General features: G+C 40.9%; 1 protein-coding gene across 2 annotated transcripts; it reads left to right on the top strand.

The window, feature by feature from the left end:
- Window positions 1-114,900: 114,900 nt before the first annotated feature.
- Window positions 114,901-117,665, top strand: LOC135734331 (uncharacterized). Of its 2 annotated transcripts, none has more exons than XM_065253236.2 (7): window positions 114,901-115,070; window positions 115,206-115,282; window positions 115,412-115,589; window positions 115,748-115,824; window positions 115,940-116,094; window positions 116,199-116,325; window positions 116,429-117,665. In XM_065253236.2, the coding sequence occupies exons 5-7, from the start codon at window positions 116,020-116,022 to the stop codon at window positions 117,079-117,081; spliced, it is 855 nt and encodes a 284-aa protein (XP_065109308.1). In that variant the 5' UTR covers window positions 114,901-115,070; window positions 115,206-115,282; window positions 115,412-115,589; window positions 115,748-115,824; window positions 115,940-116,019; the 3' UTR covers window positions 117,082-117,665. Both variants share the same exon structure in this region, with proteins under 2 accessions (XP_065109308.1, XP_065109309.1).
- The last annotated feature ends 26,514 nt before the right edge of the window (window positions 117,666-144,179 follow it).

A 144,179-nucleotide genomic window follows, 5' to 3' on the forward strand; every position in this document is an offset into this window, starting at 1 on the left:
GTATTTCACAAACAAAATGGTGTATCGCTACGAAATTTGGCATGGTTCATCAGTGACATGTTCTGAGCGCACCTATAAATCTTTAGGACAGCGCCACCTAGTGGTCAGGATATGTAAAGAAATTGTTTAAAATCTTTATAGCATTTGATTCATTTGCCACACTGACATGAGACTTCACTCTATTGATTCCTTGGCTCGTGCTAAGTCCGACGGTACCAAATATGTCTGAGTCAAACCTACTTCCTGTCGGCCATTTTGAATTATATTGAACACCTACTTTTTCGAACTCCTCCTAGAGCGCTTGTTTGATTGGCTTGATTTTTGGTACGCATCATCTAGAGACACTCTAGACAAAAAGTTATCAAAAGCTTTTCGGTAGACCTATCCGTTGTCGTATAACACATCAAAGAATGCGAGGGCGAGCACGCCAAAATGTGTTTGAGCCTGTATCTTCGCAAAACTTTTGCGTATTGATATGAGACCTGGTATATGTCATAACAGTGATGACGTAAGGGTGCATGCACCGTTTCGTCACAGCGCCCCCTAGTGGTCACGAGATATAAAAATTTCTATTTTTGCTTATAACTACTGCAAACTTAAATGTAAAATTATGAGAGTAGTCTTGTTAGATTTCGTGAGGCATGCCGAGTCAAACGATACCAAATGGTTTTTGGTCGGCCATTTTGTGTGTCGGCCATTTTGAGTTTTTTTTAAGTTCAAGCATTTCAGAAACGCAATTGCGTATTGTTATGAAACTTGGTATGGTTCATCAGCAACATGTTCTGAGAGGGCTTGTAAACTTTTTGGCGCCCCCTAGTGGTCAAGAGATTTGAAGCTATATCTCTGCATCTCTTTATCGTATTTACACCAAATTTGGTGGGTGTCATCACAATCATGACCTGAGTCACCATCTATTGTTTTGGTCAGTGCCCCCTAGTGGTCAAGTCATTTAAGGCTATATCTCCATATCGCTTTATCGTATTTACACTAAATTTGGTATGTGTCATCACAGTCATGGCCTGAGGCACCATCTATTGTTTCGGCACAGTGCCACCTAGTGGTCTCAAAATACAAAAAAATTGCAATTTTTTCCCTAAAACTAATGCAAACTTAGATCTTGAATCATGACCGTCATCACGTATGAATCATTTTTGCCATGTTTGGCTTGACCCCGGTATCGCTGCTTGCAGCTATATTTATAATAATTATTCTGCTTCTTCTTCTTCCGCCATTGCGGTCTATGGCAGCCCATAGAACCGTACGTAGGAAAGTTATGAAATTTGGCACACTGATAAAGGGCAGTCCAAATATTATCCACAGCAAATTTGGAGTCTCTATCTCAAACCCGCTAGCGCCACCAACAGTCCAAAGTTGCACTTATGTTTTTGCTTATAACTTTTGATCCGTAAGTCCTAGAAACGAAATTCTTGTTTCCTCTGATTCCTTGGCTCAAGAAGATTCGATTGGACCCTATGACGTCATTTTCCGTCATGAAAATTTTTCCGCCATTTTGAATTATTCGTAAAACCTACTTTTGCGAACTCGTCCTAGAGTTTTTACCCGATTGCCGCAAAAATTGGTATGTAGCATCTAGAGACACTCACGGCAAAAAGTTATTAAAAGAATTTTGATAAATCAATCCGTTGTTGTATAGCACGTCAACAAATTTTACGTAGAGCGCAAAAAAACTGATTTTAGGCTGTATCTTCGTCAAACTTAGGCCTATTGACACGACACTTGGTACTTGTGATGCCAGTCATGAACTGAGTGTGCATGCACAGTTTTGTCGCAGCACCACCTAGTGGCCAGACAGATGATTTATACACCTATAACTTTGGCTGCGATCAACGTATTTTGACGGGACTTGATTTTTAGGAGTCCTGAGTAGTCGCCGAGTCCAACGATACCAAACATGCCAGATTTCGCTTTACCGTTAGCCCTGCGCAGCAAAACAGCACTTAAAAAACACGCGCGAATATCTCCGCGAGCGTTATTCCGATCGACTCGAAAACACCATAGGAAGAACATTGCATTACCTTCTGAACAAAAAGTTCTATTGTCGTTATATTAAAATTTTCATCAGAAATGGCCGAAAATTGCAAAAAACGAAAAATTTACTTTAGATTTTGTGGTTTTTACACATAAATGGTTATAACTTCGCAACGAAAAGAGATTTTTTCACCAGATTTGATATGCTGATGTATGAGCAGAGTCTGAGGCCACACAAAAAAATTGGTATGTCTGAACCACTAGGTGGCCCTATAATTGAACAAAATATTTCATATCAAGCAAGCCCTATGGTCATACAACTATTTCTTCACTAATCTAAATTGTATAGTCATGAAACTAGCTAGATGTAACGCAGTCATGACCTGAGGTTGCATGCACGATTCTGTCATAGCGCCCCCTAGAGGTTTGGAGATAGAAAATAGCTATTTTTGCCTAAATCTACTGCAACAGCACATCTAAAACCATGAGTCATCATGGATTATTCTTTTCATGGCTTTGACTATAATCACTGGTGGTTGCCAATTCACTCTTTAGCAACCAATGAGAATACCTTATCAACCGTTTTGCAAGAGCTATAACTCTGCATCAGAACATCGTAGAGACACGGGGGTGGGCTCTTTTGACTCATTAACAACACTGTAACATTTTGAGAGCTGAGTATTGCCACTGCAAGCACCACTCATTTTTACGTCAGTGTTCTAGTTATTAGGGGTCAAGCCCAGAATGGGCGAAGACCCCTATTGTTTTTGTTAGTTTTCTTTTTCTTTTTCTTTTTCTTCCTCCGCCATTGCGGTCTATGGCAGCCTATAGAACCGTACGTAGGAAAGTTATGAAATTTGGCACACTGATAGAGGACTGTCCAAAAAGTCTCCACAGCAAATTTGAAGTCTGTATCTCTAACCCGCTAGCGCCACCAACAGTCCAAATTTGCACTTATGTATTTGCCTATAACTTCTGACCCGTAAGTCCTAGACACTAAATTCTTGTATCCTCTGATTCCTTGGCTCAAGACGATTCGATTGGACCCTATGACGTCATTTTCCGTCATGAAAAATTTTCCGCCATTTTGATTTATTCATAAAACCTACTTTTGCAAACTTGTCCTAGAGCTTTTGCCCAATTGCCACGAAAAATGGTATGTAGCATCTAGAGACACTCAGGGCAAAAAGTTATTAAAAGAATTTTGATAAACCATTCCGTTTTCGTATAGCGCGTCAACAAATTTTACGTAGAGCCCAAAAAACAGGTTTTAGTGTGTATCTTCGCCAATCTTATGTCTATTGACGCCACACTTGGTAGTTGTGATGCCAGTGAGGATCTGAGGGGGCATGCAGAGTTTCGTCACAGCACCACCTAGTGGTCATACGAATGTTGTGCATGCTTATAACTTTGGCTCTGATCTGTGTTTTTTCACGGGACTTGTTTCGCTGAAGTCCAGAATAGTTGCCGAGTCCAACCTTACCAAACATGCCAGATTTCGCCTTACGGTTAGCCCTGCGCAGCAAAACAGCACTTAAAAAACATGCGCGAATATCTCCGCGAGCGTAATTCTGATCGACTCGAAAGCATCATAGGAAGAATATTGCATTACCTTCTGAACAAAAAGTTCTATTGGCGTTGTATTAAAATTTTCATCAGAAATGGCCGAAAATTGCAAAAAACGAAAAATTACCTTTAAATTTTCTGTTTTTACACATAAATGGTTATAACTTCGTAACGCAAAGAGATTTTTTCACCATATTTGATACGCTGATGTACGACCACAGTCTGAGGCTACACAAAAAAAATTGTATGCTTGCACCACTAGTTGGCCTTATAATTGAATAAAACCTTTGAAATCAAGCCACCCTATGGTCATACAACTGTTTCTTCACTAAACTAAAGTGTATAGTCATAAAACTAGCAAGATGTAACACAGTTATGACCTGAGGTTGCATGCACGAATTTTGTCATTGCGCCACCTACTGGTTTTGAGACAGAATATGGCATTTTTTTGGCCTAAAACTACTGCAACAACACATCTTAAACCATGAGTCATCATGGATTATTCCTTTCATGGCTTTGACTATAATCACTAGTGGATGTCCATTTACTCTCTAGCAACCAATGAGAATACCTTATCAACTGTTTTTGCAAGAGTTTTTTCTCTGCATCAGAACATCGCAGAGACATGGGGATGGTCTCTTTTGACTCTTTTAACTTGTTGTAACATGTTGTGACCCATGTTTGCCCACTCTAAGCATCACATACATGTCCTTCAGTGCTCTAATGTCCCATGATTGTCAATAACCGAAGGACAGTTGCAGTAGACAAGAACATAGATTATTTTTGTTGATTACTTTGCATTTTTTCATCTGAAATCATTAGGTTTACATAAGTTCTTCAGTCTGCTTATCCAAACGCAACTTTACATCCTTCTGTGCCCTTTTCGGCTTGACCCCGGTGATTGCTGCTTGCAGCTATATTTAGGGGTCAAGCCCCGAAGGGGCGTAGAACCCTATTGTTATTGTTAGTTTTCTTCTTATTATTATTCATCTTCTTGTTCTTCCGCCATTGAAGTCAATGGCAGCCCATAGAACCGTACGTAGGAAAGTTATGACATTTGGCACACATGTAGAGGACAGTCTCAGAAGTTACTATAGCAACATTGGTGTGTCTGACTCAAACCCTCTAGCGCCACCAACAGTCCAAAAATCCACTTATGTTCATGCTCATAACTTCTGACCCGTGAGTCCTAGAAACTAAATTCTTGTTTCCTCTGAATCCTTTGCTCATGTTGATTCAATTGCAAACATTGATGTCATTTGTGTCATGCAAATCTTTCCGCCATTTTGAATTTTCCATAAAACCTACTTTTTCGAACTCTTCCTAGAGCGTTCGTCCGATTTGCATGTACTTTGGTATGTAGCATCTAGAGACACCCCAGACAAAAAGTTATCAAAAGCTTTTTGATAGACCAATGCGTTCTCGTATACAGTGACAACATATATGGCGGCGAGCACGCCAAAACGAACGTGAGGCCGTATCTTCGCAAAACTTTATTGTATCGACACGAAAGTTGGTATATGTCATTACAGTCATGACCTGAGGGTGCCTGCAACGTTTCGTCACAGCGCCACCTAGTGGTCACGAGATTCGAAAAATGCCTATTCTAGCTTATAACTACTTCAAACTTGAGCCTAAAATCAAGAAGGTGGTCTTGTTAGGTTCCTTGAGGCATGCCGAGTCAAACGATAGCAAACGGTTTTCGGTCGGCCATTTTGGGTGTCGGCCATTTTGAATTTTCTCATTAAGTTCAGTATTTCACAAACAGAATGGCGTATCGCTACGAAATTTGGCATGGTTTATCAGTGACATATTCTGAGCGCACCTATAAATCTTTAGGACAGCGCCACCTAGTGGTCAGGATATGTAAATAAATTGTTTAAAATCTTTATATCATTTGATTAAATTGCCACTATGACATAAGACTTCACTCTATTGATTCCTTGGCTCATGCTGAGTCCGACTGTACCAAATATGTCTGAGTCAAACCTACTTCCTGTCAGCCATTTTGAATTATATTGAACACCTACTTTTTCGAACTCCTCCTAGAGCGCTCGTGTGATTGGCTTGATTTTTGGTATGCATCATCTAGAGACACTCCAGACAAAAAGTTATCAAAAGCTTTTCGGTAGACCTATCCGTTGTCGTATAACGCATCAAAGAATGCGAGGGCGAGCATGCCAAAATGTGTTTGAGCCTGTATCTTCACAAAACTTTTGCGTATTAATATGAGACTTGGTATATGTCATAACAGTGATGACCTGAGGGTGCATGCAACATTTCGTCACACTGCCCCCTACTGGTCACGAGATATAAAAAATGTTTATTTTTGCTTATAACTACTGCAAACTTGAATGTAAAATTATGAGACTGGTCTTGTTAGATTTCTTGAGGCATACCGAGTCAAACGATACCAAATGGTTTTTGGTCGGCCATTTTGTGTGTCGGCCATTTTGAATTTTTTCTTAAAGTTCAAGTATTTCAGAAACGCAATTGCGTATTGTTATGAAACTTGGTATGGTTCATCAGCAACATGTTCTGGGAGGACTTGTAAACTTTTTGGCGCCCCCTAGTGGTCAAGAGATTTGAAGCTATATCTCTGCATCTCTTTATCGTATTTACACCAAATTTGGTGGGTGTCATCACAATCAAGGCCTGAGTTACAATTCATTGTTTGGTCAGTGCCCCCTAGTGGTTAAGTCATTTAAGGCTATATCTCCGTATCACTTTATTGTATTTACACAAAATTTGGTATGTGTCATCACAGTCATGCCCTGAGGCACCATCTATTGTTTCGGCACAGCGCCACCTAGTGGTCTCAAGATACGAAAAAATTGCTATTTTTCATAAAACTAATGCAAACTTAGATCTTAAATCATGACAGTCATCACGTATGAATCATTTTTTGCCATGTTTGGCTTGACCCCGGTATCGCTGCTTGCAGCTATATTTATTAGGGGTCAAGCCCCGAAGGGGCGAAGACCCCTATTGTATTTGTTAGTGTTCTTATTATTAGGGGTCAAGCCCAGAATGGGCGAAGACCCCTATTGTATCCGTTAGTTTTCTTTTTATTAGGGGTCAAGCCCAGAATGGGCGAAGACCCCTATTGTATCTGTTAGTTTTCTTTTTAGGGGTCAAGCCCCGAAGGGGCGTAGAACCCTATTGTTATTGTTAGTTTTCTTATTATTATTATTATTATTATTATTATATATTATTCTTCTTCTTGTTCTTCCGCCATTGAAGTCAATGGCAGCCCATAGAACCGTACGTAGGAAAGTTATGAAATTTGGCACACTGATAAAGGACAGTCAAATGTGTCCCCACAGCAAATTTGGAGTCTCTATCTCTAACCCCCTAGCGCCACCAACAGTCCAAAGTTGCACTTACGTTTTTGCTTATAACTTCTGATCCGTAAGTCCTAGAAATGAAATTCTTGTTTCCTCTGATTCCTTGGCTCAAGCCGATTCGATTAGACCCTATGACGTCATTTTCCGTCATGAAATTTTTTCCGCCATTTTGAATTATTCGTAAAACCTACTTTTGCGAACTCGTCCTAGAGTTTTTACCCGATTGCCGCGAAAATTGGTATGTAGCATCTAGAGACCCTCACGGCAAAAAGTTATCAAAAGAATTTCGATAAACCAATCCGTTGTTGTATAGCGCGTCAACAAAATTTTCGTAGAGCGCAAAAAAACAGATTTTAGGCTGTATCTTCGTCAAACTTAGGCCTATTGACACGACACTTGGTACTTGTGATGCCAGTCAGGAACTGAGTGTGCATGCACAGTTTCGTCGCAGCGCCACCTTGTGGCCAGACAGATGTTTTTTACACCTATAACTTTGGCTGTGATCAACGTATTTTGACGGGACTTGATTTTTAGGAGTCCTGAATAGTCGCCGAGTCCAACGATACCAAACATGCCAGATTTCGCCTTACGGTTAGCTCTGCGCAGCAAAACAGCACTTAAAAAACACGCGCGAATATCTCCGCGAGCGTAATTCTGATCGACTCGAAAACATCATAGGAAGAATATTGCATTACCTTCTGAACAAAAAGTTCTATTGGCACTATATTAAAATTTTCATCAGAAATGGCCGAAAATTGCAAAAAACGAAAAATTACCTTTAAATTTTGTGTTTTTACACATAAATGGTTATAACTTCGTAACGCAAAGAGATTTTTTCACCATATTTGATACGCTGATGTACGACCACAGTCTGAGGCTACACAAAAAAAATTGTATGCTTGCACCACTAGTTGGCCTTATAATTGAACAAAACCTTTGAAATCAAGCCACCCTATGGTCATACAACTGTTTCTTCACTAAACTAAAGTGTATAGTCATAAAACTAGCTAGATGTAACACATTAACTAGCTAGATGTAACACATTTATGACCCGAGGTTGCATGCACGAATTTTGTCATTGCGCCACCTACTGGTTTTGAGATAGAATATGGCATTTTTTGCCTAAAACTACTGCAACAACACATCTAAAACCATGAGTCATCATGGATTATTCCTTTCATGGCTTTGACTATAATCACTAGAGGATGTCCATTTACTCTCTAGCAACCAATGAGAATACGTTATCAACTGTTTTTGCAATAGCTTTTTCTCTGTATCAGAACATCACAGAGACATGGGGATGGTCTCTTTTGACTCTTTTAACTTGTTGTAACATGTTGTGACCCATGTTTGCCCACTGTAAGCATCACATACATGTCCTTCAGTGCTCTAATGTTCCATGATTGTCAATAACCGAAGGACAGTTGCAGTAGACAAGAATATAGATTATTTTTGTTGATTACCTTTGCATTTTTTCATCTGAAATCATTAGGTTTACCTAGGTTCTTCAGTCTGCTTATCCAAACGCAACTTTCATCCTTCTGTGCCCTTTTCGGCTTGACCCCGGTATTGCTGCTTGCAGCTATATTTAGGGGTCAAGCCCCGAAGGGGCGTAGAACCCTATTGTTATTGTTAGTTTTCTTATTATTATTATTATTATTATTATTATTATTATTATTTTTCTTCCTCGTTCTTCCGCCGAAAGTCAATGGCAGCCCATAGAACCGTACATAGGAAAGTTATGAATTTTGGCACACATGTAGAGGACAGTCTCAGAAGTTACTATAGCAACATTGGTGTGTCTGACTCAAACCCTCTAGCGCCACCAACAGTCCAAAAATCCACTTATGTTCATGCTCATAACTTCTGACCCATGAGTCCTAGAAACAAAATTCTTGTTTCCTCTGAATCCTTGACTCATGGTGATTCAAATGCACACATTGATGTCATTTGTGTCATGCACATCTTTCCGCCATTTTGAATTTTTTGAAAAACCTACTTTTTCGAACTCCTCCTAGACCGTTTGTCCGATTTGCATGTCCTTTGGTATGTAGCATCTAGAGACACCCAAGACAAAAAGTTATCAAAAGCTTTTTGATAGACCAATGCGTTCTCATATAAATTGACAAAATATATGGCGGCGAGCACGCCAAAACGGACGTGAGGCCTTATCTTCGCAAAACTTTATTGTATCGACACGAAAATTGGTATATGTCATAACAGTCATGACCTGAGGGTGCCTGCAACGTTTCGTCACAGCGCCACCTAGTGGTTACGAGATTCGAAAAATGCTTATTTTCGCTTATAACTACTTCAAACTTGAGTCTAAAATCATGAAGGTGGTCTTGTTAGATTCCTTGAGGCATGCCGAGTCAAACGATACCAAACGGTTTTCGCTCGGCCATTTTGGGTGTCGGCCATTTTGAATTTTCTCATTAAGCTCAGTATTTCACAAACAGAATGGCGTATCGCTACGAAATTTGGCATGGTTCATCAGTGACATGTTCTGAGCGCACCTATAAATCTTTAGGACGGCGCCACCTAGTGGTCAGGATATGTAAAACAATTTTTTAAAATCTTTATATCATTTGATTAAATTGCCACTATGACATAAGACTTCACTCTATTGATTCCTTGGCTCATGCTGAGTCCGACTGTACCAAATATGTCTGAGTCAAACCTACTTCCTGTCGGCCATTTTGAATTATATTGAACAGCTACTTTTTCGAACTCCTTCTAGAGCGCTCGTGTGATTGGCTTGATTTTTGGTATGCATCGTCTATAGACACTCTATACAAAAAGTTATCAAAAGATTTTCGGTAGACCTATCCGTTGTCGTATAATGCATCAAAGAATGCGAGAGCGAGCACGTCAAAATGTGTTTGAGCCTGTATCTTCGCAAAACTTATGCGTATTAATATGAGACTTGGTAAATGTCATAACAGTGATGCCCTGAGGGTGCATGCACCATTTCGCCACACTGCCCCCTACTGGTCACGATATATAAAAAAATGTCTATTTTTGCTTATAACTCCTGCAAATTTGAATGTAAAATTATGAGACTGGTCTTGTTAGATTTCATGAGGCATGCCGAGTCAAACGATACCAAATGGTTTTTGGTCGGCCATTTTGTGTGTCGGCCATTTTGAATTTTTCTTTAAGTTTAAGTATTTCAGAAACGCAATTGCGTATTGTTATGAAACTTGGTATGGTTCATCAGCAACATGTTCTGGGAGGACTTGTAAACTTTTCGGTGCCCCCTAGTGGTCAAGAGATTTGAAGCTATATCTCTGCATCTCTTTATCGTATTTACACCAAATTTGGTGGGTGTCATCACAAACAAGACCTGAGTCACAATTTATTTTTTGGTCAGTGCCCCCTAGTGGTCAAGTCATTTAAGGCTATATCTCTGCATCTCTTTATTGTATTCACACCAAATTTGGTGGGTGTCATCACAATCAAGACCTGAGTCACAATTTATTTTTGGGCAGTGCCCCCTAGTGGTCAAGTCATTTAAGGCTATATCTCCGTATCGCTTTATTGTATTTACACTAAATTTGGTTTGTGTCATCACAGTCATGACCTGAGGCACCATCTATTCTTTCAGCACAGTGCCACCTAGTGGTCTCAAGATACGAATAAATTGTTTTTTTCATAAAACTAATGCAAACTTAGATGTTAAATCATGGCAGTCATCACGTATGAATCATTTTTTGCCATGTTTGGCTTGACCCCGGTATCGCTGCTTGCAGCTATATTTATTATTAGTTATTCTTCTTCCGCCATTGCGGTCTATGGCAGCCCATAGAACCGTACGTAGGAAAGTTATGAAATTTGGCACACTGATAAAGGACAGTCCAAATATTATCCACAGCAAATTTGGAGTCTCTATCTCTAACCCGCTAGCGCCACCAACAGTCCAAAGTTGAACTTATGTTTTTGCTTATAACTTCTGATCCGTAAGTCCTAGAAACGAAATTCTTATTTCCTCTGATTCCTTGGCTCAAGACGATTCGATTGGACCCTATGAAGTCATTTTCGGTCATGAAAATTTTTCCGCCATTTTGAATTATTCGTAAAACCTACTTTTGCGAACTCGTCCTAGGGTTTTTACCCGATTGCCGCGAAAATTGGTATGTAGCCTCTAGAGACCCTCACGCCAAAAAGTTATCAAAAGAATTTCGATAAACCAATCCGTTGTCGTATAGCGCGTCAACAAATTTTACGTAGAGCGCAAAAAAACAGATTTTAGGCTGTATCTTCGTCAAACTTAGGCCTATTGACACGACACTTGGTACTTGTGATGCCAGTCAGGAACTGAGTGTGCATGCACAGTTTCGTCGCAGCGCCACCTAGTGGCCAGACAGATGTTTTTTACACCTATAACTTTGGCTGTGATCAACGTATTTTGACGGGACTTGATTTTTAGGAGTCCTGAATAGTCGCCGACTCCAACGATACCAAACATGCCAGATTTCGCCTTACGGTTAGCCCTGCGCAGCAAAACAGCACTTAAAAAACATGCGCGAATATCTCCGCGAGCGTTATTCCGATCGACTCGAAAACATCATAGGAAGAGCATTGCATTACCTGCTGAACAAAAAGTTCTATTGGCGTTATATTAAAATGTTCATCAGAAATGGCCGAAAATGGCAAAAAACGAAAAATTACCTTTTACAATTTGTGTTTTTATACATAAATGGTTATAACTTCGCAACGAAAAGAAATTTTTTCACCAGATTTGATACGCTGATGTATGAGCAGAGTCTGAGGCCACACAAAAAAATTGGTATGCCTGAACCACTAGGTGGCCCTATAATTGAACAAAATCTTACATATCAAGCAAGCCCTATGGTCATACAACTATTTCTTCACTAAACTAAAGTGTATAGTTATAAAACTAGATAGATGTAACACAGTTATGAACTGAGGTTGCATGCACAACTTTGTCATTGCCCCACCTAGTGGTTTTGAGATAGAAATATGGTATTTTTGCCTAAAACTACTCCAACAGTACATCTAAAATCTTGGGTCATCATGTATTATTCCTTTCATGGCTTGGAGATCATTGGTTCATGCCAATTAATTCCTTAGCAACCAATTAGGATACCTTATCAATCCTTTTTACAAGAGCTATATCTCTGCATCAGAACATCGTAGAGACATGGGGGTGGTGTCTTTTGACTCATTAACACCACTGTAACATTTTGTGAGCTGAGAATTGCCACTGCAAGCACCACTCACATTTTCTTCAGTGTTCTAGTTGTCAATGCTCCTCAAGAAGAGAGGGAGAGATTACACTGAATGAAAACAGCTTTTTGCTGATAACTGTTATATTACTTAGTCTGAAATCAAGAGATTTTCTTAGGTTCTTTAAACTGATCATCCGAATTCAACTTTACATCCTTCTGTGCCCTTTTTGGCTTGACCCCGGCATTGCTGCTTGCAGCTATATTTATTATAATAATTATTATTATTCCTCCGCCATTGCGGTCTATGGCAGCCCATAGAACCGTACGTAGGAAAGTTATGAAATTTGGCACACTGATAAAGGACAGTCCAAATATTATCCACAGCAAATTTGGAGTCTCTATCTCAAACCCGCTAGCGCCACCAACAGTCCAAAGTTGCACTTATGTTTTTGCTTATAACTTTTGATCCGTAAGTCCTAGAAACAAAATTCTTGTTTCCTCTGATTCCTTGGCTCAAGACGATTCGATTTGACCCTATAACGTCATTTTCCGTCATGAAAAATTTTCCGCCATTTAGAATTATTCGTAAAACCTACTTTTGCGAACTCGTCCTAGAGCTTTTACCCGATTGCCACGAAAATTGGTATGTAGCATCTAGAGACCCTCACGGCAAAAAGTTATCAAAAGAATTTCGATAAACCAATCCGTTGTCGTATAGCGCGTCCACAAATTTTACGTAGAGCGCAAAAAAACAGATTTTAGGCTGTATCTTCGTCAAACTTAGGCCTATTGACACGACACTTGGTACTTGTGATGCCAGTCAGGAACTGAGTGTGCATGCACAGTTTCGTCGCAGCGCCACCTAGTGGCCAGACAGATGTTTTTTACACCTATAACTTTGGCTGTGATCAACGTATTTTGACGGGACTTGATTTTTAGGAGTCCTGAATAGTCGCCGAGTCCAACGATACCAAACATGCCAGATTTCGCCTTACGGTTAGCCCTGCGCAGCAAAACAGCACTTAAAAAACATGCGCGAATATCTCCGCGAGCGTTATTCCGATCGACTCGAAAACACCATAGGAAGAACATTGCATTACCTTCTGAACAAAAAGTTCTATTGGCGTTATATTAAAATTTTCATCAGAAATGGCCGAAAATGGCAAAAAACGAAAAATTACCTTCTACAATTTGTGTTTTTATACATAAATGGTTATAACTTCGCAACGAAAAGACATTTTTTCACCAGATTTGATACGCTGATGTATGAGCAGAGTCTGAGGCCACACAAAAAAATTGGTATGCCTGAACCACTAGGTGGCCTTATAATTGAACAAAATCTTTCATATCAAGCAAGCCCTATGGTCATACAACTATTTCTTCACTAAACTAAAGTGTATAGTCATAAAACTAGCTAGATGTAACACAGTTATGAACTGAGGTTGCATGCACAACTATGTCATTGCGCCACCTAGTGGTTTTGAGATAGAAATATGGTATTTTTGCCTAAAACTACTCCAACAGTACATCTAAAATCTTGGGTCATCATGTATTATTCCTTTCATGGCTTGGAGATCATTGGTGCATGCCAATTAACTCCTTAGCAACCAATTAGGATACCTTATCAATCCTTTTTACAAGAGCTATATCTCTGCATCAGAACATCGTAGAGACATGGGGGTGGTCTCTTTTGACTCATTAACACCACTGTAACATTTTGTGAGCTGAGAATTGCCACTGCAAGCACCACTTACATTTTCTTCAGTGTTCTAGTTGTCAATGCTCCTCGAGAAGAGAGGGAGAGATGACACTGAATGAAAACACAGCTTTTTTGCTGATAACTGTTATATTATTTAGTCTGAAATCAAGAGATTTTCCCAGGTTCTTTAAACTGCTCATCCGAATTCAACTTTACTTTCTTATGTGCCCTTTTTGGCTTGACCCCGGCATTGCTGCTTGCAGCTATATTTATTCTTCTTCTTCTTCTTCTTCTTCTTCCGCCATTGCGGTCTATGGCAGCCCATAGAACCGTACGTAGGAAAGTTATGAAATTTGGCACACTGATAAAGGACAGTCCAAATATTATCCACAGCGAATTTGGAGTCTCTATCTCAAACCCGCTAGCGCCACCAACAGTCCAAAGTTGCACTTATGTTTTTGCTTATAACTATTGATCCGTAAGTCCTAGAAACGAAATTCTTGTTTCCTCTGATTCCTTGGCTCAAGACGATTCGATTAGACCCTATGACGTCATTTTCCGTCATGAAAAATTTTCCGGCATTTTGAAATATTCGTAAAACCTACTTTTGCGAACTCGTCCTAGAGTTTTTACCCGATTGCCGCGAAAATTGGTATGTAGCATCTAGAGACCCTCACGGCAAAAAGTTATTAAAAGATTTTTGATAAACCAATCCGTTGTCGTATAGTGCGTCAACAAATTTTACATAGAGCGCAAAAAAACAGATTTTAGGCTGTATCTTCGTCAAACTTAGGCCTATTGACACGACACTTGGTACTTGTGATGCCAGTCAGGAACTGAGTGTGCATGCACAGTTTCGTCGCAGCGCCACCTAGTGGCCAGACAGATGTTTTATACACCTATAACTTTGGCTGCGATCAACGTATTTTGACGGGACTTGATTTTTAGGAGTCCTGAGCAGACGCCGAGTCCAACGATACCAAACATGCCAGATTTCGCCTTACGGTTAGCCCTGCGCAGCAAAACAGCACTTAAAAAACACGCGCGAATATCTCCGCGAGCGTTATTCCGATCGACTCGAAAACACCATAGCAAGAACACTGCATTACCTTCTGAACAAAAAGTTCTATTGGCGTTATATTAAAATTTTCATCAGAAATGGCCGAAAATTGCAAAAAACGAAAAATTACCTTTAAATTTTGTGTTTTTTACACATAAATGGTTATAACTTCGCAACGAAAAGAGATTTTTTCACCAGATTTGATACGCTGATGTATGAGCAGAGTCTGAGGCCACACAAAAAAATTGGTATGCCTGAACCACTAGGTGGCCCTATAATTGAACAAAATCTTTCATATCAAGCAAGCCCTATGGTCATACAACTATTTCTTTGCTGAACTAAAGTGTATAGTCATGAAACTAGCTAGATGGAAGGCAGATATGACCCGAGGTTGCATGCACGATTCTGTCATAGAGCCACCTAGTGGTTTGGAGATAGAAAATAGCTATTTTTGCCTAAAACTACTGCAAAAACACATCTAAAACCATGAGTCATCATGGAATCTTCATTTCATGGCTTGGACTATAATCACTGGTGGATGTGAATTTACTCTCTAGCAACCAATGAGAATGCCTTATCAACCGTTTTTGCAAGAGCTATATCACTGCGTCAGAACATCGTAGACACACGGGGGTGGGCTCTTTTGACTCATTAACACCACTGTAACATTTTGTGAGCTGAGTATTGCCACTGCAAGCACCACTCAATTTACTTCAGTGTTCTAGTTATCAATGCTCGTCGAAAAAGAGGGAGAGATTTCACTAAATGAGAACACAGCTTTTTCCTGATAACTATTATGTTGTTTTGTCTGAAATCAAGAGATTTTCCTAGGTGCTTTAAATTGCTCATCTGAAGTCAACTTTACTTTCTGCTGTGCCTTTTTTGGCTTGACCCCGGTGATTGCTGCTTGCAGCTATATTTATTATTATTATTATTATTATTATTATTATTCTTCCGCCATTGCGGTCTATGGCAGCCCATAGAACCGTACGTAGGAAAGTTATGAAATTTGGCACACTGATAAAGGACAGTCCAATGTGTCTCCACAGCAAATTTGGAGTCTCTAACTCCAACCCTCTAGCGCCACCAACAGTCTAAAGTTGCACTTACGTTTTTGTTTATAACTTCTGACCCGTACGTCCTAGAAATGAAATTCTTGTTTCCTCTGATTCCTTGGCTCAAGACGATTCGACTGGACCCTATGACGTCATTTTCCGTCATGAAAATTTTTCCGCCATTTTGAATTATTCGTAAAACCTACTTTTGCGAACTCGTCCTAGAGCTTTTGCCCGATTTCCACGAAAATCGGTATGTAGCATCTACAGACCCTCACGGCAAAAAGTTATGGAATTCATGTCGATTCGCCAATCTGTTTGCGTAAACCGCGTCAACAAATTTTACGTAGAGTGCAAAAAAACGGATTTGAGGCTGTATCTTCGCCAAACTTAAGCCTATTGAAACGACACTTGGTACGTGTGATGCCAGTCAGGAACTGAGAGTGCATGCCCAGTTTCGTCGCAGCGCCACCTAGTGGTAAGACGAATGTTTTACACACCTATAACTTTGGCTGTGATCGACGTATTTTCATGGGACTTGTTTCCTTGGAGTCCTGAATAGTTACCGAGTCCAACGATACCAAACATGCCAGAATTGGCATTACGGTTAACCCTGCGCGGCAAAATAGCACTTAAAAAACACGCGCGGATATCTCCGCGAGCGTAATTCTGATCGACTCGAAAACATCATAGGAAGAATATTGCATTACCTTCTGAACAAAAAGTTCTATTGGCATTGTATTAAAATTTTCATCAGAAATGGCTGAAAATTGCAAAAAACGAAAAATTACCTTTAAATTTTGTGTTTTTACACATAAATGGCTATAACTTCGTAACGCAAAGAAATTTTTTCACCATATTTGATACGCTGATGTACGACCACAGTCTGAGGCTACACAAAAAAGAATTGTATGGTTGCACCACTAGTTGGCCTTATAATTTAACAATTATACGGCATTGCTGCTTGCAGCTATATTTAGGGGTCAAGCCCAGAATGGGCGAAGACCCCTATTGTATCTGTTAGTTTTCTTTTTCTTTTTTTTCTTTTTCTTTTTCTTTTTCTTCCTCCGCCATTGCGGTCTATGGCAGCCTATAGCAGCGTACATAGGAAAGTTATGTAATTTGGCACACTGATAGAGGACTGTCCAAAAAGTCTCCACAGCAAATTTGAAGTCTGTATCTCTAACCCGTTAGCGCCACCAACAGTCCAAATTTGCACTTATGTATTTGCTTATAACTTCTGACCCGTAAGTCCTAGACACTAAATTCTTGTATCCTCTGATTCCTTGGCTCAAGACGATTCGATTGGACCCTATGACGTCATTTTCCGTCATGAAAAATTTTCCGCCATTTTGATTTATTCATAAAACCTACTTTTGCGAACTTGTCCTAGAGCTTTTGCCCAATTGCCACGAAAAACGATATGCAGCATCTAGAGACACTCAGGGCAAAAAGTTATTAAAAGAATTTTGATAAACCATTCCGTTTTCGTATAGCGCGTCAACAAATTTTACGTAGAGCGCAAAAAAACAGGTTTTAGTGTGTATCTTCGCCAATCTTATGTCTATTGACGCCACACTTGGTAGTTGTGATGCCAGTGAGGATCTGAGGGGGCATGCAGAGTTTCGTCACAGCACCACCTAGTGGTCATACGAATGTTGTACATGTTTATAACTTTGGCTCTGATCTGTGTTTTTTCACGGGACTTGTTTCGCTGAAGTCCAGAATAGTTGCCGAGTCCAACCTTACCAAACATGCCAGATTTCGCCTTACGGTTAGCCCTGCGCAGCAAAACAGCACTTAAAAAACAGTGTAGATGTAACACAGTTATGACCTGAGGTTGCATGCACGAATTTTGTCATTGCGCCACCTACTGGTTTTGAGACAGAATATGGCATTTTTTTGGCCTAAAACTACTGCAACAACACATCTAAAACCATGAGTCATCATGGATTATTCCTTTCATGGCTTTGACTATAATCACTAGTGGATGTCCATTTACTCTCTAGCAACCAATGAGAATACCTTATCAACTGTTTTTGCAAGAGCTTTTTCTCTGCATCAGAACATCGCAGAGACATGGGGATGGTCTCTTTTGACTCTTTTAACTTGTTGTAACATGTTGTGACCCATGTTTGCCCACTGTAAGCATCACATACATGTCCTTCAGTGCTCTAATGTCCCATGATTGTCAATAACCGAAGGACAGTTGCAGTAGACAAGAACATAGATTATTTTTGTTGATTACTTTGCATTTTTTCATCTGAAATCATTAGGTTTACCTAAGTTCTTCAGTCTGCTTATCCAAACGCAACTTTACATCCTTCTGTGCCCTTTTCGGCTTGACCCCGGTGATTGCTGCTTGCAGCTATATTTAGGGGTCAAGCCCAGAATGGGCGAAGACCCCTATTGTTTCTGTTAGTTTTCTTTTTCTTTTTTTTCTTTTTCTTTTTCTTCCTCCGCCATTGCGGTCTATGGCAGCCTATAGAACCGTACGTAGGAAAGTTATGAAATTTGGCACACTGATAGAGGACTGTCCAAAAAGTCTCCACAGCAAATTTGAAGTCTGTATCTCTAACCCGCTAGCGCCACCAACAGTCCAAATTTGCACTTATGTATTTGCCTATAACTTCTGACCCGTAAGTCCTAGACACTAAATTCTTGTATCCTCTGATTCCTTGGCTCAAGACGATTCGATTGGACCCTATGACGTCATTTTCCGTCATGAAAAATTTTCCGCCATTTTGATTTATTCATAAAACCTACTTTTGCGAACTTGTCCTAGAGCTTTTGCCCAATTGCCACGAAAAATGGTATGTAGCATCTGGAGACACTCAGGGCAAAAAGTTATTAAAAGAATTTTGATAAACCATTCCGTTTTTGTATAGCGCGTCAACAAATTTTACGTAGAGCCCAAAAAAACAGGTTTTAGTGTGTATCTTCGGCAATCTTATGTCTATTGAAGCCACACTTGGTAGTTGTGATGCCAGTGAGGATCTGAGGGGGCATGCAGAGTTTCGTAACAGCACCACCTAGTGGTCATACGAATGTTGTACATGCTTATAACTTTGGCTCTGATCTGTGTTTTTTCACGGGACTTGTTTCGCTGAAGTCCAGAATAGCTGCCGAGTCCAACGTTACCAAACATGCCAGATTTCGCCTTACGGTTAGCCCTGCGCAGCAAAACAGCACTTAAAAAACACGCGCGAATATCTCCGCAAGCGTAATTCTGATCGACTCGAAAACATCATAGGAAGAATATTGCATTACCTTCTGAACAAAAAGTTCTATTGGCGTTGTATTAAAATTTTCATCAGAAATGGCCGAAAATTGCAAAAAACAAAAAATTACCTTTAAATTTTCTGTTTTTACACATAAATGGTTATAACTTCGTAACGCAAAGAGATTTTTTCACCATATTTGATACGCTGATGTACGACCACAGTCTGAGGCTACACAAAAAAAATTGTATGCTTGCACCACTAGTTGGCCTTTTAATTGAATAAAACCTTTGAAATCAAGCCACCCTATGGTCATACAACTGTTTCTTCACTAAACTAAAGTGTATAGTCATAAAACTAGCTAGATGTAACACAGTTATGACCTGAGGTTGCATGCACGAATTTTGTCATTGCGCCACCTATTGGTTTTGAGATAGAATATGGCATTTTTTTGGCCTAAAACTACTGCAACAACACATCTAAAACCATGAGTCATCATGGATTATTCCATTCATGGCTTTGACTATAATCACTAGTGGATGTCCATTTACTCTCTAGCAACCAATGAGAACACCTTATCAACTGTTTTTGCAAGAGCTTTTTCTCTGCATCAGAACATCGCAGAGACATGGGGATGGTCTCTTTTGACTCTTTTAACTTGTTGTAACATGTTGTGACCCATGTTTGCCCACTGTAAGCATCACATACATGTCCTTCTGTGCTCTAATGTTCCATGATTGTCAATAACCGAAGGACAGTTGCAGTAGACAAGAACATAGATTATTTTTGTTGATTACTTTGCATTTTTTCATCTGAAATCATTAGGTTTACCTAAGTTCTTCAGTCTGCTTATCCAAACGCAACTTTACATCTTTCTGTGCCCTTTTCGGCTTGACCCCGGTGATTGCTGCTTGCAGCTATATTTAGGGGTCAAGCCCCGAAGGGGCGTAGAACCCTATTGTTATTGTTAGTTTTCTTATTATTATTATTATTATTATTATTATTATTATTATTATTTTTCTTCCTCGTTCTTCCGCCGAAAGTCAATGGCAGCCCATAGAACCGTACGTAGGAAAGTTATGAAATTTGGCACACTGATAAAGGACAGTCCAATGTGTCCCCACAGCAAATTTGGAGTCTCTATCTCTAACCCTCTAGCGCCACCAACAGTCCAAAGTTGCACTTATGTTTTTGCTTATAACTTCTGATCCGTAGGTCCTAGAAACGAAATTCTTGTTTCGTCTGATTCCTTGGCTCAAGACGATTCGAATAGACCCTATGACGTCATTTTCCGTCATGAAATTTTTTCCGCCATTTTGAATTATTCGTAAAACCTACTTTTGCGAACTCGTCCTAGAGCTTTTACCCGATTTCCACGAAAATTGGTATGTAGCATCTAGAGACCCTCACGGCAAAAAGTTATCAAAAGAATTTCGATAAACCAATCCGTTGTCGTATAGCGCGTCAACAAAATTTTCGTAGAGCGCAAAAAAACAGATTTTAGGCTGTATCTTCGTCAAACTTAGGCCTATTGACACGACACTCGGTACTTGTGATGCCAGTCAGGAACTGAGTGTGCATGCACAGTTTCGTCGCAGCGCCACCTAGTGGCCAGACAGATGTTTTTTACACCTATAACTTTGGCTGTGATCAACGTATTTTGACGGGACTTGATTTTTAGGAGTCCTGAATAGTCGCCGAGTCCAATGATACCAAACATGCCAGATTTCGCCTTACGGTTAGCCCTGCGCAGCAAAACAGCACTTAAAAAACACGCGCGAATATCTCCGCGAGCGTAATTCTGATCGACTCGAAAACATCATAGGAAGAATATTGCATTACCTTCTGAACAAAAAGTTCTATTGGCGTTGTATTAAATTTTTTATCAGAAATGGCCGAAAAATGCAAAAAACGAAAAATTACCTTTAAATTTTGCATTTTTTACACATAAATGGTTATAACTTCGCAACGAAAAGAGATTTTTTCACCAGATTTCATACGCTGATGTACGACCACAGTCTGAGGCTACACAAAGAAAATTGTATGCTTGCACCACTAGTTGGCCTTATAATTCAACAAAACCTTTGAAATCAAGCCACCCTATGGTCATACAACTGTTTCTTCACTAAACTAAAGTGTATAGTCATAAAACTAGCTAGATGTAACACAGTTATGACCTGAGGTTGCATGCACAATTTTGTCATTCCGCCACCTACTGGTTTTGAGATAGAAATATGACATTTTTTGCCTAAAACTACTGCAACAACACATCTAAAACCATGAGTCATCATGGATTATTCCTTTCATGGCTTTGACTATAATCACTGGTGGTTGCCAATTCACTCCCTAGCAACCAATGAGAATACCTTATCAACCGTTTTTGCAAGAGCTATATCTCTGTGTCAGAACATCGTAGAGACACGGGGGTGGGCTCTTTTGACTCATTAACACCACTGTAACATTTTGTGAGCTGAGTATTGCCACTGCAAGCACCACTCATTTTTACATCAGTGTTCTAGTTATCAATGCTCGTCGAAAGAGAGGGAGAGAATTCACTGAATGAGAACACAGCTTTTTTGCTGATAACTGTTATATTGTTTTTTTCTGAAATCATGAGATTTTCCCAGGTTCTTTAAACTGCTCATCCAAAGTCAACTTTACTTTCTGCTGTGCCCTTTTTGGCTTGACCCCGGTGATTGCTGCTTGCAGCTATATTGGTAATTGTTTCTGTTAGTAAATTTTTCTTCTTCCGCCATTGCGGTCTATGGCAGCCCATAGAACCGTACGTAGGAAAGTTATGAAATTTGGCAAACTGATAAAGGACAGTACAATGTGTCCCCACAGCAAATTTGGAGTCTCTATGTCTAACCCACTAGCGCCACCAACAGTCTAAATTTGCACTTATGTTTTTGCTTATAACTTCTGATCCGTAAGTCCCACAAACAAAATTCTTGCTTCCTCTGATTCCCTGGCTCAAGCCGATTCGAATGGACCATATGACGTCATTTTCCGTCATAAAAATTTTTTCGCCATTTTGAAATATTCGTAAAACCTACTTTTTCGAACTCGTCCTAGAGCTTTAGTTCGATTACAACGAAAATTGGTATGTGTCATCTAGAGACACTCATGGCAAAAAGTTATCAAAAGAATTTTGATACATCAATCCGTTGTCGTATACTGCCTTAACAAATTTTACGAAGAGTGCAAAAAAACAGGTTTTAGGCTGTATCTTCGTCAAACTTAGGCCTATTGACACGACACTTGGTACTTGTGATGCCAGTCAGGATCTGATTGTGCATGCATCATTTCGTCGCAGCGCCACCTAGTGGCCAGAGAAATGTTTTATACACCTATAACTTTGGCTCCGATCGACATATTTTTACGGGACTTGTTTCCTTGAAGTCCTGAATAGTTGACGAGTCCAACGATACCAAACATGCCAGATTTTGCCTTAGGGTTAGCCCTGCACAGCAAGACAGCACTTAAAAAACACGTGCAAATATCTCCGCGAGCGTTACTCCGATCGACTTGAAAACACCATAGGAAGAACATTGCATTACATTCTGAACAAAAAGTTCTATTGGCATTATATTAAAATTTTCATCAGAATTGGCTGAAAATTGCAAAAAAACGAAAAATTACCTTTAAATGTTGTGTTTTTTACACATAAATGGTTATAACTTCGTAACGCAAAGAGATTTTTTCACCATATTTGATACGCTGATGTACGACCTAAGTCTGAGGCTACACAAAAAAATTGTATGCTTGTACCACTAGTTGGCCTTATAATTGAACAAAACCTTTGAAATCAAGCCACCCTATGGTCATACAACTGTTTCTTCACTAAACTAAAGTGTATAGTCATAAAACTAGATAGATGTAACACAGTTATGACCTGAGGTTGCATGCACAATTTTGTCATTGCGCCACCTACTGGTTTTGAGATAGAATATGGTATTTTTCCTAAAACTACTGCAACAGTACATCTAAAACCTTGAGTCATCATGGATTATTCCTTTCATGGCTTTGACTATAATCACTGGTGGTTGCCAATTCACTCCCTAGCAACCATTGAGAAGACTTTATCAACCGTTTTTGCAAAAGCTATATCTCTGCATCGAAACATCGTAGAGACACGGGGGTGGGCTCTTTTGACTAATTAAACTTGGTTTACCTAGGTTCTTCAGTCTGCATATCCAATCTCAATTTTACATCCTTTTGCGCCCTTTTCGGCTTGACCCCGGTATTGCTGCTTGCAGCTATTTATTATTATTAGCGGTCAAGCCACGAAGTGGCATAGACACCTATTGTATCTGTTAGTTTTCTTATTATTATTCTTCTTCCTTCTTCCTCCATTGAAGTCAATGGCAGCCCATAGAACCGTACGTAGGAAAGTTATGAAATTTGGCACACGTGTAGAGCACAGTCTCAGAAGTTACTATAGCAACATTGGTGTGTCTGACTCAAACCCTCTAGCGCCACCAACAGTCCAAAAATCCACTTATGTTCATGATCATAACTTTTGACCCGTGAGTCCTAGAAACTAAATTCTTGTTTCCTCTGAATCCTTGGCTCATGATGATTCAATTGGACATGTTGATGTCATTCGTGTCATGCAAATCTTTCCGCCATTTTGAATTTTCCGTAAAACCTACTTTTTCGAACTCCTCCTAGAGCGTCCGTCCGATTTGCATGTCCTTTGGTATGTAGCATCTAGAGACACCCCAGACAAAAAGTTATCAAAAGCTTTTTGATAGACCAATGCGTTCTCGTATAAATTGACAACATATATGGCGGCGAGCACGCCAAAACGGACGTGAGGCCGTATCTTCGCAAAACTTTATTGTATCGACACGAAACTTGGTATATGTCATTACAGTCATGACCTGAGGGTGCCTGCAACGTTTCGTCACAGCGCCACCTAGTGGTCGCGAGATTCAAAAAATGCCTATTTTCGCTTATAACTACTTCAAACTTGAGTCTAAAATCATGAAGGTGGTCTTGTTAGATTCCTTGAGGCATGCCGAGTCAAACGATACCAAACGGTTTTCGGTCGGCCATTTTGGGTGTCGGCCATTTTGAATGTTCTCATTAAGTTCAGTATTTCACAAACAGAATGGCGTATCGCTACGAAATTTGGCATGGTTCATCGGTGACATGTTCTGAACGCACCTATAAATCTTTAGGACAGCGCCACCTAGTGGTCAGGGTATGTAAAGTAATTGTTTAAAATCTTTATAGCATTTGATTCATTTGCCACACTGAAATGAGACTTCAATCCTTCGATTCCTTGGCACGTGCCGAGTCCGACTGCACCAAATATGTCTGAGTCAAACCTATTTCCTGTCGGCCATTTTGAATTATATTGAACACCTACTTTTTCGAACTCCTCCTAGAGCGCTCGTGTGATTGGCTTGATTTTTGGTACGCATCATGTAGAGACACTCCAGACAAAAAGTTATCAAAAGCTTTTCGGTAGACCTATCCGTTGTCGTATAACCCATCAAAGAATGCGACGGCGAGCACGCCAAAATGTGTTTGAGCCTGTATCTTTGCAAAACTTTTGCGTATTGATATGAGACTTGGTATATGTCATAACAGTGATGACCTTAGGGTGCATGCAGCGTTTCGTCACACTGCCCCCTACTGGTCATGAGATATAAAAAATGTCTATTTTTGCTTATAACTACTTCAAAATTGAATATAAAATTATGAGATTAGTCTTGTTAGATTACGTGAGGCATGCCAAGTCAAACGATACCAAATGGTTTCAGTCGGCCATTTTGTGTGTCGGCCATTTTGAAAATTTTCTTTAAGTTCAAGTATTTCAAAAACGCAATTGCGTATTGTTATGAAACTTGGTATGGTTCATCAGCAACATGTTCTGAGAGGGCTTGTTAACTTTTCGACGCCCCCTAGTGGTCAAGAGATTTGAAGCTATATCTCTGCATCTCTTTATCGCATTTACACCAAATTTGGTGGGTGTCATCACAATCATGACCTGAGTCACCATCTATTGTTTTGGTCAGTGCCCCCTAGTGGTCAAGTCATTTAAGGCTATATCTCCGTATCGCTTTATCGTATTTACACTAAATTTGGTATGTGTCATCACAATCATGACCTGAGTCACCATCTATTGTTTTGTTCAGTGCCCCCTAGTGGTCAAGTCATTTAAGGCTATATCTCTGTATCGCTTTATCATATTTACACTAAATTTGGTATGTGTCATCACAGTCATGGCCTGAGGCACCATCTCTTGTTTCGGCACAGTGCCTCCTAGTGGTCACAAGATACAAAAAATTGCTATTTTTTCCTAAAACTAATGCAAACTTAGATCTTAAATCATGACAGTCATCACATATGAATTTTTTTTGCCATGTTTGGCTTGACCCCGGTATCGCTGCTTGCAGCTATATTTAGGGGTCAAGCCCAGAATGGGCGAAGACCCCTATTGTATCTGTTAGTTTTCTTTTTAGGGGTCAAGCCCCGAAGGGGCGAAGACCCCTATTGTATTTGTTAGTTTTCTTATTATTAGGGGTCAAGCCCAGAATGGGCGAAGACCCCTATTGTATCTGTTAGTTTTCTTTTTCTTTTTATTATTATTAGGGGTCAAGCCCCGAAGGGGCGAAGACCCCTATTATATCCGTTAGTTTTCTTTTTATTATTATTATTATTAGGGGTCAAGCCCCGAAGGGGCGAAGACCCCTATTGTATTTGTTAGTTTTCTTATTATTAGGGGTCAAGCCCAGAATGGGCGAAGACCCCTATTGTATCTGTTAGTTTTCTTTTTCTTTTTCTTTTTCTTTTTCTTTTTCTTTTTCTTTTTTTTCTTTTTCTTTTTCTTTTTCTTTTTCTTCCTCCGCCATTGCGGTCTATGGCAGCCTATAGCAGCGTACATAGGAAAGTTATGAAATTTTGCACACTGAAAGAGGATTGTCCAAAAAGTCTCCACAGCAAATTTGGAGTCTTAATCTCTAACCCGCTAGCGCCACCAACAGTCCAAAGTTGCACTTACGTTTTTGCCTATAACTTCTGATCCATAAGTCATATAAACAAAATTCTTGTTTCCTCTGATTCCTTGGCTCAAGACGATTCGATTGGACCCTATGACATCATTTTCCGTCATGAAAAATTTTCCGCCATTTTGATTTATTCATAAAACCTACTTTTGCGAACTTGTCCTAGAGCTTTTGCCCAATTGCCACGAAAAACGGTATGCAGCATCTAGAGACACTCAGGGCAAAAAGTTATTAAAAGAATTTTGATAAACCATTCCGTTTTCGTATAGCGCGTCAACAAATTTTACGTAGAGCGCAAAAAAACAGATTTTAGGCTGTATCTTCGTCAAACTTAGGCCTATTGACACGAAACTTGGTGCTTGTGATGCCAGTCATGAACTGAGTGTGCATGCACAGTTTCGTCGCAGCGCCACCTAGTGGTCAAACAGATGATTTATACACCTTTAACTTTGGGTGCGTTTAACGTATTTTGACGGGACTTGATTTTTAGGAGTCCTGAGTAGTCGCCGAGTCCAACGATACTAAACATGCCAGATTTCGCCTTACGGTTAGCCCTGCGCAGCAAAACAGCACTTAAAAAACACGCGCGAATATCTCCGCGAGCGTTATTCCGATCGACTCGAAAATGCCATAGAAAGAACATTGCATTACCTTCTGAACAAAAAGTTCTATTGGCGTTATATTAAATTTTTCATCAGAAATGGCCGAAAATTGCAAAAAACAAAAAATTACCTTTAGATTTTGTGTTTTTTACACATAAATGCTTATAACTTTGCAACGAAAAGAGATTTTTTCACCAGATTTGATACGCTGATGTATGAGCAGAGTCTGAGGCCACACAAAAAAATTGGTATGCCTGAACCACTAGGTGGCCCTATAATTGAACAAAATATTTCATATCAAGCAAGCCCTATGGTCATACAACTATTTCTTTGCTGAACTAAAGTGTATAGTCATGAAACTAGCTAGATGTAACGCAGATATGACCCAAGGTTGCATGCACGATTTTGTCATAGCGCCACCTAGTGGTTTGGAGATAGAAAATAGCTATATTTGCCTAAAACTACTGCAACAACACATCTAAAACCATGAGTCATCATGGATTCTTCATTTCATATGGCTTGGTCTACAATCACTGGTGGATGTGAATTTACTCTCTAGCAACCAATGAGAATACCTTATGAACCGTTTTGAAAGAGCTTTTTCTCTGCATCAGAACATCGTAGAGACATTGGGATGGTCTCTTTTGACTGATTTAACTTGTTCTAACATGTTGTGACATGTTGTGTTTTATGCCACTGCAAACATCACTCACATGTCCTTCAGTGCTCTAATGTTCCATGATTGTCAATAACAGAAGGACGATTGCAGTAGGCAAGAACATAGATTATTTTTGTTGATAACTTTTGTGTTTTTTTCATTTGACATCATGAGGTTTACATAGGTTCTTCAGTATCCTTATCCAAACTCAACTTTACACCCTTCTGTGCCCTTTTCGGCTTGACCCCGGTATTGCTGCTTGCAGCTATATTTATTATTAAGGGTCAAGCCCAGAATGGGCGAAGACCCCTATTGTATCTGTTAGTTTTCTTTTTCTTTTTCTTATTATTCCTCCTCCGCCATTGCGGTCTATGGCAGCCCATAGCAGCGTACATAGGAAAGTTATGAAATTTTGCACACTTATCAAGGACTGTCCAAAAAGTCTCCACAGCAAATTTGGAGTCTCTATCTCAAACTCGATAGCGCCACCAACAGTCCAAAGTTGCACTTACGTTTTTGCTTATAACTTCTGACCTGTAAGTCGTAGAAACGAAATTCTTGTTTCCTCTGATTTCTTGGCTCAAGACGATTCGATTGGACCCTATGACGTCATTTTCCGTCATGAAAAATTTTCCGACATTTTGATTTATTCATAAAACCTACTTTTGCGAACTTGTCCTAGAGCTTTTGCCCAATTGCCACGAAAAACGGTATGCAGCATCTAGAGACACTCAGGGCAAAAAGTTATTAAAAGAATTTTGATAAACCATTCCGTTTTCGTATAGCGCGTCAACAAATTTTACGTAGAGTGCAAAAAATCAGGTTTTAGTGTGTATCTTTGCCAATCTTATGTCTTTTGACGCCACACTTGGTAGTTGTGATGCCAGTGAGGATCTGAGGGGGCATGCAGAGTTTCGTCACAGCTCCACCTAGTGGTCATACGAATGTTGTACATGCTTATAACTTTGGCTCTGATCTCTGTTTTTTCACGGGACTTGTTTCGCTGAAGTCCAGAATAGTTGCCGAGTCCAACATTACCAAACATGCCAGATTTTGCCTTACGGTTAGCCCTGCATAGCAAAACAGCACTTAAAAAACACACGCGAATATCTCCGCAAGCGTAATTCTGATCGACTCGAAAACACCATAGGAAGAACATTGCATTATCTTCTGAACAAAAAGTTCTATTGGCGTTATATTAAAATTGTCATCAGAAATGGCCGAAAATTGCAAAAAACGAAAAATTACCTTTACATTTTGTGTTTTTTACACATAAATGGTTATAACTTCGTAAAGCAAAGAGATTTTTTCACCATATTTGATACGCTGATGTACGACCACAGTCTGAGGCTACACAAAAAAAATTGTATGCTTGCACCACTAGTTGGCCTTATAATTGAACAAATCCTTTGAAATCAAGCCACCCTATGGTCATACAACTGTTTCTTCACTAAACTAAAGTGTATAGTCATAAAACCAGCTAGATGTAACACAGTTATGACCTGAGGTTGCATGCACAATTTTGTCATTGCGCCACCTAGTGGTTTTGAGATAGAAATATTGTATTTTTGCCTAAAACTACTCCAACAGTACATCTAAAATCTTGGGTCATCATGTATTATTCCTTTCATGGCTTGGAGATCATTGGTGCATGCCAATTAACTCCTTAGCAACCAATTAGGATACCTTATCAACCGTTTTTGCAAGAGCTATATCTCTGCGTCAGAACATTGTAGAGACATGGGGGTGGTCTCTTTTGACTCATTAACACCACTGTAACATTTTGTGAGCTGAGTATTGCCACTGCAAGCACCACTCACATTTTCTTCAGTGTTCTAGATGTCAATGCTCCTCGAGAAGAGAGGGAGAGATTACACTGAATGAAAACACAGCTTCTTTGCTGATAACTGTTATATTATTTAGTCTGAAATCAAGAGATTTTCCTAGGTTCTTTAAACTGCTCATCCGAATTCAACTTTACTTTCTTCTGTGCCCTTTTTGGCTTGACCCCGGCATTGCTGCTTGCAGCTATATTTATTATTAGGGGTCAAGCCCAGAATGGGCGAAGACCCCTATTGTATCTGTTAGTTTTCTTTTTCTTTTTCTTTTTCTTTTTGTCATTATGTCATTTGTGTCCTGCACATCTTTCCGCCATTTTGAATTTTCCGTAAAACCTACTTTTTCGAACTCCTCCTAGAGCATTTGTCCGATTTGCATGTCCTTTGGTATGTAGCATCTAGAGACACCCCAGACAAAAAGTTATCAAAAGCTTTTTGATAGACCAATGCGTTCTCGTACACAGTGACAACATATATGGCGGCGAGCACGCCAAAATGGACGTGAGGCCGTATCTTCGCAAAACTTATGTGTATCGACACGAAACTTGGTATATGTCATTACAGTCAAGACCTGAGGGGGCCTGCAACGTTTCGTCACAGCGCCACCTAGTGGTCACGAGATTCGAAAAATGCCTTTTTTCGCTTATAACTACTTCAAACTTGAGTCTAAAATCACGAGGGTGGTCTTGTTAGATTCCTTGAAGCATGCCGGGTCAAACGATAACAAACGGTTTTCAGTCAGCCATTTTGGGTGTCGGCCATTTTGAATTTTCTCATTAAGTTCAGTATTTCACAAACAAAATGACGTATTGCTACGAAATTTGGCATGGTTCATCAGTGACATGTTCTGAGCGCACCTATAAATCTTTAGGACGGCGCCACCTAGTGGTCAGGATATGTAAAGAAATTGTTTAAAATCTTTATAGCATTTGATTCATTTGCCACACTGAAATGAGACTTCACTCTTTTGATTCCTTGGCTCGTGCTGAGTCCGACTGTACCAAATATGTCAGAGTCAAACCTACTTCCTGTTGGCCATTTTGAATTATATTGAACACCTACTTTTTCGAACTCCTCCTAGAGCGCTTGTTTGATTGGCTTGATTTTTGGTACGCATCATCTAGAGACACTCTAAACAAAAAGTTATCAAAAGCTTTTCAGTAGACCTATCCGTTGTCGTATAACGCGTCAAAGAATGCGAGGGCGAGCACGCCAAAATGTGTTTGAGCCTGTATCTTTGCAAAACTTTTGCGTATTAATATGAGACTTGGTATATGTCAGAACAGTGATGACCTGTGGGTGCATGCCCCATTTCGTCACACTGCCCCCTACTGGTCACGAGATATAAAAAATGTATTTTTTTGCTTATAACTACTGCAAACTTGAATGTAAAATTATGAGAGGGGTCTTGTTAGATTTGGTGAGGCATGCCAAGTCAAACGATACCAAATGGTTTTTGGTCGGCCATTTTGTGTGTCGGCCATTTTGAATTTTTCATTTAAGTTCAAGTATTTCAGAAACGCAATTGCGTATTATGAAACTTGATATGGTTCATCAGCAACATGTTCTGAGAGGACTTGTTAACTTTTCGGCACCCCCTAGTGGTCAAGAGATTTGAAGCTATATCTCTGCATCTCTTTATCGTATTCACACCAAATTTGGTGGGTAACATCACAATCAAGACCTGAGTCACAATCTATTGTTTTGGTCAGTGCCCCCTAGTGGTCAAGTCATTTAAGGCTATATCTCCGTATCGCTTTATCGTATTTACACTATATTTGGTATGTGTCATCACAGTCATGAACTGATGCACCATCTATTGTTTCGGCACAGCGCCACCTAGTGGTCTCAAGATACAAACATTTCAATTTTTTCCCTAAAACGAATGCAAACTTAGATCTTTAATCATGACAGTCATCACGTATTAATCATTTTTTGCCATGTTTGGCTTGACCCCGGTATCGCTGGTTGCAGCTATATTTATTAGGGGTCAAGCCCCGAAGGGGCGAAGACCCCTATTGTATCCGTTAGTTTTCTTTTTATTATTATTATTTATTCTTCTTCCGCCATTGCGGTCTATGGCAGCCCATGGAACCGTACGTAGGAAAGTTATGAAATTTGGCACACTGATTAAGGACACTCCAATGTGTCAACACAGCAAATTTCGAGTCTCTATGTCTAACCCGCTAGCGCCACCAACAGTCCGAAATTCTTGTTTCCTCTGATTCCTTGGCTCAAGACGATTCGAATGGACCATATGACTTCATTTTCCGTCATGAAAATTTTCCCGCCATTTTGAATTATTCGTAAAACCTACTTTTGCGAACTCTTCCTAGAGCTTTTGACCGTTAGCCACGATAATTTGTATGTAGCATCTAGAGATACTCACGGCAAAAAGTTATCAAAAGAATTTCGATAAACTAATCCGTTGTCGTATACCGCCTTAACAAATTTTACATAGAGCGCAAAAAAACAGGTTTTAGGCTGTATCTTCGACAGACTTAGGCCTATTGACACGAAGCTTGGTACTTGTGATGCCAGTCTAGAACTGAGTGTGCATGCACAGTTTCGTCGCAGCGCCACCTAGTGGCCAGACAGATGTGTTATACACCTATAACTTTGGCTGCGATCAATGTATTTTGACGGGACTTGATTTTTAGGAGTCCTGAGTAGACGCTGAGTCCAACGATACCAAACATGCCATCGCCTCACGGTTAGCCCTGCGCAGCAAAACAGCACTTAAAAAACACGCGCGAATATCTCCGCGAGCGTTATTCCGATCGACTCGAAAACACCATAGCAAGAACATTGCATTACCTTCTGAACAAAAAGTTCCATTGGCGTTATATTAAAATTTTCATCAGAAATGGCCGAAAATTGCAAAAAACGAAAAATTACCTTTTACAATTTGTGTTTTATACATAAATGGTTATAACTTCGCAACGAAAAGAATTTTTTTCACCAGATTTGATACGCTGATGTATGAGCAGAGTCTGAGGCCACACAAAAAAATTGGTATGCCTGAACCACTAGGTGGCCCTATAATTGAACAAAATCTTACATATCAAGCAAGCCCTATGGTTATACAACTGTTTCTTCACTAAACTAAAGTGTATAGTTATAAAACTAGCTAGATGTAACACAGTTATGACCTGAGGTTGCATGCACAACTTTGTCATTGCGCCACCTAGTGGTTTTGAGATAGAAATATGGTATTTTTGCCTAAAACTACTCCAACAGTACATCTAAAATCTTGGGTCATCATGTATTATTCCTTTCATGGCTTGGAGATCATTGGTGCATGCCAATTAACTCCTTAGCAACCAATTAGGATACCTTATCAATCCTTTTTACAAGAGCTATTTCTCTGCATCAGAACATCGTAGAGACATGGGGGTGGTCTCTTTTGACTCATTAACACCACTGTAACATTTTGTGAGCTGAGAATTGCCACTGCAAGCACCACTCACATTTGCTTCAGTGTTCTAGTTGTCAATGCTCCTCGAGAAGAGAGGGAGAGATGACACTGAATGAAAACACAGCTTTTTTGCTGATAACTGTTATAATATTTAGTCTGAAATCAAGAGATTTTCCCAGGTTCTTTAAACTGCTCATCCGAATTCAACTTTACTTTCTTATGTGCCCTTTTTGGCTTGACCCCGGCATTGCTGCTTGCAGCTACATTTAGGGGTCAAACCCAGAATGGGCGAAGACCCCTATTGTATTTGTTAGTTTTCTTATTAGGGGTCAAGCCCCAAAGGGGCGAAGACCCCTATTGTATTTGTTAGTGTTCTTATTATTAGGGGTCAAGCCCCGAAGGGGCGAAGACCCCTATTGTATTTGTTAGTTTTCTTATTATTCTTCTTCTTCTTCTTCTTCTTCTTCCGCCATTGCGGTCTATGGCAGCCCATAGAACCGTACGTAGGAAAGTTATGAAATTTGGCACACTGATAAAGGACAGTCCAAATATTATCCACAGCAAATTTGGAGTCTCTATCTCAAACCCGCTAGTGCCACCAACAGTCCAAAGTTGCACTTATGTTATTTCTTATAACTTTTGCTCCGTAAGTCCTAGAAACAAAATTCTTGTTTCCTCTGATTCCTTGGCTCAAGACGATTCGATTGGACCCTATGACGTCATTTTCCGTCATGAAAATTTTTCCGCCATTTTGAATTATTCCTAAAACCTACTTTTGCGAACTCGTCCTAGAGTTTTTACCCGATTGCCGCGAAAATTGGTATGTAGCATCTAGAAACCCTCACGGCAAAAAGTTATTAAAAGAATTTTGATAAACCAATCCGTTGTCGTATAGTGCGTCAACAAATTTTACGTAGAGCGCAAAAAAACAGATTTTAGGCTGTAACTTCGTCAAACTTAGGCCTATTGACACGACACTTGGTACTTGTGATGCCAGTCAGGAACTGAGTGTGCATGCACAGTTTCGTTGCAGCGCCACCTAGTGGCCAGACAGATGTTTTTTACACCTATAACTTTGGCTGCGATCAACGTATTTTGACGGGACTTGATTTTTAGGAGTCCTGAATAGTCGCCGAGTCCAACGATACCAAACATGCCAGATTTCGCCTTACGGTTAACCCTGCGCAGCAAAACAGCACTTAAAAAACATGCGCGAATATCTCCGCGAGCGTTATTCCGATCTACTCGAAAACACCATAGGAAGAACAATGCATTACCTTCTGAACAAAAAGTTCTATTGGCGTTATATTACAATTTTCATCAGAAATGGCCGAAAATTGCAAAAAACGAAAAATTACCTTTTACAATTTGTGTTTTTATACATAAATGGTTATAACTTTGCAACGAAAAGACATTTTTTCACCAGATTTGATACGCTGATGTATGAGCAGAGTCTGAGGCCACACAAAAAAATTGGTATGCCTGAACCACTAGGTGGCCCTATAATTGAACAAAATCTTTCATATCAAGCAAGCCCTATGGTCATACAACTATTTCTTCACTACCCTAAAGTGTATAGTCATAAAACTAGCTAGATGTAACACAGTTATGAACTGAGGTTGCATGCACAACTTTGTCATTGCGCCACCTAGTGGTTTTGAGATAGAAATATGGTATTTTTGCCTAAAACTACTCCAACAGTACATCTAAAATCTTGGGTCATCATGTATTATTCCTTTCATGGCTTGGAGATCATTGGTGCATGCCAATTAACTCCTTAGCAACCAATTAGGATACCTTATCAATCCTTTTTACAAGAGCTATATCTCTGCATCAGAACATCGTAGAGACATGGGGGTGGTCTCTTTTGACTCATTAACACCACTGTAACATTTTGTGAGCTGAGAATTGCCACTGCAAGCACCATTCACATTTTCTTCAGTGTTCTAGTTGTCAATGCTCCTCGAGAAGAGAGGGAGAGATGACACTGAATGAAAACACAGCTTTTTTGCTGATAACTGTTATATTATTTAGTCTGAAATCAAGAGATTTTCCCAGGTTCTTTAAACTGCTCATCCGAATTCAACTTTACTTTCTTATGTGCCCTTTTTGGCTTGACCCCGGCATTGCTGCTTGCAGCTATATTTAGGGGTCAAGCCCAGAATGGGCGAAGACCCCTATTGTATCTGTTAGTTTTCTTTTTCTTTTTCTTATTATTCCTCCTCCGCCATTGCGGTCTATGGCAGCCCATAGTAGCGTACATAGGAAAGTTATGAAATTTTGCACACTTATAAAGGACTGTCCAAAAAGTCTCCACAGCAAATTTGGAGTCTCTATCTCAAACTCGCTAGCGCCACCAACAGTCCAAAGATGCACTTACGTTTTTGCTTATAACTTCTGACCTGTACGTCGTAGAAACAAAATTCTTGTTTCCTCTGATTCCTTGGCTCAAGACGATTCGATTGGACCCTATGACGTCATTTTCCGTCATGAAAAATTTTCCGCCATTTTGATTTATTCATAAAACCTACTTTTGCGAACTTGTCCTAGAGCTTTTGCCCAATTGCCACGAAAACGGTATGCAGCATCTAGAGACAGTCAGGGCAAAAAGTTATTAAAAGAATATTGATAAACCATTCCGTTTTCGTATAGCGCGTCAACAAATTTTACGTAGAGCGCAAAAAAACAGGTTTTAGTGTGTATCTTCGCCAATCTTATGTCCATTGACGCCACACTTGGTAGTTGTGATGCCAGTGAGGATCTGAGGGGGCATGCAGAGTTTCGTCACAGCGCCACCTAGTGGTCATACGAATGTTGTACATGCTTATAACTTTGGCTCTGATCTGTGTTTTTTCACGGGACTTGTTTCGCTGAAGTCCAGAATAGTTGCGGAGTCCAACATTACCAAACATGCCAGATTTCGCCTTACGGTTAGCCCTGCATAGCAAAACAGCACTTAAAAAACACACGCGAATATCTCCGCGAGCGTAATTCTGATCGACTCGAAAACACCATAGGAAGAACATCGCATTACCTTCTGAACAAAAAGTTATATTGGCGTTATATTAAAATTTTCATCAGAAATGGCCGAAAATTGCAAAAAACGAAAAATTACCTTTACATTTTGTGTTTTTTACACATAAATGGTTATAACTTCGTAAAGCAAAGAGATTTTTTCACCATATTTGATACGCTGATGTACGACCACAGTCTGAGGCTACACAAAAAAAATTGTATGCTTGCACCACTAGTTGGCCTTATAATTGAACAAAACCTTTGAAATCAAGCCACCCTATGGTCATACAAGTGTTTCTTCACTAAACTAAAGTGTATAGTCATAAAACCAGATAGATGTAACACAGTTATGACCTGAGGTTGCATGCACAATTTTGTCATTGCGCCACCTAATGGTTTTGAGATAGAAATATGGTATTTTTGCCTAAAACAACTCCAACAGTACATCTAAAATCTTGGGTCATCATGTATTATTCCTTTCATGGCTTGGAGATCATTGGTGCATGCCAATTAACTCCTTAGCAACCAATTAGGATACCTTATCAACCGTTTTTGCAAGAGCTATATCTCTGCGTCAGAACATTGTAGAGACATGGGGTTGGTCTCTTTTGACTCATGAACACCACTGTAACATTTTGTGAGCTGAGATTTGCCACTGCAAGCACCACTCACATTTTCTTCAGTGTTCTAGATGTCAATGCTCCTCGAGAAGAGAGGGAGAGATTACACTGAATGAAAACAGCTTTTTTGTTGATAACTGTTATATTATTTAGTCTGAAATCAAGAGATTTTCCTAGGTTCTTTAAACTGCTCATCCGAATTCAACTTTACTTTCTTCTGTGCCCTTTTTGGCTTGACCCCGGCATTGCTGCTTGCAGCTATATTTCTTTTTAGGGGTCAAGCCCCGAAGGGGCGAAGACCCCTATTGTATTTGTTAGTGTTCTTATTAGGGGTCAAGCCCAGAATGGGCGAAGACCCCTATTGTATCTGTTAGTTTTCTTTTTCTTTTTCTTTTTCTTTTTTTTCTTTTTCTTTTTCTTTTTCTTCCTCCGCCATTGCGGTCTATGGCAGCCTATAGCAGCGTACATAGGAAAGTTATAAAATTTGGCACACTGATAGAGGACTGTCCAAAAAGTCTCCACAGCAAATTTGAAGTCTGTATCTATAACCCGCTAGCGCCACCAACAGTCCAAATTTGCACATATGTATTTGCTTCTAACTTCTGACCCTTATGTCCTAGACACTAAATTCTTGTATCCTCTGATTCCTTGGCTCAAGACGATTCAATTGGACCCTATGACGTCATTTTCCGTCATGAAAAATTTTCCGCCATTTTGATTTATTCATAAAACCTACTTTTGCGAACTTGTCCTAGAGCTTTTGCCCAATTGCCATGAAAAACGGTATGTAGCATTTAGAGACACTCAGGGCAAAAAGTTATTAAAAGAATTTTGATAAACCATTCCGTTTTCGTATAACGCGTCAACAAATTTTACGTAGAGCCCAAAAAAACAGGTTTTAGTGTGTATCTTCGCCAATCTTATGTCTATTGACGCCAAACTTGGTAGTTGTGATGCCAGTGAGGATCTGAGGGGGCATGCAGACTTTCGTCACAGCACCACCTAGTGGTCATACGAATGTTGTACATGCTTATAACTTTGGCTCTGATCTGTGTTTTTTCACGGGACTTGTTTCGCTGAAGTCCAGAAAAGTTGCCGAGTCCAACGTTACCAAACATGCCAGATTTCGCCTTACGGTTAGCCCTGCGCAGCAAAACAGCACTTAAAAAACACGCGCGAATATCTCCGTGAGCGTAATTCTGATCGACTCGAAAACATCATAGGAAGAATATTGCATTATCTTCTGAACAAAAAGTTCTATTGGCATTGTATTAAAATTTTCATCAGAAATGGCTGAAAATTGCAAAAAACGAAAAATTACCTTTAAATTTTGTGTTTTTACACATAAATGGTTATAACTTCGTAACGCAAAGAGATTTTTTCACCATATTTGATACGCTGATGTACGACCACAGTCTGAGGCTACACAAAAATAATTGTATGGTTGCACCGCTAGTTGGCCTTATAATTTAACAAAACCTTTGAAATCAAGCCACCCTATGGTCATACAACTGTTTCTTCACATAGTCATAAAACTAGCTCGATGTAACACAGTTATGACCTGAGGTTGCATGCACAATTTTGTCATTGCGCCACCTACTGGTTTTGAGATAGAATATGGCATTTTTTTGCCTAAAACTACTGCAACAACACATCTAAAACCATGAGTCATCATGGATTATTCCTTTCATGGCTTTGACTATAATCACTAGTGGATGTCCATTTACTCTCTAGCAACCAATGAGAATACGTTATCAACTGTTTTTGCAAGAGCTTTTTCTCTGCATCAGAACATCGCAGAGACATGGGGGTGGGCTCTTTTGACTCATTAACACCACTGTAACATTTTGTGAGCTGAGTATTGCCACTAGAAGCACCACTCATTTTTACGTCAGTGTTCTAGTTATCAATGCTCGACGAACGAGAGGGAGAGATTTCACTAAATGAGAACAGCTTTTTTGCTGATAACTGTTATATTGTTTTTCTGAAATCAAGAGATTTTCCTAGGTACTTTAAACTGCTCATCCGAAGTCAACTTTACTTTCTGCTGTGCCCTTTTTGGCTTGACCCCGGTGATTGCTGCTTGCAGCTATATTTATTAATATAGCTGCAAGCAGCAATCACCGGGGTCAAGCCGAAAAGGGCACAGAAGGATGTAAAGTTGCGTTTGGATAAGCAGACTGAAGAACTTAGGTAAACCTAATGATTTCAGATGAAAAAATGCAAAGTAATCAACAAAAATAATCTATGTTCTTGTCTACTGCAACTGTCCTTCGGTTATTGACAATCATGGGACATTAGAGCACTGAAGGACATGTATGTGATGCTTACAGTGGGCAAACATGGGTCACAACATGTTACAACAAGTTAAAAGAGTCAAAAGAGACCATCCCCATGTCTCTGCGATGTTCTGATGCAGAGAAAAAGCTCTTGCAAAAACAGTTGATAAGGTATTCTCATTGGTTGTTAGAGAGTAAATGGACATCCACTAGTGATTATAGTCAAAGCCATGAAAGGAATAATCCATGATGACTCATGGTTTTAGATGTGTTGTTGCAGTAGTTTTAGGCCAAAAAAATGCCATATTCTATCTCAAAACCAGTAGGTGGCGCAATGACAAAATTCGTGCATGCAACCTCAGGTCATAACTGTGTTACATCTAGCTAGTTTTATGACTATACACTTTAGTTTAGTGAAGAAACAGTTGTATGACCATAGGGTGGCTTGATTTCAAAGGTTTTATTCAATTATAAGGCCAACTAGTGGTGCAAGCATACAATTTTTTTTGTGTAGCCTCAGACTGTGGTCGTACATCAGCGTATCAAATATGGTGAAAAAATCTCTTTGCGTTACGAAGTTATAACCATTTATGTGTAAAAACAGAAAATTTAAAAGTAATTTTTAGTTTTTTGCCATTTTCGGCCATTTCTGATGAAAATTTTAATACAACGCCAATAGAACTTTTTGTTCAGAAGGTAATGCAATATTCTTCCTATGATGATTTCGAGTCGATCAGAATTACGCTCGCGGAGATATTCGCGCGTGTTTTTTAAGTGCTGTTTTGCTGCGCAGGGCTAACCGTAAGGCGAAATCTGGCATGTTTGGTAAGGTTGGACTCGGCAACTATTCTGGACTTCAGCGAAACAAGTCCCGTGAAAAAACACAGATCAGAGCCAAAGTTATAAGCATGTACAACATTCGTATGACCACTAGGTGGTGCTGTGACGAAACTCTGCATGCCCCCTCAGATCCTCACTGGCATCACAACTACCAAGTGTGGCGTCAATAGACATAAGATTGGCGAAGATACACACTAAAACCTGTTTTTTGGGCTCTACGTAAAATTTGTTGACGTGCTATACGAAAACGGAATGGTTTATCAAAATTCTTTTAATAACTTTTTGCCCTGAGTGTCTCTAGATGCTACATACCATTTTTCGTGGCAATTGGGCAAAATCTCTAGGACAAGTTCGCAAAAGTAGGTTTTATGAATAAATCAAAATGGCGGAAAATTTTTCATGACGGAAAATGACGTCATAGTATGGGGGTAATTTCATGCCAATATTATTGAAAATGGACAGAGTAAAAGTCACAAATAGATATTACAACTTGTAAATACAAAACGCAATCTACAAATAGATTAAAAATCCACAAACACAGTCCTTGTGATCCGCAAATGTAAAACAAGATCTACGAATCGTCTTTGTGATCCACAAATATAAAGCATGATTTACAAAAAGAAATCAGTGACTTGTACTTGAAAACCAGAATTTGAATGAATGTAAAGTGACTTCTTTGCAGATGAATATCATTTTCTATTTGTAGATTGTGTCACATTTGTTTTCAGAATTCTGACACTATTGTTTCGCTTTGGTGACAAAATAATGCCATAATCGTTGAAAATGAAGAGACTACAATTTGTAAACACGAAACAAATCTGCAAATAGGTTCCAAATCTGCAAACAAACTCCTCATGATCCGCAAATGTAAAACGAGATCTACAAATATATAAAAATCCACGAACAGACTCTTCATGACATACAAATATAAAATGCGATTTACAAATAGATTTAAAATCCGCAAACCAACTCTTTATGATTCACAAATAGAAATCATCGACTTGTACTTGACAAACAGAATTTAAATGAATGCAAAGTGATTTGTCTGCGCATGAGGGTCATTATTTGTTTGTAGATTGTGTTGCATTTGTTTTCAGAATTTTGGCACAACTGTTTAGCTGTTTTCCATTAAAAAAATCTACAAATGCCCTCCTCACAATTTGCAAACAAACACAGTCTAACTTGTATTTTCCAACCATTGTAAAAAGACATTCTTACACATTCTGTGCAAAGTTTAGCATGCAAGTGTTGAATCTGTGTTTGCAGATCACAGGGCATTCACGAATCCTTCTACACAAGTCTACAGATCTTTTTGGCACTATCTTTCCGCAGAGTTTGTCACTACGATCCACGCGTGTAGTCAGCCAATCAGGGGTATTGCTTCAAAGTAATGCCACGCCCCCTCAATAAGCTCTTTTCAAAATAAAAGCTGGGCTCACTGCCATTTACCGTTGCCGGTGTTACAGCGCTGAAAGGCGGCCAGACCGCGTTATCGATATTATATTAATGATATTAAAGCATTTATGTATAGCATGGCAAATATGTAGCATTAACGTGAACTAGAACAACCCCTCGTTTAAGTTATTATCAGTGCCTGACAATTCAGCCGAGGTCATTAAATCGTTAAAAACACTGCATGAAGCGGTTTCATGCTTAAAACATCAGTGTCTCTTCAACGAACATTTGCCGAGCGTCAGCGAGCCAGCTGGATGGAGTGGAGCTGCTAAGGTGACGCAGCTAAAATAAAGCAAGCGGGTGCAACGATAATATTGGATGTAACTTGCCGTAATTAACAAAAACATGAGCCTTATTTGACAGCAGCACTAATTGAACTATTTGACCATATGCATTTGATATACATACCGTGACCGGAATGCACTTACAAATCGCGCTGTTATTAGAAACATTTAACTGTTTCCAGACTGAGCATGGAGACAAGCACAAGCCGTTTATAGAAGCAGCTGCCTGTCAGCGTGTACGGAATGAAGTCAAAACGGTCTCGGTTTTAAGACCGGCAGTCTGCCTGTGCCATTCCACCCTAATCCGGACTGCAAATTACATGTTAATATTATATCCACCATTTACAATCCTTCCTTTAAGGTCTGTTCTGCTTTTAACAGCTCAAAGCTATTACGTCCGTTGTAGGCTACAGGTAAATTTTGCAGTTGTTTTAGTTAACTTTGCAGAGCATTTTATTGTCGGAAATGGTCCTGGGCTGGGTTTTCCTATAACGATTGAACTTAGCACTCAAGAGCGCTTTCTACAAGGTAAAACGATCGCTCACAGCTGGGTTTTAAGTGCTACTAACGAGTCGCTATCCCTTTGTCGAGTGCTGAAATGTCACTTACTGAATGACTCGTAATTGTAGCAGAAGCTTGTTTAGGCTAATGATCTTCAGCCGATGTGCACTAATATTTTTTAAAATATTATTAATTATTTTTCAATGACTTATTACATGTTTTAATAATTTGTGCATCATGAAATATTCTTTTTTCATATTTAGTTAGGACTCGTCCCACTGCGCAATGCCTTCTGCATTTTATAATATAGTTTAGATTTTTCTTTTTATTTGTTGTTTATTATCTATGTTTATTTATTATTAAGGATTATTGCATTACCCAGTTGCCAGCGATCGTTATACGTGCATCTTTGGGAAACGCACGTAAATGAACAACGAATGTTCGTTAAGTAGCTCGTAGAAAGCGCTCTTAAGTGCTAAGTTTAATCGTTATCGGGAAACCCAGCCCTGTTCGTTTGGAATGTGCCTGGCACACAGCTCTAGTCAGGACTGATTAATCCATTTATCAAGTATTGATTAATTATTTTCAACTTAATCCCTTTTGCATTTTACAAAAAGTAGAATAGGCAGGCATATTCTGAATTTAATCAAAATTATGACTGTGGCGTTGAAGGAACCTTCCTTTAGTGATAAATAAATAAGTTCTTTTGCTATTATTATCTAGCAAATATGACAGTTTTAAACAAACTAAGTAGCCTATTTATTTATTTATTGGCAAATGCAGAACAACAAGGAACATGTAGAACATAGGCGAAACGCCTCTACCTTGCGATGAGAAGATTAATCATGGGGAACATAAGCTAAATGTAATTTTAAAATGTATTTAATTTAAAAACAAATTTAAACCGAAAGCGGACTGTTTAAGCTTGTCAAATTTATGCTGGCTCGGTCACAAAATTTCGTCAGGCAGTATTTGATATATGTATTTGTGTTCATGGAAAACAATATAGGCTATAGAAATTCGTGCTGAGTGACAGGAAAAAGAAAATCGTGCTAATTGGCACAAAAAAAAGGGTCAATGAATACGAACAAATAAATCGAAAAAAAAATTAAGATATTGTTGATTCTGCATTTATCCAGCCAGCATAAATTTGACAAGCATGTGCTTTCGTTTTAAAAATGACATTTAAGCCTTTAATCATATAAGGGAGAAAGGCGTGTTGCCTACCTTTGCTTTCTCCTCATTGTTCTGCATTTGCCAATGAATAAGTCAGTCATATTTGTTATAAAAAAAATCAATGAATGCTACATAATAATAGAACTTGTTAATTTTTTACCAAAATAGGAAAAAGAAAGTCGGTAAAAATGTGCACCAAGCTAGACACTCAAAATGAGGGCCGGAGTGGGACTCGCTGACTATTAAAATAATATAATTAAATCCTCAGTAGCCATATCTGCTATACTGTTCTCTGCAGCCTTGAAAATTCATTGTATTTTTCTAATATATCATTTCCAATTCAGTGCAAATACAGTAGCCTAAACAATTATGATTTTGCCATAATTGTGCAGCCCTATATTTTAATATTATTTAAGTAAACTTGTTAAAAAACTACTAAAAGGGAACAAATGTGTTTTTCCCCTATATTTCTATAAAAAAAAAAATGTAGGTCTTGTAAATACGTATGGGGTTGCAATAGTTTGGAACCTACTGATATACAAAACTGGCTAATATGTCCTGACTGGAGCTGTGCGCGTCTGCGAAAAAAAAAAAACGAAATAGGCGTCAGCTCATTTAATGTCATTGTGCTTTCAGTTAACCTGTTTAGAACTAGAAGTGTGCGCCCTGCCCTCGACTTTAGGCGGTGCGTTCAAGTTCATATACAGCGTGCAGACAGCGTGCCCGAGCGCGAGGGGGAAAAGTCCGCGGGAGAAACTCAACAGCTTTAATGTACAAAAACCTTACGACCAGGGTGCGATTTGCCGGGGGGGATGCGTGGGATTTCCCCCTTTCTGGTCAATGTATCCCTGCCTCTGCTTAATTATTTTTATCCCCGGTGGGGATAAATTTACCCCCCCCCCTCAAAGTGATCAGTGCTACTACACTAGTGGCGAGACGGATCACAAAACATATCACTGATCCGTGGTTTGATTAAAGTCAATTTTGTTTTAAAATGCGCTGCTTTGGCTGGCTCTGATACAGCTGCCGCGCGCAGCCTCTCTGTATTCACCACTCTGCAGACTTGCTCAATGTCCGGCCCACGGCGCTATCTGATTGGTTACAGACCCGGTTACACCTCACGAGTAGCCTATCAACACATGCGAGATGGTTATGGAGCTGTGTGTCGAAACGGTGGAAGGCAGCATATTCATCCGCATATTAATAAAGCGGGAATAAACATCACAATCTGATTAGCTGTTTATGATGACAAGCAGAGTTAGTGTCCCAGTCACACCACTGAGAATGGCCGAAGTTACACGCAGATGAGGTGTTTAGCGAGGCGCGGGCGCGTCCAGTTTGCGCAAATGAGGCTAAGTGACTAACACATAATGCATCTGTCTTTTCTATCATTTCACTGTAGCTCCGCATTGCGGTGTAAAGTTAATATTATTACTTTAAAAGCAGCAGTAAAACTGTTTCTACTGTAATGGTTTAACTTTGCAATAAATACATTGTTCATATTTATGTTTAAGTTGACACTACATTGTGCCATACAGTTTTGCCATTCAAGATTTAATTCTTGCGTGTTTTTTCGTTGTGCATGATCACAGCTCATATGTGTGGGGAAAGATAAGCTATTAGAATAAAAATATTGCGTAAGGCTGCTTCATGAGTTAATAAGAAAAAAGATTTTACAATTCCTGCAAATGCAGTGATGAGTTCATGTTCTCATTATTTATTTTTATGAATTAAAATGTTTTGAAATGTGCTGTGGACAGAGACGCATTATGTCAAGAATGATAAAAAATCGTCAATAAGCTCATAATTTGGGCTAAAATAGTCTAAATGTTAAGTTTTAAAACCATTTTAAAAAGCTGGTTATATTTTGATGTTTCTGCGCAAGTTCAGCAGACAGTGAGGTTCGGGTTTGTTCCGATCAGAGCTCGTGAGCGGAGAGCGCATTTCTGAATATTAGAAATATTTTAATTAGAAATATATAAAAAATAATAATAATATTATAATGGATTTTTGTTAGGTCAGACAATAATTACCAAATTTCTCTCTCATATTGCTCTTCATAACCACTGAAAACAGTCAAAAAAGTAAAAACTAGTGGTGGGTACAAAATAACTCGACGCCTATGAAAACATCCCCCCCTCTGTTTTTTTCACAAATCGCACCCTGCTTACGACAAACGAGAAACGGTCTAACGGAAGCCTTCAGTTAAGCAGGATTAAAAAGAGGATGAGAAACGTGCAAAATACACAATGTACAGTATATGAAGTTATGTCATTAATAACTACTGCTTTTAAAAGGACTTTTAAGTTATTGTTTTTGTTTCATTTTCAAAGTTTGATACATTGTGCATAATGACATACTTGGAAAAAGGGATAATTCAACAATAATTTATAATTGTATATCTTTTATTAATTTTATGAAATACATTCAACTATATTTCAATGCACATTTAGGCCCTGAACAAAAAACAACTCGCGAGGGGAGGACTAGGGATTAACCCTTAATTAACTTTAAGGAATTAACTTTAGTGTTTAGAATTCAGTTAAAAACCAAAAAAAGAATTCTGTGTGCTTTTTGTTTAAAGTGCTTGTTTTTATTTAATGTATTTATTTATTCACTGGTGGTAGGGTTGGGGGACAATGAAGGGGAGGGGGGGGGGTTCGGAACATATGCTTGAACCACTACTAATTTGATGTAACGGGTGGAATAATTTTAACATGTCACCTGCAGTCCGGGTTAGGGTGGATTGCAGACTGCGGGTCTAAAAGCCAAGACTGTTTTGACTCGATTTGAGTGCCTAGCTCGATTTGAGTGTCTAGCTGGGTATGCGGTTTTACCTACTTCGTTTATCTTATTTTACACTGTAAAAAATGTTTTGTGGCTTAGTAAATTTAACTAAATAAAATTAGTCAATTATATAAAAAAATAGGTTAAAACAAAAACTATTTTTGAGTACAAATAATGCAAAAATGTGAGTAATTCTAGATTTATCATGTAAAATTTGTGAGAAGGAAATTAAATAATTATAAAAAAATAATAGGCTGTATTAACTTAAAAATATAGTGCATCATTTTTGCATCCACTTTTTAAAGTAAATTTGACATGGAATTTTTAGTAGGCCTAATTGCTTCTCCATGTAAAACTTACTTAAACATTGCAATTGCTTAAATTGCAAAGGCTTAAATTCAATGTAAAACTTACTTTAAAAAAGTGTATGTAAAAATTATGCAAATATTATTTTTATCAGTGTACTTGTTTTGTTTAAAACGGTCATATTTGTTATTAAAAATCATCAATATATGCTACGTCATAATAGCAAAATAACTTATTTATTTTTCACTAAAATAGGAAAGTTTCTTCATGCCACAGTCATAATTTTGGCTAAATGCAGAATATGCGTGCCTATTCTACTTTTTGTAAAAAGCAAAAAGGATTAAGTAAAAATAATGAATCGATACTTGATAAATGGGTGACTTGTTCATTATTGTAATATATAGAAATGCATTACATTTTTTTAAAACAAAGCCCGCCTTTTAATCTTTCTGACTAGAGCTGTGCGCCAGGCAAATTCCAAACGAGCAGGGCTGGGTTTTTCCAAAAGCATCGCTAAGTAGATCGTAAAAACAATCTTAAAATTCATCTTAGAATTATGGGCCATTTCCCAAAAGCTTTGTAGCTTAAGTAGCACTCGAAAATCATCGTAGATCTACGAGTGCTCTGGAATAATCGTTAATTTATAAGTGCATCGTAAGACAGCAGTGTTACAAGGTCACCTGCAGGACAACCAGCAAATTGCACTCCTGCAATAACGATAATGTAATGTTTTAAATGTAGGCTATATTTATTTATTGGTTTTTTTTCTTTGTTTATTTGTTTAAATTACTTTAATATAATATATTTAAAATTCAAACGAGAAATGAAATTTAAATGACTAAACATAAATTAATTAAGAAGGAAAACGTATTTGGTACAATTTTGGTAAAAGTTGGTACTAGCAAATTGATAAATGGTTCCTACCAATTGCTGCTATAATTCATCTAGGCTACAGTAAAAAAATATTTTTTTGAAGGGTATGGCATCTGATTAAAGAAACCAAATAAATATTTACGGTACAATGCAATAATCCTTAATAATAAATAAACATAGATAATAAACAACAAATAAAAAGAAAAATCTAAACTATATTATAAAATGGAGAAGGCATCGCGCAGTGGGACGAGTCCTAACTAAATATGAAAAAATAATATTTCATGATGCACAAATTATTAAAAATTTAATAAGTCATTGAAAAATTATTAATAATATTTTAAAAAATATTAGTGCACATCGGCTGAAGATCATTAGCCTAAACAAGCTTCTGCTACAATTACGAGTCATTCAGTAAGTGACATTTCAGCACTCGACAAAGGGATAGCGACTCGTTAGTAGCACTTAAAACCCAGCTGCAAGCGATCGTTTTACCTTGTAGAAAGCGCTCTTGAGTGCTAAGTTCAATCGTTATAGGAAAACCCAGCCCAGGACCATTTCCGACAATAAAATGCTCTGCAAAGTTAACTAAAACAACTGCAAAATTTACCTGTAGCCTACAACGGACTCGAAAGCTACAGAGAGTAATAGCTTTGAGCTGTTAAAAGCAGAACAGACCTTAAAGGAAGGATTGTAAATGGTGGATATAATATTAACATGTAATTTGCAGTCCGGATTAGGGTGGAATGGCACAGGCAGACTGCCGGTCTTAAAACCAAGACCGTTTTGACTTCATTCCGTACACGCTGACAGGCAGCTGCTTCTATAAATGGCTTGTGCTTCTTTGTCTCCATGCTCAGTCTGGAAACAGTTAAATGTTTCTAATAACAGCGCGATTTGTAAGTGCATTCCGGTCACGGTATGTATATCAAATGCATATGGTCAAATAGTTCAATTAGTGCTGCTGTCAAATAAGGCTCATGTTTTTGTTAATTACGGCAAGTTACATCCAATATTATCGTTGCACCCGCTTGCTTTATTTTAGCTGCGTCACCTTAGCAGCTCCACTCCATCCAGCTGGCTCGCTGACGCTCGGCAAATGTTCGTTGAAGAGACACTGATGTTTTAAGGATAAAACCGCTTCATGCAGTGTTTTTAACGATTTAATGACCTCGGCTGAATTGTCAGGCACTGATAATAACTTAAACGAGGGGTTGTTCTAGTTCACGTTAATGCTACATATTTGCCATGCTATACATAAATGCTTTAATATCATTAATATAATATCGATAACGCGGTCTGGCCGCCTTTCAGCACTGTAACACCGGCAACGGTAAATGGCAGTGAGCCCAGCTTTTATTTTGAAAAGAGCTTATTGAGGGGGCGTGGCATTACTTTGAAGCAATACCCCTGATTGGCTGACTACACGCGTGGATCGTAGTGACAAACTCTGCGGAAAGATAGTGCCAAAAAGATCTGTAGACTTGTGCAGAAGGATTCGTGAATGCCCTGTGATTTGCAAACACAGATTCAACACTTGCATGCTAAACTTTGCACAGAATGTGTAAGAATGTCTTTTTACAATTGTTGGAAAATACAAGTTAGACTGTGTTTGTTTGCAAATTGTGAGGAGGGCATTTGTAGATTTTTTTAATGGAAACAGCGAAACAGTTGTGCCAAAATTCTGAAAACAAATGCAACACAATCTACAAACAAATAATGACCCTCATGCGCAGACAAATCACTTTGCATTCATTTAAATTCTGTTTTTCAAGTACAAGTCGATGATTTCTATTTGTGAATCATAAAGAGTTGGTTTGCGGATTTTAAATCTATTTGTAAATCGCATTTTATATTTGTATGTCATGAAGAGTCTGTTCGTGGATTTTTATATATTTGTAGATCTCGTTTTACATTTGCGGATCATGAGAAGTTTGTTTGCAGATTTGGAACCTATTTGCAGATTTGTTTCATGTTTACAAATTGTAGTCTCTTCATTTTCAACGATTATGGCATTATTTTGTCACCAAAGCGAAACAATAGTGTCAGAATTCTGAAAACAAATGTGACACAATCTACAAATAGAAAATGATATTCATCTGCAAAGAAGTCACTTTACATTCATTCAAATTCTGGTTTTCAAGTACAAGTCACTGATTTCTTTTTGTAAATCATGCTTTATATTTGTGGATCACAAAGACGATTCGTAGATCGTGTTTTACATTTGCGGATCACGAGGACTGTGTTTGTGGATTTTTAATCTATTTGTAGATTGCGTTTTGTGTTTACAAGTTGTAATATCTATTTGTGACTTTTACTCTGTCCATTTTCAATAATATTGGCATGAAATTACCCCCATATCATAGGGTCCAATCGAATCGTCTTGAGCCAAGGAATCAGAGGATACAAAAATTTAGTGTCTAGGACTTACGGGTCAGAAGTTATAAGCAAATACATAAGTGCAAATTTGGACTGTTGGTGGCGCTAGCGGGTTAGAGATACAGACTTCAAATTTGCTGTGGAGACTTTTTGAACAGTCCTCTATTAGTGTGCCAAATTTCATAACTTTCCTACGTACGGTTCTATAGGCTGCCATAGACCGCAATGGCGGAGGAAGAAAAAGAAAAAGAAAAAGAAAAAGAAAACTAACAGAAACAATAGGGGTCTTCGCCCATTCTGGGCTTGACCCCTAATTAGGGGTCAAGCCACGAAGTGGCGTAGACACCTATTGTTATTGTTAGTTTTCTTATTATTATTCATCCTAGTTCTTCCGCCATTGAAGTCAATGGCAGCCCATAGAACCGTACGTAGGAAAGTTATGTAATTTGGCACACATGTAGAGGACAGTCTTAGAAGTTACTATAGCAACATTGGTGTGTCTAACTCAAACCCTCTAGCGCCACCAACAGTCCAAAAATCCACTTATGTTCATGCTCATAACTTCTGACCCGTGAGTCCTAGACAATAAATTCTTGTTTCCTCTGAATCCTTGGCTCATGATGATTCAATTGCACACATTGATGTCATTTGTGTCATGCACATCTTTCCGCCATTTTGAATTTTCCGTAAAACCTACTTTTTCGAACTCCTCCTAGAGCGTTTGTCCGATTTGCATGTCATTTGGTATGTAGCATCTAGAGACACCCCAGACAAAAAGTTATCAAAAGCTTTTTGATAGACCAATGCATTCTCGTATACAGTGACAACATATAAGGCGGCGAGCACGCCAAAACGGACGTGAGGCCGTATCTTCGCAAAACTTTTGTGTATCGACACGAAACTTGGTATATGTCATTACAGTCATGACCTGAGGGTGCCTGCAACGTTTCGTCTCAGCGCCACCTAGTGGTCACGAGATTCGAAAAATGCTTATTTTTGCTTATAACTACTTCAAACTTGAGTCTAAAATCATGAAGGTGGTTTTGTTAGATTCCTTGAGGCATGCCGAGTCAAACGATAACAAACGGTTTTCGGTCGGCCATTTTGGGTGTCGGCCATTTTGAATTTTCTCATTAAGTTCAGTATTTCACAAACAAAATGGCGTATCGCTACGAAATTTGGCATGGTTCATCAGTGACATGTTCTGAGCGCACCTATAAATCTTTAGGACAGCGCCACCTAGTGGTCAGGATATGTAAAGAAATTGTTTAAAATCTTTATAGCATTTGATTCATTTGCCACACTGACATGAGACTTCACTCTATTGATTCCTTGGCTCGTGCTAAGTCCGACGGTACCAAATATGTCTGAGTCAAACCTACTTCCTGTCGGCCATTTTGAATTATATTGAACACCTACTTTTTCGAACTCCTCCTAGAGCGCTTGTTTGATTGGCTTGATTTTTGGTACGCATCATCTAGAGACACTCTAGACAAAAAGTTATCAAAAGCTTTTCGGTAGACCTATCAGTTGTCGTATAACACATCAAAGAATGCGAGGGCGAGCACGCCAAAATGTGTTTGAGCCTGTATCTTCGCAAAACTTTTGCGTATTGATAATTGGTATGCCTGAACCACTAGGTGGCCCAATAATTGAACATAATCTTTCATATCAAGAAAGCCCTATGGTCATACAACTATTTCTTTACTGAACTAAAGTGTATAGTCATGAAACTAGCTAGATGTAACGCAGTCATGACCTGAGGTTGCATGCACGATTCTGTCATAGTGCCACCTAGTGGTTTGGAGATAGAAAATATCTATATTTGCCTAAAACTACTGCAACAACACATCCAAAACCATGAGTCATCATGGATTCTTCATTTCATATGGCTTGGACTATAATCACTGGTGGATGTGAATTTACTCTCTAGCAACCAATGAGAATACCTTATCAACCGTTTTTGAAAGAGCTTTTTCTTTGCATCAGAACATCGTAGAGACATGGGGATGGTCTCTTTTGACTGATTTAACTTGTTGTAACATGTTGTGACATGTTGTGTTTTATGCCACTGCAAACATCACTCACATGTCCTTCAGTGCTCTAATGTTCCATGATTGTCAATAACAGAAGGATGATTGCAGTAGACAAGAACATAGATTATTTTTGTTGATTACTTTTGCGTTTTTTTTTTCATTTGACATCATGAGGTTTACATAGGTTCTTTAGTGTTCTTATCCAAACTCAACTTTACACCCTTCTGTGCCCTTTTCGGCTTGACCCCGGTATTGCTGCTAGCAGCTATATTTATAATAATTATTCTGCTTCTTCTTCCGCCATTGCGGTCTATGGCAGCCCATAGAACCGTACGTAGGAAAGTTATCAAATTTGGCACACTGATAAAGGACAGTCCAAATATTATCCACAGCAAATTTGGAGTCTCTATCTCAAACCCGCTAGCGCCACCAACAGTCCAAAGTTGCACTTATGTTTTTGCTTATAACTTTTGATCCGTAAGTCCTAGAAACGAAATTCTTGTTTCCTCTGATTCCTTGGCTCAAGCCGATTCGATTGGACCCTATGACGTCATTTTCCGTCATGAAAATTTTTCCGCCATTTTGAATTATTCGTAAAACCTACTTTTGCGAACTCGTCCTAGAATTTTTACACCATTGCCGCAAAAATTGGTATGTAGCATCTAGAGACCCTCACAGCAAAAAGTTATTAAAAGAATTTTGATAAATCAATCCGTTGTTGTATAGCGCGTCAACACATTTTACGTAGAGCGCAAAAAAACAGATTTTATGCTGTATCTTCGTCAAACTTAGGCCTATTGACACGACACTTGGTACTTGTGATGCCAGTCAGGAACTGAGTGTGCATGCACAGTTTCGTCACTGCGCCACCTAGTGGCCAGACAGATGTTTTATACACCTTTAACTTTGGCTGCGATCAACGTATTTTGACGGGACTTGATTTTTAAGAGTCCTGAATAGTCGCCGAGTCCAACGATACCAAACATGCCAGATTTCGTCTTACGGTTAGCCCTGTGCATAAAAATAGCGCTTAAAAAACACGCGCGAATAACTCCGCCAGCGTTATTCCGATCGACTCGAAAACACCATAGGAAGAACATTGCATTACCTTCTGAACAAAAAGTTCTATTGGCGTTATATTAAAATTTTCATCAGAAATGGCCGAAAATTGCAAAAAACGAAAAATTAACTTTATAATTTGTGGTTTTTACACATAAATGGTTATAACTTCGCAACGAAAAGAGATTTTTTCACCAGATTTGATACGCTGATGTATGAGCAGAGTCTGAGGCCACACAAAAAAAATGGTATGCCTGAACTACTAGGTGGCCCTATAATTGAACAAAATATTTCATATCAAGCAAGCCCTATTGTCATACAACTATTTCTTTGCCGAACTAAAGTGTATAGTCATGAAACTAGCTAGATGTAACGCAGTCATGACCTGAGGTTGCATGCACGATTCTGTCATAGCGCCCCCTAGTGGTTTGGAGATAGAAAATAGCTATTTTTGCATAAATCTACTGCAACAGCACATCTAAAACCATGAGTCATCATGGATATTCCTTTCATGGCTTTGACTATAATCACTGGTGGTTGCCAATTCACTCCCTAGCAACCAATGAGAATACCTTATCAACCGTTTTGCAAGAGCTATAACTCTGCATCAGAACATCGTAGAGACACGGGGGTTGGCTCTTTTGACTCATTAACAACACTGTAACATTTTGAGAGCTGAGTATTGCCACTGCAAGCACCACTCATTTTTACGTCAGTGTTCTAGTTATCAATGCTCGTCGAAAGAGAGGGAGAGATTTCACTAAATGAGAACACAGCTTTTTTGCTGATAACTGTTATATTGTTTTGTCTGAAATCAAGAGATTTTCTTAGGTACTTTAAACTGCTCATCCGAAGTCAACTTTACTTTCTGCTGTGCCCTTTTTGGCTTGACCCCGGTGATTGCTGCTTGCAGCTATATTTAGGGGTCAAGCCCAGAATGGGCGAAGACCCCTATTGTATCTGTTAGTTTTCTTTTTCTTTTTTTTCTTTTTCTTTTTCTTTTTCTTCCTCTGCCATTGCGGTCTATGGCAGCCTATAGCAGCGTACATAGGAAAGTTATGAAATTTTGCACACTGATAGAGGACTGTCCAAAAAGTCTCCACAGCAAATTTGGAGTCTTAATCTCTAACCCGCTAGCGCCACCAACAGTCCAAAGTTGCACTTATGTTTTTGCTTATAACTTCTGATCCATAAGTCATATAAACAAAATTCTTGTTTCCTCTGATTCCTTGGCTCAAGACGATTCGATTGGACCCTATGCCGTCATTTTCCGCCATGAAAAATTTTCCGCCATTTTGATTTATTCATAAAACCTACTTTTGCGAACTTGTCCTAGAGCTTTTGCCTAATCGCTACGAAAAACGGTATGTAGCATCTAGAGACACTCAGGGCAAAAAGTTATTAAAAGAATTTTGATAAACCATTCCGTTTTTGTATAGCGCGTCAACACATTTTACGTAGAGCGCAAAAAAACAGGTTTTAGTGTGTATCTTCGCCAATCTTATGTCTATTGACGCCACACTTGGTAGTTGTGATGCCAGTGAGGATCTGAGGGTGCATGCAGAGTTTCGTCACAGCGCCACCTAGTGGTCATACAAGTGTTGTACATGCTTATAACTTTGGCTGTGATCAACGTATTTTCACGGGACTTAATTTTTTGGAGTCCTGAATAGTTGCCAAGTCCAACGTTACCAAACATGCCAGATTTCGCCTTACGGTTAGCCCTGCGCAGCAAAACAGCACTTAACAAACACGCGCGAATATCTCCGCGAGCGTAATTCTGATCGACTCGAAAACACCATAGGAAGAACATTGCACTACCTTCTGAACAAAAAGTTCTATTGGCGTTATATTAAAATTTTCATCAGAAATGGCCGAAAATGGCAAAAAACGAAAAATTACCTTTAAATTTTGTGTTTTTACACATAAATGGTTATAACTTCGTAACGCAAAGAGATTTTTTCACCATATTTGATACGCTGATGTACGACCACAGTCTGAGGCTACACAAAAAAAATTGTATGCTTGCACCACTAGTTGGCCTTATAATTGAACAAAACCTTTGAAATCAAGCCACCCTATGGTCATACAACTGTTTCTTCACTAAACTAAAGTGTATAGTCATAAAACTAGCTAGATGTAACACAGTTATGAACTGAGGTTGCATGCACAACTTTGTCATTGCGCCACCTAGTGGTTTTGAGATAGAAATATGGTATTTTTGCCTAAAACTACTCCAACAGTACATCTAAAATCTTGGGTCATCATGTATTATTCCTTTCATGGCTTGGAGATCATTGGTGCATGCCAATTAATTCCTTAGCAACCAATAAGGATACCTTATCAATCCTTTTTACAAGAGCTATATCTCTGCATCAGAACATCGTAGAGACATGGGGGTGGTCTCTTTTGACTCATTAACACCACTGTAACATATTGTGAGCTGAGAATTGCCACTGCAAGCACCACTCACATTTTCTTCAGTGTTCTAGTTGTCAATGCTCCTCGAGAAGAGAGGGAGAGATTACACTGAATGAAAACAAAGCTTTTTGCTGATAACTGTTATATTACTTAGTCTGAAATCAAGAGATTTTCTTAGGTTCTTTAAACTGATCATCCGAATTCAACTTTACTTTCTTCTGTGCCCTTTTTGGCTTGACCCCGGCATTGCTGCTTGCATCTATATTTCTTTTTCTTTTTCTTCCGCCATTGCGTCTATGGCAGCCCATAGCAGCTTACATAGGAAAGTTATGAAATTTTGCACACTGATAGAGGACTGTGCAAAAAGTCTGCACAACAAATTTGGAGTCTTAATCTCTAACCCGGTAGCGCCACCAACAGTCCAAAGTTGCACTTATGTTTTTGCCTATAACTTCTGATCCATAAGTCCTATAAACAAAATTCTTGCTTCCTTTGATTCCTTGGCTCAAGACGATTCGATTGGACCCTATGACGTCATTTTCCGTCGTGAAAAATTTTCCGCCATTTTGATTTATTCATTAAACCTACTTTTGCGAACTTGTCCTAGAGCTTTTGCCCAATTTCCACGAAAAACGGTATGTAGCATCTGGAGACACTCAGGGCAAAAAGTTATTAAAAGAATTTTGATAAACCATTCCGTTTTCGTATAGCGCGTCAACAAATTTTACGTAGAGAGCAAAAAAACAGGTTTTAGTGTGTATCTTCGCCAATCTTATGTCTATTGATGCCACACTTGGTAGATGTGATGCCAGTGAGGATCTGAGGGGGCATGCAGAGTTTCGTCACAGCGCCACCTAGTGGTCATACGAATGTTGTACATGCTTATAACTTTGGCTCTGATCTGTGTTTTTTCACAGGACTTGTTTCGCTGAAGTCCAGAATAGTTGCCGAGTCCAACGTTACCAAACATGCCAGATTTCACTTTACGGTTAGCCCTGCGCAGCAAAACAGCACTTAAAAAACACGTGCGAATATCTCCGCGAGCGTAATTCTGATCAACTCGAAAACATCATAGGAAGAATATTGCATTACCTTCTGAACAAAAAGTTCTATTGGCATTGTATTAAACTTTTCATCAGAAATGGCTGAAAATTGCAAAAAACAAAAAATTACCTTTAAATTTTGTGTTTTTACACATAAATGGTTATAACTTCGTAACGCAAAGAGATTTTTTCACCATATTTGATACGCTGATGTACGACCACAGTCTGAGGCTACACAAATTTTTTTTATGGTTGCACCACTAGTTGGCCTTATAATTTAACAAAATCTTTGAAATCAAGCCACCCTATGGTCATACAACTGTTTCTTCACTAAACTAAAGTGTATAGTCATAAAACTAGCTAGATGTAACACAGTTATGACCTGAGGTTGCATGCACAATTTTGTCATTGCGCCACCTACTGGTTTTGAGATAGAATATGGCATTTTTTTGCCTAAAACTACTGTAACAACACATCTAAAACCATGAGTCATCATGGATTATTCCTTTCATGGCTTTGACTATAATCACTAGTGGATGTCCATTTACTCTCTAGCAACCAATGAGAATACGTTATCAACTGTTTTTGCAAGAGCTTTTTCTCTGCATCAGAACATCGCAGAGACATGGGGGTGGGCTCTTTTGACTCATTAACACCACTGTAACATTTTGTGAGCTGAGTATTGCCACTAGAAGCACCACTCATTTTTACGTCAGTGTTCTAGTTATCAATGCTCGACGAAAGAGAGGGAGAGATTTCACTAAATGAGAACAGCTTTTTTGCTGATAACTGTTATACTGTTTGTCTGAAATCAAGAGATTTTCTTAGGTACTTTAAACTGCTCATCCGAAGTCAACTTTACTTTCTGCTGTGCCCTTTTTGGCTTGACCCCGGTGATTGCTGCTTGCAGCTATATTTCTTTTTCTTTTTCTTCCGCCATTGCGTCTATGGCAGCCCATAGCAGCTTACATAGGAAAGTTATGAAATTTTGCACACTGATAGAGGACTGTCCAAAAAGTCTCCACAACAAATTTGGAGTCTTAATCTCTAACCCGGTAGCGCCACCAACAGTCCAAAGTTGCACTTATGTTTTTGCTTATAACTTCTGATCCATAAGTCCTATAAACAAAATTCTTGCTTCCTCTGATTCCTTGGCTCAAGACGATTCGATTGGACCCTATGACGTCATTTTCCGTCGTGAAAAATTTTCCGCCATTTTGATTTATTCATTAAACCTACTTTTGCGAACTTGTCCTAGAGCTTTTGCCCAATTTCCACGAAAAACGGTATGTAGCATCTGGAGACACTCAGGGAAAAAAGTTATTAAAAGAATTTTGATAAACCATTCCGTTTTCATATAGCGCGTCAACAATTTTTAAGTAGAGAGCAAAAAAAACAGGTTTTAGTGTGTATCTTCGCCAATCTTATGTCTATTGATGCCACACTTGGTAGATGTGATGCCAGTGAGGATCTGAGGGGGCATGCAGAGTTCCGTCACAGCGCCACCTAGTGGTCATACGAATGTTGTACATGCTTATAACTTTGGCTCTGATCTGTGTTTTTTCACGGGACTTGTTTCGCTGAAGTCCAGAATAGTTGCGGAGTCCAACATTACCAAACATGCCAGATTTCGCCTTACGGTTAGCCCTGCATAGCAAAACAGCACTTAAAAAACACGCGCGAATATCTCGGCGAGCGTTATTCCGATCGACTGGAAAACACCATAGGAAGAATATTGCATTACCTTCTGAACAAAAAGTTCTATTGGCGTTATATTAAAATTTTCATCAGAAATGGCCGAAAATGGCAAAAAACGAAAAATTACCTTTAAATGTTGTGTTTTTACACATAAATGGTTATAACTTCGCAACGAAAAGAGATTTTTTCACCATATTTGATACGCTGATGTACGACCACAGTCTGAGGCTACACAAAAAAAATTGTATGCTTGCACCACTAGTTGTTCTTATAATTGAACAAAACCTTTTAAATCAAGCCACCCTATGGTCATACAACTGTTTCTTCACTAAACTAAAGTGTATAGTCATAAAACTAGCTAGATGTAACACAGTTATGACCTGAGGTTGCATGCACAATTTTGTCATTGCGCCACCTACTGGTTTTGAGATAGAATATGGCATTTTTTTGCCTAAAACTACTGCAACAACACATCTAAAAACATGAGTCATCATGGATTATTCCTTTCATGGCTTTGACTATAATCACTAGTGGATGTCCATTTACTCTCTAGCAACCAATGAGAATACGTTATCAACTGTTTTTGCAAGAGCTTTTTCTCTGCATCAGAACATCGCAGAGACATGGGGGTGGGCTCTTTTGACTCATTAACACCACTGTAACATTTTGTGAGCTGAGTATTGCCACTAGAAGCACCACTCATTTTTACGTCAGTGTTCTAGTTATCAATGCTCGACGAACGAGAGGGAGAGATTTCACTAAATGAGAACAGCTTTTTTGCTGATAACTGTTATATTGTTTTTCTGAAATCAAGAGATTTTCCTAGGTACTTTAAACTGCTCATCCGAAGTCAACTTTACTTTCTGCTGTGCCCTTTTTGGCTTGACCCCGGTGATTGCTGCTTGCAGCTATATTTATTAATATAGCTGCAAGCAGCAATCACCGGGGTCAAGCCGAAAAGGGCACAGAAGGATGTAAAGTTGCGTTTGGATAAGCAGACTGAAGAACTTAGGTAAACCTAATGATTTCAGATGAAAAAATGCAAAGTAATCAACAAAAATAATCTATGTTCTTGTCTACTGCAACTGTCCTTCGGTTATTGACAATCATGGGACATTAGAGCACTGAAGGACATGTATGTGATGCTTACAGTGGGCAAACATGGGTCACAACATGTTACAACAAGTTAAAAGAGTCAAAAGAGACCATCCCCATGTCTCTGCGATGTTCTGATGCAGAGAAAAAGCTCTTGCAAAAACAGTTGATAAGGTATTCTCATTGGTTGTTAGAGAGTAAATGGACATCCACTAGTGATTATAGTCAAAGCCATGAAAGGAATAATCCATGATGACTCATGGTTTTAGATGTGTTGTTGCAGTAGTTTTAGGCCAAAAAAATGCCATATTCTATCTCAAAACCAGTAGGTGGCGCAATGACAAAATTCGTGCATGCAACCTCAGGTCATAACTGTGTTACATCTAGCTAGTTTTATGACTATACACTTTAGTTTAGTGAAGAAACAGTTGTATGACCATAGGGTGGCTTGATTTCAAAGGTTTTATTCAATTATAAGGCCAACTAGTGGTGCAAGCATACAATTTTTTTTGTGTAGCCTCAGACTGTGGTCGTACATCAGCGTATCAAATATGGTGAAAAAATCTCTTTGCGTTATGAAGTTATAACCATTTATGTGTAAAAACAGAAAATTTAAAAGTAATTTTTAGTTTTTTGCCATTTTCGGCCATTTCTGATGAAAATTTTAATACAACGCCAATAGAACTTTTTGTTCAGAAGGTAATGCAATATTCTTCCTATGATGATTTCGAGTCGATCAGAATTACGCTCGCGGAGATATTCGCGCGTGTTTTTTAAGTGCTGTTTTGCTGCGCAGGGCTAACCGTAAGGCGAAATCTGGCATGTTTGGTAAGGTTGGACTCGGCAACTATTCTGGACTTCAGCGAAACAAGTCCCGTGAAAAAACACAGATCAGAGCCAAAGTTATAAGCATGTACAACATTCGTATGACCACTAGGTGGTGCTGTGACGAAACTCTGCATGCCCCCTCAGATCCTCACTGGCATCACAACTACCAAGTGTGGCGTCAATAGACATAAGATTGGCGAAGATACACACTAAAACCTGTTTTTTGGGCTCTACGTAAAATTTGTTGACGTGCTATACGAAAACGGAATGGTTTATCAAAATTCTTTTAATAACTTTTTGCCCTGAGTGTCTCTAGATGCTACATACCATTTTTCGTGGCAATTGGGCAAAATCTCTAGGACAAGTTCGCAAAAGTAGGTTTTATGAATAAATCAAAATGGCGGAAAATTTTTCATGACGGAAAATGACGTCATAGTATGGGGGTAATTTCATGCCAATATTATTGAAAATGGACAGAGTAAAAGTCACAAATAGATATTACAACTTGTAAATACAAAACGCAATCTACAAATAGATTAAAAATCCACAAACACAGTCCTTGTGATCCGCAAATGTAAAACAAGATCTACGAATCGTCTTTGTGATCCACAAATATAAAGCATGATTTACAAAAAGAAATCAGTGACTTGTACTTGAAAACCAGAATTTGAATGAATGTAAAGTGACTTCTTTGCAGATGAATATCATTTTCTATTTGTAGATTGTGTCACATTTGTTTTCAGAATTCTGACACTATTGTTTCGCTTTGGTGACAAAATAATGCCATAATCGTTGAAAATGAAGAGACTACAATTTGTAAACACGAAACAAATCTGCAAATAGGTTCCAAATCTGCAAACAAACTCCTCATGATCCGCAAATGTAAAACGAGATCTACAAATATATAAAAATCCACGAACAGACTCTTCATGACATACAAATATAAAATGCGATTTACAAATAGATTTAAAATCCGCAAACCAACTCTTTATGATTCACAAATAGAAATCATCGACTTGTACTTGACAAACAGAATTTAAATGAATGCAAAGTGATTTGTCTGCGCATGAGGGTCATTATTTGTTTGTAGATTGTGTTGCATTTGTTTTCAGAATTTTGGCACAACTGTTTAGCTGTTTTCCATTAAAAAAATCTACAAATGCCCTCCTCACAATTTGCAAACAAACACAGTCTAACTTGTATTTTCCAACCATTGTAAAAAGACATTCTTACACATTCTGTGCAAAGTTTAGCATGCAAGTGTTGAATCTGTGTTTGCAGATCACAGGGCATTCACGAATCCTTCTACACAAGTCTACAGATCTTTTTGGCACTATCTTTCCGCAGAGTTTGTCACTACGATCCACGCGTGTAGTCAGCCAATCAGGGGTATTGCTTCAAAGTAATGCCACGCCCCCTCAATAAGCTCTTTTCAAAATAAAAGCTGGGCTCACTGCCATTTACCGTTGCCGGTGTTACAGCGCTGAAAGGCGGCCAGACCGCGTTATCGATATTATATTAATGATATTAAAGCATTTATGTATAGCATGGCAAATATGTAGCATTAACGTGAACTAGAACAACCCCTCGTTTAAGTTATTATCAGTGCCTGACAATTCAGCCGAGGTCATTAAATCGTTAAAAACACTGCATGAAGCGGTTTCATGCTTAAAACATCAGTGTCTCTTCAACGAACATTTGCCGAGCGTCAGCGAGCCAGCTGGATGGAGTGGAGCTGCTAAGGTGACGCAGCTAAAATAAAGCAAGCGGGTGCAACGATAATATTGGATGTAACTTGCCGTAATTAACAAAAACATGAGCCTTATTTGACAGCAGCACTAATTGAACTATTTGACCATATGCATTTGATATACATACCGTGACCGGAATGCACTTACAAATCGCGCTGTTATTAGAAACATTTAACTGTTTCCAGACTGAGCATGGAGACAAGCACAAGCCGTTTATAGAAGCAGCTGCCTGTCAGCGTGTACGGAATGAAGTCAAAACGGTCTCGGTTTTAAGACCGGCAGTCTGCCTGTGCCATTCCACCCTAATCCGGACTGCAAATTACATGTTAATATTATATCCACCATTTACAATCCTTCCTTTAAGGTCTGTTCTGCTTTTAACAGCTCAAAGCTATTACGTCCGTTGTAGGCTACAGGTAAATTTTGCAGTTGTTTTAGTTAACTTTGCAGAGCATTTTATTGTCGGAAATGGTCCTGGGCTGGGTTTTCCTATAACGATTGAACTTAGCACTCAAGAGCGCTTTCTACAAGGTAAAACGATCGCTCACAGCTGGGTTTTAAGTGCTACTAACGAGTCGCTATCCCTTTGTCGAGTGCTGAAATGTCACTTACTGAATGACTCGTAATTGTAGCAGAAGCTTGTTTAGGCTAATGATCTTCAGCCGATGTGCACTAATATTTTTTAAAATATTATTAATTATTTTTCAATGACTTATTACATGTTTTAATAATTTGTGCATCATGAAATATTCTTTTTTCATATTTAGTTAGGACTCGTCCCACTGCGCAATGCCTTCTGCATTTTATAATATAGTTTAGATTTTTCTTTTTATTTGTTGTTTATTATCTATGTTTATTTATTATTAAGGATTATTGCATTACCCAGTTGCCAGCGATCGTTATACGTGCATCTTTGGGAAACGCACGTAAATGAACAACGAATGTTCGTTAAGTAGCTCGTAGAAAGCGCTCTTAAGTGCTAAGTTTAATCGTTATCGGGAAACCCAGCCCTGTTCGTTTGGAATGTGCCTGGCACACAGCTCTAGTCAGGACTGATTAATCCATTTATCAAGTATTGATTAATTATTTTCAACTTAATCCCTTTTGCATTTTACAAAAAGTAGAATAGGCAGGCATATTCTGAATTTAATCAAAATTATGACTGTGGCGTTGAAGGAACCTTCCTTTAGTGATAAATAAATAAGTTCTTTTGCTATTATTATCTAGCAAATATGACAGTTTTAAACAAACTAAGTAGCCTATTTATTTATTTATTGGCAAATGCAGAACAACAAGGAACATGTAGAACATAGGCGAAACGCCTCTACCTTGCGATGAGAAGATTAATCATGGGGAACATAAGCTAAATGTAATTTTAAAATGTATTTAATTTAAAAACAAATTTAAACCGAAAGCGGACTGTTTAAGCTTGTCAAATTTATGCTGGCTCGGTCACAAAATTTCGTCAGGCAGTATTTGATATATGTATTTGTGTTCATGGAAAACAATATAGGCTATAGAAATTCGTGCTGAGTGACAGGAAAAAGAAAATCGTGCTAATTGGCACAAAAAAAAGGGTCAATGAATACGAACAAATAAATCGAAAAAAAAATTAAGATATTGTTGATTCTGCATTTATCCAGCCAGCATAAATTTGACAAGCATGTGCTTTCGTTTTAAAAATGACATTTAAGCCTTTAATCATATAAGGGAGAAAGGCGTGTTGCCTACCTTTGCTTTCTCCTCATTGTTCTGCATTTGCCAATGAATAAGTCAGTCATATTTGTTATAAAAAAAATCAATGAATGCTACATAATAATAGAACTTGTTAATTTTTTACCAAAATAGGAAAAAGAAAGTCGGTAAAAATGTGCACCAAGCTAGACACTCAAAATGAGGGCCGGAGTGGGACTCGCTGACTATTAAAATAATATAATTAAATCCTCAGTAGCCATATCTGCTATACTGTTCTCTGCAGCCTTGAAAATTCATTGTATTTTTCTAATATATCATTTCCAATTCAGTGCAAATACAGTAGCCTAAACAATTATGATTTTGCCATAATTGTGCAGCCCTATATTTTAATATTATTTAAGTAAACTTGTTAAAAAACTACTAAAAGGGAACAAATGTGTTTTTCCCCTATATTTCTATAAAAAAAAAAATGTAGGTCTTGTAAATACGTATGGGGTTGCAATAGTTTGGAACCTACTGATATACAAAACTGGCTAATATGTCCTGACTGGAGCTGTGCGCGTCTGCGAAAAAAAAAAAACGAAATAGGCGTCAGCTCATTTAATGTCATTGTGCTTTCAGTTAACCTGTTTAGAACTAGAAGTGTGCGCCCTGCCCTCGACTTTAGGCGGTGCGTTCAAGTTCATATACAGCGTGCAGACAGCGTGCCCGAGCGCGAGGGGGAAAAGTCCGCGGGAGAAACTCAACAGCTTTAATGTACAAAAACCTTACGACCAGGGTGCGATTTGCCGGGGGGGATGCGTGGGATTTCCCCCTTTCTGGTCAATGTATCCCTGCCTCTGCTTAATTATTTTTATCCCCGGTGGGGATAAATTTACCCCCCCCCCTCAAAGTGATCAGTGCTACTACACTAGTGGCGAGACGGATCACAAAACATATCACTGATCCGTGGTTTGATTAAAGTCAATTTTGTTTTAAAATGCGCTGCTTTGGCTGGCTCTGATACAGCTGCCGCGCGCAGCCTCTCTGTATTCACCACTCTGCAGACTTGCTCAATGTCCGGCCCACGGCGCTATCTGATTGGTTACAGACCCGGTTACACCTCACGAGTAGCCTATCAACACATGCGAGATGGTTATGGAGCTGTGTGTCGAAACGGTGGAAGGCAGCATATTCATCCGCATATTAATAAAGCGGGAATAAACATCACAATCTGATTAGCTGTTTATGATGACAAGCAGAGTTAGTGTCCCAGTCACACCACTGAGAATGGCCGAAGTTACACGCAGATGAGGTGTTTAGCGAGGCGCGGGCGCGTCCAGTTTGCGCAAATGAGGCTAAGTGACTAACACATAATGCATCTGTCTTTTCTATCATTTCACTGTAGCTCCGCATTGCGGTGTAAAGTTAATATTATTACTTTAAAAGCAGCAGTAAAACTGTTTCTACTGTAATGGTTTAACTTTGCAATAAATACATTGTTCATATTTATGTTTAAGTTGACACTACATTGTGCCATACAGTTTTGCCATTCAAGATTTAATTCTTGCGTGTTTTTTCGTTGTGCATGATCACAGCTCATATGTGTGGGGAAAGATAAGCTATTAGAATAAAAATATTGCGTAAGGCTGCTTCATGAGTTAATAAGAAAAAAGATTTTACAATTCCTGCAAATGCAGTGATGAGTTCATGTTCTCATTATTTATTTTTATGAATTAAAATGTTTTGAAATGTGCTGTGGACAGAGACGCATTATGTCAAGAATGATAAAAAATCGTCAATAAGCTCATAATTTGGGCTAAAATAGTCTAAATGTTAAGTTTTAAAACCATTTTAAAAAGCTGGTTATATTTTGATGTTTCTGCGCAAGTTCAGCAGACAGTGAGGTTCGGGTTTGTTCCGATCAGAGCTCGTGAGCGGAGAGCGCATTTCTGAATATTAGAAATATTTTAATTAGAAATATATAAAAAATAATAATAATATTATAATGGATTTTTGTTAGGTCAGACAATAATTACCAAATTTCTCTCTCATATTGCTCTTCATAACCACTGAAAACAGTCAAAAAAGTAAAAACTAGTGGTGGGTACAAAATAACTCGACGCCTATGAAAACATCCCCCCCTCTGTTTTTTTCACAAATCGCACCCTGCTTACGACAAACGAGAAACGGTCTAACGGAAGCCTTCAGTTAAGCAGGATTAAAAAGAGGATGAGAAACGTGCAAAATACACAATGTACAGTATATGAAGTTATGTCATTAATAACTACTGCTTTTAAAAGGACTTTTAAGTTATTGTTTTTGTTTCATTTTCAAAGTTTGATACATTGTGCATAATGACATACTTGGAAAAAGGGATAATTCAACAATAATTTATAATTGTATATCTTTTATTAATTTTATGAAATACATTCAACTATATTTCAATGCACATTTAGGCCCTGAACAAAAAACAACTCGCGAGGGGAGGACTAGGGATTAACCCTTAATTAACTTTAAGGAATTAACTTTAGTGTTTAGAATTCAGTTAAAAACCAAAAAAAGAATTCTGTGTGCTTTTTGTTTAAAGTGCTTGTTTTTATTTAATGTATTTATTTATTCACTGGTGGTAGGGTTGGGGGACAATGAAGGGGAGGGGGGGGGGTTCGGAACATATGCTTGAACCACTACTAATTTGATGTAACGGGTGGAATAATTTTAACATGTCACCTGCAGTCCGGGTTAGGGTGGATTGCAGACTGCGGGTCTAAAAGCCAAGACTGTTTTGACTCGATTTGAGTGCCTAGCTCGATTTGAGTGTCTAGCTGGGTATGCGGTTTTACCTACTTCGTTTATCTTATTTTACACTGTAAAAAATGTTTTGTGGCTTAGTAAATTTAACTAAATAAAATTAGTCAATTATATAAAAAAATAGGTTAAAACAAAAACTATTTTTGAGTACAAATAATGCAAAAATGTGAGTAATTCTAGATTTATCATGTAAAATTTGTGAGAAGGAAATTAAATAATTATAAAAAAATAATAGGCTGTATTAACTTAAAAATATAGTGCATCATTTTTGCATCCACTTTTTAAAGTAAATTTGACATGGAATTTTTAGTAGGCCTAATTGCTTCTCCATGTAAAACTTACTTAAACATTGCAATTGCTTAAATTGCAAAGGCTTAAATTCAATGTAAAACTTACTTTAAAAAAGTGTATGTAAAAATTATGCAAATATTATTTTTATCAGTGTACTTGTTTTGTTTAAAACGGTCATATTTGTTATTAAAAATCATCAATATATGCTACGTCATAATAGCAAAATAACTTATTTATTTTTCACTAAAATAGGAAAGTTTCTTCATGCCACAGTCATAATTTTGGCTAAATGCAGAATATGCGTGCCTATTCTACTTTTTGTAAAAAGCAAAAAGGATTAAGTAAAAATAATGAATCGATACTTGATAAATGGGTGACTTGTTCATTATTGTAATATATAGAAATGCATTACATTTTTTTAAAACAAAGCCCGCCTTTTAATCTTTCTGACTAGAGCTGTGCGCCAGGCAAATTCCAAACGAGCAGGGCTGGGTTTTTCCAAAAGCATCGCTAAGTAGATCGTAAAAACAATCTTAAAATTCATCTTAGAATTATGGGCCATTTCCCAAAAGCTTTGTAGCTTAAGTAGCACTCGAAAATCATCGTAGATCTACGAGTGCTCTGGAATAATCGTTAATTTATAAGTGCATCGTAAGACAGCAGTGTTACAAGGTCACCTGCAGGACAACCAGCAAATTGCACTCCTGCAATAACGATAATGTAATGTTTTAAATGTAGGCTATATTTATTTATTGGTTTTTTTTCTTTGTTTATTTGTTTAAATTACTTTAATATAATATATTTAAAATTCAAACGAGAAATGAAATTTAAATGACTAAACATAAATTAATTAAGAAGGAAAACGTATTTGGTACAATTTTGGTAAAAGTTGGTACTAGCAAATTGATAAATGGTTCCTACCAATTGCTGCTATAATTCATCTAGGCTACAGTAAAAAAATATTTTTTTGAAGGGTATGGCATCTGATTAAAGAAACCAAATAAATATTTACGGTACAATGCAATAATCCTTAATAATAAATAAACATAGATAATAAACAACAAATAAAAAGAAAAATCTAAACTATATTATAAAATGGAGAAGGCATCGCGCAGTGGGACGAGTCCTAACTAAATATGAAAAAATAATATTTCATGATGCACAAATTATTAAAAATTTAATAAGTCATTGAAAAATTATTAATAATATTTTAAAAAATATTAGTGCACATCGGCTGAAGATCATTAGCCTAAACAAGCTTCTGCTACAATTACGAGTCATTCAGTAAGTGACATTTCAGCACTCGACAAAGGGATAGCGACTCGTTAGTAGCACTTAAAACCCAGCTGCAAGCGATCGTTTTACCTTGTAGAAAGCGCTCTTGAGTGCTAAGTTCAATCGTTATAGGAAAACCCAGCCCAGGACCATTTCCGACAATAAAATGCTCTGCAAAGTTAACTAAAACAACTGCAAAATTTACCTGTAGCCTACAACGGACTCGAAAGCTACAGAGAGTAATAGCTTTGAGCTGTTAAAAGCAGAACAGACCTTAAAGGAAGGATTGTAAATGGTGGATATAATATTAACATGTAATTTGCAGTCCGGATTAGGGTGGAATGGCACAGGCAGACTGCCGGTCTTAAAACCAAGACCGTTTTGACTTCATTCCGTACACGCTGACAGGCAGCTGCTTCTATAAATGGCTTGTGCTTCTTTGTCTCCATGCTCAGTCTGGAAACAGTTAAATGTTTCTAATAACAGCGCGATTTGTAAGTGCATTCCGGTCACGGTATGTATATCAAATGCATATGGTCAAATAGTTCAATTAGTGCTGCTGTCAAATAAGGCTCATGTTTTTGTTAATTACGGCAAGTTACATCCAATATTATCGTTGCACCCGCTTGCTTTATTTTAGCTGCGTCACCTTAGCAGCTCCACTCCATCCAGCTGGCTCGCTGACGCTCGGCAAATGTTCGTTGAAGAGACACTGATGTTTTAAGGATAAAACCGCTTCATGCAGTGTTTTTAACGATTTAATGACCTCGGCTGAATTGTCAGGCACTGATAATAACTTAAACGAGGGGTTGTTCTAGTTCACGTTAATGCTACATATTTGCCATGCTATACATAAATGCTTTAATATCATTAATATAATATCGATAACGCGGTCTGGCCGCCTTTCAGCACTGTAACACCGGCAACGGTAAATGGCAGTGAGCCCAGCTTTTATTTTGAAAAGAGCTTATTGAGGGGGCGTGGCATTACTTTGAAGCAATACCCCTGATTGGCTGACTACACGCGTGGATCGTAGTGACAAACTCTGCGGAAAGATAGTGCCAAAAAGATCTGTAGACTTGTGCAGAAGGATTCGTGAATGCCCTGTGATTTGCAAACACAGATTCAACACTTGCATGCTAAACTTTGCACAGAATGTGTAAGAATGTCTTTTTACAATTGTTGGAAAATACAAGTTAGACTGTGTTTGTTTGCAAATTGTGAGGAGGGCATTTGTAGATTTTTTTAATGGAAACAGCGAAACAGTTGTGCCAAAATTCTGAAAACAAATGCAACACAATCTACAAACAAATAATGACCCTCATGCGCAGACAAATCACTTTGCATTCATTTAAATTCTGTTTTTCAAGTACAAGTCGATGATTTCTATTTGTGAATCATAAAGAGTTGGTTTGCGGATTTTAAATCTATTTGTAAATCGCATTTTATATTTGTATGTCATGAAGAGTCTGTTCGTGGATTTTTATATATTTGTAGATCTCGTTTTACATTTGCGGATCATGAGAAGTTTGTTTGCAGATTTGGAACCTATTTGCAGATTTGTTTCGTGTTTACAAATTGTAGTCTCTTCATTTTCAACGATTATGGCATTATTTTGTCACCAAAGCGAAACAATAGTGTCAGAATTCTGAAAACAAATGTGACACAATCTACAAATAGAAAATGATATTCATCTGCAAAGAAGTCACTTTACATTCATTCAAATTCTGGTTTTCAAGTACAAGTCACTGATTTCTTTTTGTAAATCATGCTTTATATTTGTGGATCACAAAGACGATTCGTAGATCGTGTTTTACATTTGCGGATCACGAGGACTGTGTTTGTGGATTTTTAATCTATTTGTAGATTGCGTTTTGTGTTTACAAGTTGTAATATCTATTTGTGACTTTTACTCTGTCCATTTTCAATAATATTGGCATGAAATTACCCCCATATCATAGGGTCCAATCGAATCGTCTTGAGCCAAGGAATCAGAGGATACAAAAATTTAGTGTCTAGGACTTACGGGTCAGAAGTTATAAGCAAATACATAAGTGCAAATTTGGACTGTTGGTGGCGCTAGCGGGTTAGAGATACAGACTTCAAATTTGCTGTGGAGACTTTTTGAACAGTCCTCTATTAGTGTGCCAAATTTCATAACTTTCCTACGTACGGTTCTATAGGCTGCCATAGACCGCAATGGCGGAGGAAGAAAAAGAAAAAGAAAAAGAAAAAGAAAACTAACAGAAACAATAGGGGTCTTCGCCCATTCTGGGCTTGACCCCTAATTAGGGGTCAAGCCACGAAGTGGCGTAGACACCTATTGTTATTGTTAGTTTTCTTATTATTATTCATCCTAGTTCTTCCGCCATTGAAGTCAATGGCAGCCCATAGAACCGTACGTAGGAAAGTTATGTAATTTGGCACACATGTAGAGGACAGTCTTAGAAGTTACTATAGCAACATTGGTGTGTCTAACTCAAACCCTCTAGCGCCACCAACAGTCCAAAAATCCACTTATGTTCATGCTCATAACTTCTGACCCGTGAGTCCTAGACAATAAATTCTTGTTTCCTCTGAATCCTTGGCTCATGATGATTCAATTGCACACATTGATGTCATTTGTGTCATGCACATCTTTCCGCCATTTTGAATTTTCCGTAAAACCTACTTTTTCGAACTCCTCCTAGAGCGTTTGTCCGATTTGCATGTCATTTGGTATGTAGCATCTAGAGACACCCCAGACAAAAAGTTATCAAAAGCTTTTTGATAGACCAATGCATTCTCGTATACAGTGACAACATATAAGGCGGCGAGCACGCCAAAACGGACGTGAGGCCGTATCTTCGCAAAACTTTTGTGTATCGACACGAAACTTGGTATATGTCATTACAGTCATGACCTGAGGGTGCCTGCAACGTTTCGTCTCAGCGCCACCTAGTGGTCACGAGATTCGAAAAATGCTTATTTTTGCTTATAACTACTTCAAACTTGAGTCTAAAATCATGAAGGTGGTTTTGTTAGATTCCTTGAGGCATGCCGAGTCAAACGATAACAAACGGTTTTCGGTCGGCCATTTTGGGTGTCGGCCATTTTGAATTTTCTCATTAAGTTCAGTATTTCACAAACAAAATGGCGTATCGCTACGAAATTTGGCATGGTTCATCAGTGACATGTTCTGAGCGCACCTATAAATCTTTAGGACAGCGCCACCTAGTGGTCAGGATATGTAAAGAAATTGTTTAAAATCTTTATAGCATTTGATTCATTTGCCACACTGACATGAGACTTCACTCTATTGATTCCTTGGCTCGTGCTAAGTCCGACGGTACCAAATATGTCTGAGTCAAACCTACTTCCTGTCGGCCATTTTGAATTATATTGAACACCTACTTTTTCGAACTCCTCCTAGAGCGCTTGTTTGATTGGCTTGATTTTTGGTACGCATCATCTAGAGACACTCTAGACAAAAAGTTATCAAAAGCTTTTCGGTAGACCTATCAGTTGTCGTATAACACATCAAAGAATGCGAGGGCGAGCACGCCAAAATGTGTTTGAGCCTGTATCTTCGCAAAACTTTTGCGTATTGATAATTGGTATGCCTGAACCACTAGGTGGCCCAATAATTGAACATAATCTTTCATATCAAGAAAGCCCTATGGTCATACAACTATTTCTTTACTGAACTAAAGTGTATAGTCATGAAACTAGCTAGATGTAACGCAGTCATGACCTGAGGTTGCATGCACGATTCTGTCATAGTGCCACCTAGTGGTTTGGAGATAGAAAATATCTATATTTGCCTAAAACTACTGCAACAACACATCCAAAACCATGAGTCATCATGGATTCTTCATTTCATATGGCTTGGACTATAATCACTGGTGGATGTGAATTTACTCTCTAGCAACCAATGAGAATACCTTATCAACCGTTTTTGAAAGAGCTTTTTCTTTGCATCAGAACATCGTAGAGACATGGGGATGGTCTCTTTTGACTGATTTAACTTGTTGTAACATGTTGTGACATGTTGTGTTTTATGCCACTGCAAACATCACTCACATGTCCTTCAGTGCTCTAATGTTCCATGATTGTCAATAACAGAAGGATGATTGCAGTAGACAAGAACATAGATTATTTTTGTTGATTACTTTTGCGTTTTTTTTTTCATTTGACATCATGAGGTTTACATAGGTTCTTTAGTGTTCTTATCCAAACTCAACTTTACACCCTTCTGTGCCCTTTTCGGCTTGACCCCGGTATTGCTGCTAGCAGCTATATTTATAATAATTATTCTGCTTCTTCTTCCGCCATTGCGGTCTATGGCAGCCCATAGAACCGTACGTAGGAAAGTTATCAAATTTGGCACACTGATAAAGGACAGTCCAAATATTATCCACAGCAAATTTGGAGTCTCTATCTCAAACCCGCTAGCGCCACCAACAGTCCAAAGTTGCACTTATGTTTTTGCTTATAACTTTTGATCCGTAAGTCCTAGAAACGAAATTCTTGTTTCCTCTGATTCCTTGGCTCAAGCCGATTCGATTGGACCCTATGACGTCATTTTCCGTCATGAAAATTTTTCCGCCATTTTGAATTATTCGTAAAACCTACTTTTGCGAACTCGTCCTAGAATTTTTACACCATTGCCGCAAAAATTGGTATGTAGCATCTAGAGACCCTCACAGCAAAAAGTTATTAAAAGAATTTTGATAAATCAATCCGTTGTTGTATAGCGCGTCAACACATTTTACGTAGAGCGCAAAAAAACAGATTTTATGCTGTATCTTCGTCAAACTTAGGCCTATTGACACGACACTTGGTACTTGTGATGCCAGTCAGGAACTGAGTGTGCATGCACAGTTTCGTCACTGCGCCACCTAGTGGCCAGACAGATGTTTTATACACCTTTAACTTTGGCTGCGATCAACGTATTTTGACGGGACTTGATTTTTAAGAGTCCTGAATAGTCGCCGAGTCCAACGATACCAAACATGCCAGATTTCGTCTTACGGTTAGCCCTGTGCATAAAAATAGCGCTTAAAAAACACGCGCGAATAACTCCGCCAGCGTTATTCCGATCGACTCGAAAACACCATAGGAAGAACATTGCATTACCTTCTGAACAAAAAGTTCTATTGGCGTTATATTAAAATTTTCATCAGAAATGGCCGAAAATTGCAAAAAACGAAAAATTAACTTTATAATTTGTGGTTTTTACACATAAATGGTTATAACTTCGCAACGAAAAGAGATTTTTTCACCAGATTTGATACGCTGATGTATGAGCAGAGTCTGAGGCCACACAAAAAAAATGGTATGCCTGAACTACTAGGTGGCCCTATAATTGAACAAAATATTTCATATCAAGCAAGCCCTATTGTCATACAACTATTTCTTTGCCGAACTAAAGTGTATAGTCATGAAACTAGCTAGATGTAACGCAGTCATGACCTGAGGTTGCATGCACGATTCTGTCATAGCGCCCCCTAGTGGTTTGGAGATAGAAAATAGCTATTTTTGCATAAATCTACTGCAACAGCACATCTAAAACCATGAGTCATCATGGATATTCCTTTCATGGCTTTGACTATAATCACTGGTGGTTGCCAATTCACTCCCTAGCAACCAATGAGAATACCTTATCAACCGTTTTGCAAGAGCTATAACTCTGCATCAGAACATCGTAGAGACACGGGGGTTGGCTCTTTTGACTCATTAACAACACTGTAACATTTTGAGAGCTGAGTATTGCCACTGCAAGCACCACTCATTTTTACGTCAGTGTTCTAGTTATCAATGCTCGTCGAAAGAGAGGGAGAGATTTCACTAAATGAGAACACAGCTTTTTTGCTGATAACTGTTATATTGTTTTGTCTGAAATCAAGAGATTTTCTTAGGTACTTTAAACTGCTCATCCGAAGTCAACTTTACTTTCTGCTGTGCCCTTTTTGGCTTGACCCCGGTGATTGCTGCTTGCAGCTATATTTAGGGGTCAAGCCCAGAATGGGCGAAGACCCCTATTGTATCTGTTAGTTTTCTTTTTCTTTTTCTTTTTTTTCTTTTTCTTTTTCTTTTTCTTCCTCTGCCATTGCGGTCTATGGCAGCCTATAGCAGCGTACATAGGAAAGTTATGAAATTTTGCACACTGATAGAGGACTGTCCAAAAAGTCTCCACAGCAAATTTGGAGTCTTAATCTCTAACCCGCTAGCGCCACCAACAGTCCAAAGTTGCACTTATGTTTTTGCTTATAACTTCTGATCCATAAGTCATATAAACAAAATTCTTGTTTCCTCTGATTCCTTGGCTCAAGACGATTCGATTGGACCCTATGCCGTCATTTTCCGCCATGAAAAATTTTCCGCCATTTTGATTTATTCATAAAACCTACTTTTGCGAACTTGTCCTAGAGCTTTTGCCTAATCGCTACGAAAAACGGTATGTAGCATCTAGAGACACTCAGGGCAAAAAGTTATTAAAAGAATTTTGATAAACCATTCCGTTTTTGTATAGCGCGTCAACACATTTTACGTAGAGCGCAAAAAAACAGGTTTTAGTGTGTATCTTCGCCAATCTTATGTCTATTGACGCCACACTTGGTAGTTGTGATGCCAGTGAGGATCTGAGGGTGCATGCAGAGTTTCGTCACAGCGCCACCTAGTGGTCATACAAGTGTTGTACATGCTTATAACTTTGGCTGTGATCAACGTATTTTCACGGGACTTAATTTTTTGGAGTCCTGAATAGTTGCCAAGTCCAACGTTACCAAACATGCCAGATTTCGCCTTACGGTTAGCCCTGCGCAGCAAAACAGCACTTAACAAACACGCGCGAATATCTCCGCGAGCGTAATTCTGATCGACTCGAAAACACCATAGGAAGAACATTGCACTACCTTCTGAACAAAAAGTTCTATTGGCGTTATATTAAAATTTTCATCAGAAATGGCCGAAAATGGCAAAAAACGAAAAATTACCTTTAAATTTTGTGTTTTTACACATAAATGGTTATAACTTCGTAACGCAAAGAGATTTTTTCACCATATTTGATACGCTGATGTACGACCACAGTCTGAGGCTACACAAAAAAAATTGTATGCTTGCACCACTAGTTGGCCTTATAATTGAACAAAACCTTTGAAATCAAGCCACCCTATGGTCATACAACTGTTTCTTCACTAAACTAAAGTGTATAGTCATAAAACTAGCTAGATGTAACACAGTTATGAACTGAGGTTGCATGCACAACTTTGTCATTGCGCCACCTAGTGGTTTTGAGATAGAAATATGGTATTTTTGCCTAAAACTACTCCAACAGTACATCTAAAATCTTGGGTCATCATGTATTATTCCTTTCATGGCTTGGAGATCATTGGTGCATGCCAATTAATTCCTTAGCAACCAATAAGGATACCTTATCAATCCTTTTTACAAGAGCTATATCTCTGCATCAGAACATCGTAGAGACATGGGGGTGGTCTCTTTTGACTCATTAACACCACTGTAACATATTGTGAGCTGAGAATTGCCACTGCAAGCACCACTCACATTTTCTTCAGTGTTCTAGTTGTCAATGCTCCTCGAGAAGAGAGGGAGAGATTACACTGAATGAAAACAAAGCTTTTTGCTGATAACTGTTATATTACTTAGTCTGAAATCAAGAGATTTTCTTAGGTTCTTTAAACTGATCATCCGAATTCAACTTTACTTTCTTCTGTGCCCTTTTTGGCTTGACCCCGGCATTGCTGCTTGCATCTATATTTCTTTTTCTTTTTCTTCCGCCATTGCGTCTATGGCAGCCCATAGCAGCTTACATAGGAAAGTTATGAAATTTTGCACACTGATAGAGGACTGTGCAAAAAGTCTGCACAACAAATTTGGAGTCTTAATCTCTAACCCGGTAGCGCCACCAACAGTCCAAAGTTGCACTTATGTTTTTGCCTATAACTTCTGATCCATAAGTCCTATAAACAAAATTCTTGCTTCCTTTGATTCCTTGGCTCAAGACGATTCGATTGGACCCTATGACGTCATTTTCCGTCGTGAAAAATTTTCCGCCATTTTGATTTATTCATTAAACCTACTTTTGCGAACTTGTCCTAGAGCTTTTGCCCAATTTCCACGAAAAACGGTATGTAGCATCTGGAGACACTCAGGGCAAAAAGTTATTAAAAGAATTTTGATAAACCATTCCGTTTTCGTATAGCGCGTCAACAAATTTTACGTAGAGAGCAAAAAAACAGGTTTTAGTGTGTATCTTCGCCAATCTTATGTCTATTGATGCCACACTTGGTAGATGTGATGCCAGTGAGGATCTGAGGGGGCATGCAGAGTTTCGTCACAGCGCCACCTAGTGGTCATACGAATGTTGTACATGCTTATAACTTTGGCTCTGATCTGTGTTTTTTCACAGGACTTGTTTCGCTGAAGTCCAGAATAGTTGCCGAGTCCAACGTTACCAAACATGCCAGATTTCACTTTACGGTTAGCCCTGCGCAGCAAAACAGCACTTAAAAAACACGTGCGAATATCTCCGCGAGCGTAATTCTGATCAACTCGAAAACATCATAGGAAGAATATTGCATTACCTTCTGAACAAAAAGTTCTATTGGCATTGTATTAAACTTTTCATCAGAAATGGCTGAAAATTGCAAAAAACAAAAAATTACCTTTAAATTTTGTGTTTTTACACATAAATGGTTATAACTTCGTAACGCAAAGAGATTTTTTCACCATATTTGATACGCTGATGTACGACCACAGTCTGAGGCTACACAAATTTTTTTTATGGTTGCACCACTAGTTGGCCTTATAATTTAACAAAATCTTTGAAATCAAGCCACCCTATGGTCATACAACTGTTTCTTCACTAAACTAAAGTGTATAGTCATAAAACTAGCTAGATGTAACACAGTTATGACCTGAGGTTGCATGCACAATTTTGTCATTGCGCCACCTACTGGTTTTGAGATAGAATATGGCATTTTTTTGCCTAAAACTACTGTAACAACACATCTAAAACCATGAGTCATCATGGATTATTCCTTTCATGGCTTTGACTATAATCACTAGTGGATGTCCATTTACTCTCTAGCAACCAATGAGAATACGTTATCAACTGTTTTTGCAAGAGCTTTTTCTCTGCATCAGAACATCGCAGAGACATGGGGGTGGGCTCTTTTGACTCATTAACACCACTGTAACATTTTGTGAGCTGAGTATTGCCACTAGAAGCACCACTCATTTTTACGTCAGTGTTCTAGTTATCAATGCTCGACGAAAGAGAGGGAGAGATTTCACTAAATGAGAACAGCTTTTTTGCTGATAACTGTTATACTGTTTGTCTGAAATCAAGAGATTTTCTTAGGTACTTTAAACTGCTCATCCGAAGTCAACTTTACTTTCTGCTGTGCCCTTTTTGGCTTGACCCCGGTGATTGCTGCTTGCAGCTATATTTCTTTTTCTTTTTCTTCCGCCATTGCGTCTATGGCAGCCCATAGCAGCTTACATAGGAAAGTTATGAAATTTTGCACACTGATAGAGGACTGTCCAAAAAGTCTCCACAACAAATTTGGAGTCTTAATCTCTAACCCGGTAGCGCCACCAACAGTCCAAAGTTGCACTTATGTTTTTGCTTATAACTTCTGATCCATAAGTCCTATAAACAAAATTCTTGCTTCCTCTGATTCCTTGGCTCAAGACGATTCGATTGGACCCTATGACGTCATTTTCCGTCGTGAAAAATTTTCCGCCATTTTGATTTATTCATTAAACCTACTTTTGCGAACTTGTCCTAGAGCTTTTGCCCAATTTCCACGAAAAACGGTATGTAGCATCTGGAGACACTCAGGGAAAAAAGTTATTAAAAGAATTTTGATAAACCATTCCGTTTTCATATAGCGCGTCAACAATTTTTAAGTAGAGAGCAAAAAAAACAGGTTTTAGTGTGTATCTTCGCCAATCTTATGTCTATTGATGCCACACTTGGTAGATGTGATGCCAGTGAGGATCTGAGGGGGCATGCAGAGTTCCGTCACAGCGCCACCTAGTGGTCATACGAATGTTGTACATGCTTATAACTTTGGCTCTGATCTGTGTTTTTTCACGGGACTTGTTTCGCTGAAGTCCAGAATAGTTGCGGAGTCCAACATTACCAAACATGCCAGATTTCGCCTTACGGTTAGCCCTGCATAGCAAAACAGCACTTAAAAAACACGCGCGAATATCTCGGCGAGCGTTATTCCGATCGACTGGAAAACACCATAGGAAGAATATTGCATTACCTTCTGAACAAAAAGTTCTATTGGCGTTATATTAAAATTTTCATCAGAAATGGCCGAAAATGGCAAAAAACGAAAAATTACCTTTAAATGTTGTGTTTTTACACATAAATGGTTATAACTTCGCAACGAAAAGAGATTTTTTCACCATATTTGATACGCTGATGTACGACCACAGTCTGAGGCTACACAAAAAAAATTGTATGCTTGCACCACTAGTTGTTCTTATAATTGAACAAAACCTTTTAAATCAAGCCACCCTATGGTCATACAACTGTTTCTTCACTAAACTAAAGTGTATAGTCATAAAACTAGCTAGATGTAACACAGTTATGACCTGAGGTTGCATGCACAATTTTGTCATTGCGCCACCTACTGGTTTTGAGATAGAATATGGCATTTTTTTGCCTAAAACTACTGCAACAACACATCTAAAAACATGAGTCATCATGGATTATTCCTTTCATGGCTTTGACTATAATCACTAGTGGATGTCCATTTACTCTCTAGCAACCAATGAGAATACGTTATCAACTGTTTTTGCAAGAGCTTTTTCTCTGCATCAGAACATCGTAGAGACATGGGGGTGGTCTCTTTTGACTCATTAACACCAATGTAACATTTTGTGAGCTGAGAATTGCCACTGCAAGCACCTCTCACGTTTTTTTCAGTGTTCTGGTTGTCAATGCTCCTCGAGAAGAGAGGGAGAGATTACACTGAATGAAAACACAGCTTTTTTGCTGATAACTGTTATATTATTTAGTCTGAAATCAAGAGATTTTCCTAGGTTCTTTAAACTGCTCATCCGAATTCAACTTTACTTTCTTCTGTGCCCTTTTTGGCCTGACCCCAGCATTGCTGCTTGCAGCTATATTTAGGGGTCAAGCCCCGAAGGGGCGAAGACCCCTATTGTATCCGTTAGTTTTCTTATAATTAGGGGTCAAGTCCCGAAGGGGCGTAGAACCCTATTTTTATTGTTAGTTTTCTTATTATTATTATTATTATTTTTCTTCCTCGTTCTTCCGCCGAAAGTCAATGGCAGCCCATAGAACCGTACATAGGAAAGTTATGAATTTTGGCACACATGTAGAGGACAGTCTCAGAAGTTACTATAGCAACATTGGTGTGTCTGACTCAAACCCTCTAGCGCCACCAACAGTCCAAAAATCCACTTATGTTCATGCTCATAACTTCTGACCCATGAGTAATAGAAACTAAATTCTTGTTTCCTCTGAATCCTTGGCTCATGATGATTCAAATGCACACATTGATGTCATTTGTGTCATGCACATCTTTCCGCCATTTTGAATTTTTCGTAAAACCTACTTTTTCGAACTCCTCCTGGACCGTTTGTCCGATTTGCATGTCCTTTGGTATTAAGCATCTAGAGACATCCAAGACAAAAGTTATCAAAAGCTTTTTGATAGACCAATGCGTTCTCATATAAATTGACAACATATATGGCGCCGAGCACGCCAAAATGGACGTGAGGCCTTATCTTCGCAAAACTTTATTGCATCGACACGAAAGTTGGTATATGTCATAACAGTCATGACCTGAGGGTGCCTGCAACGTTTCGTCACAGCGCCACCTACTGGTCACGAGATTCGAAAAATGCCTATTTTCGCTTATAACTACTTCAAACTTGAGTCTAAAATCATGAAGGTGGTCTTGTTAGATTCCTTGAGGCATGCCGAGTCAAACGATACCAAACGGTTTTCGGCCGGCCATTTTGGGTGTCGGCCATTTTGAATTTTCTCATTAATATCAGTATTTCACAAACAGAATGGCGTATCGCTACGAAATTTGGCATGGTTCATTAGTGACATGTTCTGAGCGCACCTATAAATCTTCAGGACGGTGCCACCTAGTGGTCAGGATATGTAAAAATTTTTTTTAAAATCTTTATATCATTTGATTAAATTGCCACTATGACATAAGACTTCACTCTATTGATTCCTTGGCTCATGCTGAGTCCGACTGTACCAAATTTGTCTGAGTCAAACCTACTTCCTGTCGGCCATTTTGAATTATATTGAACAGCTACTTTTTCGAACTCCTCCTAGAGCGCTCTTGTGATTGGCTTGATTTTTGGTATGCATCATCTATAGACACTCTAGACAAAAAGTTATCAAAAGATTTTCGGTAGACCTATCCGTTGTCGTATAACGCATCAAAGAATGCGAGAGCGAGCACGCCAAAATGTGTTTGAGCCTGTATCTTCGCAAAACTTTTGCGTATTAATATGAGACTTGGTATATGTCATAACAGTGATGACCTGAGGGTGCATGCACCATTTCGTCACACTGCCCCCTACTGGTCACGAGATATAAAAAATGTCTATTTTTGCTTATAACTACTGCAAATTTGAATGTAAAATTATGAGACTGGTCTTGTTAGATTTCATGAGGCATGCAGAGTCAAACGATACCAAATGGTTTTTGGTCGGCCATTTTGTGTGTCGGCCATTTTGAATTTTTCTTTAAGTTCAATTATTTCAGAAACGCAATTGCGTATTGTTATGAAACTTCGTATGGTTCATCAGCAACATGTTCTGGGAGGACTTGTAAACTTTTCGGTGCCCCCTAGTGGTCAAGAGATTTTAAGCTATATCTCTGCATCTCTTTATCGTATTTACACCAAATTTGGTGGGTGTCATCACAATCAAGACCTGAGTCACAATTTATTTATTTTTGTCAGTGCCCCCTAGTGGTCAAGTCATTTAAGGCTATAACTCTGCATCTCTTTATTGTATTCACACCAAATTTGGTGGGTGTCATCACAATCAAGACCTGAGTCACAATTGATTTTTTGGTCAGTGCCCCATAGTGGTCAAGGCATTTAAGGCTATATCTCTGTATCGCTTTATTGTATTAACACTAAATTTGGTATGTGTCATCACAGTCATGACCTGAGGCACCATCTATTCTTTCGGCACACTGCCACCTAGTGGTCTCAAGATACGAATAAATTGCTTTTTTTCATAAAACTAATGCAAACTTAGATGTTATATCATGGCAGTCTTCACGTATGAATCATTTTTTGCCATGTTTGGCTTGACCCCGGTATCGCTGCTTGTTATTATGGGTCAAGCCCCGAAGTGGCGTAGACACCTATTGTTATTGTTAGTTTTCTTATTATTATTCATCCTAGTTCCCTTTCAGTCGGTCACTACGACGTCACGTCGTGACCGACGAATTGGGAACTCGCTTAGAGGACCAATCTGCTTCGAATACTACTAAAACGCCAATGAACTTGGCATTGAGATATTTGCATAATGCTGGCGCCGCCCCGCCAGGTGCGTATATAAGCAGCAGGTGCAAATAGGGAAATTAGCTTTTTATCGCTTCGAAAGCCGGCAGTATCTGCTACTGAGAAGCTACTTTACTCTGTTGGGATTCGATTGCTGAAGTTGGTTGGACTAGCAGTACCACAGCGGACGCTTCGCTTAATTCCACGACTCTTCATCTGTTTGTTGTTTTGAGTTTAGTGTGTGCGTTGCCTTTCCCTGTGCGCATCATCAACTGAGCATCTGAGTGAATTTCCCTAAAAGAGTGATACGAGAGAGCTTTGTGCCTTGTTAAAGGCAGCCACTCTCTCGTATATCCGGACATCAGCGTCCTTTTCAGGATGGCTTTTCGTCCGTGCGATCTTGGGTGCGGCAAATACATGGGTCCGAAGGACGGTCACGAGCGTTGTCTTTCGTGCTTGGGCATCGAGCACGCAGAGGCAGCGTTCGCTGGGGGTAGATGTTCTCACTGCGAGATCATGTCCCTTGTGGATTTGCGGAGACGGTTGTCTTTCCTCCGGGAAAAGCGCAACCCTCGTCATGCGAGTGCTGAACGCCGCCACGGCGCGGCTGTGAAGCTCTCTAAAGACGACCTCCGCATCACTGTGCTGAGCCGGTCGGGGGATTCGTCCTCCAGCTCTCAGCCTCCTCATCCACAGCCGGTTGATGTGCCGATGGAGACTTCAGCGTCGTGTTCTACGATGACTCTAGAATCCATCGTGCCGCCCTCCGGGTCCACCGACGCCGCAGCATCCGAGGGTGGGCCTCCTCCCCCTGACGTGGACCCCGACGCCCTTCCTCCCTCTGGTCGGGTTGGGACGCCGGAGTTCGATCCAGAGATGGTGGCCGTGCTCGCTCGAGCGGCGGAGACCGTCGGGTTAGAGTGGGTTCCCCCCCCTCAGCCCGAGCCGTCCCGCCTGGATGATTGGTTCTTTGGAGCTGCCCGGGTTTCACAACCCTCTCCACCGGTGCCTTTCTTCCCCGAGGTGCACGAGGAGCTGACTAGAACCTGGAAGTCGCCGTTTTCTACGAGATTACGGCCGTTTCAGCCCTCCCCCCTCACCTCCCTCACCAGCGGAGCCGCTAAGGGTTATACGGGGATCCCTCCTGTGGAGCGCGCGGTCGCGATGCAGCTGTGTCCGGCTAACGCTCCCTCTTGGAAGGACCGCCCAACCCTCCCCTCTCGTGCCTGCAGACAGTCCTCCGGTTTAACGGGCGCTGCCCACCAGGCATGTGGAGAGGCGGCTTCAGCCCTGCACGCTATGGCGTTGCTGCAGGTTCACCAGGCGAAGGCCTTGAGGGATCTGCACGAGGGAGGACACGACTCGCCTGTCCTTTCGGAGCTCCGGGCTGCCACTGATCTGGCTCTTCGCGCTACGAAGGTGACAGCGCAGGCAATTGGTCGTGCCATGTCCACGATGGTGGTCCAGGAACGCCACTTATGGCTATGTCTGGCGGACATGTCGGATGCGGAGAAGAACAAGTTCTTGGACGCTCCAGTGTCCCAGGCTGGCCTCTTCGGTGAGTCGGTGGAGTCTTTTGCCCAGCAGTTCTCCGCCGCCCAGAAGCAGACAGAGGCGATCGCTCAGATCATGCCCCGGCGCAAGCGACCTGCATCTCGCCCTCCAGCGCCGGCGGCCCCGTCTGCTCCTCGCCGAGGGCGCCCTGCGGCGGCTGCCTCCACCCCCCCCACTAGAACATCTTCCAGGCCACGGAGGGGGAACAGCCGTCGGCAGCCCGCCCCGCCCGCCCCACCCGCTTCCCGTGGTAAACGGAAATCGAAGCGGCCCTGAGACGGGCGACCTGGATTTGGATGGGATCACTCTACGGGAGACGGTGATGGCATCGCTCCCTCCACCGGTAGAGGGCCGGGTGGAGAATCTTTGGTTTCGTTTTGTTTCTGTTCCGCCGGCTTCTCAGCCGGCACCCACAAAACCACAAAAAGAGTGCATTCCTATTCCTTCTCCAGGTCTCCAGAGGATCGAGAGAGATGTGAGCGGGCATTCACATGCTCTTCCTCCCTCTCCTCTATCGCCAGCGGGTGTCCTGAGGAGTCCCAGCTCTCCGCTGAGGAGACGGGACCACCAGCACCCTCTTCGGAGTCTGTGCTCTCCGCTGAGGAGACCAGACGACCGTCACCCTCAGCGGGCTCAGGTCAGTGTCACACACACACATACTGTAGATGCTTATGCTGTCACAGCAGATGCACCGGCAGTCCCACCTGTCTCGCTTCGCTGCCCCACCGCGGGTACTTCGGTAGTGTCGTTATTTCTCCTCGTACGGTGCCTGGGTGCTTGGCTTCAGTTCCCAGCCCGTTTCGTTGGGTTTTACGCACGATCCGCCTCGGTTACGAATCCGGCACACCCCAAAATTCGGGCTTTCGTTTCACTGTAGTGAAAGCGTCCGATGCACATGTACTGCGTGCAAAAGTCGATATCCTGTTGGCGAAGGATGTTCGAGCCGGTCCCTCTTACCGAGATGATGATGATAGGGTTTTTCCAGCCTTTATCTCATAGTACCCAAAATACACGGCGGGTTACGATCGATTTGATTTACGCACCGGCTCTACGAAGGTGTTCTTTTTGGATGATAACGCCGAGGCTCGTATTTCAATATTCAGATCGGTTTGCAGCCTTAGACCTGTAGACGTGTACTTTATGTGTCCATCTCCCCTCGCTTTAGACCGTTTTTCGCTCTGCGTCGTGGGGTGGGCATATTAATACGAAGTACACCATTCGAGCTGTCTCTCTCTCTCCGTGTCTCCATGTGCTAGTCACGGCATTAAATGTCAGAGAGAGAGCGTTGTTCGCATTCTGCTTTTTTCTACGTCGACTTATAATAGCCCGTTCTTGGCAGACGTGCGCGAACACAGAGAGTTAATGCTTTGGCATCTCGCTCATTTAAGTCTTCAGGTCGACTGGGAAAGAGCAACTTTGCCCCGTGCAGAGGATCCTTTTTCTCAGTATGGAAATAAGACTCGATCGACTAATTGGCGTGTTTAACAAGAGCGCGCAACCAGTCAGTTCTGACTTGCCTCGGTTTAATTCGAGGGAAGTACGCGGTCCCTCTGAAACAATTTCAGAAGCTCCTGGACATATGACAGCATGCTGCGACTGTGACGCCGCTCGAGCTGCTTCATATGAGACCGCTTCAGCGTTGGCTTACGATCGAGTCTCGAGGAGAGCGTGGCACACCGACATACACCGTGTAAACATTGCACCTGCGTGTCATTTAAATTTTTCCCCGTGGTGGACCCGGCATTTTCGATAGAAGATATGCCCCTGAGGGGTCTCCTGGCATTCTGTATATTGCAATGCCCTCAGCACGGATGATCAGCCACGTATGACGGGCTTGCAGTCTCAGGGGTGTGCATAGCACCCCAACTGCCGCGAGCGGTGCGCTGTATATCTGGGACTTGTACGCTCCGCTATGGAGATGCGAGGGAAGGATGTATTAGCCGACACCAATAACATTGCGACTGTTGCGTTATTTACCGTTAAGGCGGTTTTGCGCTCTCGTCACCTGTCGCATCTCGCTCGTCATCTCCTCCTTTGGAGTCAGAAGCATCTGAGGTCCCTTCGTGCCATTTACATCCCGGGTTCGCTCAATACAGCGGCAGACGCGCTTCCCGAGCTGCGCCCCCGGCGAATGGCGACTCCACCTCCAGACGGTCCAGCTAATTTGGAAGAAGTTCGGTTGTGCGTAGATAGATCTGTTTGCGTCGCCGGACGATACCCACTGTCGCCTATTTTATTCACTAACCGAGGGCAGCCTCGGCGTGGATGCGTTGGCACACAGCTGGCCGCGGGGGGTGCGTAAATACGCATTCCTTCCAGTGAGCTTTATTGCGCAGACACTGTGCAAAGTCAGGCAGGACGAGGAGAGCCTTTTATTAGTCCCCGTACTGGATTGGGTTTCAGAGTTAATGCTCCTCGCGACAGCCCCTCCCTGACGATTTCCCCTGAGGAAAAACTTCTTTCTCAAGGAAGGGGCACATTATGGCACCCGCGCCCCGACCTGTGGGATTTCCATGTATGGTCGTTGAGCGCGCGCAAGGTTTAGGTGATTTATCGCAAGCGGTATCTAACACCATCGACGCGGTTCGAGCACCGTCCACAAGACGGGCTTACGCGCTTAAAGAAACCTTTTTCTTCACCCGGTGCTCTTCGCAACGCGAGGACCCCAGAGAATGCCCATTAACATTGTGCTTTTATATCTTTAACATAGGTTAGATGGTAGGCTGTCCCTCCGCCATTAAAGTTGATATCGCCGCTATTTCTGCTCATCACTCACTTATCAACGACAGATCAGTTGGCCAGCATGATTTAATTATTACATTTTAAGAGGCGCTCGCAGGCTAAACCCCTCGCGCCCTCCCTCTTTCCTCCTGAGACCTGTCCATGGTGCTGAAGCCTTCAGGTCTCCCTTTTGAGCCTTTGCAGTCTACGAGTCTGATGTTTTTATCAATGAAAACTCTGACCCTGATAGCATTGGCCTCCATGAAGAGAGTAGGGGATTTACATGCATTCTCTGTTGACGATTCGTGCTTTTAGTTTGGTCCTGCTGTCTCACTGAGACCCAGACCAGGCTACGTGCCCAAAGTTCCCACCACTCCCTTCAGAGATAAGGTGGTGAGCTTGCAAGCGCTGCCCCCGGAGGACGCAGACCCAACCATGGCTTTGTTGTGCCCCGTACGCGCACTGCGACTCTACGTGGTTCGCACGCAAAGCCTCAGGACCTCAGACCAGCTCTTTGTTTGTTATGGTGGCCAGCAGAAAGGGAAAGCTGTCACTAAGCAGAGGATGTCTCATTGGATAGTTGATACTATCGCCCTGGCTTATAATCTTCAGGGTATTCCTTGCCCCCTTTAATTTGAGAGCGCACTCCACACGGAGTGCTGCCTCATCTTGGGCTTTAGCTCGTGGTTCCTCGCTAACAGACATCTGTAGAGCTGCTGGTTGGGCGACACCTAATACGTTCATTAGATTTAACAGTGTTCGTATCGAGCCTGTATCCTCTCGTGTTCTTTCCTCACCAGGGAGGGCACGGAGAGCAGACTCGCATGTCGGCTTGCAGCCTCCAACTGATGCTTCATAACTGTGTCAGTATGGAAGGCCTTCAGAGCAAAAATGCGTAATGGTTTGAATTGCTCTTCCTCCGCTGCCTTGGCAGCCTTTGTTGCGGAGCATTGGCTGTCAGCCTTTCACTAGCTGTATCCTCGCGAACCTACGTGTCTGGCTCGGGCTCCACATTGTGTCCCACCGGGTTCCTTTGTGAGTATTTTCCGTGGGGTTAATCCTACCAGCCCACGTTTCCCTTAGCAGAGCACTGCTTTGCTTACACAGCCACGGCTGTCTTTATTCCTCAACTACGGTTGACTTTCACCCACCATTAGCCCTTAAGACGGGTGGTGGCTTCCGCAGCGTTCCTATCCCGCTCAGGTAGGGCGCTTCCCAGTCGCTGGCACTTCTGTGGGGTTAAAGGAACATCTAGTGCCCGGCCTTCTGCCTTAAAACCTATCTCCTCCTCCTTAAGTGGAACCGGAGAGCTTTTACGCAGTCACTGGAAGAGGTCAGCCCCTAGTGGCGTTTTGGTAGGGATTCCCAATTCGTCGGTCACGACGTGACGTCGTAGTGACCGACTGAAAGGGAACGTCTCGGTTACGGATGTAACCCTCGTTCCCTGAAGGAGGGAACGGAGACGTCACGTCCCGTCGCCACAGGTGCTGCCACCTGCTGTTACGGCCGGTCACACTTTCCGGCTTTCTCAGCGAAAAAGAAGCTAATTTCCCTATTTGCACCTGCTGCTTATATACGCACCTGGCGGGGCGGCGCCAGCATTATGCAAATATCTCAATGCCAAGTTCATTGGCGTTTTAGTAGTATTCGAAGCAGATTGGTCCTCTAAGCGAGTTCCCAATTCGTCGGTCACGACGTGATGTCTCCGTTCCCTCCTTCAGGGAACGAGGGTTACATCCGTAACCGAGACGTTCTTCCGCCATTGAAGTCAATGGCAGCCCATTGAACCGTACGTAGGAAAGTTATGTAATTTGGCACACATGTAGAGGACAGTCTTAGAAGTTACTATAGCAACATTGGTGTGTCTAACTCAAACCCTCTAGCGCCACCAACAGTCCAAAAATCCACTTATGTTGATGCTCATAACTTCTGACCCGTGAGTCCTAGACAATAAATTCTTGTTTCCTCTGAATCCTTGGCTCATGATGATTCAATTGCACACATTGATGTCATTTGTGTCATGCACATCTTTCCGCCATTTTGAATTTTCCGTAAAACCTACTTTTTCGAACTCCTCCTAGAGCGTTTGTCCGATTTGCATGTCATTTGGTATGTAGCATCTAGAGACACCCCAGACAAAAAGTTATCAAAAGCTTTTTGATAGACAAATGCGTTCTCGTATACAGTGACAACATATAAGGCGGGCGAGCACGCCAAAACGGACGTGAGGCCGTATCTTCGCAAAACTTTTGTGTATCGACACGAAACTTGGTATATGTCATTACAGTCATGACCTGAGGGTGCCTGCAACGTTTCGTCTCAGCGCCACCTAGTGGTTATGAGATTCGAAAAATGCTTATTTTTGCTTATAACTACTTCAAACTTGAGTCTAAAATCATGAAGGTGGTTTTGTTAGATTCCTTGAGGCATGCCGAGTCAAACGATAACAAACGGTTTTCGGTCGGCCATTTTGGGTGTCGGCCATTTTGAATTTTCTCATTAAGTTCAGTATTTCACAAACAAAATGGCGTATCGCTACGAAATTTGGCATGGTTCATCAGTGACATGTTCTGAGCGCACCTATAAATCTTTAGGACAGCGCCACCTAGTGGTCAGGATATGTAAAGAAATTGTTTAAAATCTTTATAGCATTTGATTCATTTGCCACACTGACATGAGACTTCACTCTATTGATTCCTTGGCTCGTGCTAAGTCCTACGGTACCAAATATGTCTGAGTCAAACCTACTTCCTGTCGGCCATTTTGAATTATATTGAACACCTACTTTTTCGAACTCCTCCTAGAGCGCTTGTTTGATTGGCTTGATTTTTGGTACGCATCATCTAGAGACACTCTAGACAAAAAGTTATCAAAAGCTTTTCGGTAGACCTATCCGTTGTCGTATAACACATCAAAGAATGCGAGGGCGAGCACGCCAAAATGTGTTTGAGCCTGTATCTTCGCAAAACTTTTGCGTATTGATATGAGACCTGGTATATGTCATAACAGTGATGACGTAAGGGTGCATGCACCGTTTCGTCACAGCGCCCCCTAGTGGTCACGAGATATAAAAATTTCTATTTTTGCTTATAACTACTGCAAACTTAAATGTAAAATTATGAGAGTAGTCTTGTTAGATTTCGTGAGGCATGCCGAGTCAAACGATACCAAATGGTTTTTGGTCGGCCATTTTGTGTGTCGGCCATTTTGAGTTTTTTTTAAGTTCAAGCATTTCAGAAACGCAATTGCGTATTGTTATGAAACTTGGTATGGTTCATCAGCAACATGTTCTGAGAGGGCTTGTAAACTTTTTGGCGCCCCCTAGTGGTCAAGAGATTTGAAGCTATATCTCTGCATCTCTTTATCGTATTTACACCAAATTTGGTGGGTGTCATCACAATCATGACCTGAGTCACCATCTATTGTTTAGGTCATTGCCCCCTAGTGGTCAAGTCATTTAAGGCTATATCTCCGTATCGCTTTATCGTATTTACACTAAATTTGGTATGTGTCATCACAGTCATGGCCTGAGGCACCATCTATTGTTTCGGCACAGTGCCACCTAGTGGTCTCAAGATACAAAAAATTGCAATTTTTTCCCTAAAACTAATGCAAACTTAGATTTTGAATCATGACCGTCATCACGTATGAATCATTTTTGCCATGTTTGGCTTGACCCCGGTATCGCTGCTTGCTATGGCAGCCCATAGAACCGTATGTAGGAAAGTTATGAAATTTGGCACACTGACAGAGGACAGTCCAAATAATATCCATAGCAATTTTGGAGTCTCTATCTCAAACCCGCTAGCGCCACCAACAGTCCAAAAATGCACTTACGTTTTTGCATATAACTTCTGATCCGTAAGTCCTAGAAACGAAATTCTTGTTTCCTCTGATTCCTTGGCTCAAGACGATTCGATTAGACTATATGACGTCATTTTCCGTCATGAACATTTTTCCGCCATTTTGAATTATTCGTAAAACCTACTTTTGCGAACTCGTCCTAGAGTTTTTACCCGATTGCCGCGAAAATTGGTATGTAGCATTTAGAGACCCTCACGCCAAAAAGTTATTAAAAGAATTTTGATAAACCAATCCGTTGTCGTATAGCGTATCAACAAATTTTACGTAGAGCGCAAAAAAACAGATTTAAGGCTGTATCTTCGTCAAACTTAGGCCTATTGACACGACACTTGGTTCTTGTGATGCCAGTCATGAACTGAGTGTGCATGCACAGTTTCGTCGCAGCGCCACCTAGTGGCCAGACAGATGATTTATACACCTATAACTTTGGCTGCGATCAACGTATTTTGACGGGACTTGATTTTTAGGAGTCCTGAGTAGTCGCCGAGTCCAACGATACCAAACATGCCAGATTTCGCCTTACGGTTAGCCCTGCGCACAAAAACAGCACTTAAAAAACATGCGCGAATATCTCCGCGAGCGTTATTCCGATCAACTCGAAAACACCATAGGAAGAACATTGCATTACCTTCTGAACAAAAAGTTCTATTGGCGTTATATTAAAATTTTCATCAGAAATGGCCGAAAATTGCAAAAAACGAAAAATTACCTTTAGATTTTGTGGTTTTTACACATAAATGGTTATAACTTCGCAACGAAAAGAGATTTTTTTACCAGATTTGATATGCTGATGTATGAGCAGAGTCTGAGGCCACAAAAAAAAATTGGTATGCCTGAACCACTAGGTGGCCCTATAATTGAACAAAATATTTTATATCAAGCAAGCCCTATGGTCATACAACGATTTGTTTGCCGAACTAAAGTGTATAGTCATGAAACTAGCTAGATGTGATGCAGTCATGACCTGAGGTTGCATGCACGATTCTGTCATAGCGCCACCTAGTGGTTTGGAGATAGAAAATAGCTTTTTTTGCCTAAAACTACTGCAACAGCACATCTAAAACCATGAGTCATCATGGATTCTTCATTTCATGGCTTGGTCTACAATCACTAGTGGATGTGAATTTACTCTCTAGCATCCAATGAGAAAACCTTATGAAGTGTTTTTGAAAGAGCTTTTTCTCTGCATCAGAACATTGTAGAGACATGGGGATGGTCTCTTTTGACTGATTCAACGTGTTGTAACATGTTGTGACCCATAATATGCCACTGCAAACATCACTCACATGTCCTTCTGTGCTCTAATGTTCCATGATTGTCAATAACATAGATTATTTTTGTTGATTACTTTTGCGATTTTTTATCTGAAATCATGAGGTTTACATAGGTTCTTTAGTATTCTTATCCAAACTCAACTTAACACCCTTCTGTGCCCTATTCGGCTTGACCCCGGTATTGCTGCTTGCAGCTATATTTAGGGGTCAAGCCCCGAAGGGGCGAAGACCCCTATTGTATTTGTTAGTTTTCTTTTTATTATTATTAGTTATTCTTCTTCCGCCATTGCGGTCTATGGCAGCCCATAGATCTGTACGTAGGAAAGTTATGAAATTTGGCACACTGATAAAGGACACTCCAATGTGTCCCCACAGCAAATTTGGAGTCTCTATGTCAAACCCGCTAGCGCCACCAACAGTCCAAAATTGCACTTATGTTTTTGCTTATAACTTCTGATCTGTAAGTCCTAGAAACAAAATTCTTGCTTCCTCTGATTCCTTGGCTCAAGACGATTTGATTGGACCCTATGACGTCATTTTCCGTCATGAAAATTTTCCCGCCATTTTGAATTATTCTAAAAACCTACTTTTTCGAACTCGTCCTAGAGATTTTGTCCGATTGCCACGAAAATTGGTATGTATCATCTTGAGACACTCATGGCAAAAAGTTATGAAAAGAATTTCGATACAGCAATCCGATGTCAAATACCACCTTAACAAATTTTACGTAGAGTGCAAAAAAACAGATTTTAGGCTGTATCTTCGTCAAACTTAGGCCTATTGAAACGACACTTGGTACTTGTGATGCCAGTCAGGAACTGAGTGTGCATGCACAGTTTCGTCGCAGCGCCACCTAGTGGCCAGACAAATGATTTATACACCTATAACTTTGGCTGTGATAAACGTATTTTGACGGGACTTGATTTTTAGGAGTCCTGAGTAGTCGCCGAGTCCAACGATACCAAACATGCCAGATTTCGCCTTACGGTTAGCCCTGCGCAGCAAAACAGCACTTAAAAAACATCCGCAAATATCTTCGCGGGCGTTATTCTGATCGACTCGAAAACACCATAGGAAGAACATTGCATTACCTTCTGAACAAAAAGTTCTATTGGCGTTATATTAAAATTTTCATCAGAAATGGCCGAAAATTGAGAAAAACTAAAAATTACCTTTGAATTTTGTGTTTTTTACACATAAATGGTTATAACTTCGCAACGAAAAGAGATTTTTTCACCAGATTTGATACACTGATGTACGAGCAGAGTCTGAGGCCACACAAAAAACATTGGTATGCCTTCACCACTGGTTGGCCTTATAATTGGACAAAACCTTTCATATCAAGCAAGCCCTATGGTCATACAACTATTTCTTTGCTGAACTAAAGTGTATAGTCAAAAAACTAGCTAGATGTAACACAATAATGACCTGATCATGGCCGTAGCTACCATTGAGGACACCGAGGTCATGTCCTCGGTAGTTTTTTCTTGAAGTTTCGTTTCATTTTGATGTGAAAATAGCCGACGAGACAATCCTTGCATCTACGGATCATCACGTGCAGTGATGGAAATAACGGCGTTACATATAAACGTCGTTTCCTTACAGCGTTACTGACATTAAAATGCTGCGCATTAGTATAATTAATCTCACTGAAGCGAGTAAACTCTCATCATTAGACAGGCAATGTTTTTCTCTTGCGTGTGTTGAGGGGTGGGAAACACAGAACTGATTGGGCTGTGTATGTTAGAGGGGGTGGGACAACCACATAATCAATGATGATTGGCTGAATTTCCATTGTTAGCCAACCAGAAGCAGGATTAGCTCATACACTATGTACATGCACAGTCCGAGGCCGAGCAGTGTCGTGTTGCCAACTTGTTGATGGCTTTGTCGCTAGATTTAGCAACTTAAAAAAGCGAAAAAGGACAAATCTAGCGATCTTTTTCTGTCGTGGTTGGAGACTGACGCGAGAGCATGTATAATTCTCTACACTCAACGAGCAGCAGGTGCTGTTAGACAATCACAAGCAGCCCGGTCCTCACGTGCAGTCCGCCAGAGTCCCTCACACCCGCAACGACAGAGCGATGGAAGTACAACAAGCTAAAAGGTAGCGGTCGCAAACACAAAGTATAATAAGCACTGCTTCTTTACAAGAATAGTATGCAAGAAAGGCAAGAATGTTTGTGTAACATGCAACGTAAGAAAGAGTCTCTCCACGTCTGTAATTCTAATCTAATAAAGCAAATGAAAATGAAAAGGCTGTAACAAACTTAACTATCATTTGGAAAGCCTGCAAAAGATGAGCAGAGAAGAAGGGAAGATGAGAAAGTTAAAGGTTATGCAGCAAATAGCCTATACAATATGGGATGCAATACGGCTACCAATGAGATTAAAACCTACACTACTGCTCAAAAGTTTAAGGTCACTAAACTAAAATGTTAACTATGGTCTTAAAATCATTAAATCTGAAGGCTTATGGTTAAATGCTTGAAATTACTTTTGTAGACAAAATATAGCTGTGCCAAACAGATTAATTTTTGTTATTAGAAACCAAAAAATATATTTTTTGAAATAGATGACTTACGCTGAATATTGAAGAAAAAGCAGCCACTAAGAGCCCTTATTATATATAAACTCCTTCTATACTCTTAAAAATTCATCCTAAATTGAAAATTTAAGAAGCTTCTTGAAAAAATGACACAGTTTTGCAGTTTCTAGGCAAAGGGTGACTTGCACTTCAGATGATGAAATGTAACCATTGATTTATTTTGGATGCTTTTAGTCACCAACAAAATTCTCACAGACACAGTTACATTTGTGCTATGTCGTAGTTTGGACATGTTTATTATTATTCTGTAATATGGAAAAAATGTAAATAATAAAAAAAATGTCCTCGGTATTTGAAAAATCCTGGCTACGGCCTTGGACCTGATGTTGCATGCACAATTTTGTCATTGCGCCACCTACTGGTTTTGAGATAGAATATGGTATTTTTGCCTAAAACTACTGCAACAACACTTCTAAAACCATGAGTCATCATGGATTATTCCTTTCATGGCTTTGACTATAATCACTGGTGGTTGCCAATTCACTTCCTAGCAACCATTGAGACAACTTTATCAACCGTTTTTGCAAAAGCTATATCTCTGCATCGGAACATCGTAGAGACACGGGGGTGGGCTTTTTTGAGTAATTAAACTTGGTTTACCTCGGTTCTTCAGTCTGCTTATGAAATCTCAATTTAACATCCTTTTGGGCCCTTTTCGGCTTGACCCTGGTATTGCTGCTTGCAGCTATATTGGCAATTGTTTCTGTTAGTAAATTTTTCTTCTTCCGCCATTGCGGTCTATGGCAGCCTATAGAACCATACGTAGGAAAGTTATGAAATTTAGCACACTGATAGAGGACAATCCAATGTGTCCCCACAGCAAATTGGGAGTCTCTATCTCAAACCCGCTAGCGCCACCAACAGTCCAAAGTTGCACTTACGTTTTTGCTTATAACTTCTGATGCGTATGTCCTACAAACAAAATTCTTGTTTCCTCTGATTCCTTGGCTCAAGTCGATTCGAATGGAAAAAAATTTCCGCCATTTTGAATAATTCTTAAAACCTACTTTTGCGAACTCGTACTAGAGTTTTTACCCGATTGCCACAAAAATCGGTATGCAGCATTTAGAGACACTCACGGCAAAAAGTTATTAAAAGAATTTCGATAAACCAATCCGTTGTTGTATAGCGTGTCAACGAATTTTACGTAGAGTGCAAAAAAACTGATTTTAGGCTGTATCTTCGCCAAACTTAGGCCTATAGACACGACACTTGGTACTTGAGATGCCAGTCAGGATATGAGGGCGCATGCACAGTTTCGTTGCAGCGCCACCTAGTGGTCAGACATATGCTTTACATGCCTATAACTTTGGCTCTGATCGACATATTTTTACAAGACTTGTTTCATTGAAGTCGTGAATAGATGCCAAGTCCAACGATACCAAACATGCCAGGTTTCGCCTTACGGTTAGCCCTATGCAGCAAAACAGCACTGAAAAAACATGCGCGAATATCTCAGCGAGCGTAATTCCGATCGACTCGAAAACACCATAGGAAGAACATAGCATTACTTTCTGAATAAAAAGTTCTATTGGCATTATATTAAAAATGTTATCAGAAATGGCCGAAAATTGCAAAAAACGAAAAATTACCTCTAAATTTTGTGTTTTTTACACATAAATGGTTATAACTTCGCAACGAAAAGAGATTTTTTTTCACCAGATTTGATACGCTGTTGTAAGACCACAGTCTGAGGCTACACAAAAAAATTGTATGCTTGCACCACTAGTTGGCCTCATAGTTGAACAAAACCTTTGAAATCAAGCAACCCTATGGTCATACAACTGTTTCTTCTCTAAACTAAAGTGTATAGTCATGAAACTAGCTAGATGCAACAAAGTTATGACCTAAGTTCGCATGCACAATTTTGTCATTGCACCACCTAGTGGTTTTGAGATAGAAATATGTTTTTTGCCTAAATCTACTGCAACAACACATCTAAAACCATGAGTCATCATGGATTCTTCATTTCATGGCTTGGACTATAATCACTGGTGGTTGCCAATTCACTCACTACACAAAAAAATTGTATGCTTGCACCACTAGTTGGCCTTATAATTGAATAAAACCTTTGAAATCAAGCCACCCTATGGTCATACAACTGTTTCTTCACTAAACTAAAGTGTATAGTCATAAAACTAGCTAGATGTAACACAGTTATGACCTGAGGTTGCATGCACGAATTTTGTCATTGCGCCACCTACTGGTTTTGAGATAGAATATGGCATTTTTTTTGGCCTAAAACTACTGCAACAACACAACTAAAACCATGAGTCATCATGGATTATTCCTTTCATGGCTTTGACTATAATCACTAGTGGATGTCCATTTACTCTCTAGCAACCAATGAGAATACCTTATCAACTGTTTTTGCAAGAGCTTTTTCTCTGCATCAGAACATCGCAGAGACATGGGGATGGTCTCTTTTGACTCTTTTAACTTGTTGTAACATGTTGTGACCCATGTTTGCCCACTGTAAGCATCACATACATGTCCTTCAGTGCTCTAATGTCCCATGATTGTCAATAACCGAAGGACAGTTGCAGTAGACAAGAATATAGATTATTTTTGTTGATTACTTTGCATTTTTTCATCTGAAATCATTAGGTTTACCTAGGTTCTTCAGTCTGCTTATCCAAACGCAACTTTACATCCTTCTGTGCCCTTTTCGGCTTGACCCCGATATTGCTGCTTGCAGCTATATTTAGGGGTCAAGCCACGAAGTGGCGTAGACACCTATTGTTATTGTCACTTTTCTTATTATTATTATTCATCCTTGTTCTTCCGCCATTGAAGTCAATGGCAGCCCATAGAACCGTACGTAGGAAAGTTGTGAAATTTGGCACACATGTAGAGGACAGCCTCAGAAGTTACTATAGCAACATAGGTGTGTCTGACTTAAACCCTCTAGCGCCACCAACAGTCCAAATATCCACTTATGTTCATGCTCATAACTTCTGACCCGTGAGACCTAGAAATTAAATTCTTGTTTCCTCTGAATCTTTGGCTCATGATGATTCAATTGCACACATTGATGACATTTGTGTCATGCACATCTTTCCGCCATTTTGAATTTTCCGTAAAACCTACTTTTTCGAACTCCTCCTAGAACGTTTGTCCGATTTGCATGTCCTTTGGTATGTAGCATCTAGAGACACCCCGGACAAAAAGTTATCAAAAGCTTTTTGATAGACCAATGCGTTCTCATATAAATTGACAACATATATGGTGGCGAGCACGCCAAAACGGACGTGAGGCCGTATCTTCGCAAAACTTATGTTTATCAACACGAAACGTGGTATATGTCATTACAGTCATGACCTGAGGGTGCCTGCAACGTTTCGTCACAGCGCCACCTACTGGTCACGAGATTAGAAAAATGCCTATTTTCGATTGTAACTACTTCAAACTTGAGTCTAAAATCATGAAGGTGGTCTTGTTAGATTCCTTGAGACATGCCGAGTCAAACGATACCAAACGGTTTTCGGTCGGCCATTTTGGGTGTCGGCCATTTTGAATTTTCTCATTAAGTTCAGTATTTCACAAACAGAATGGCGGATCGCTACGAAATTTGGCATGGTTCATCAGTGACATGTTCTGAGCGCACCTATAAATCTTTAGGACGGCGCCACCTAGTGGTCAGGATATGTAAAGAATTTTTTAAAAATCTTTATATTATTTAATTAAATTGCCACACTGACATAATACTTCACTCTTTTGATTCCTTGGCTCTTGCTGAGTCTGACTGTACCAAATATGTCTGAGTCGAACCTACTTCCTGTCGACCATTTTGAATTATATTGAACACCTAATTTTTCGAACTCCTCCTAGAGCGTTCGTGTGATTGGCTTGATTTTTGGTATGCATCATCTAGAGACAATCCAGACAAAAAGTTATCAAAAGCTTTTCGGTAGACCTATCCGTTGTCGTATAACGCATCAAAGAATGCGAGGGCGAGCACGCCAAAATGTGTTTGAGCCTGTATCTTCGCAAAACTTTTGCGTATTGATATGAGACTTGGTATATGTCATAACAGTGATGACCTGAGGGTGCATGCACCATTTCGTCACACTGCCCCCGTCTGGTCACGAGATATAAAAAATGTCTATTTTTGCTTATAACTACTGCAAATTTGAATGTAAAATTATGAGACTGGTCTTGTTAGATTTCGTGAGGCATGCCGAGTCAAACGATACCAAATGGTTTTTGGTCGGCCATTTTGTGTGTCGGTCATTTTGAATTTTTCTTTAAGTTCAAGTATTTCAGAAATGCAATTGCGTATTGTTATGAAACTTGGTATGGTTCATCAGCAACATGTTCTGGGAGGACTTGTAAACTTTTCGGCGCCCCCTAGTGGTCAAGAGATTTGAAGCTATATCTCTGCATCTCTTTATCGTATTTACACCAAATTTGGTGGGTGTCATTACAATCAAGACCTGAGTCACAATTTATTGTTTGGTCAGTGCCCCCTAGTGGTCAAGTCATTTAAGGCTATATCTCCGTATCGCTTTATTGTATTTACACTAAATTTGGTATGTGTACTCACAGTCATGACCTGAGGCACCATCTATTGTTTCGGCACAGTGCGACCTAGTGGTCTCAAGATTCGAAAAAATTGCTTTTTTTCATAAAACTAATGCAAACTTAGATCTTAAATCGTGACAGTCATCACGTATGAATAATTTTTTGCCATGTTTGGCTTGACCCCGGTATCGCTGCTTGCAGCTATATTGGTAATTGTTTCTGTTAATAAATTTTTTTCTTCCGCCATTGCGGTCTATGGCAGCCCATAGAACCGTACGTAGGAAAGTTATGAAATTTGGCACAATGACAGAGGACAGTACAAATAATATCCACAGCAAATTTGGAGTCTCTATCTCAAACCCGCTAGCACCACCAACAGTCTAAATTTGCACTTGCGTTTTTGCTTATAACTTCTGATCCGTAAATCCTAGAAATGCAATTCTTGTTTCCTCTGATTCCTTGGCTCAAGACGATTCAATTGGGCCATATGACGTAATTTTCCGTCATGACAAATTTTCTGCCAATTTGAATTATTCGTAAAACCTACTTTTACGAACTCGTCCTAGAGATTTTGCCAGATTGCCACGAAAATCGGTGTGCAGCATCTAGATACACTCAAGGCAAAAAGTTTTTAAAAGAATTTTGATAAACCAATCCGTTGCCATATAGCGCATAACAAATTTTACGTAGAGCACAAAAAAATAGGTTTTAGTCTGTATCTTCGGCGATCTTATGCCTATTGACACGACACTTGGTAGTTGTGATGCCAGTCAGGAACTGAGTGTGCATGCACCGTTTTGTCGCAGCGCCACATAGTGGTCAGACTTATGCTTTACATGCCTATAACTTTGGATCCGATCAACGTTTTTTCACGGGACTTGTTTCCTTGAAGTTCTGAATAGTTGCCGAGTCCAACGATACCAAACATGCCAGGTTTCGCCTTACGGTTAGCCCTGCGCAGCAAAATAGTACTTAAAAAACACGCGCGAATATCTCCGCAAGCGTTATTCTGATCGACTCAAAAACACCAAAGAAAGAACATTGCATTACCTTTTGAACAAAAAGTTCTATTGGCGTTATATTAAAAGTTTTCATCAGAAATGGCCGAAAATTGCAAAAAAACAAAAATTATCTTTAAATTTTGTGTTTTTTACCCATAAATGATTATAACTCTGCAACAAAATGTGATTTTTACACCAGATTTGTTACGCTGATGTATGAGCACATTCTGAGGCCACACAAAAAAAATTGTATGCTTGCACCACTAGATGGCCTTATAATTGAACAAAACCTTTGATATCAAGCCAGCCCTATGGTCATACAACTGTTTCTTCACTAAACTAAAGTGTATAGTCATAAAACTAGCTAGATGTAACACAATCATGACCTTATGTTACATGCACAATTTTGTTATTGTGCTACCTAGTGGTTTTGAGATAGAAATATGGATTATTCCTTTCATGGCTTGGAGTATAATCATTGGTGGTTGCCAATTAATTCCCTAGCAACCAATTAGAATACCATATCAAACGTTTTAGCAAGAGCTATATTTCTGCATCAGAACATCATAGAGACATGGGGGTGGGCTCTTTTGACTCATTAACAACACTGTAACATTTTGTGAGCTGATTATTGCCATGGCAAGCACCACTCACATTTTTTTCAGTGTTTTCATTGTCAATGCTATTCGAGAAAAGAGGGAGTGATTTCACTGAATGAGAACACAGCATTTTTGATGATGACTGTTATACTATTTTGTCTGAAATCAAGAGATTTTTCTAGGTTCTTTAAACTGCTCATCTGAATTCAACTTAACTTTCTTCTGTGCCCTTTTTCGGCTTGACCCCGGTAATTGCTGCTTGCAGCTATATTTAGGCATCAAGCCCCGAAGGGGCAAAGACCCCTATTGTATCTGTTAGTTTTCTTCTTATTATTATTATTATTATAAATATTATTATTCTTCCTGTTCCATTGCGGTCTATGGCAGCCCATAGAACCGTACGTAGGAAAGTTATGAAATTTGGCACACTGATAGAGGATAGTCCAAGTTATATCCACAGCAAATTTGGAGTCTCTATCTCTATGTACTTTGTATACAGGTGTGTTTGTTGCACGGCATGTTTGTTTCACTGTGGAGTAAACAAATTGTGTGGTGGACGCCAGGGTTGTGCCGATAGACGATAGTATCGTTTTTCGGCGATCTTCAGACATATCGCCAGTCGCAGGCTTTCATGGCGATAGTCATGACAATAGTTGGTGAATGATTATTATTATTATCATCATAGTTTTACATTAACATCCACATTGCATGCTTTTCCTGGCATGAGGGTTTGTGGGCTTTACTTTATGTGGAGAGCTTGTAAATAGAGAATTCCTTCTTGCACGCACCTTTACTTAATGCATGCGTCTTGGACTCCTTCTAGCACTAAATCCAGCTGCGCTTCTCTCTGTCTCACGTGCACGCGCTCTCGCATCTGTCTGAAGTCTAAACATAAACTAAAGTAGTAATCCTTATGTATTTGTTCAGTTTAATGCGTTTCATGCGAGCTGAGGCAAACTTAACTTTTTGTTTAAAATATGACCCGCTGCATATTGGCGCCTCTTTCACTCTCGCGTACATGCAGAGAGCTGCGCTCTGTCCAAGAATGTATTTGCATGTTGCATGTTTTTACAGTTATCAAGTAATCATGGTAAGTGTTTTAATGACGCACTCACATTAATGGCATCAGTTTTAAGAAGGTTGTGGTCATGACGTTGTTGCTCTTGTTCTTTTTTGTCCACCAATCAAGGGACTTGTTATAATGAGTAAAAAATGTACAAATAAAAAAATGAGTAAACTACTGCCCCGCCCCCCGATACTATCATGTATCGCCGATCTCAGAGGCTGACGATAGGACGATCTCAAAATGGGACATATCGCCCAACACTAGTGGACGCGTTTGTATGCAGGGTGCTGCATTTTCCTCTTTGGGATTATTTACATGTTTGGCCAAGCACTCTCAAAAATACAGGGTGTCCGCGGGGTTTTAAAAAGTATTAAAAAGTGATAAATCAAAATTGAAAGTGTTAAATGTGGCCTCAGAAGTATTATTTTTTTCCAAATTAGGTATTATTTTTTCAGACTATCAGGTGTCCTATTCTGATTTAAATTCTATCTGCGTTCACGTTAGTTCGTTTAAATATGGGCTTTAGCATATCTGGGAACATAAGCAAAGATCTTTCGCTAGAAAGGGACAAACAGAAACCAATAGTAAACTCCAACACAATAGTGATGAATTCATGAACTTCTTTACTAACAAAATTATGTTTATTAGGGAAAACATAGAATCTACGCAAGCAGCCACCACTCTACCCAATAGTACATTTTCCACTAGATTACCAAACGAACATCTTGAGTCATTTAAACCTACTACAATAGAAGAGCTCTCTAAATTAGTAACGTCATCAAAATCATCGTCCTGTATACTAGACCCCGTTCCCACAAAATTACTAAAAGAGGTATTTCATGTAGTGTCAGACACGGTACTAAATATTTTTAACTCATCTCTAGAATTAGGATACGTTCCAACAGCTTTCAAACTAGCAGTTATTAGACCGCTTATTAAAAAACCAAACCTTGACCAGGGAGATCTTAATAACTTTAGACCAATCTCAAATCTACCTTTTCTTTCTAAAATTTTAGAAAAAGTAGTGGCCAGCCAGCTACGCACATTCGTAGAGAATAATAATACATATGAAAAGTTCCAATCAGGTTTCAGGCCCCACCATAGCACAGAGACAGCGCTGCTTAGAGTTACAAATGACCTCCTATTAACATCCGATTGTGGTGAAATCTCAATCCTTATATTACTAGACCTTAGTGCAGCCTTTGACACAATATATCACAAAATCTAACTCAATAGACTAGAAAACTATGTTGGCATCAGTGGTCAGGCGTTAGCCTGGTTTACATCGTATCTAACCAATCGATATCACTTTGTTTATGTAAATGAAGAAGAGTCATATCACTCCCCCGTTAAATACGGCGTACCTCAGGGATCAGTTCTAGGCCCTATCCTATTCTAGTTATATATGTTACCTCTAGGAGACATTATCAGGAAACATAACATAAGTTTTCACTGCTATGCGGATGATACCCAGCTTTACATCTCGTCGCATCCTAGCGAAACCCACCAGTTTTCTAAGCTAACAGACTGCATTAGTGATATTAGGGACTGGATGGCACATAACTTTCTTATGCTAAACTCCAATAAGACAGAGATACTTATTATTGAACCGAATCGCTACAAACATAATATGTCAGATTACAAGTTGCCCATAGATGGCTGCACGGTTGTGCCATCTTCCACGGTTAAGAATTTAGGCGTGATGTTCGACAGCAATATAGCTTTTGATAGTCATATCTCCAACGTCTGCAGCACAGCATTCTTCCATCTTAGAAATATCTCAATAATACGCCATATGCTGTCTGCATCAGATGCAGAAAAGCTTATCCATGCTTTTATGACCACTAGAATAGACTATTGTAACTCGTTACTCGGGGGATGCCATGCAAATCAGGTAAACAAGCTACAGCTGGTTCAAAACGCCGCCGCAAGAGTGCTTACTCGCCCTAAAAAGTATGACCACATCAGTCCAATTCTGGCATCTTTACACTGGCTACCAGTTAAATATCGCATACAATTTAAAATATTACTAATCACCTACAAATGGCCTAGCGCCCTCGTATATTAAAGAACTACTATCAGAATACAATCCATCACGTAAACTGCGCTCACAAAATTCTGGTCACTTAATTATCCCTAGAATATCAAAAGTGTCTAAAGGTGGTAGATCCTTTTCCTACTTAGCCCCTAAGCTCTGGAATGATTTACCAAATAATGTTCGAGTATCAGACACAGCCGATCAATTTAAATCTAAACATAAGACATTCTTCTTTAACAAAGCATTCACATAACATGTCCAGTAAATGTACTTTTCCCGCAGTAGTTATTTTTGTCTAGAGCAAAGCACTCACATACCTCATATGGGTAATATGCTATTGCCGCAATAGTTAGCCTGTCTGGAACCGAGCTGAATTAAACCACTATAATGTATGACACTTGCATTACATGCGAACGGCCCCTACGCTAATAGAAGTCTGTTTTTGTCTCCCTGTCTTGTCCTCGACCCCGAGGACAATGAGACAAACAGACCCAGTTCCTGCTGCTGTGAAGGTCATCGCACCACTGATCTACTGGCTGTCCTTCAACGTGATGCCCAGCCGATGCGCGACCAACGACCACTGGCTGAACCAGTTTAATCCGCTTACCCGCTTCCTATCCTTACCGTTTCTATATATATAAATATATATTAATTTCTCCCTAGGGTTTTTTGTCCTTCTAGGAGTTTTTCCCACCGGGTTTTCTCCTAAGGGGTTTTTTTAGTCCCATGGCGAGTCAGCCAACTTTGGCTTAACTTAGCACTTTACTGTATACATTACATTATTAATATGCACGCTTCTACGGTTTTAACCTTAGCCGCTATATTCTACTTCTTATACTATCTATTGATTTTCTGTGTTCTCCTCTACATCTTCTCATGTAAAGCTGCTTTGCAACAATTAACACTTGTGAAAAGCGCTATATAAATAAAATTGAATTGAATTGAATTGGATTGTAGGTCTGCCGTAAAGCAAGTTTTTGTAGTTTTCACTCGAACTACAGGACCACTACCCGACGGTTGGAAACTTCTTTAGTGCGGTTTTGGCCGATAGAGGGCTGCAAAGCGAATGCGAAAGTGCCATTCACCCTGTTTTGAGTGGCTGAACCACTGAAACTTTTTTGGAAACATTATTTTAAGGTAAAAAAAAAACTCTTTGGTGTTGCTGCCATTCAAACACAAACAACAGTGCTAAATGTGTCCGCTGTTTCTGTGTCAGAGGAGCACGCAAGCCGCGCATTCGTTTCTCATTGAGCTTGTGAGTATTTTTGCTGCTTTATTGGCCTTAAATAACACATATGCCTCAAAAATCCTGTCTTTGCAAATATCCTCATATAAACACAACCATTTAGGTCTTAGGAGAAAGTAAACAGCAAACATTGCGCATAAAATAGCACATCAGCGCTGCCTCTATTGTAATATAATATTTTGTTGATAAAGCTACAGTCATCCAATTTACAACTGTCACTATGGTTACAGACATCCTGTGTGAATTGTACACGAGTTTGACTTGAGTTACTCGTTCAGGGTTTATATTCATACATAATGTTACTGTATTAGAGCTGTGACTGTAAGCTTTTGTGTGAACCGAACAGACCCTGGATTATTCGTTTATGTGTACTGAATAATATGATATGAAAAAGTTGTATTTGTTCACATTAGTAAATGCATTATATAACATGAACAAACAATGAAAAATATAGAGTATATAAGCATTCATTAATTCTTGTTTATGTCATTACAGTAATTGACGGTAGTTCATGGTGCATTCACTAATGTTAACAGTTTCAACTTTGATTAAAAAAATTATTAGTAAATGCTAAAACAAATAGATTTACAATTAATAAATAATTAATAAAAGATTCATTAAAGGTGGTGATATTCATGTTTTCTTTTTATATAGTAAGTTATTTAGCTGTTTTGCTTTAATCTGAAATGCCCTGCAAACTAGCCTGGTCCAAACCAGACTCTCGTACATTCATTTCATTTGTACAGAGAGTCTGGCCACGCTCCATTGCAAAGCGTTACTTCCGTTAAGGAGGGTCCTCTGTTGAAGTTTAAAACTATTGGATCTGCCCAGAGTCACTCAGGATCTGCCATAGCCAATCACTAACGTTTGGTCGTGACGTATATCATGCGACGGAACCGGCCTGCGCCCAGGCTGTAACAACAGATCCTCCCCATTTTAATCAGAAGAGGAGAGTGTGAACATGTCTGTAAACGACAGCTGTAGGCTATGTTCATCTAATTTAAGAATTCACAGAACAATTGTGAGTTCAAAATTAATATTTGACTCTAAGGACACTAACAATGTATATACTCAACTGTCAAAGCTGGCTCTAGTCATTGTAAATACGCCGCTTCGGTCGTTTTGCATCTGCCGCAAATGTTATGCAGTGATTGCCAGACTACTGCACGATACCGACACTTTTCAGAAGTGGAAAAACGAGGAGACGACGGAGACATGCCAGGGGGAATATGACAGGAACATCGAAAAGAGACACCGAGACCCCACACCATCAAAAACCCTGAGGGCCATAAAAAAGTCCAGGAAATCCGCTGAAATACCATCGAGAAGCAGTGTGACTGAGGTAAGAAAACTAAACAAGATGTTGTTTTGCTTTCTTTTTTTTTTTGCCTCAGATAAGCACCCATGTAATTGGCATCAACAGCAGCTGCTAGCCTACTTCAAAACGTATCATAACTACATCAAGACCATACCCTCAGTGCCAGCATTACTTTGGCCAAATTAATGTTGCGTGACTGATCCGTTTCTTTCTTAAGTGTACCAGACTAGCAGTGAGACACGCAGGTTTAATGTCTTGTTTACATTTGTTAAGTCCAAGGTTGCCCAGCTAACAGAGAAACGTTCTAAGAACGTTCTTTAAAAGTTACAAAGATTCTCAAAAACGGTTTACAAACACAAAAAGTGTCCAGTTTTTTATGTTCTAAAAACTTTTCTTGGTTGTCTGAACATTTGAGGAATGTTATATTCTACCATTTTCATTTTACAATGTTTAAAACACCTGTTTTCTATATTTACATTTTGTTTGTTATGTTAATGATAGAGAAACATTGCATTTTATTATTTCATGATTATTATTTCTGAATGTTCTGTAAAAATATTGCTGTGTAAAACATAATTCACTTATTAGGTTTAGATGTTGATGTTTTGTTTCATTTGAAGTCACTATTACGGTGATAAGTACAAACACTGATAGACCTCTGTATGTAGATTTATCATGTGAGACTTTTGAATTAAATTTTCATGCAAGACTCCCCTTTTGTTGTTGTTTCAGGTTGTGATAAACTATGGCATCACGAAAAATACACTGACATGCCAATCTGATATAGCTGGCATTGTTGAGAGCTTGGCAAAAAGGAATTTTACTAGAGCTGCCCGTCTCATATCAAGACATAGACAAGTAATGGACCATTTACAAGACAGCGTTTTGGATTTAGTGGAGGCTGACTGTGTGACCCTGTGTAAGCAACAGAACCACTTTTTGCTGTGGAGGTCAAGTGGTCTAGACCTGCAATCATTTTCATTACAAGAACTACAAGATGACCTGAAGCGGCTGTCCCCTTTCCTGTTCAGCATTATTTCAAAAATAACAAAGGAGTCTCTCCCTCACATTTGTGCTGCGGCCTCAGTGGCTTTGAGAGGAAGAGAACCTCGTTTATCAGCCCTATCTGTCATCACTGCTGGGTGATCGATGGCTGTGTGATCTGTGTGTGTGTGTTGTTTACCTGTGGTGCCGGTTCCTCGTGTGTTCACTAACTCCGCCCCCTTGTTTCGGTAATTGTTCACCGGTGGTGTCTCGTTTACCTTTTCCTTTATATTGCACGTAGTCCTGTCCTTCGTTGCGCGCTCATTGTTTTATCACAGTCCTGCTGCCCTGCCTTGTCTTGTCAGTCGCTCTCTGTCTCTTCCTCTTGTTACCCCAGGTTTGGTTTTCGGCGTTCGGGGACTCGTCTTCGCCCGGACCGCTCGCTTGTGGATTACTGGATCTCATTGACTTTGTTTGTCTCTCGGAACAGCTGGTTCGCTTCGTTTCTAGGCGGTATACCAGCTGTCTCTGTTTCATCGGTTTGCATCATCGCCCGTGAGTGGAGTACACCTTTTACCATTGTGGATTAGTGTTGTCAAAACTATCGATATTTCGATACATATCGATACTGAGATTTTAAAACGATTCCAATACTCGTGTCCCGTGGAATCGATACTCCGAGACGAGCTGCGAGTTGTTTTTTATGTAACTCTGCAAACACCAGCTGCGCATTCTTGCTCTCTCTCTTTTTCTTTTAAACGGCGCCGCACACACAGTGCACGTGAATGCAGTGCTCCGCCTCCTCTCCTCATCTCGTTCGCTCTGGTTTAACAGTACAAGAAAGCCAAGCAGCATTGCTGTGTGGAGTTTTTTTCGGATGTGAGTCAAATAAACATGCGAACCCGAAGGACACAAGTGAAGTAAGCCAAATATGCGCTGCTACAGAGCCGCATGCTAACGGCGCTAGCAAAGCACTGAAGGACCGACACGCCGACGAGAGATTGATAATCATCCCAAAGTATTAATTCTAGACTTACCAAATTGTTGTTGATATGCGTGTTGTCACATTGTTTTTTTTTTTTGCCTGAAATGATCCAAGTTAATACAATCGCCTCACAGTTATCAGACTTAGGAAATTAGACAGCATTTTAGCTGACAAGAAAATACTTTTACTGTGGTAAAAAGTAAATTAACCCAGATACGGTTGTGCTTTAAGTTCACAAAAACACGTCATTTATTAACCCTCATGTCGTTCAATGAGGTATATTTTCACATTTACACTATAATCTGTTTAGCATATAAATGTTAATGTATTAACATTAACAAACAAAAAGCAATGCATTTGTTTAAGTACTTGTTTATCTTTTTTTACTATGTTAATGCTCACTAGAGAAAAACTAAGATAATGCTGCTAAAATTATTATTTTTTTTACCTTGAATGCCATTGCTCCAATTTATTTTTTAAATTTTGATATATTTTATATTTTGCTTAAATGTTTAATATAACACACTAATAAATGAACATATGAACAGCAGATATATGATTAGAATGTTGTCCTGTTTTTAATATAAAGCACAGCAATGAGATTTGAGAGTGTTTCTCCCTTTTCAGAAAAAGTATCGAAAAGTATCGGAATCGAAACCATTGACACAGTATCGGTATCGAACCAACAATTTTGGTATCGTGACAACACTATTGTGGATTACTTTGACTCTAATGACTGTTGTTTCTCGGAACCGCTGGTTCGCTTCGTTTTTAGGCGGTGACCAGTGGCTTCCGGGTGGCTTCATCTACATCAGGATTTCACAGTGGATTACCCGTCTGAGAACTTGGATTTACCACCTTCCATCTCCGCCTGTCATCCACCTTCAGGGCGGAGTGTCTCATCCTTCTGTTGCGTGTGGTGACTGTGCTGGTGTTCTCGACGGGGTGCGTGGGTGGCTCTCTCTCTTCCTTCGGATCTGTACTGGACTATCGTGTAGCGCCGACTCCCTCTCTCCTACTGTGGGAGTGCTTCATTCCCACAGTAATGTTATCATCCGGAGTGAGTCAACGGGCGTGTGCCGTGTGTGGATCTACCAGTGACTTTGCTCTCCAGATCTCTCATTCTATTTTCTAAATAAATATTGTTAACTTGCACTTGACTCCGAAGTCTTTCTTGACAGATGAGCGCGCCAAAAATGGAGTCAGCAAGTTTAGAGAGACTGGAGGTGCAGACCGCCCTTCACCAGCAGGGGGCGGCCATCGATCAACATTCTTCATTATTGTCTGCTGCTGCCAGGGACTTCAGTATCTTGTCTGAGCAATGTAAGGAGCTCAGTAATCGCTTGGACCAAGTGACTCCTCACTATGATGCTCCAGCCTCATCCGGAGGAGCCGTTTCGATCGAACGGGAGCCACACACGGCAACACCCCCCACCTACAATGGCGACCCCAACACCTGCAGATCCTTTTTGCAACAGTGCTCTCTCGTCTTTGCGCTCCAACCCCGTCGATTTTCTTCATCCACTTCCAAGGTGGCCTATGTTCTGACGTTACTCACGGGAAGAGCGAGAGACTGGGGTATGGCCGCCTGGGAGGGCTAAAGCTCCTTTTACATTTTCATTCGAGGCTCTTGAGGAGGAGATGTTAAGATTGTTTGACCGGTCACTCAAGGGAGACATGGCAGCGGCTGAGTTGGTGAGATTACGGCAACGTAATGACTCTGTTACTGACTTTGCTATAAGATTTAAGACTCTCGCTATTTGCTGCAACTGGAACGACGTGGCATTAAGAGCGCAATTTCTCGAGGGTCTCACACCGGGCATTCAAGACGAGATTGCACTGAGGGAGCCACCCACGTCACTGGAATCTGCCATCGATCTGGCTCTGAGGGTTGAGTCTCGCCATCGGCAGAGAGATCTGCGTCGCTCATTTCGCCATCTGATGTCGGAACCAGGGGAGACCGCTTCAGAGACGCCCTCCGAGGAGCCTATGCAGCTGGGCAAGTTTCGTATCTCTGCTGGTGAGAGAAATCGTCGTCTGTCTAATGGCCTCTGCTTATATTGTGGCAAGCCGGGGCACCTGGCGGCCACATGTCCAGTAAAAAGCTCACGCCCACCGATGAACTTGGGAGTCTCGGTGGGCGCATCGTCATTTAAGTCTCCCGTAAGCAGTACAACACTTTCTGTCATTATTAATTCCTTCCATTCACAGGCGTTGCTGGATTCCGGTGCGGAGGCGTGTCTTTTGGATGCTGGGTTGTCCAAGTCCTGGGGTATCCCATTCATCCCTCTCTCCTCTCCTTTGTCTGCCTGGACATTGAAGGGCCAGCATATGGCTGTGATCAGGCACCGCACACCCCCTGTGAGTTTGTTTGTTTCTGGCAATCATCGTGAGGAAATTGAGTTTTACATCTTAGAGGATTCACAATCACCAGTCATTTTAGGTCATGACTGGTTATCCAAACATAATCCTCACGTTGATTGGCAGAACAATGTTGTGTTATCTTGGAAGTCTTCGTGTTATGTTTCTTGTCTTGGTCCTGCTCCTTCTCTTGTTTCTTGTTCTGTCTCGCAGGTTCCGGCTGTCGATCTCTCAGGGGTCCCGGCGGAGTACTCGGATCTGTATCAGGTTTTCAGTAAGTCCCGGGCCACTTCTCTGCCTCCTCATCGGTCGTATGATTGCGAGATCAAGCTACTTCCCAACACTTCTCCGCCTAAGGGTCGTATATTTTCCCTAGCTAAACCAGAAAGAGAGGTCAAGGTCAAGGTCAAAGTTTATTTCTAAAGCACATTTACAAGCAGACACCACTGCCCCAAAGTGCTGTACAAGTATAAAATACAGTAAAAACACAGGATACAAATATTCCAACAATAAAAAAAAAAAAAAAACCAAAAAAAAAAAAAAATGTCACTGCTCAGTCATGATTCGAAAGCCAATGCAAACAAGTGGGTTTTTAACAATGATTTAAAACATTCCACAGAGGTAGCTGCTCTAATATAAGGAGGGAGCGAATTCCAAAGTGTTGGACCTGCTATTGAGAATGCTCTGTCTCCTCTTGTTTTTCGTCTGGACCTTGGACAGTCTAAAGACAGCTGGCCAGTAGACCTCAGAGTCCTACTTGGAGTATGCAAAGTAAGCATGTCAGATAAATATAACGGTGCCAATCCGTTTAAAGATTTATAAACAAACAATAAAATCTTAAAATGGATTCTAAAAACAACAGGCAACCAATGTAGAGTCGACAATATAGGGGTTATGTGTTCATTTCGCTTTTTACCTGTCAAAAGACGTGCCGCTGCATTTTGAACTAATTGTAAATGGCGGATCGAGCCCTGATCAAGACCATAGTATAATGAATTGCAATAGTCTAGACGATTTGTAATCAGAGCATGCACAACTTTTTCCAGTTGGCTATGTGGCAGATAGGGTTTGACCTTCCTAAGAAGTCTAAGTTGAAAAAAGCTTAATTTAACAACAGAACTAATTTGCCTGTCAAGTTTAAAAGTGCTATCAATTAAAACGCCAAGGCTTTTTACATAAGAACAGCAGTTTTAAATGTTGGGCCAAAAGCATCCAAGCCTGAGATATCTGCATCTCCAAAAATGATAACTTCAGTTTTGTCATTGTTTAAATTCAGAAGGTTCAGTGACATCCAATCCTTTACTTCACCCAAACAATTTCTCAGTACTTCGACTGAGTTTGTTTTAGTGGTCAACGGTAAGTAAATTTGGACGTCATCCGCAAAACAATGATAAGAGATGTTGTATTTTTGGAAAATAGATCCCAAAGGTAACATATACAATGAAAATAAAACTGGGCCCAAAATTGATCCTTGAGGGACCCCGCTAGTAATTGGGGCGCTTTTTGAATTGAAAGGTCCAAGGTTCACTGTAAAAGACCTCTCTGACAGATATGACCGAAACCAATTCAAAACAGTACCTTTAATGCCAACACAAGACTCAAGTCTGGACAATAGAATCTTGTGGTCAACAGTATCAAACGCTGCAGTCAAATCTAAAAGTACTAGTACAGCAGATCTACCAGCATCCGAAATTAGCAGAAGATCATTAAAAACTTTTAAAAGAGCAGTTTCAGTACTGTGGCCGGATTTAAAACCAGACTGGAATTTGTCACAGATTTTGTTTAAACTTAGGTGTGATTGTAATTGGGCATATACCACTTTTTCTTAAGAGAGGCTATGGATAAATACATTAATGACGCTCTTAAAGCCGGTCTCATTCGCCGCTCCTCGTCTCCAGCTGGTGCTGGATTTTTCTTTGTAAAGAAGAAAGACGGGTCTCTTCGTCCGTGCATTGATTATCGAGGGCTGAATGACATTACTGTTAAGAATAAGTACCCCTTGCCATTAATGTCATCAGCATTCGAGTTATTACAGGGAGCGCGCGTATTTACCAAGCTAGATCTGCGCAACGCTTATCACTTGGTACGTATTAGAGAGGGCGATGAGTGGAAGACAGCCTTTAATACACCCTCAGGACACTGGTAATATTCCGTTCTGCCGTTCGGTCTTTGTAACGCTCCAGCTGTCTTCCAGACCATGGTCAATGAAGTGCTGGGTGACATGATTAACAGATTTGTCTTTGTGTATCTCGATGACATTCTCATCTTTTCTCCCTCCATGCAGATACACACTCAGCACGTTCGCATGGTTTTACAAAGGCTTTTAGAGAATCAACTATTCGTTAAGGCGGAGAAGTGCGAGTTCCACAGGAAGTCGGTTTTGTTTCTGGGTTTTGTTATTGCCGAGGGAGAAATTCGTCCCGATCCCGCTAAGGGTTAAGACGGTTGCCGATTGGCCAGTACCCGACACTCGGAAGGAGCTTCAGCGATTTCTGGGGTTCGCCAATTTTTATCGCCGTTTCATCAGAAATTTTGGTCAGATCGCTAAGCCTCTTACTGCTCTCACTTCACCTAACGTATGTTTCCGTTGGAATAGAGAGGCTCAGGAGGCCTTTGATGTGTTAAAGTCCCGGTTCATCTCTGCGCCTGTCCTCTCTATTCCCGATCCGGCTAAACAATTTATAGTGGAAGTGGATGCATCTGATGTCGGGGTAGGCGCCGTTTTATCACAGCGATCGTCTATTGATGGGAAAGTACATCCGTGTGCTTTTTTCTCTCACCGGTTAAACCCAGCAGAATGTAATTACGACATAGGGAATCGGGAGCTGTTGGCGGTTAGACTCGCTTTGGGTGAATGGCGTCACTGGTTGGAGGGAACCTCGGAGCCCTTTCTGGTCTGGACGGATCATAAAAATCTTGAATATATCAGTTTGGCCAGAAGACTAACATCTAGGCAGGCTCGTTGGGCACTCTTCTTTGATCGTTTCAACTTCACCCTCTCGTACCGGCCTGGCTCGAAAAATACCAAACCTGATGCTCTCTCCCGTCTGTTCGAGAAGTCCGATTCGGAGAGGGCGGAGACCATTCTCCCGGAGGGGAGGGTGGTCGGCGCCCTCGTATGGGGAATCGAACAGCGGGTGAGAGAGGCCGGCCAGGAGGGGGAAGTTCCGGAGGGGTGTCCAGCGGGTCGCCTATGGGTTCCTGAGCGATTACGTTCCAATGTTATCCGGTGGGGTCACGAGTCCAAGTTTGCCGGCCATCCAGGTATTCGGAGGACGTTGGCTGCCGTCCGTCAGCGTTTTTGGTGGCCTTCTATGTCCACTGACGTCAGACAGTTTGTACTAGCCTGTTCGGTTTGTGCTCGTAATAAAGCATCTAATTTACCACCCGCTGGTCTGCTTAAATCTTTGCCCGTGCCCTCCCGCCCCTTGTCTCATATAGCCCTTGATTTTGTCACTGGCTTACCGGCATCTAATGGTAACACTGTTGTTCTAACTGTGGTGGATCGTTTTTCGAAGGCGGTTCATTTCATTCCCCTGCCCAAGCTACCTTCTGCAAAAGAGATGGCTCAGGTTTTGATTAAACACGTCTTTCGGCTACATGGTATTCCGACTGACGTAGTGTCAGATAGGGGTCCTCAGTTCATCTCTCGTTTTTGGCAGGAGTTTTGTAGACAAATTGGCGCCACGGCCAGCTTGTCTTCTGGTTATCACCCGCAGACCAATGGGCAATGCGAACGGGCTAATCAGGATCTCGGTAGAACGCTCCGCTGTCTGTCGTCACAATATCCGAATTCCTGGTGCGATCAGCTCCCGTGGGTTGAGTATTCTCATAATTCTCTTCCCGTTACGTCTACCAATTTATCCCCGTTTGAACTTTCCATCGGTTATCAACCTCCCCTGTTTCCATCACAGGAGCCCGAGGCAGCGGTTCCGTCTGCGTTAGCTTTCGTACGCAGGTGCAGACGCACCTGGAGGAGAGCTAAGACACTGTTATTATCTAATTCCAGACGAACCAAAGCTGCAGCTGATCGTCATCGGCGACCTCCACCCCGTTACGTTTGTGGTCAAAAGATATGGCTTTCTACCAAGTATCTGTCTCTCCGTGAGCCTTCTCGTAAGCTGGCTCCGAGATTCATTGGGCCATACAGTATTTCTAAGGTCATTAATCCGGTGACGATAAAGCTTAAGTTACCCCTTTCTCTTGGTCGGGTTCACCCTGTTTTTCATGTATCCAAGGTTAAACCTGTGATGTTTGCTCGCTATAACCCTCCTGTCTCTGCCTCTAATCCCCCCGCCCCTCGTCTAGTGGATGGTGCCCCTGTCTATACTGTTAAGAGGTTACTAGACTCCCGCCGCAGGGGCAGAGGATTTCAGTATTTAGTGGATTGGGAAGGATACGGTCCTGATGAGAGGAGCTGGGTTCCGGGTCGGGATTTGCTGGATCCTGGGCTGATCGAGGACCTCCGTCGGCGACAGGGTGAGTCTCCCGGTCCGTCTGGTGCCGGTCATGGAGGGGGGGCTACTGTCATGACTGCTGGGTGATCGATGGCTGTGTGATCTGTGTGTGTGTGTTGTTTACCTGTGGTGCCGGTTCCTCGTGTGTTCACTAACTCTGCCCCCTTGTTTCGGTAATTGTTCACCGGTGGTGTCTCGTTTACCTTTTCCTTTATATTGCACGTAGTCCTGTCCTTCGTTGCGCGCTCATTGTTTTATCACAGTCCTGCTGCCCTCCCTTGTCTTGTCAGTCGCTCTCTGTCTCTTCCTCTTGTTACCCCAGGTTTGGTTTTCGGCGTTCGGGGACTCGTCTTCGCCCGGACCGCTCGCTTGTGGATTACTGGATCTCATTGACTTTGTTTGTCTCTCGGAACAGCTGGTTCGCTTCGTTTCTAGGCGGTATACCAGCTGTCTCTGTTTCATCGGTTTGCATCATCGCCCGTGAGTGGAGTACACCTTTTACCATTGTGGATTACTTTGACTCTAATGACTGTTGTTTCTCGGAACCGCTGGTTCGCTTCGTTTTTAGGAGGTGACCAGTGGCTTCCGGGTGGCTTCATCTACATCAGGATTTCACAGTGGATTACCCGTCTGAGAACTTGGATTTACCACCTTCCATCTCCGCCTGTCATCCACCTTCAGGGCGGAGTGTCTCATCCTTCTGTTGCGTGTGGTGACTGTGCTGGTGTTCTTGACGGGGTGCGTGGGTGGCTCTCTCTCTTCCTTTGGATCTGTACTGGACTATCGTGTAGCGCCGACTCCCTCTCTCCTACTGTGGGAGTGCTTCATTCCCACAGTAGTGTTATCATCCGGAGTGAGTCAACGGGCGTGTGCCGTGTGTGGATCTACCAGTGACTTTGCTCTCCAGATCTCTCATTCTATTTTCTAAATAAATATTGTTAACTTGCACTTGACTCCGAAGTCTTTCTTGACACTATCATATTACATTAATTCTGTATTGTTGTATGGTGGGGCAAAAAAGACTGTTTTTCAGCGACTGGCGAAACTGGGCATCTCCACAACACACTCCAATGCAGTTGGCAAGCAGAAAGAACTGGCCTACTACTGTATGCTTCCGGTAAAGTCCTTAAAACGGGACTTGGAGTCATTCCTGAATCAGCCAAGCACAGATGAACAAGACAGGACTATTCAAAGAAGCCTTGAAGACATGTCCTTTTTAGGTGAGTTTGTTTAACATAACCTTTAAGTTAACTTCTTTTTTTCCAACCATAATGACTAACTTCATGTTTTTTCACTACCACAGAGACCACTGTACAGCCAAGCAAGGAGGTGGATGCCATTGATGTCTTCACATTCAGTACACTGTCAGAACAAGACATGGCCGATTTGGGTGTTGCTGCATTGTCTGCCTCTGCACCTCCAACCTCATCGACACCTCACACATATTCTATTATATTCAACAACCTGGACTTTTACATTCAGACACATCATCAGTCTACCAGCCAAACCAACAAGTCAATACACTGGATAAACCACATGTGTGTTATCAACAGAGTCAACTCACTACACCTTTTGAAAACACAATTTGAAACCGGCAAATTCTTTGATCGACTATGATCTCGGGAATTCACTTCCTGGACCAGACACACAAGCCTGTATGAATCGGGAATTCGTTGTCTTGGGGACATATTTGGATTTATTTAAGACCCTATCCGATGTGGTGGTTCATCACATCCCCCACCAGTTCTCTGAAGACATGGTCCAGCCATCCACTCATGTAAGTTTCATGTCCATAAACTATCAAATTAAACAAATAATTTTGTATGTTCACAGTGCAAGTTGCTGATGAAATTCACTTATTAGCATGCTTTAACTTTTTCACACACTAACACATATTACAATTTTATTTTAGTACCCACTTGGACTTCTATTCAAGGATGAGACAAAAACTGCGGACTTGGTGGATGTGCTCCCGCACCTTCAAAAGGAGTAAATATCATTCAAGATATTAAAAGCCCTAGTGAAAATCAAGCTTTTAGACGGGGAAAAGACTAATCCATGTAAAGGAAAAAGACCTATTGTGTTTAATTTCATATCCTAACTGTGATTCATCTCTAGGTATGTGCCAAGATGTCCCGATGGGCTTGAAAAGATTTTGATCGGGGGTGACAGACTCACAGAGGGCAATTGCCGGAATATCCAGTTGGCGTTTGCTGATGGGGAGACAGAGGAGAACCGCCTGGAAGGCCTCGTTTTCAAATTTGAAGACTGGCACGCAATTAGGAATCTCTTTGAGGTCAGTATACTGTAATCTTTAACTACATGCACCCTGATACACTATTGTTATTTAGTAAAAGCACACTTAAATACTGTTTTCCAAGGTTTATAAAAGTAATGTGGTCTATAGTTTTCTAAGGACTGGTTAAAAGATTATGTTTTTGATATGGGTTACAGATATATCATCATATCTTCTTTAAGGAAGGATCTGCCAAAGACCATGGCACAATCCTCGCCAACATGAATCTCTTGAGGTACACAGTTGCTATTTAACAGAAACCATGTGTCTTCAGATTAATATCAGATTGCCATTCATTGATGTGTATGTAACTTATTCTATAATGCATTTCTCTCTACCTTTTTCCAAAGGAGTCTTCCCCAAAGATAATCTTCACCAACCATGAACTTGGTGTGGATTTATGAACTGTGTGGATGTATGAACTGTGTGCATGTTTCCAAGAAAGCACAGCCACCATGAATTTTGGCTGCTTTCCGTCGGGCTATATGGAAAAAAGGGGTTGATGGTACTACTAACAAACACGCCGTTCATAAATATATGAACTATGAATTGAATCGAACTAGCAGTTGTGTCATACACCATTTTTAATAACTGCTATGTCATTTACAGGTGCAGCAATGCGAAAAAAAAGGCCCACATGCTGCATACAACGCGTATAAACAGTTTGTGCAGAGTGACACGACAGCACTTTTCCTTGCGGCAGCAATGGAACATTTCCATTTGAATGATGTCAGAGGTTTGTATCTGTTACATTATGTTTAAAGGATTACACCAAGGAATCAAACTTTTCTTTTGTCTTCCGGTACAATAAATTAATTTATAGTTTTTTTTTGTCACAGCGACTCCTGATGGGTTAATTCCAGACCACATCCAGCAAGGCTCTGCTGAACAGAAAAGGACCTGGCTCCATGACTCTGTGGCAGAGGTCGTTGACAAGTTTTTAATGTCTACAGATATTTCTGGACGGTCAGCTGACGTTGCTGAAGCAGCAAGGGCCCTACACAAAGAGAAGGAGAAGCACCGTTGTCGTGAGCCAGGTTGCACCAGAGTTTTTGCCTACAAAAAATCCAGAGATAACCACGAGAAGAAAGTCCACAGTCTTGTGGTGGCATCTATGCCAGTTGTTGAGCCTGCTTACTCTGATTTGATTGACTTCAAAAAAGAGCATACTGAGGCCAGGCTTAGTTTTGGATTCCTGCTTTTTGATCTATTGGATGCAGTGAAAGAGGGAGATGGGGAGCGCTTAATAAGGCTGTACAAGGTGGCACTACTAATTTATAAGGCTTACGGGCACACTCAGTATGCCTACAGCACTTTCCTCTTAACAGTGCAAGTCAGTGCAACACTGTCCCCTCAGGTTGCACATGATGTAACCTGGAACCGATTTTGGAATAGCAGGGGTGGGAAAGGGAAAAATATACCACTCGATCTGCACCTCGAGCACCTCAACAACTATCTAACTATCTTTGTTTTTGAGAAACAAAGGCACTAACCTTACCGAGCAAACAGCTGACAGGGTCAGCAGATCTGCGGGTGTATTAAAAACACTGATGGACACCGCAGACAGAGAGCTGCAGCTATCCCGACCTAGTGGCATCCACCATGCAGCTGATCTCAAAAAAGACATTTTAACTTTGCTAGAGGTATTTATGAAGACAGAAGTTTTCAAAGACCAACCGGGAAGACAGTTCTCTGCATTCCCTAACTTTGACAGAAACATTCTGTCCAAACTAAATTATGCAGACTTATGGAAATGGATGTGTTCCAGGCTGAAAGACTGGAGGGCTGTAGCACTTTAAACAATTACTTACCTGATTTGTAATGGTCCAGCTCTGAATCTCTGTCATAGAAGGTCTACTTGGAATTTTGGTGTAAATAATGTAAATAGTTAATTTTGATACACTTATGGTGTTATCTACAGACAAGTATTTAAATAATGTCTATACAGTAATTGTCCTTGTGTATAATGATGTTTTTACTTTTGTTAAATTTCTTTTTTTGAATAATCTTATATTTATATTATAACAGATTGCATATATTGTATTATTACATTTGCACAGGTAAAATAAAACTTTTTAACAGTATGTCTTACCGCTTCTTTTATACCTTAATTATGGTCTTACAAGTACTGTTTTGAACACTTTTATTTAGGTTGTGTACAGTTTTGTAAAAATGCACAAAATACAAAAAAAAACACATTACAACAATATGTACAACTGACACACCATCCATGGTCCTGCATGAGTATGCAAAGGTGATTTCATCACAAGAATTACTGATTTTACTGTTCAGACTCTGAGCTACTGACATGGCTCCTCAGTGCATCTTCAACATCATTGTCATCGTCGTCAAAGTAGTAGCTGTAATAGAGATCTGGGTCACTTAAATTCCCCCCTGAATCATATTGCATATCCACATCAATATCCCCAAAAACATCATTAATGATAACTAGATGAGGTTAAAGTTTGTGAACAAACTTTATGTTGGCTTGAGAAAGCCTAGTCTGAGAGTAATAGATGGAGCTGCAGTTGGGGCAGTTAAGTTAGTTGGGGCAGATGGGTTAGTTGGGGCAGAATTGGGCAGTTGGGGCAGAATGGGGCATTTGTGGCAGATGGGGGATTTAGGGTAGTTGGGGCATTTGGGGTAGAATTGGATAATTGGGGCAGACGGGGCACTTGGGGCAGATGGGGCATTTAGAGCAGTTGGGGCATTTAGAGCAGTTGGGGCAGAATGGGGCAGATGAGGCAGTTGGGGCATTTGAGGCATTTAGGGCAATTTGGGCAGAATGGGGCATTTAGGGCAGATGGGGCATTTAGGGCAGATGGGGCATTTAGGGCAGATGGGGCATTTAGAGCAGTTGGGGCAGAATGGGGCAGATGAGGCAGTTGGGGCATTTGAGGCATTTAGGGCAATTTGGGCAGAATGGGGCATTTAGGGCAGATGGGGCATTTAGGGCAGATGGGGCATTTAGGGCAGAATGGAGCAGATGAGGCAGTTGGGGCATTTGAGGCATTTAGGGCAGTTTGGGCATTTAGGGCAGAATGGGGCAGATGGGGCATTTAGGGCAGTTGGGGCATTTAGGGCAGTTGGGGCAGAATGGGGCAGTTGAGGCAGAATTGGGTAGTTGGGGCAGACGGGGCATTTGGGGCAGTTGGGGCGGAATTGGGTGTTTGGGGCAGATGGGGCATTTAGGGCAGATGAGGCATTTGGAGCAGAATTGGCCAGTTGGGGCAAATGGGGCAAAATGGGGCGGTTGGGTTATTTGAGGCATTTGGAGCAGAATGGGGCAGATGGGGCATTTAGGGCAGTTGGGACATTTATGTGTGTGTTTATGTGAGTATGATTGGGTGTGTAATATTGTGTTTGTATGTGTAATTTTGTGGTTGTGTGTCTGTGTGTGTGTGTAGTTGTGTGTGGTTGTGTGTGTGTGTGTGTGTGTGTGTGTGTGTGTGTGTGTGCGTGTGCGTGTGTGAGTCTGTGTTTTTGTGGACGTATGTTATATATAATTTTGTGTTTGTGTGTGTAATTGTGTGTCTGTGTGTAGTTGTGTGTGGTTTTGTGTCTGTGTCTGTGTGTGATTGTGATTGTGTGTGTGTGTGTGTGTGTGTGTGTGTGTGTGTGTGTGTGTGTGTGTGTGTGCATGTCTGTGTTTTTGTGACAGTATGTTATATATAATTTTGTGTTTGTGTGTGTAATTGTGTGTCTGTGTGTAGTTGTGTGTCTGTGTGTGGTTGTGTGTCTGTGTGTGATTGTGTGTGTGTGTGTGTGTGTGTGTGTGTGTGTATGTGTGTATGTGTGCATGTCTGTGTTTTTGTGACAGTATGTTATATATAATTTTGTGTTTGTGTGTGTAATTGTGTGTCTGTGTGTAGTTGTGTGTGGTTGTGTGTCTGTGTGTGTGTGTGTGTCTGTGTGTGTGTGTGTGTGTGTGTGTGTGTGTGTGTGTGTGTGTGTGTGTGTGTGTGTGTGTGTGTGTGTGTGTGTGTGTGTAGTTGTGTTTGTCTGTGCTATTAAGTGAATTTTGTGAGACAGAGATAGACTGAGATAGGTTGAGAGATGATGTAATGTATTTGTATGAATGAGAGTTGACAGTTAGAATTTGAAAATAAACACTCAGCCTAAACATTCTATGAATGTAAGTCTATGGGACTTTTTTGGGACGTTTGATCGGACGGTTTAGGAGAACCGTAAGTCCGATCCCTTAGAAAAGATATAGCACACCTCCTCAGATCAGACTGAAGGTCTGTGCAAAGTTTGGTGGCTGTAGCTTGAAAGCTCTAGGAGGAGTTAGAGTTAGAAATTTTTAGGTCAGAAGAAAAAGAATAATAATAATAACTAGATAGAAAAGTTTGTTGACAAACTTTATGTTGGCTTGACAAAGCGTAGCCTGAACGTTTAAAACGGTTTGATAGAAGTTTAGTTTAGTAGGCTATCTGGCTGTTAGTATGTTTAAGTATGAAGCTAGGCTGATTTAGCATGATGCTAACATGATTAGCATGAAGCTAGAATGATGCAAGCATGATTAGCATGAAGCTAGCATGATTCTAGCATTATTAGCATGAAGCTAGCATGATGCTAGCATGATTAGCATGAAGCTAGCATGATGCTAGCATGATTAGCATGAAGTTAACATGAAGCTAGCATGATGCTAACATGAATAGCATGACGTTAGCATGATGCTAATATGAATTAGCATGAAGCTAGCATGATGATAATATGAATTAGCATGAAGCTAGCATGAAGCTAGCATGATGCTAAGATGAATTAGCATGAAGCTAGCATGAAGCTAACATGAATTAGCATGAAGCTAGCATGATGCTAAAATGACTTAGCATGAAGCTAACATGATGCTAACATGACTTAGCATGAAGCTAGCATGAAGTTAACATGAATTAGCATGAAGCTAGCATGATGTTAACATTAATTAGCATGAAGTTAGCATGATGCTAACATGAATTAGCATGAAGCTAGCACGATGCTAATATGAATTAGCATGAAGCTAGCATGATGCTAACATTAATTAGCATGAAGCTAGCGTGAAGCTAACATGAATTACCATGAAGCTAACATGATGCTAACATGAATTAGCATGAAGCTAGCACGATGCTAACATGAATTAGCATGAAGCTAGCATGATGCTAACATTAATTAGCATGAAGCTAGCGTGAAGCTAACATGAATTACCATGAAGCTAGCATGATGCTAACATGAATTAGCATGAAGCTAGCAGGATGCTAACATGAATTAACATGAAGCTAGCATGAAGCTAGCATGATGCTAACATGAATTAGCATGACGTTAGCATGATGCTAACATGAATTAGCATGAAGGTAGCATGAAGCTAACATGAATTCGCATGAAGCTAGCATGATGCTAACATGAATTAGCATGACGTTAGCATGATGCTAACATGAATTAGCATGAAGCTAACATAAATTAGCATGAAGCTAGCATGACGCTAACATTAATTAGCATGAAGTTAGCATGATGCTAACATGAATTAGCATGAAGTTAGCATGATGCTAACATTAATTAGCATGAAACTAGCATGATGCTAACATTAATTAGCATGAAGCTAGCATGATGCTAACATTAATTAGCATGAAGCTAGCATGATGCTAACATGATTTACCATGAAGTTAGCAAGATTTATTTTGAAATTAGCATAAAGCTAGCATGAAACTAGCATGAAGCTAGTATGACTTAGCATGGAGCTAGCATGAAGCTAACATGACCAAACGACCCAACCCCCATGTCTCTATGATGTTCGGATCCAGAGATATAAGGCTTTGTTTATTATGTTGCTAGGGTGCTCATATTTGGTTGCTAGGGGCGTGGCTTAATAGCTCAATAAGAATCCAAAGAGACTGATTGGATGCCTGACTAAAATAAGCCCACCCCCATGTCTCTATGACACTGTGCTGCAAAGATATCCATCTGGGCATTTTATAATGGCAGTCTATGGGATATGTTGCTAGGGTGCCCAAAAATGGTTGCTAGGGGCGTGGCTTAATAGCTTTGAAAAAATCCTGAGAGACTGATTGGATGCCCGAGTAAAATGAGCCCACCCCCATGTCTCTATGACACTGTAAAGCGAAGATATTCCATCTGGAACATTTTTATCCCCTTATATGGGCATGTTTCCTGTCCCGTTATAAGTCAATGGGGAATTTTGGGTGCCTCTTACACCCCAAGGGTGAAACTTACACCCCAATGTGATGTATGTTCTTACAGAGCCTGCCAGCCTCTTCAAATGTGGTAACCCAGAAGTTTCTACAAAATTCTCGCTCGCAGCTAGAACCCATCAAAGTTTGTCCAATGTTAAGTCAATGGGACTTTCGGAATTTTAATGTCCCGTTTTAGGAATTCTGTAAGTCGGATCCCTTCAAAAAGATATAGCACACTTCTTCAGACCAGTTAGAATGTCCGTGGAAAATTTGGTGAATGTAGCTTGAAAGCTGTCGGACGAGTTAGCCGCAGAAATTTCGCTCAGAAGAAGAATAATAATAACTAGATAGGTACATTTCCTGAAGAAAATGTGAGTGGTGCTTGCCGTGGCAAATTTCGGGGGACAATATATGATTATACTCCAAGCCAAAAGTAAAACAATTCAACCCACATGTCTCTACGATATTCTGATGCGAAGATATAAGGCTTTGTTTATTCGGTTGCTAGGGTACTGTATTTGGTTGCTAGGGAAAAAAATGGCATCCACTAGTGATTACCCTCCGAGTCACGAGTCAAACGGTCCAAACCCCGTGTCTCTACGATGTTCTGATGCGGAGATATAAGGCTTTGTTTACTCTGTTGCTAGGGTACTGTATTTGGTTGCTAGGGAAAAAAATGGCATCCACTAGTGATTACCCTCCGAGTCACGAGTCAAACGGTCCAACCCCCGTGTCTCTACGATGTTCTGATGCGGAGATATAAGGCTTTGTTTACTCTGTTGCTAGGGTACTGTATTTGGTTGCTAGGGAAAAAAATTGCATCCACTAGTGATTACCCTCCGAGTCATGAGTCAAACGGTCCAACCCCCGTGTCTCTACGATGTTCTGATGCGGAGATATAAGGCTTTGTTTACTTTGTTGCTAGGGTACTGTATTTGGTTGCTAGGGAAAAAAATGGCATCCACTAGTGATTACCCTCCGAGTCACGAGTCAAACGGTCCAAACCCCATGTCTCTACGATGTTCTGATGCGGAGATATAAGGCTTTGTTTACTCTGTTGCTAGGGTACTGTATTTGGTTGCTAGGGAAAAAAATGGCATCCACTAGTGATTACCCTCCGAGTCATGAGTCAAACGGTCCAACCCCCATGTCTCTACGATGTTCTGATGTGGAGATATAAGGCTTTGTTTACTCTGTTGCTAGGGTACTGTATTTGGTTGCTAGGGGCGTGGCTTGGGAGTGGCCAATGATGTGCCCAGTGATTACACTCCGAGTCACAAGTAAAACGGTCCAACCCCCGTGTCTCTACGATGTTCTGATGCGGAGATATAAGGCTTTGTTTACTCTGTTGCTAGGGTACTGTATTTGGTTGCTAGGGAAAAAAATTGCATCCACTAGTGATTACCCTCCGAGTCATGAGTCAAACGGTCCAACCCCCGTGTCTCTACGATGTTCTGATGCGGAGATATAAGGCTTTGTTTACTCTGTTGCTAGGGTACTGTATTTGGTTGCTAGGGAAAAAAATGGCATCCACTAGTGATTACCCTCCGAGTCACGAGTCAAACGGTCCAAACCCCATGTCTCTACGATGTTCTGATGCGGAGATATAAGGCTTTGTTTACTCTGTTGCTAGGGTACTGTATTTGGTTGCTAGGGGCGTGGCTTGGGAGTGGCCAATGATGTGCCCAGTGATTACACTCCGAGTCACAAGTAAAACGGTCCAACCCCCGTGTCTCTACGATGTTCTGATGCGGAGATATAAGGCTTTGTTTACTCTGTTGCTAGGGTACTGTATTTGGTTGCTAGGGGCGTGGCTTGGGAGTGGCCAATTATGTGCCCAGTGATTACACTCCGAGTCACAAGTAAAACGGTCCAACTCCCGTGTCTCTATGATGTTCTGATGCGGAGATATAAGGCTTTGTTTACTCTGTTGCTAGGGTACTGTATTTGGTTGCTAGGGAAAAAAATTGCATCCACTAGTGATTACCCTCAGAGTCATGAGTCAAACGGTCCAACCCCCGTGTCTCTACGATGTTCTGATGCGGAGATATAAGGCTTTGTTTACTTTGTTGCTAGGGTACTGTATTTGGTTGCTAGGGAAAAAAATGGCATCCACTAGTGATTACCCTCCGAGTCACGAGTCAAACGGTCCAAACCCCATGTCTCTACGATGTTCTGATGCGGAGATATAAGGCTTTGTTTACTCTGTTGCTAGGGTACTGTATTTGGTTGCTAGGGAAAAAAATGGCATCCACTAGTGATTACCCTCCGAGTCATGAGTCAAACGGTCCAACCCCCATGTCTCTACGATGTTCTGATGTGGAGATATAAGGCTTTGTTTACTCTGTTGCTAGGGTACTGTATTTGGTTGCTAGAGGCGTGGCTTGGGAGTGGCCAATGATGTGCCCAGTGATTACACTCCGAGTCACAAGTAAAACGGTCCAACCCCCGTGTCTCTACGATGTTCTGATGCGGAGATATAAGGCTTTGTTTACTCTGTTGCTAGGGTACTGTATTTGGTTGCTAGGGAAAAAAATTGCATCCACTAGTGATTACCCTCCGAGTCATGAGTCAAACGGTCCAACCCCCGTGTCTCTACGATGTTCTGATGCGGAGATATAAGGCTTTGTTTACTCTGTTGCTAGGGTACTGTATTTGGTTGCTAGGGAAAAAAATGGCATCCACTAGTGATTACCCTCCGAGTCACGAGTCAAACGGTCCAAACCCCATGTCTCTACGATGTTCTGATGCGGAGATATAAGGCTTTGTTTACTCTGTTGCTAGGGTACTGTATTTGGTTGCTAGGGGCGTGGCTTGGGAGTGGCCAATGATGTGCCCAGTGATTACACTCCGAGTCACAAGTAAAACGGTCCAACCCCCGTGTCTCTACGATGTTCTGATGCGGAGATATAAGGCTTTGTTTACTCTGTTGCTAGGGTACTGTATTTGGTTGCTAGGGGCGTGGCTTGGGAGTGGCCAATTATGTGCCCAGTGATTACACTCCGAGTCACAAGTAAAACGGTCCAACTCCCGTGTCTCTATGATGTTCTGATGCGGAGATATAAGGCTTTGTTTACTCTGTTGCTAGGGTACTGTATTTGGTTGCTAGGGGCGTGGCTTGGGAGTGGCCAATGATGTGCCCAATTGTTACACCCCTAGTCACAAGTAAAACGGTCCAACCCCCGTGTCTCTACGATGTTCTGATGCCGAGATATAACTGTTTGTATTTTATGTTGCTAGGGTGCTCAAAAGTGGTTGCTAGGGGCGTGGCTTAGTAAGTCTGTAAGGATCCTGAGAGACTGATTGGATGCCTGAGTAAAATGAGCCCACCCCCATGTCTCTATGACACTGTGGTGCAAAGATATCCATCCAGGCATTTTATAATGGCAGTCTATGGTATAGGTTGCTATGGTGCCCAAAATGGTTGCTATGGTAACCTTACACCCCATTGTGGGGGACGTCCCGACAGAGTCTAGCACCCTCTTCAAATGTAGTAACCCACATGTTTCTATGAAATCCTGGCTCGGACCTATGACCCGTCAAAATTTTTGCAATGGTAAGTCTATGGGATTTTGCCCCATTGACTTTTCATTGGGGCACTTTTGGGCACCTCTTACACCCCAGGGGTACAACTTACACCCCATTGTGATCCATGTTCTTAAAGAGCCTACCACCCTCTTCAAATGTTATAACCCACATGTTTCTACAAAATCCTCGAGCGGAGCTATGACTCGTCAAAGTTGGGCGCAATGTTAAGTCAATGGGATTTTTTGGGTGGTTTTTCGCCCCCCTTTCGGAAATCCTGCACCCGATCGCTTATAAAAGTCATAGCAGACCTCTCCTCAATAAGCCGGTCCATTTGAGCCCTAATTTATGGGTCTATGACAAAGCGTGCGGGACGAGTTACGCGCCAAAAAAGTGTCCAGAAAAAGAAGAATAATAATAATAACTAGATAGGTACATTTCCTGAAGAAAATGTGAGTGGTGCTTGCCGTGGCAAGTTTCGGGGGGACAATTTATGATTATACTCCAAGCCAAAAGTCAAACGGTCCAACCCCCGTGTCTTTACGATGTTCTGATGCGGAGATATAAGGCTTTGTTTACTCTGTTGCTAGGGTACTGTATTTGGTTGCTAAGGAAAAAAATGGCATCCACTAGTGATTACCCTCCGAGTCACGAGTCAAACGATCCAACCCTGTGTCTCTACGATGTTCTGATGTGGAGATATAAGGCTTTGTTTACTCTGTTGCTAGGGTACTGTATTTGGTTGCTAGGGAAAAAAATGGCATCCACTAGTGATTACCCTCCAAGTCACGAGTCAAACGGTCCAAACCCCGTGTCTCTACGATGTTCTGATGCGGAGATATAAGGCTTTGTTTACTCTGTTGCTAGGGTACTGTATTTGGTTGCTAGGGAAAAAAATGGCATCCACTAGTGATTACCCTCCGAGTCACGAGTCAAACGGTCCAACCCCCGTGTCTCTACGATGTTGTGATGCGGAGATATAAGGCTTTGTTTACTCTGTTGCTAGGGTACTGTATTTGGTTGCTAGGGAAAAAATGGCATCCACTAGTGATTACCCTCCGAGTCATGAGTCAAACGGTCCAACCCCCATGTCTCTACGATGTTCTGATGTGGAGATATAAGGCTTTGTTTACTCTGTTGCTAGGGTACTGTATTTGGTTGCTAGGGGCGTGGCTTGGGAGTGGCCAATGATGTGCCCAGTGATTACACTCCGAGTCACAAGTAAAACGGTCCAACCCCCGTGTCTCTACGATGTTCTGATGCGGAGATATAAGCCTTTGTTTACTCTGTTGCTAGGGTACTGTATTTGGTTGCTAGGGGCGTGGCTTGGGAGTGGCCAATGATGTGCCCAGTGATTACACTCCGAGTCACAAGTAAAACGGTCCAACCCCCGTGTCTCTACGATGTTCTGATGCGGAGATATAAGTCTTTGTTTACTCTGTTGCTAGGGTACTGTATTTGGTTGCTAGGGGCGTGGCTTGGGAGTGGCCAATGATGTGCCCAGTGATTACACTCCGAGTCACAAGTAAAACGGTCCAAACCCCGTGTCTCTACGATGTTCTGATGCTGAGATATAAGGCTTTGTTTATTCGGTTGCTAGGGTGCTCAAATTTGGTTGCTAGGGGCGTGGCTTGGGAGTGGCCAATGATGTGCCCAATTGTTACACCCCTAGTCACAAGTAAAACGGTCCAACCCCCGTGTCTCTACGATGTTCTGATGCGGAGATATAAGGCTTTGTTTACTCTGTTGCTAGGGTACTGTATTTGGTTGCTAGGGGCGTGGCTTGGGAGTGGCCAATGATGTGCCCAGTGATTACACTCCGAGTCACAAGTAAAACGGTCCAAACCCCGTGTCTCTACGATGTTCTGATGCGGAGATATAAGGCTTTGTTTATTCGGTTGCTAGGGTGCTCAAATTTGGTTGCTAGGGGCGTGGCTTGGGAGTGGCCAATGATGTGCCCAATTGTTACACCCCTAGTCACAAGTAAAACGGTCCAACCCCCGTGTCTCTACGATGTTCTGATGCGGAGATATAAGGCTTTGTTTACTCTGTTGCTAGGGTACTGTATTTGGTTGCTAGCGGCGTGGCTTGGGAGTGGCCAATGATGTGCCCAGTGATTACACTCCGAGTCACAAGTAAAACGGTCCAAACCCCGTGTCTCTACGATGTTCTGATGCGGAGATATAAGGCTTTGTTTATTCGGTTGCTAGGGTGCTCAAATTTGGTTGCTAGGGGCGTGGCTTGGGAGTGGCCAATGATGTGCCCAATTGTTACACCCCTAGTCACAAGTAAAACGGTCCAACCCCCGTGTCTCTACGATGTTCTGATGCCGAGATATAACTGTTTGTATTTTATGTTGCTAGGGTGCTCAAAAGTGGTTGCTAGGGGCGTGGCTTAGTAAGTCTGTAAGGATCCTGAGAGACTGATTGGATGCCTGAGTAAAATGAGCCCACCCCCATGTCTCTATGACACTGTGGTGCAAAGATATCCATCCGGGCATTTTATAATGGCAGTCTATGGTATAGGTCTAGGGTGCCCAAAATGGTTGCTATGGTAACCTTACACCCCATTGTGGGGGACGTCCTGACAGAGTCTTGCACCCTCTTCAAATTTAGTAACCCACATGTTTCTATGAAATCCTGGCTCGGACCTATGACCCTCCAAAATTTTTGCAATGGTAAGTCTATGGGATTTTGCCCCATTGACTTTTCATTGGGGCACTTTTGGGCACCTCTTACACCCCAGGGGTACAACTTACACCCCATTGTGATCCATGTTCTTACAGAGCCTACCACCCTCTTCAAATGTTGTAACCCACATGTTTCTACAAAATCCTCGAGCGGAGCTATGACTCGTCAAAGTTGGGCGCAATGTTAAGTCAATGGGATTTTTTGGGTGGTTTTTCGCCCCCCTTTCGGAAATCCTGCACCCGATCGCTTATAAAAGTCATAGCACACCTCTCCTCAATAAGCCGGTCGATTTGAGCCCTAATTTATGGGTCTACGACAAAGCGTGCGGGACGAGTTACGCGCCGAAAAAGTGTCCAGAAAAAGAAGAATAATAATAACTAGATAGGTACATTTCCTGAAGAAAATGTGAAGTGGTGCTTGCCGTGGCAAATTTCGGGGGACAATATATGATTATACTCCAAGCCAAAAGTAAAACAATTCAACCCACATGTCTTTACGATATTCTGATGCGAAGATATAAGGCTTTGTTTATTCGGTTGCTAGGGTACTGTATTTGGTTGCTAGGGAAAAAATGGCATCCACTAGTGATTACCCTCCGAGTCATGAATCAAACGGTCCAACCCCCGTGTCTCTACGATGTGCTGATGCGGAGATATAAGGCTTTGTTTACTCTGCTGCTAGGGTACTGTATTTGGTTGCTAAGGAAAAAAATGGCATCCACTAGTGATTACCCTCCGAGTCACGAGTCAAACGATCCAACCCCCGTGTCTCTACGATGTTCTGATGCGGAGATATAAGGCTTTGTTTACTCTGTTGCTAGGGTACTGTATTTGGTTGCTAGGGAAAAAAATGGCATTCACTAGTGATTACCCTCCGAGTCACGAGTCAAACGGTCCAACCCCCGTGTCTCTACGATGTTCTGATGCGGAGATATAAGGCTTTGTTTACTCTGTTGCTAGGGTACTGTATTTGGTTGCTAGGGAAAAAAATGGCATCCACTAGTGATTACCCTCCGAGTCACGAGTCAAACGGTCCAAACCCCATGTCTCTACGATGTTCTGATGCGGAGATATAAGGCTTTGTTTACTCTGTTGCTAGGGTACTGTATTTGGTTGCTAGGGAAAAAAATGGCATCCACTAGTGATTACCCTCCGAGTCATGAGTCAAACGGTCCAAACCCCATGTCTCTACGATGTTCTGATGTGGAGATATAAGGCTTTGTTTACTCTGTTGCTAGGGTACTGTATTTGGTTGCTAGGGGCGTGGCTTGGGAGTGGCCAATGATGTGCCCAGTGATTACACTCCGAGTCACAAGTAAAACGGTCCAACCCCCGTGTCTCTACGATGTTCTGATGCGGAGATATAAGGCTTTGTTTACTCTGTTGCTAGGGTACTGTATTTGGTTGCTAGGGGCGTGGCTTGGGAGTGGCCAATTATGTGCCCAGTGATTACACTCCGAGTCACAAGTAAAACGGTCCAACCCCCGTGTCTCTACGATGTTCTGATGCGGAGATATAAGGCTTTGTTTACTCTGTTGCTAGGGTACTGTATTTGGTTGCTAGGGGCGTGGCTTGGGAGTGGCCAATGATGTGCCCAGTGATTACACTCCGAGTCACAAGTAAAACGGTCCAAACCCCGTGTCTCTACGATGTTCTGATGCGGAGATATAAGGCTTTGTTTATTCGGTTGCTAGGGTGCTCAAATTTGGTTGCTAGGGGCGTGGCTTGGGAGTGGCCAATGATGTGCCCAGTGATTACACTCCGAGTCACAAGTAAAACGGTCCAACCCCCGTGTCTCTATGATGTTCTGATGCGGAGATATAAGGCTTTGTTTACTCTGTTGCTAGGGTACTGTATTTGGTTGCTAGGGGCGTGGCTTGGGAGTGGCCAATTATGTGCCCAGTGATTACACTCCGAGTCACAAGTAAAACGGTCCAACCCCCGTGTCTCTACGATGTTCTGATGCGGAGATATAAGGCTTTGTTTACTCTGTTGCTAGGGTACTGTATTTGGTTGCTAGGGGCGTGGCTTGGGAGTGGCCAATGATGTGCCCAATTGTTACACCCCTAGTCACAAGTCAAACGGTCCAACCCCCGTGTCTCTACGATGTTCTGATGCCGAGATATAACTGTTTGAATTTTATGTTGCTAGGGTGCTCAAAAGTGGTTGCTAGGGGCGTGGCTTAGTAACTCTGCAAGGGTCCTGAGAGGCTGATTGGATGCCTGAGTAAAATGAGCCCACCCCCATGTCTCTGTGACACTGTGGTGCAAAGATATCCCTCTGGGCATTTTGTAATGGCAGTCTATGGGATAGGTTGCTAGGGTGCCCAAAATGGTTGCTAGGGTAACCTTACACCCTATTGTGGGGGACGTCCTGACAGAGTCTAGCACCCTCTTCAAATTTAGTAACCCACATGCTTCTACGAAATCCTCGCTCGGACCTGTGACCCGTCAAAGTTTTTGCAATGTTAAGTCTATGGGATTTTCCCCCATTGACTTTTCATTGGGCATTTTTGGGCACCTCTTACACCCCAGGGGTACAACTTACACCCCATTGTGATCCATGTTCTTACAGAGTCTACCACCCTCTTCAAATGTTGTAACCCACATGTTTCTACAAAATCCTCGAGCGGAGCTATGACTTGTCAAAGTTTGGCGTAATGTTAAGTCAATGGGATTTTTCGGGTGGTTTTTTGCCCCCCTTTCGGAAATTCTGCACCCGACCGCTTATAAAAGTCATAGCCACCATCTCCTCAAAAAACCGGTCGATTTGAGCCCTCTTTCATGGGACTACGGCAAACCGTGCGGGACGAGTTACGCGCCGAAAAAGTGTGCAGACATAAGAATAATAATAATAATAATAACTAGATAGGTACATTTCCTGAAGAAAATGTGAAGTGGTGCTTGCCGTGGCAAATTTCGGGGGACAATATATGATTATACTCCAAGCCAAAAGTAAAACAATTCAACCCACATGTCTCTACGATATTCTGATGCGAAGATATAAGGCTTTGTTTATTCGGTTGCTAGGGTACTGTATTTGGTTGCTAGGGAGAAAATTGGCATCCACTAGTGATTACACTCCGAGTCACGAGTCAAACGGTCAAACCCCCGTGTCTCTACGATGTTCTGATGCGGAGATATAAGGCTTTGTTTACTCTGTTGCTAGGGTACTGTATTTGGTTGCTAGGGAAAAAATTGGCATCCACTAGTGATTACACTCCGAGATACGAGTCAAACGGTCCAACCCCCGTGTCTCTGCGATGTTCTGATGTGGAGATAAAAGGCTTTGTTTACTCTGTTGCTAGGGTAATGTATTTGGTTGCTAGGGAGAAAATTGGCATCCACTAGTGATTACACTCCGAGTCACGAGTCAAACGGTCCAAACCCCGTGTCTCTACGATGTTCTGATGCGGAGATATAAGGCTTTGTTTACTCTGTTGCTAGGGTACTGTATTTGGTTGCTAGGGAAAAAAATGGCATCCACTAGTGATTACCCTCCGAGTCATGAGTCAAACGGTCCAACCCCCATGTCTCTACGATGTTCTGATGTGGAGATATAAGGCTTTGTTTACTCTGTTGCTAGGGTACTGTATTTGGTTGCTAGGGGCGTGGCTTGGGAGTGGCCAATGATGTGCTCAGTGATTACACTCCGAGTCACAAGTAAAACTGTCCAACCCCCGTGTCTCTACGATGTTCTGATGCGGAGATATAAGGCTTTGTTTACTCTGTTGCTAGGGTACTGTATTTGGTTGCTAGGGGCGTGGCTTGAGAGTGGCCAATGATGTGCCCAGTGATTACACTCCGAGTCACAAGTAAAACGGTCCAACCCCCGTGTCTCTACGATGTTCTGATGCGGAGATATAAGGCTTTGTTTATTCGGTTGCTAGGGTGCTCAAATTTGGTTGCTAGGGGCGTGGCTTGGGAGTGGCCAATGATGTGCCCAATTGTTACACCCCTAGTCACAAGTAAAACGGTCCAACCCCCGTGTCTCTACGATGTTCTGATGCCGAGATATAACTGTTTGTATTTTATGTTGCTAGGGTGCTCAAAAGTGGTTGCTAGGGGCGTGGCTTAGTAAGTCTGTAAGGATCCTGAGAGACTGATTGGATGCCTGAGTAAAATGAGCCCACCCCCATGTCTCTATGACACTGTGGTGCAAAGATATCCATCCGGGCATTTTATAATGGCAGTCTATGGTATAGGTTGCTAGGGTGCCCAAAATGGTTGCTATGGTAACCTTACACCCCATTGTGGGGGACGTCCTGACAGAGTCTAGCACCCTCTTCAAATTTAGTAACCCACATGTTTCTATGAAATCCTGGCTCGGACCTATGACCCGTCAAAATTTTTGCAATGGTAAGTCTATGGGATTTTGCCCCATTGACTTTTCATTGGGGCACTTTTGGGCACCTCTTACACCCCAGGGGTACAACTTACACCCCATTGTGATCCATGTTCTTACAGAGCCTACCACCCTCTTCAAATGTTGTAACCCACATGTTTCTACAAAATCCTCGAGCGGAGCTATGACTCGTCAAAGTTGGGCGCAATGTTAAGTCAATGGGATTTTTTGGGTGGTTTTTCGCCCCCCTTTCGGAAATCCTGCACCCGATCGCTTATAAAAGTCATAGCACACCTCTCCTCAATAAGCCGGTCGATTTGAGCCCTAATTTATGGGTCTACGACAAAGCGTGCGGGACGAGTTACGCGCCGAAAAAGTGTCCAGAAAAAGAAGAATAATAATAATAATAATAATAATAAGTATGCAAGATAGTAATAGTGATGCTTTGCATAAATGCAAGCACCACTAATAATAATAATAATAAGTATGCAAGATAGTAATAGTGATGCTTTGCATAAATGCAAGCACCACTAATAACTAGATAGGTACATTTCCTGAAGAAAATGTGAGTGGTGCTTGCCGTGGCAAAATTCTGGGGAACATATATGATTATACTCCAAGCCAAAAGTAAAACGATCCAACTCCTGTGTCTCTACGATGTTCTGATGCGGAGATATAAGGCTTTGTTTACTCTGTTGCTAGGGTACTGTATTTGGTTGCTAGGGAAAAAAATGGCATCCACTAGTGATTACCCTCCGAGTCATGAGTCAAACGGTCCAAACCCCATGTCTCTACGATGTTCTAATGCGGAGATATAAGGCTTTGTTTACTCTGTTGCTAGGGTACTGTATTTGGTTGCTAGGGAAAAAAATGGCATCCACTAGTGATTACCCTCCGAGTCATGAGTCAAACGGTCCAACCCCCGTGTCTCTACGATGTTCTGATGTGGAGATATAAGGCTTTGTTTACTCTGTTGCTAGGGTACTGTATTTGGTTGCTAGGGGCGTGGCTTGGGAGTGGCCAATGATGTGCCCAGTGATTACACTCCGAGTCACAAGTAAAACGGTCCAACCCCCGTGTCTCTACGATGTTCTGATGCGGAGATATAAGGCTTTGTTTACTCTGTTGCTAGGGTACTGTATTTGGTTGCTAGGGGCGTGGCTTGGGAGTGGCCAATTATGTGCCCAGTGATTACACTCCGAGTCACAAGTAAAACGGTCAAACCCCCGTGTCTCTACGATGTTCTGATGCGGAGATATAAGGCTTTGTTTACTCTGTTGCTAGGGTACTGTATTTGGTTGCTAGGGGCGTGGCTTGGGAGTGGCCAATGATGTGCCCAGTGATTACACTCCGAGTCACAAGTAAAACGGTCCAAACCCCGTGTCTCTACGATGTTCTGATGCGGAGATATAAGGCTTTGTTTATTCGGTTGCTAGGGTGCTCAAATTTGGTTGCTAGGGGCGTGGCTTGGGAGTGGCCAATGATGTGCCCAATTGTTACACCCCTAGTCACAAGTAAAACGGTCCAACCCCCGTGTCTCTACGATGTTCTGATGCCGAGATATAACTGTTTGTATTTTATGTTGCTAGGGTGCTCAAAAGTGGTTGCTAGGGGCGTGGCTTAGTAAGTCTGTAAGGATCCTGAGAGACTGATTGGATGCCTGAGTAAAATGAGCCCACCCCCATGTCTCTATGACACTGTGGTGCAAAGATATCCATCCGGGCATTTTATAATGGCAGTCTATGGTATAGGTTGCTAGGGTGCCCAAAATGGTTGCTATGGTAACCTTACACCCCATTGTGGGGGACGTCCTGACAGAGTCTAGCACCCTCTTCAAATTTAGTAACCCACATGTTTCTATGAAATCCTGGCTCGGACCTATGACCCGTCAAAATTTTTGCAATGGTAAGTCTATGGGATTTTGCCCCATTGACTTTTCATTGGGGCACTTTTGGGCACCTCTTACACCCCAGGGGTACAACTTACACCCCATTGTGATCCATGTTCTTACAGAGCCTACCACCCTCTTCAAATGTTGTAACCCACATGTTTCTACAAAATCCTCGAGCGGAGCTATGACTCGTCAAAGTTGGGCGCAATGTTAAGTCAATGGGATTTTTTGGGTGGTTTTTCGCCCCCCTTTCGGAAATCCTGCACCCGATCGCTTATAAAAGTCATAGCACACCTCTCCTCAATAAGCCGGTCGATTTGAGCCCTAATTTATGGGTCTACGACAAAGCGTGCGGGACGAGTTACGCGCCGAAAAAGTGTCCAGAAAAAGAATAATAATAATAATAATAACTAGATAGGTACATTTCCTGAAGAAAATGTGAGTGGTGCTTGCCGTGGCAAGTTTCGGGGGACAATTTATGATTATACTCCAAGCCAAAAGTCAAACGATCCAACCCCCGTGTCTCTACGATGTTCTGATGCGGAGATATAAGGCTTTGTTTACTCTGTTGCTAGGGTACTGTATATGGTTGCTAGGGAAAAAATTGGCATCCACTAGTGATTACACTTCGAGTCACGAGTCAAACGGTCCAACCCCCGTGTCTCTACGATGTTCTGATGTGGAGATATAAGGCTTTGTTTATTCCGTTGCTAGGGTACTGTATTTGGTTGCTAGGGGAAAAAATGGCATCCACCAGTCATTACACTCAGAGTCATGTGTCAAACGGTCCAACCCCCGTGTCTCTACGTTGTTCTGATGTGGAGATATAAGGCTTTGTTTATTTGGTTGCTAGGGTACTGTATTTCGTTGCTAGGGAGAAAATTGGCATCCCATAATGATCATACTCCAAGCCACAAGTAAAATGGTCCAACCCCCGTGTCTCTACGTTGTTCTGATGCGGCGATATAAGGCTTTGTTTATTTGGTTGCTAGGGTACTGTATTTGGTTGCTAGGGAAAAATTTGACCTCCCATAGTGATTACCCTCCGAGTCACGAGTCAAACGGTCCAACCCCCGTGTCTCTACGATGTTCTGATGCGGAGATATAAGGCTTTGTTTACTCTGTTGCTAGGGTACTGTATTTGGTTGCTAGGGAAAAAATTGGCATCCCATAATGATTACACTCCGAGTCACGAGTCAAACGGTCCAACCCCCGTGTCTCTACGATTTTCTGATGCGGAGATATAAGGTTTTGTTTACTCTGTTGCTAGGGTACTGTATTTGGTTGCTATGGAAAAAATTGGCATCCCATAATGATTACACTCTGAGTCACGAGTCAAACGGTCCAAGCCCCGTGTCTCTACGATGTTCTGATGCGGAGATATAAGGCTTTGTTTACTCTGTTGCTAGGGTACTGTATTTGGTTGCTAGGGAAAAAATTGACATCCCAAAATGATTACACTCTGAGTCACGAGTCAAACGGTCCAACCCCCGTGTCTCTACGATGTTCTGATGCGGAGATATAAGGCTTTGTTTACTCTGTTGCTAGGGTATTGTATTTGGTTGCTAGGGAAAAAATTGACATCCCATAGTGATTACACTCTGAGTCACGAGTCAAACGGTCCAACCCCCATGTCTCTACGATGTTCGGATGCCGAGATATAACTGTTTGAATTTTATGTTGCTAGGGTGCTCAAAAGTGGTTGCTAGGGGCGTGGCTTAATACCTTTGTAAGGATCCTGACAGACTGATTGGATGCCTGAGTAAAATGAGCCCACCCCCATATCTCTATGACACTGTGGTGCAAAGATATCCATCTGGGCATTTTATAATGGCAGTCTATGGGAGATGTTGCTAGGGTGCCCAAAATTGTTGCTAGGGGCGTGGCTTAATAGCTCTGGGATGATCCTGAGAGACTGATTGGATGCCCGAGTGAAATGAGCCCACCCACTTATCTCTATGACACTGTAAAGCAAAGATATTCCATCTGGAACTGTTTTATTCCCTTATATGGGCATGTTTCCTGCCCCATTATAAGTCAATGGGAATTTTCGGGCTCCTCTTACACCCCAGGGGTACAACTTACACCCCAATGTCATGTATGTTCTTACAGAGTCTACCACCCTCTTCAAATGTTATAACCCACATGTTTCTACAAAATCCTCGAGCGGAGCTATGACCCGTCAAAGTTCGGCGCAATGTTAAGTCAATGGGATTTTTTGGGTGATTTTTTGCCCCCCTTTCGGAAATCCTGCACCCGATCCCTTATAAAAGTCATAGCACACCTCTCCTCAATAAACCGGTCGATTTGAGCCCGCTTTCATGGGACTACGGCAAACCGTGCGGGACAAGTTACGCGCCGAAAAAACGTGCAGACATAAGAATAAAATATAATAATAATATCCCTGAGGAATAGTAATAGTGATGCTTTGCATAAATGCAAGCACCACTAATAATAATAATAATAAGTATGCAAGATAGTAATAGTGATGCTTTGCATAAATGCAAGCACCACTAACTAGATAGGTACATTTCCTGAAGAAAATGTGAGTGGTGCTTGCCGTGGCAAAATTCTGGGGACCATATATGATTATACTCCAAGCCAAAAGTAAAACGATCCAACTCCCGTGTCTCTACGATGTTCTGATGCGGAGATATATGGCTGTGTTTATCCGGTTGCTAGGGTACTGTATTTGGTTGCTAGGGAAAAAATTTCCATCCACTAGTGATTACCCTCCGAGTCACGAGTCAAACGGTCCAACCCCTGTGACTGTACAATGTTCTGATGCAGAGATATAAGGCTTTGTTTACTCTGTTGCTAGGGTACTGAATTTGGTTGCTAGGGAAAAATTTGGCATCCACTAGTGATTACCCTAGGACGAGTTAGTGTCGGAAGTCACAACTCAAACGGTCCAACCCCCGTGTCTCTACGATGTTCTGATGCGGAGATATAAGGCTTTGTTTACTCTGTTGCTAGGGTACTGTATTTGGTTGCTAGGGGAAAAAATTGGCATCCACTAGTGATTACCTTCCGAGTCACGAGTCAAACGTTCCAAACCCCGTATCTCTACGATGTTCTGATGCTGAGATATAAGGCTTTGTTTACTCTGTTGCTAGGGTACTGTATTTGGTTGCTAAGGAAAAAACCGGCATCCAATAGTGATTACCCTCCGAGTCACGAGTCAAACGGTCCAACCCCCGTGTCTCTACGTTGTTCTGATGCGGAGATATAAGGCTTTGTTTATTCGGTTGCTAGGGTACTGTATTTGGTTGCTAGGGAAAAATTTGACATCCCATAGTGATTACCCTCCGAGTCACGAGTCAAACAGTCCAACCCCCATGTCTCTACGATGTTCTGATGCGGAGATATAAGGCTTTGTTTACTCTGTTGCTAGGGTACTGTATTTGGTTGCTAGGGAAAAAATTTCCATCCACTAGTGATTACCCTCCGAGTCACGAGTCAAACGGTCCAACCCCTGTGTCTGTACAATGTTCTGATGCAGAGATATAAGGCTTTGTTTACTCTGTTGCTAGGGTACTGAATTTGGTTGCTAGGGAAAAATTTGGCATCCACTAGTGATTACCCTAGGACGAGTTAGTGTCGGAAGTCACAACTCAAACGGTCCAACCCCCGTGTCTCTACGATGTTCTGATGCGGAGATATAAGGCTTTGTTTACTCTGTTGCTAGGGTACTGTATTTGGTTGCTAGGGGAAAAAATTGGCATCCACTAGTGATTACCCTCCGAGTCACGAGTCAAACGTTCCAAACCCCGTATCTCTACGATGTTCTGATGCTGAGATATAAGGCTTTGTTTACTCTGTTGCTAGGGTACTGTATTTGGTTGCTAAGGAAAAAACCGGCATCCAATAGTGATTACCCTCCGAGTCACGAGTCAAACGGTCCAACCCCCGTGTCTCTACGTTGTTCTGATGCGGAGATATAAGGCTTTGTTTATTCGGTTGCTAGGGTACTGTATTTGGTTGCTAGGGAAAAATTTGACATCCCATAGTGATTACCCTCCGAGTCACGAGTCAAACAGTCCAACCCCCGTGTCTCTACGATGTTCTGATGCGGAGATATAAGGCTTTGTTTACTCTGTTGCTAGGGTACTGTATTTGGTTGCTAGGGAAAAAATTGGCATCCCATAATGATTACACTCCGAGTCACGAGTCAAACGGTCCAACCCCCGTGTCTCTACGATGTTCTGATGCGGAGATATAAGGCTTTGTTTACTCTGTTGCTAGGGTACTGTATTTGGTTGCTAGGGAAAAAATTGACATCCCATAATGATTACACTCTTGAGTCACGAGTTAAACGGTCCAACCCCCGTGTCTCTACGATGTTCGGATGCCGAGATATAACTGTTTGAATTTTATGTTGCTAGGGTGCTGAAAAGTGGTTGCTAGGGGCGTGGCTTAATACCTATGTAAGGATCCTGACAGACTGATTGGATGCCTGAGTAAAAGGAGCCCACCCTCATGTCTCTATGACACTGTGGTGCAAAGATATCCATCTGGGCATTTTATAATGGCAGTCTATGGGAGATGTTGCTAGGGTGCCCAAAATTGTTGCTAGGGGCGTGGCTTAATAGCTCTGGGATGATCCTGAGAGACTGATTGGATGCCCGAGTGAAATGAGCCCACCCACTTATCTCTACGACACTGTAAAGCAAAGATATCCCATCTGGAACTGTTTTATTCCCTTATATGGGCATGTTTCCTGCCCCATTATAAGTCAATGGGAATTTTCGGGCTCCTCTTACACCCCAGGGGTACAACTTACACCCCAATGTCATGTATGTTCTTACAGAGTCTACCACCCTCTTCAAATGTTGTAACCCACATGTTTCTACAAAATCCTCGAGCGGAGCTATGACCCGTCAAAGTTCGGCGCAATGTTAAGTCAATGGGATTTTTTGGGTGATTTTTTGCCCCCCTTTCGGAAATCCTGCACCCGATCCCTTATAAAAGTCATAGCACACCTCTCCTCAATAAACCGGTCGATTTGAGCCCGCTTTCATGGGACTACGGCAAACCGTGCGGGACGAGTTACGCGCCGAAAAAACGTGCAGACATAAGAATAAAATATAATAATAATATCCCTGAGGAATAGTAATAGTGATGCCTTGCATAAATGCAAGCACCACTAATAATAATAATAATAATAAGTATGCAAGATAGTAATAGTGATGCTTTGCATAAATGCAAGCACCACTAATAATAAGTATGCAAGATAGTAATAGTGATGCTTTGCATAAATGCAAGCACCACTAATAATAAGTTTAAATACAATATCAGTATGTTGGCTTTGTCAAGCCAACATAATAATAAGTTTAAGTGCAACAACAGTATGTTGGCTTTCTCAAGCCAACATAATTAAAATCTCCTTTGCATGGGCCAATGTAAACACAGGAAGGTTAGCCGTAATGTATGACAGGTCTAATATGTATTGACAATGGGTCAACACTGGATCCACCAGTTGCTGACTGAATCCAGTGCAAGCTGCATGTGAGGTGTATAGTCGATTAGATGAATTGATTAAACTAGCCCTATAGTCATTCAGCAAATCTGCTATCAAAGATTTGTCATTTGCATTAACATGCCTACATCTCAGATTAATTGGTTCATTTTCAATCCGTTCATAATTTGGTGTGGGTTCTGTACATGTACCAGATGAACAAGAACAAACAGTCTGACAGTATGTGCAACAGAGATGACGTGGCTCTACATGGCAGGGTTCTGCTTTCAAAATGTGAATAGAGAGATTTCCTAAAACACATGTTTTTTCCAACAGCAAGCAGTTGTTTTACCTCTTCATCCACCTTGAAATACTGTCCAGTGTTGTATAGGATGGCATGTGATGGCTGACCATGCCTTCCAGCCTGCCCACCTGTTGTAAAATTGACTCTAGGTCCCCTGGAGGGCCGTACATTACGACATGTGAAACACTAGGGAAGTTCAACCCCATCCCCAAAGCTGTAGTTGCAACAACCACCCGGCAATTACCTTCCCCCCTCAGTGAAGCCAACACTCTCTCCTTGTTTTGGGGGAGGGTTTTGCTGTGGAACATGCCAATCAGGAGGTTGTCACTTCTACAGTCCGGATCACAGCCTACCCAGGCATGTCCTTGCAGTTCTGCCTTCAGGTATGAGAAAACTCTCCCCACTGATCTCAGCGTTTCGCAGTAAATACAGGTTGCATGGTTGAGCCTTTGTCTTTTACAAGTTGAACTATCCAGTCTAGGCAGTTCATCTGATGGCTGGGCACCTTGCACAATCCAAGACGAATGTTTGTCTTGTTGGGACTAGCGATGATTTGAACAGCATTGTCCATATGGAGCAGTCGGATGATTCTGCTTCTGGACTTGATGTCAGCTGAAGCAGTCAGTGCTAAAACAGGTGTACCTGGGAGTATGAAAAAATGACAAGATCAATACCTGGCCCATTTTATAATGTACCAAACAAGTTTTAAGTGTTTGTATAATAGGCAGGGATGAGCATTATTGTTGATACATGTATTTCAAAAACACAAAATAGTATGAATGACTGAATGACTTGTGTGTCAGTGTTGCTAATGTAAAGTAGTAACTAAGGTTACAACATTTGTCAGAATTTTGCATTATTCAATCAGAGTTAATGTAATGGTGAAGCAATAGATCAAATAGTCTAACTGATGGAAGGTTTGCGAAGAAATTTCATGCTAGCTTGTAAAAGTATTTTTTAGTATTAACAAATGTTGTGGCTGCTGTATTTTGTAGTTTATGTTGATACACTTAAAACTAAGGTATTTGGCATTTTATTTTAAAGTGCCCGTATTATGAAAAACTCACTTTTTCTGGGTTTTGGGGTGTTCATTTGTGTCTCTGATGCTCCCACACGCATACAAACTTGGAAAAAAATCCATCCATGCTGTTTTGAGTGAGATACAGGTTTCTGAATGTCCTCTGCCTTGAGTCTCAGATTGCGCGAGTTAAAACTCAGCTCCGTTGTGACGTAACAAACCGTTTCGTCACATTCAGTTTGAATTATGGATTATACTCCCACCTACTTTTAAAAACAAAGTTTTAATGCGTGGTTATTGGAACCCGGAGTAATCTTATATACACTGTGTTACGACGCAAACAGTCCTCAGATTGTAGGCGATAAGACCTTCATGCGAAATCTGATGTAAACAACAGACTATGTATCTATATTTCACGGATTATAAGCAGAGGTGTAAAGTACTTGAGTAATTTTACTTGATTACTGTACTTAAGTATTATTTTTGGGAATTTTTACTTTACTTGAGTACAATTTAAAATCAGTACTTTTACTTTTACTTAATTACATTTTTTAAGAAAAAAAAGTACTTTTTACTCCTTACAATTTTATTTACAGTCAAAAAGTACTTATTTTTTAGAGATCACTTTATTCTATTTTCCCTTACTCTTATCAAACCAATTGAATTGTGCTGATGGCCAGTTTAATTTAAATGTTATTTATTTTCCTTGGCCGAGATACAGCGTGCCACTCCCTGAAATTCACACGGTCGTAGCTCAGGCACCTTAAGTCCGGGGTATTCACCCTTTGGGTCCCTTATCCTTTCAACGAGCCAACACCCGACTCTCTAACACTTTCTGTGGCTGACGGTCTCCTTTAAGTCCTAGGCATTCGCCCTTGGCGTCCCTTATCCTACCTGAGAGGGCCTTTCCAATGAGTCAACCCTGACGCTCTAACCCTTTCCCCCGGCTGAGATACAGCGGTCATTCCCCTGATTTTCCCACAACCGTAGCTTGGATGCCTTTGGGTTGCTTATACCCGAGGGGACTTAAGGTGCCCGAGCTACAGCCGTGGAAAAAATCGGGGAAAGGACCACCGTACCTCGGCCGGGGAAAGGGCTAGAGACTCGTGAGTGGCTTGTTGGAAAGGCCCTCTTGGGTAGGATAAGGGATCCGAAGAGCGAACGCCCTGGACTTAAGGTGCCTGAGCTAAGGCCAAGGAAAAATCCGGGAAGGGTTGACCATATCTCGGCCCGAGAAAGGGCTAGAGATTCGCGACTGGGCCCGTCGGAAGAAGATTTTTTCGCTTCTTTGAAACCGACAACACATTAAGCCAGCAAAGAGTTGGATGGATATCTGGCCTGAGTTTCAGACACCAGGAAGTCTCTGCTCACGTTCCCTGCTATTTGCAGCCTCTCTATCAAGACTAAGACCTTGTTCACTCTGTCAGTCCAAATCTGATTTTGTTGCATGTCTGACTGGACAGACTTCACTGTCCACATTGTGTATCACAACTGTTAAGATCCGATCTGTGCTTCTTGTAGGGTTTTGCAATTTTCTGGATTATCTGCACTGTTTCTATGGCAATGACGTCACACTGGCACAACAATCGTGTTTACATTTTACGTGACGCAACAGCATGACGTAACCGAAAAGCTACAAAAATACGATCAGAGCGGTCAGACTTAAATGTATTTCTGGAAATGTGATTTGAAAAGTATTTCAAACCACCTCTGGATATAGCTTGAAACAGAAAAGAAAAAAACAGATTTCATGTGTTTTTTGGCCGTTCACACGTTCTAAATGTGTTGGGTTCCAATCGAATATGCACCAAAATCAGATTTGGACTGACAGTGTGAACAAGAACTATAACTCTTTCTGCACTGGCTGTCTGTGAGATGCTTGATACTCAACTTTGAAAATCAGCTTTAGTTAAATTCGAGGTTTCAAAACTTTGAGTAGCATGTTGCATACTGAAATTAGGTTGTTTTATAGTTTGATAATGAAATACAATTAAATACAAACAGTGTAAAGCAGGATAAAACCCTGTGTGTGGTGCATTCACTTCATTTTTTTAGAGATTATAAGCTTAAACAAGAAACTCTAGTTTAAATTTTTCCTGTTACTTTTACTTTTTTAATACTCAAGTACAATTTAAATGTGGTACTTTTTACTTTTACTCAAGTATGATTCTGGCCAGATACTTTTACTTTTAATTGAGTAAAATTTACACTCAGTACTTGTACTTTCACTTGAGTAACATTTTTGAGTACTTTTTACACCTCTGATTATAAGCATTTGTGGACAAAAATGGTAATTGGATGTATTTTATTGGACTTTCATGGATCATTCACACATCTGAAACAGACTGGATTCAATTCGCGATCGCGTTGTTTCATCACAAAAGGTAAGAAGTCACGTTATATTTTGTATGTTGTCATCTTCTGTCACAAAATACTACATTTATGATGCTAGAGCTAAAAGCTTTTTGCCAAACTAACCGAGACCGTACGCCCCGGCTTTTCTGACGACGCGAGCCTCTAATAACTTTACGATCCGCATAGATATATACACGGTCCGGACCTCCCACTAGCTTCTAGCAATTAGCATGCGGTCCACAAGCAGTATGCATCCCCCGCCGGGTCTTAATTTCTGTAATTTGCGAAAATAATGCGTTTGAAAATGTTTATAACGGGAATATGTTAGTATTGTCCAGGGAAAACGAGTGTATTGTTCAGACTGCTACATCACAATTTACGCTGGAATCTTTGTGTGTCATGATGAGTTTGACACACCGAGACCGGGCCTTACCGCCCCGGCTTTTCTGACGAGGCTAACCCCCGAGCCTCTTATAACTTTCCGGTCCGGACCTCCCGCTAGCTTCTAGCAATTAGCACGCGGTCCACAAGCAGTATACATCCCCCGCCAGGTCTTAATTTCTGTAATTTGCGAAAATAATGCGCTTGAAAATGTTTTATAATGGGAATATGTTAGCATTGTCCAGGGAAAACGAGTTTATTGTTGTGACTGCTAACGTAACATCACAATTTACTCTGGAATCATTGTGTGTCATGAGTTTCTTCTCCTGTAGTGTACTTATTAGTGATACTTTTCTGCATGATTTGTCTGTTGGCAACATAAACCGTTAATAATAATAATATATAAAATAATAACACAGTATGGTCTGTACTGCTCACGATACCAATGAGCACACGCA

The sequence above is a fragment of the Paramisgurnus dabryanus genome, chromosome 7 (genome assembly GCF_030506205.2).
Source record: "Paramisgurnus dabryanus chromosome 7, PD_genome_1.1, whole genome shotgun sequence".
Lineage (NCBI taxonomy): Eukaryota > Metazoa > Chordata > Actinopteri > Cypriniformes > Cobitidae > Paramisgurnus > Paramisgurnus dabryanus.

Coding starts and splice junctions, on each gene's coding strand:
- LOC135734331 (XM_065253236.2), top strand. CDS start 116,020: ATGTTTCCAAGAAAGCACAGCCACCATGAATTTTGGCTGCTTTCCGTC. Junction 116,095..116,198: donor ATGGAAAAAAGGGGTTGATG/GTACTACTAACA, acceptor TGTCATTTACAG/GTGCAGCAATGCGAAAAAAA. Junction 116,326..116,428: donor CCATTTGAATGATGTCAGAG/GTTTGTATCTGT, acceptor TTTTTGTCACAG/CGACTCCTGATGGGTTAATT.